The sequence below is a fragment of the Ambystoma mexicanum genome, chromosome 1p (assembly GCF_040938575.1).
Source record: "Ambystoma mexicanum isolate Mex_15411 chromosome 1p, UKY_AmexF1_1, whole genome shotgun sequence".
Lineage (NCBI taxonomy): Eukaryota > Metazoa > Chordata > Amphibia > Caudata > Ambystomatidae > Ambystoma > Ambystoma mexicanum.
Window position 1 is genome coordinate 3,209,741 of NC_090921.1, and position 125,757 is coordinate 3,335,497.

The following is a 125,757-nucleotide window of genomic DNA, read 5'->3' on the forward strand; positions in this document are numbered from 1 at the left end:
TCCTGAAATGACTACATGTCCTAGTGCTGTAGCAAAAGGGCTGCAAGAAGGCAGTCTATCCGTGGTCCTCCTCTTCTTAGCCTGTGGTGGCAGCACAGGTATTTCCCTCCAGTCCCAAATTGATAACATCACTCCAACTTTGCAGTGTGCCGACATCTCAGGAGTCTTCTGGCTTCTGAATTGTGGGAGTCGGATCACCCTGCGGGGAGGAGATGGGCCCAACATCGCAGCACAGTACCACTCTGGCCCGCCATGGGTAACTTAAACTTTGGACACCCCCTGGGCATCCCCCCTTTTTTGCAGGCCCCCCATCAAACAAATCGCTGTGTACCAATCTTTCCTCTTGGTTTCCTCTACAAGGTCTCATTGTTGGGAATAGGTCAAGGACCTGCTGGGATATCCTATCAGCATCATCCCTGCCCCACTTAGCCGTGCCCAGCTTCTGATCCTGGCAAATGCTATGGGACCTGGGCAGTCATTGCCAAAGAATGGCAACTGATTGATTGCCTGTGCAAATGATAACCATGCCCGGCAAATGTGTGAGTGCAAAGGCAATTGATTAGAATTCCTGTAAATGGAGTAGGTATCTGGCAAATGATAACATGGTTGTCACCCACTCAACTGAAAATGTTGCAGGCAGGAGGCATGACTGCGCAACGATGCTCAGTACGGCGGGGTAGAAGCGGCTTGGAATGGGAGTAAGCAAGAGCACAACAAATCTCACAGCTTTGAGAGCAGAGAGTGAGTGTTTAAACAATCATTAACAGGCAGCAACCCCAAAGGGACGTCATTTCACCAAAATGCCAGGGGTAGCGGAAGTGACATCACACGACCCTTGACCCCCTGATGACATCACAGGAAGTGATGTCATTTGACCCCACCCTGAAGTGATATCGCAGGAAGCGATGGAACACAACCTTTCACCCGTTGACGAAACAGGCAGTGGCATCACATAGCACTGTACACCACGAAAAATATGGTTACAATATCACTATAGTGTGATGTACATAATGTGATGTACATTTCATACAAGAATGGATCGCCATATGTATTGTTAAGATCAGAGTGTATAGGCCCATATTCCCAAATTACTGTGAATGCAAGCAGAAGTCCATGACCAAATGATAATGATGTGTTATTATATAGCACTTACGCTTAAGCGCTTTATATAGTAAAAATATACACCCAATATCACCCAACATGTGTTGGTACTCATTTATCGACCTCAGAAAGATGAAAGGCTGAGTTGAGGCGTTTAAGAACAGACTAAATCAGTGACTCACCCCCTGAAGTGTGCCTGAAATAAACCTTTAATGAGTCTAGCAATGATTGTATAGCATTCCAGAAAGACACATTATTTGGTATTCCTATTCTTTCTAATTTAGGGTCAGTGCTGAAAGTGTTAGACTTTTGGCACTCCTGTTCTTATTTTTCTTATTTTTTTTAACGGCCCTGAACAAGAAAGCCAGCCACTCCAGAAGTAAAGAGCTACATGGTGCTGGCCACAGCCTAGGAGCTTGCATTACAAAACCCCCCCAAAAAAACAAAAAAAGAGAACTTTTTTCAAGAGGTTGCAAGGGAGAACACAGATGTCGCAAGGGAGACCTCAAAGGTCGCAGATGCGACCTCTGGTGACCCCCAACTGACGTCCCCGGGTACAGTGGCAGGAGACATCTCTGCCCATATCAATATACGCCCCAGGGTGAAGACAAAGACTTAATGCTGGGCCAGATTTTACATGCCTCGCACCTCCAATGATTATTCTCTCTTTGTGAAACTAAATATCCTCAATATTGGGGTGGAAAATGGTTGCCATTGGCCAATGGAAGTAATACTAGATGAAGGAAGGGACATGCACCAACATTCAACCTGATGCCTCAGAGGAAGTCCCGTTTTTTGCAGCATGTGTTTGTGCGCATGTGTGTCTTGCAAGTCCCAGGTTTGAAACCTGATAAGCTCGCCTAGTGGGTTAATGCACCTACCACAGCAATCTATATGTAACCTGCAGGCAACACATCCAGTTCCTGGTGAGATACAAGGACAGAAGTGACTTCCCGGAAAAAGACATTTCAAGGAGCATCATCAGTCTTTGATACTTAGAGTCAGAGCTTTAAGTGGGCTGGGGCTAGCATGGGCCGAGCCCCGGCAGTCTCCAGAAAAAGCTCCTAAGCCGGGGCCCTGCCGGGGACTCACCCCCGACTAGCCCCAGCCATGCTGACACCTGAGGCTGCCCGTGCAGCGGCTGCACGGTTACACAAGCTGCCTGCAGGTGTCAGCACTACGGTTTAGAAAAAAAGTAATTGCCTTTTCTTTTTTTCTAAACCGAAGTGCTGTCACCTGCAAGCAGCAGGTGCAACCGTCCAGTGCAGGCTGCCTGGTGGCTCTGTACTCTGAAACAGGAGGAGGGCTGGACTGCCAGGCCTCCTTTTGTTTCTGAGTAAATAGCCATCACCCAGCATGAAGCCCCTGCACTACTCACGCTGGCTGATGGCTATTTACTCAGAAACAAAAGGCGAGCTGGGCAGTTCAGACCTCCTCCTGTTTCAGAGTACAGAGCCATCAGCAGCAGGCATCACTTTCATTCAAGGAGCCTGTGGTAAAGCATTGCAGCATGTGGCTCCTTGAATGAAAAGGCTGCCTGCTGGGTGTGAGCTGTGGCATACTGGTGTCACACCTTTGCTCCGCTTAGCCGCTTCTTTTGTTTAAAAGGAGGGGCTGGGCGCATTAAAGGTAATAATGCCAGTGCACCCCAGCTCTGCTTCTTTTAGCAACCCTCACCTCTTAGGCGAGGGGGGCTCTTGATGGGGGCGTGGACTAAGCACACCCATGCCTAGGCCACACCCCCTAACGAGAGCCCCCCTCAATTTCTAATCCCACTTAAAGCACTGCTTAGAGTCACCTTGGAAGTGACTTTAGAATAGGTTGCCATAAGTAAGCCAAGTGGCAAATAACTTTGTGGTGCAAAATACCTAAATTGCACTAGTATTATATATGGAGCAACTCTATAGTCATTAGGCATTGAGGCTTGGCCAGGACAGCTGCCCCTCATAATGTAGCCTCGAGCGTGGAGTCTATAATGGCAGCAGTCCGTGGCAGCAGTAAACCTTCCCAAAACTGGTTGTAACTAGCCCAAAGACGACATCTTGTGCAAATGCTCTTATCCAGTGCATGCCAAAGAATGGCCTAGATGTCACCTGCTCCATCTTGTCAGGCGCGTCTCATGGGCTGCAAGTCGCCTTCCCATGTGCTGACCGCAGGCGCTAAGGGCTCAATAGGAATGTACTAAGAACATTGTTCTGCTGACAGCAGCTGCTAGTAGCTGTTGCTGTGCACGTGAGTATAAATGGCCGGTTAGCTCAGTTGGTTAGAGCGTGGTGCTAATAACGCCAAGGTCGCGGGTTCGATCCCCGTACTGGCCACACCTTTTTAAGTTTCCTTTTAAAATTGGAGCGTCATGAATGAAGAACTCTCATTCGACGAATATGAAATCTGTAAAATAATAAGCCGATGTGGAATTCTGAGTAATAGCACAATATAAGCAAAGACGTCCTCTGGCTAATGCCAAAAACAGTTCTTTGGCTCCTGAAATGACTACATGCCCTAGTGCTGTAGCAAAAGGACTGCAAGAAGGCAGTCTATCCGTGGTCCTCCTCTTCTTAGCCGACGGTGGCAGCACAGGTATTTCCCGCCCGTCCCAAATTGATAACATCACTCCAAGTTTGCAGTGTGCTGACATCTCAGGAGTCTTCTGGCTTCTGAATTGTGGGAGTCGGATCACCCTGCGGGGAGGAGATGGGCCCAACATCGCAGCACAGCACCCCTCTGGCCCGCCATGGGTAACTTAAACTTTGGACACCCCCTGGGAATCCCCCCTTTTTTGCAGGTCCCCCATCAATCAAATCGCTGTGTACCAATCTTTCCTCTTGGTTTCCTCTACAAGGTCTCATTGTTTGGAATAGGACAAGGACCTGCTGGGATATCCTATCAGCAGCATCCCTGCCCCACTTAGCCGTGCCCAGCTTCTGATCCTGACAAATGCTATGGGACTTGGGCAGTCATTGCCAAAGAATGGCAACTGATTGATTACCTGTGCAAATGATACCCATGCCCGGCAAATGTGTGAGTGCAAAGGCAATTGATTACAATTCCTGTAAATGGAGAAGGCATCTGGCAAATGATAACAGGGCTGTCACCCACTCAACTGAAAATGTTGCAGGCAGGAGGCATGACTGCGCAACGATGCTCAGTACGGCGGGGTAGAAGCGGCTTGGAATGGGGAGTAAGCAAGAGCACAACAAATCTCACAGCTTTGAGAGCAGAGAGTGAGTGTTTAAACAATCATTAACAGGCAGCAACCCCAAAGGGACGTCATTTCACCAAAATGCCAGGGGTAGCGGAAGTGACATCACACGACCCTTGACCCCCTGATGACATCACAGGAAGTGATGTCATTTGACCCCACCCTGAAGTGATATCGCAGGAAGCGATGGAACACAACCTTTCACCCGTTGACGAAACAGGAAGTGGCATCACATAGCATTGTACACCACGAAAATATGGTTACAATATCACTATAGTGTGATGTACATAATGTGATGTACATTTTATACAAGAATGGATCGCCATATGTATTGTTAAGATCAGAGTGTATAGGCCCATATTCCCAAATTACTGTGAATGCAAGCAGAAGTCCATGACCAAATGATAATTATGTGTTATTATATAGCACTTACGCTTAAGCGCTTTATATTGTAAAAATATACACCCAATATCACCCAACATGTGTTGGTACTCATTTATCGACCTCAGAAAGATGAAAGGCTGAGTTGAGGCGTTTAAGAACAGACTAAATCAGTGACTCACCCCCTGAAGTGTGCCTGAAATAAACCTTTAATGAGTCTAGCAATTATTGTATAGCATTCCAGAAAGACACATTATTTGGTATTCCTATTCTTTCTTATTTAGGGTCAGTGCTGAAAGTGTTAGACTTTTGGCACTCCTGTTCTTATTTTTCTTATTTTTTTTAACGGCCCTGAACAAGAAAGCCAGCCCCTCCAGAAGTAAAGAGCTACATGGTGCTGGCCACAGCCTAGGAGCTTGCATTACAAAACCCCCCCAAAAAAACAAAAAAAGAGAACTTTTTTCAAGAGGTTGCAAGGGAGAACACAGATGTCGCAAGGGAGACCTCAGAGGTCGCAGATGCGACCTCTAGCAACCCCCAACTGACGTCCCCGGGTACAGTGGCAGGAGCCATCTCTACCCATATCAACATACGCCCCAGGGTGAAGACAAAGACTTAATTCTGGGCCAGATTTTACATGCCTCGCACCCCCAATGATTAATCTCTCTTTGTGAAACTAAATATCCTCAACATTGGGGTGGAAAATGGTTGCCATCGGCCAATGGAAGTAATACTAGATGAAGGAAGGGACATGCACCAACATTCAACCTGATGCCTCAGAGGAAGTCCAGTTTTTTGCAGCATGTGTTTGTGTGCATGTGTGTCTTGCAAGTCCCAGGTTTGACACCTGATAAGCTCGCCTAGTGGGTTAATGCACCTACCACAGCAATCTATATGTAACCTGCAGGCAACACATCCAGTTCCTGGTGAGATACACGGACAGAGGTGACTTCCCGGAAAAAAGACATTTCAAGGAGCATCATCAGTCTTTGATACTTAGAGGCAGAGCTTTAAGTGGGCTGGGGCTAGCATGGGCCGAGATCCGGCAGTCTCCAGAAAAGGCTCCTAAGCCGGGGCCCTGCCGGGGACTCACCCCCGACTAGACCCAGCCATGCTGACACCTGAGGCCGCCCGTGCAGCGGCTGCACGGTTACACAAGCTGCGTGCAGGTGTCAGCACTACGGATTAGAAAAAAAGTAATTGCCTTTTCTTTTTTTCTAAACCGAAGTGCTGTCACCTGCAAGCAGCAGGTGCAACCGTCCAGTGCGGGCTGCCTGGTGGCTCTGTACTCTGAAACAGGAGGAGGGCTGGACTGCCAGGCCTCCTTTTGTTTCTGAGTAAATAGCCATCACCCAGCATGAAGCCCCTGCGCTAACCACGCTGGCTGATGGCTATTTACTCAGAAACAACTGAGCAGAAACTGCTGGGCAGTTCAGACCTCCTCCTGTTTCAGAGTACAGAGCCATCAGCAGCAGGCATCACTTTCATTCAAGGAGCCTGTGGTAAAGCATTGCAGCATGTGGCTCCTTGAATGAAAAGGCTGCCTGCTGGGTGTGTGCTGTGGCATTCTGGGGTCACACCTTTGCTCCGCTTAGCCGCTTCTTTTGTTTAAAAGGAGGGGATGTGCGCATTAAAGGTAATAATGCCAGTGCATCCCAGCTCTGCTTCTTTTAGCAGCCCCCAACTCTTAGGTGATGGGGGTTCTTGATGGGGGCGTGGACTAAGCACACCCATGCCTAGGCCACGCCCCCTAACGAGAGCCCCCCTCAATTTCTAATCCCACTTAAAGCACTGCTTAGAGTCACCTTGGAAGTGACTTTAGAATAGGTTGCCATAAGTAAGCCAAGTGGCAAATAACTTTGTGGTGCAAAATACCTAAATTGGACTAGTATTATATATGGAGCAACTCTATAGTCATTAGGCATTGAGGCTTGGACAGGACAGCTGCCCCTCATAATGTAGCCTCGAGCGTGGAGTCTATAATGGCAGCAGTCCGTGGCAGCAGTAAGCCTTCCCAAAAGTGGTTGTAACTGGCCCAAAGACGACATCTTGTGCAAATGCTCTTATCCAGTGCATGCCAAAGTATGGCCTAGATGTCACCTGCTCCATCTTGTCAGGCGCGTCTCATGGGCTGCAAGTCGCCTTCCCATGTGCTGACCGCAGGCGCTAAGGGCTCAATGGGAATGTACTAAGAACATTGTTCTGCTGACAGCAGCTGCTAGTAGCTGTTGCTTTGTACGTGAGTATTAATGGCCGGTTAGCTCAGTTGGTTAGAGCGTACGCCAAGGTCGCGGGTTCGATCCCCGTACTGGCCACACCTTTTTAAGTTTCCTTTTAAAATTGGAGCTTCATGAATGAAGAACTCTCATTGGACGAATATGAAATCTGTAAAATAATAAGCCCATGTGGAATTCTGAGTAATAGCACAATATAAGCAAAGACGTCCTCTGGCTAATGCCAAAAACAGTTCTTTGGCTCCTGAAATGACTACATGTCCTAGTGCTGTAGCAAAAGGACTGCAAGAAGGCAGTCTATCCGTGGTCCTCCTCTTCTTAGCCGGCGGTGGCAGCACAGGTATTTCCCGCCAGTCCCAAATTGATAACATCACTCCAAGTTTGCAGTGTGCTGACATCTCAGGAGTCTTCTGGCTTCTGAATTGTGGGAGTCGGATCACCCTGCGGGGAGGAGATGGCCCAACATCGCAGCACAGCACCCCTCTGGCCCGCCATGGGTAACTTAAACTTTGGACACCCCCTGAGAATCCCCCCTTTTTTGCAGGCCCCCCATCAATCAAATCGCTATGTACCAATCTTTCCTCTTGGTATCCTCTACAAGGTCTCATTGTTTGGAATAGGTCGAGGACCTGCTGGGATATCCTATCAGCAGCATCCCTGCCCCACTTAGCCGTGCCCAGCTTCTGATCCTGGCAAATGCTATGGGACCTGGGCAGTCATTGCCAAAGAATGGCAACTGATTGATTACCTGTGCAAATGATAACCATGCCCGGCAAATGTGTGAGTGCAAAGGCAATTGATTAGAATTCCTGTAAATGGAGAAGGCATCTGGCAAATGATAACAGGGCTGTCACCCACTCAACTGAAAATGTTGCAGGCAGGAGGCATGACTGCGCAACGATGCTCAGTACGGCGGGGTAGAAGCGGCTTGGAATGGGGAGTAAGCAAGAGCACAACAAATCTCACAGCTTTGAGAGGAGAGAGTGTTTAAGCAATCATTAACAGGCAGCAACACCAAAGGGACGTCATTTCACCAAAATGCCAGGGGTAGCGGAAGTGACATCACACGACCCTTGACCCCCTGATGACATCACAGGAAGTGATGTCATTTGACCCCACCCTGAAGTGATATCGCAGGAAGCGATGGAACACAACCTTTCACCCGTTGACGAAACACGAAGTGGCATCACATAGCATTGTACACCACGAAAAATATGGTTACAATATCACTATAGTGTGATGTACATAATGTGATGTACATTTCATACAAGAATGGATCGCCATATGTATTGTTAAGATCAGAGTGTATAGGCCCATATTCCCAAATTACTGTGAATGCAAGCAGAAGTCCATGACCAAATGATAATTATGTGTTATTATATAGCACTTACGCTTAAGCGCTTTATATTGTAAAAATATACACCCAATATCACCCAACATGTGTTGGTACTCATTTATCGACCTCAGAAAGATGAAAGGCTGAGTTGAGGCGTTTAAGAACAGACTAAATCAGTGACTCACCCCCTGAAGTGTGCCTGAAATAAACCTTTAATGAGTCTAGCAATTATTGTATAGCATTCCAGAAAGACACATTATTTGGTATTCCTATTCTTTCTTATTTAGGGTCAGTGCTGAAAGTGTTAGACTTTTGGCACTCCTGTTCTTATTTTTCTTATTTTTTTTAACGGCCCTGAACAAGAAAGCCAGCCCCTCCAGAAGTAAAGAGCTACATGGTGCTGGCCACAGCCTAGGAGCTTGCATTACAAAACCCCCCCAAAAAAACAAAAAAAGAGAACTTTTTTCAAGAGGTTGCAAGGGAGAACACAGATGTCGCAAGGGAGACCTCAGAGGTCGCAGATGCGACCTCTAGCAACCCCCAACTGACGTCCCCGGGTACAGTGGCAGGAGCCATCTCTACCCATATCAACATACGCCCCAGGGTGAAGACAAAGACTTAATTCTGGGCCAGATTTTACATGCCTCGCACCCCCAATGATTAATCTCTCTTTGTGAAACTAAATATCCTCAACATTGGGGTGGAAAATGGTTGCCATCGGCCAATGGAAGTAATACTAGATGAAGGAAGGGACATGCACCAACATTCAACCTGATGCCTCAGAGGAAGTCCAGTTTTTTGCAGCATGTGTTTGTGTGCATGTGTGTCTTGCAAGTCCCAGGTTTGACACCTGATAAGCTCGCCTAGTGGGTTAATGCACCTACCACAGCAATCTATATGTAACCTGCAGGCAACACATCCAGTTCCTGGTGAGATACACGGACAGAGGTGACTTCCCGGAAAAAAGACATTTCAAGGAGCATCATCAGTCTTTGATACTTAGAGGCAGAGCTTTAAGTGGGCTGGGGCTAGCATGGGCCGAGATCCGGCAGTCTCCAGAAAAGGCTCCTAAGCCGGGGCCCTGCCGGGGACTCACCCCCGACTAGACCCAGCCATGCTGACACCTGAGGCCGCCCGTGCAGCGGCTGCACGGTTACACAAGCTGCGTGCAGGTGTCAGCACTACGGATTAGAAAAAAAGTAATTGCCTTTTCTTTTTTTCTAAACCGAAGTGCTGTCACCTGCAAGCAGCAGGTGCAACCGTCCAGTGCGGGCTGCCTGGTGGCTCTGTACTCTGAAACAGGAGGAGGGCTGGACTGCCAGGCCTCCTTTTGTTTCTGAGTAAATAGCCATCACCCAGCATGAAGCCCCTGCGCTAACCACGCTGGCTGATGGCTATTTACTCAGAAACAACTGAGCAGAAACTGCTGGGCAGTTCAGACCTCCTCCTGTTTCAGAGTACAGAGCCATCAGCAGCAGGCATCACTTTCATTCAAGGAGCCTGTGGTAAAGCATTGCAGCATGTGGCTCCTTGAATGAAAAGGCTGCCTGCTGGGTGTGTGCTGTGGCATTCTGGGGTCACACCTTTGCTCCGCTTAGCCGCTTCTTTTGTTTAAAAGGAGGGGATGTGCGCATTAAAGGTAATAATGCCAGTGCATCCCAGCTCTGCTTCTTTTAGCAGCCCCCAACTCTTAGGTGAGGGGGGTTCTTGATGGGGGCGTGGACTAAGCACACCCATGCCTAGGCCACGCCCCCTAACGAGAGCCCCCCTCAATTTCTAATCCCACTTAAAGCACTGCTTAGAGTCACCTTGGAAGTGACTTTAGAATAGGTTGCCATAAGTAAGCCAAGTGGCAAATAACTTTGTGGTGCAAAATACCTAAATTGGACTAGTATTATATATGGAGCAACTCTATAGTCATTAGGCATTGAGGCTTGGACAGGACAGCTGCCCCTCATAATGTAGCCTCGAGCGTGGAGTCTATAATGGCAGCAGTCCGTGGCAGCAGTAAGCCTTCCCAAAAGTGGTTGTAACTGGCCCAAAGACGACATCTTGTGCAAATGCTCTTATCCAGTGCATGCCAAAGTATGGCCTAGATGTCACCTGCTCCATCTTGTCAGGCGCGTCTCATGGGCTGCAAGTCGCCTTCCCATGTGCTGACCGCAGGCGCTAAGGGCTCAATGGGAATGTACTAAGAACATTGTTCTGCTGACAGCAGCTGCTAGTAGCTGTTGCTTTGTACGTGAGTATTAATGGCCGGTTAGCTCAGTTGGTTAGAGCGTACGCCAAGGTCGCGGGTTCGATCCCCGTACTGGCCACACCTTTTTAAGTTTCCTTTTAAAATTGGAGCTTCATGAATGAAGAACTCTCATTGGACGAATATGAAATCTGTAAAATAATAAGCCCATGTGGAATTCTGAGTAATAGCACAATATAAGCAAAGACGTCCTCTGGCTAATGCCAAAAACAGTTCTTTGGCTCCTGAAATGACTACATGTCCTAGTGCTGTAGCAAAAGGACTGCAAGAAGGCAGTCTATCCGTGGTCCTCCTCTTCTTAGCCGGCGGTGGCAGCACAGGTATTTCCCGCCAGTCCCAAATTGATAACATCACTCCAAGTTTGCAGTGTGCTGACATCTCAGGAGTCTTCTGGCTTCTGAATTGTGGGAGTCGGATCACCCTGCGGGGAGGAGATGGCCCAACATCGCAGCACAGCACCCCTCTGGCCCGCCATGGGTAACTTAAACTTTGGACACCCCCTGAGAATCCCCCCTTTTTTGCAGGCCCCCCATCAATCAAATCGCTATGTACCAATCTTTCCTCTTGGTATCCTCTACAAGGTCTCATTGTTTGGAATAGGTCGAGGACCTGCTGGGATATCCTATCAGCAGCATCCCTGCCCCACTTAGCCGTGCCCAGCTTCTGATCCTGGCAAATGCTATGGGACCTGGGCAGTCATTGCCAAAGAATGGCAACTGATTGATTACCTGTGCAAATGATAACCATGCCCGGCAAATGTGTGAGTGCAAAGGCAATTGATTAGAATTCCTGTAAATGGAGAAGGCATCTGGCAAATGATAACAGGGCTGTCACCCACTCAACTGAAAATGTTGCAGGCAGGAGGCATGACTGCGCAACGATGCTCAGTACGGCGGGGTAGAAGCGGCTTGGAATGGGGAGTAAGCAAGAGCACAACAAATCTCACAGCTTTGAGAGGAGAGAGTGTTTAAGCAATCATTAACAGGCAGCAACCCCAAAGGGACGTCATTTCACCAAAATGCCAGGGGTAGCGGAAGTGACATCACACGACCCTTGACCCCCTGATGACATCACAGGAAGTGATGTCATTTGACCCCACCCTGAAGTGATATCGCAGGAAGCGATGGAACACAACCTTTCACCCGTTGACGAAACACGAAGTGGCATCACATAGCATTGTACACCACGAAAAATATGGTTACAATATCACTATAGTGTGATGTACATAATGTGATGTACATTTCATACAAGAATGGATCGCCATATGTATTGTTAAGATCAGAGTGTATAGGCCCATATTCCCAAATTACTGTGAATGCAAGCAGAAGTCCAGGACCAAATGATAATGATGTGTTATTATATAGCACTTACGCTTAAGCGCTTTATATTGTAAAAATATACACCCAATATCACCCAACATGTGTTGGTACTCATTTATCGACCTCAGAAAGATGAAAGGCTGAGTTGAGGCGTTTAAGAACAGACTAAATCAGTGACTCACCCCCTGAAGTGTGCCTGAAATAAACCTTTAATGAGTCTAGCAATTATTGTATAGCATTCCAGAAAGACACATTATTTGGTATTCCTATTCTTTCTTATTTAGGGTCAGTGCTGAAAGTGTTAGACTTTTGGCACTCCTGTTCTTATTGTTCTTATTTTTTTTAACGGCCCTGAACAAGAAAGCCAGCCACTCCAGAAGTAAAGAGCTACATGGTGCTGGCCACAGCCTAGGAGCTTGCATTACAAAACCCCCCCAAAAAAACAAAAAAAGAGAACTTTTTTCAAGAGGTTGCAAGGGAGAACACAGATGTCGCAAGGGAGACCTCAGAGGTCGCAGATGCGACCTCTAGCAACCCCCAACTGACGTCCCCGGGTACAGTGGCAGGAGACATCTCTGCCCATATCAACATACGCCCCAGGGTGAAGACAAAGACTTAATGCTGGGCCAGATTTTACATGCCTCGCACCCCCAATGATTAATCTCTCTTTGTGAAACTAAATATCCTCAACATTGGGGTGGAAAATGGTTGCCATCGGCCAATGGAAGTAATACTAGATGAAGGAAGGGACATGCACCAACATTCAACCTGATGCCTCAGAGGAAGTCCAGTTTTTTGCAGCATGTGTTTGTGTGCATGTGTGTCTTGCAAGTCCCAGGTTTGACACCTGATAAGCTCGCCTAGTGGGTTAATGCACCTACCACAGCAATCTATATGTAACCTGCAGGCAACACATCCAGTTCCTGGTGAGATACACGGACAGAAGTGACTTCCCGGAAAAAAGACATTTCAAGGAGCATCATCAGTCTTTGATACTTAGAGGCAGAGCTTTAAGTGGGCTGGGGCTAGCATGGGCCGAGATCCGGCAGTCTCCAGAAAAGGCTCCTAAGCCGGGGCCCTGCCGGGGACTCACCCCCGACTAGAACCAGCCATGCTGACACCTGAGGCCGCCCGTGCAGCGGCTGCACGGTTACACAAGCTGCGTGCAGGTGTCAGCACTACGGATTAGAAAAAAAGTAATTGCCTTTTCTTTTTTTCTAAACCGAAGTGCTGTCACCTGCAAGCAGCAGGTGCAACCGTCCAGTGCGGGCTGCCTGGTGGCTCTGTACTCTGAAACAGGAGGAGGGCTGGACTGCCAGGCCTCCTTTTGTTTCTGAGTAAATAGCCATCACCCAGCATGAAGCCCCTGTGCTACTCACGCTGGCTGATGGCTATTTACTCAGAAACAAAAGGCAAGCTGGGCAGTTCAGACCTCCTCCTGTTTCAGAGTACAGAGCCATCAGCAGCAGGCATCACTTTCATTCAAGGAGCCTGTGGTAAAGCATTGCAGCATGTGGCTCCTTGAATGAAAAGGCTGCCTGCTGGGTGTGTGCTGTGGCATTCTGGGGTCACACCTTTGCTCCGCTTAGCCACTTCTTTTGTTTAAAAGGAGGGGCTGTGCGCATTAAAGGTAATAATGCCAGTGCATCCCAGCTCTGCTTCTTTTAGCAGCCCCCAACTCTTAGGTGAGGGGGGTTCTTGATGGGGGCGTGGACTAAGCACACCCATGCCTAGGCCACGCCCCATAACGAGAGCCCCCCTCAATTTCTAATCCCACTTAAAGCACTGCTTAGAGTCACCTTGGAAGTGACTTTAGAATAGGTTGCCATAAGTAAGCCAAGTGGCAAATAACTTTGTGGTGCAAAATACCTAAATTGGACTAGTATTATATATGGAGCAACTCTATAGTCATTAGGCATTGAGGCTTGGCCAGGACAGCTGCCCCTCATAATGTAGCCTCGAGCGTGGAGTCTATAATGGCAGCAGTCCGTGGCAGCAGTAAGCCTTCCCAAAAGTGGTTGTAACTGGCCCAAAGACGACATCTTGTGCAAATGCTCTTATCCAGTGCATGCCAAAGAATGGTCTAGATGTCACCTGCTCCATCTTGTCAGGCGCGTCTCATGGGCTGCAAGTCGCCTTCCCATGTGCTGACTGTAGGCGCTAAGGGCTCAATAGGTATGTACTAAGAACATTTTTCTGCTGACAGCGGATGCTAGTAGCTGTTGCTGTGACCGTGAGTATTAATGGCCGGTTAGCTCAGTTGGTTAGAGCGTGGTGCTAATAACGCCAAGGTCGCGGGTTCGATCCCCGTACTGGCCACACCTTTTTAAGTTTCCTTTTAAAATTGGAGCGTCATGAATGAAGAACTCTCATTGGACGAATATGAAATCTGTAAAATAATAAGCCGATGTGGAATTCTGAGTAATAGCACAATATAAGCAAAGACGTCCTCTGGCTAATGCCAAAAACAGTTCTTTGGCTCCTGAAATGACTACATGTCCTAGTGCTGTAGCAAAAGGACTGCAAGAAGGCAGTCTATCCGTGGTCCTCCTCTTCTTAGCCGGCGGTGGCAGCACAGGTATTTCCCGCCAGTCCCAAATTGATAACATCACTCCAAGTTTGCAGTGTGCTGACATCTCAGGAGTCTTCTGGCTTCTGAATTGTGGGAGTCGGATCACCCTGCGGGGAGGAGATGGGCCCAACATCGCAGCACAGCACCCCTCTGGCCAGCCATGGGTAACTTAAACTTTGGACACCCCCTGAGGATCCCCCCTTTTTTGAAGGTCCCCCATCAATCAAATCGCTGTGTACCAATCTTTCCTCTTGGTTTCCTCTACAAGGTCTCAATGTTTGGAATAGGACAAGGACCTGCTGGGATATCCTATCAGCAGCATCCCTGCCCCACTTAGCCGTGCCCAGCTTCTGATCCTGGCAAATGCTATGGGACCTGGGCAGTCATTGCCAAAGAATGGCAACTGATTGATTACCTGTGCAAATGATAACCATGCCCGGCAAATGTGTGAGTGCAAAGGCAATTGATTAGAATTCCTGTAAATGGAGCAGGTATCTGGCAAAGGATAACAGGGCTGTCACCCACTCAACTGAAAATGCTGCAGGCAGGAGGCATGACTGCGCAACGATGCTCAGTACGGCGGGGTAGAAGCGGCTTGGAATGGGAGTAAGCAAGAGCACAACAAATCTCACAGCTTTGAGAGCAGAGAGTGAGTGTTTAAACAATCATTAACAGGCAGCAACCCCAAAGGGACGTCATTTCACCAAAATGCCAGGGGTAGCGGAAGTGACATCACACGACCCTTGACCCCCCTGATGACATCACAGGAAGTGATGTCCATGACCAAATGATAATGATGTGTTATTATATAGCACTTACGCTTAAGCGCTTTATATTGTAAAAATATACACCCAATATCACCCAACATGTGTTGGTACTCATTTATCGACCTCAGAAAGATGAAAGGCTGAGTTGAGGCGTTTAAGAACAGACTAAATCAGTGACTCACCCCCTGAAGTGTGCCTGAAATAAACCTTTAATGAGTCTAGCAATTATTGTATAGCATTCCAGAAAGACACATTATTTGGTATTCCTATTCTTTGTTATTTAGGGTCAGTGCTGAAAGTGTTAGACTTTTGGCACTCCTGTTCTTATTGTTCTTATTTTTTTTAACGGCCCTGAACAAGAAAGCCAGCCACTCCAGAAGTAAAGAGCTACATGGTGCTGGCCACAGCCTAGGAGCTTGCATTACAAAACCCCCCCAAAAAAACAAAAAAAGAGAACTTTTTTCAAGAGGTTGCAAGGGAGAACACAGATGTCGCAAGGGAGACCTCAGAGGTCGCAGATGCGACCTCTAGCAACCCCCAACTGACGTCCCCGGGTACAGTGGCAGGAGACATCTCTGCCCATATCAACATACGCCCCAGGGTGAAGACAAAGACATAATGCTGGGCCAGATTTTACATGCCTCGCACCCCCAATGATTAATCTCTCTTTGTGAAACTAAATATCCTCAACATTGGGGTGGAAAATGGTTGCCATCGGCCAATGGAAGTAATACTAGATGAAGGAAGGGACATGCACCAACATTCAACCTGATGCCTCAGAGGAAGTCCAGTTTTTTGCAGCATGTGTTTGTGTGCATGTGTGTCTTGCAAGTCCCAGGTTTGACACCTGATAAGCTCGCCTAGTGGGTTAATGCACCTACCACAGCAATCTATATGTAACCTGCAGGCAACACATCCAGTTCCTGGTGAGATACACGGACAGAAGTGACTTCCCGGAAAAAAGACATTTCAAGGAGCATCATCAGTCTTTGATACTTAGAGGCAGAGCTTTAAGTGGGCTGGGGCTAGCATGGGCCGAGATCCGGCAGTCTCCAGAAAAGGCTCCTAAGCCGGGGCCCTGCCGGGGACTCACCCCCGACTAGACCCAGCCATGCTGACACCTGAGGCCGCCCGTGCAGCGGCTGCACGGTTACACAAGCTGCGTGCAGGTGTCAGCACTACGGATTAGAAAAAAAGTAATTGCCTTTTCTTTTTTTCTAAACCGAAGTGCTGTCACCTGCAAGCAGCAGGTGCAACCGTCCAGTGCGGGCTGCCTGGTGGCTCTGTACTCTGAAACAGGAGGAGGGCTGGACTGCCAGGCCTCCTTTTGTTTCTGAGTAAATAGCCATCACCCAGCATGAAGCCCCTGCGCTACTCACGCTGGCTGATGGCTATTTACTCAGAAACAAAAGGCAAGCTGGGCAGTTCAGACCTCCTCCTGTTTCAGAGTACAGAGCCATCAGCAGCAGGCATCACTTTCATTCAAGGAGCCTGTGGTAAAGCATTGCAGCATGTGGCTCCTTGAATGAAAAGGCTGCCTGCTGGGTGTGTGCTGTGGCATTCTGGGGTCACACCTTTGCTTCGCTTAGCCGCTTCTTTTGTTTAAAAGGAGGGGCTGTGCACATTAAAGGTAATAATGCCAGTGCACCCCAGCTCTGCTTCTTTTAGCAACCCTCACCTCTTAGGCGAGGGGGGCTCTTGATGGGGGCGTGGACTAAGCACACCCATGCCTAGGCCACACCCCCTAACGAGAGCCCCCCTCAATTTCTAATCCCACTTAAAGCACTGCTTAGAGTCACCTTGGAAGTGACTTTAGAATAGGTTGCCATAAGTAAGCCAAGTGGCAAATAACTTTGTGGTGCAAAATACCTAAATTGCTCTAGTATTATATATGGAGCAACTCTATAGTCATTAGGCATTGAGGCTTGGCCAGGACAGCTGCCCCTCATAATGTACCCTCGAGCGTGGAGTCTATAATGGCAGCAGTCCGTGGCAGCAGTAAACCTTCCCAAAACTGGTTGTAACTAGCGCAAAGACGACATCTTGTGCAAATGCTCTTATCCAGTGCATGCCAAAGAATGGCCTAGATGTCACCTGCTCCATCTTGTCAGGCGCGTCTCATGGGCTGCAAGTCGCCTTCCCATGTGCTGACTGCAGGCGCTAAGGGCTCAATGGGAATGTACTAAGAACATTGTTCTGCTGACAGCAGCTGCTAGTAGCTGTTGCTGTGCACGTGAGTATTAATGGCCGGTTAGCTCAGTTGGTTAGAGCGTGGTGCTAATAACGCCAAGGTCGCGGGTTCGATCCCCGTACTGGCCACACCTTTTTAAGTTTCCTTTTAAAATTGGAGCTTCATGAATGAAGAACTCTCATTGGACGAATATGAAATATGTAAAATAATAAGCCGATGTGGAATTCTGAGTAATAGCACAATATAAGCAAAGACTTCCTCTGGCTAATGCCAAAAACAGTTCTTTGGCTCCTGAAATGACTACATGTCCTAGTGCTGTAGCAAAAGGACTGCAAGAAGGCAGTCTATCCGTGGTCCTCCTCTTCTTAGCCTGTGGTGGCAGCACAGGTATTTCCCTCCAGTCCCAAATTGATAACATCACTCCAACTTTGCAGTGTGCTGACATCTCAGGAGTCTTCTGGCTTCTGAATTGTGGGAGTCGGATCGACCTGCGGGCAGGAGATGGGCCCAACATCGCAGCACAGCACCCCTCTGGCCCGCCATGGGTAACTTAAACTTTCGACACCCCCTGGGCATCCCCCCTTTTTTGCAGGCCCCCCATCAATCAAATCGCCGTGTACCAATCTTTCCTCGTGGTTTCCTCTACAAGGTCTCATTGTTTGGAATAGGTCAAGGACCTGCTTGGATATCCTATCAGCAGCATCCCTGCCCCACTTAGTCGTGCCCAGCTTCTGATCCTGGCAAATGCTATGGGACCTGGGCAGTCATTGCCAAAGAATGGCAACTGATTGATTGCCTGTGCAAATGATAACCATGCCCGGCAAATGTGTGAGTGCAAAGGCAATTGATTAGAATTCCTGTAAATGGAGTAGGTATCTGGCAAATGATAACAGGGTTGTCACCCACTCAACTGAAAATGTTGCAGGCAGGAGGCATGACTGCGCAACGATGCTCAGTACGGCGGGGTAGAAGCGGCTTGGAATGGGGAGTAAGCAAGAGCACAACAAATCTCACAGCTTTGAGAGGAGAGAGTGTTTAAGCAATCATTAACAGGCAGCAACCCCAAAGGGACGTCATTTCACCAAAATGCCAGGGGTAGCGGAAGTGACATCACACGACCCTTGACCCCCTGATGACATCACAGGAAGTGATGTCATTTGACCCCACCCTGAAGTGATATCGCAGGAAGCGATGGAACACAACCTTTCACCCGTTGACGAAACAGGCAGTGGCATCACATAGCACTGTACACCACGAAAAATATGGTTACAATATCACTATAGTGTGATGTACATAATGTGATGTACATTTCATACAAGAATGGATCGCCATATGTATTGTTAAGATCAGAGTGTATAGGCCCATATTCCCAAATTACTGTGAATGTAAGCAGAAGTCCATGACCAAATGATAATGATGTGTTATTATATAGCACTTATGCTTAAGCGCTTTATATAGTAAAAATATACACCCAATATCACCCAACATGTGTTGGTACTCATTTATCGACCTCAGAAAGATGAAAGGCTGAGTTGAGGCGTTTAAGAACAGACTAAATCAGTGACTCACCCCCTGAAGTGTGCCTGAAATAAACCTTTAATGAGTCTAGCAATGATTGTATAGCATTCCAGAAAGACACATTATTTGGTATTCCTATTCTTTCTAATTTAGGGTCAGTGCTGAAAGTGTTAGACTTTTGGCACTCCTGTTCTTATTTTTCTTATTTTTTTTAACGGCCCTGAACAAGAAAGCCAGCCACTCCAGAAGTAAAGAGCTACATGGTGCTGGCCACAGCCTAGGAGCTTGCATTACAAAACCCCCCCAAAAAAACAAAAAAAGAGAACTTTTTTCAAGAGGTTGCAAGGGAGAACACAGATGTCGCAAGGGAGACCTCAAAGGTCGCAGATGCGACCTCTGGTGACCCCCAACTGACGTCCCCGGGTACAGTGGCAGGAGACATCTCTGCCCATATCAATATATGCCCAGGGTGAAGACAAAGACTTAACGCTGGGCCAGATTTTACATGCCTCGCACCTCCAATGATTATTCTCTCTTTGTGAAACTAAATATCCTCAATATTGGGGTGGAAAATGGTTGCCATTGGCCAATGGAAGTAATACTAGATGAAGGAAGGGACATGCACCAACATTCAACCTGATGCCTCAGAGGAAGTCCCGTTTTTTGCAGCATGTGTTTGTGCGCATGTGTGTCTTGCAAGTCCCAGGTTTGAAACCTGATAAGCTCGCCTAGTGGGTTAATGCACCTACCACAGCAATCTATATGTAACCTGCAGGCAACACATCCAGTTCCTGGTGAGATACAAGGACAGAAGTGACTTCCCGGAAAAAGACATTTCAAGGAGCATCATCAGTCTTTGATACTTAGAGTCAGAGCTTTAAGTGGGCTGGGGCTAGCATGGGCCGAGCCCCGGCAGTCTCCAGAAAAAGCTCCTAAGCCGGGGCCCTGCCGGGGACTCACCCCCGACTAGCCCCAGCCATGCTGACACCTGAGGCTGCCCGTGCAGCGGCTGCACGGTTACACAAGCTGCCTGCAGGTGTCAGCACTACGGTTTAGAAAAAAAGTAATTGCCTTTTCTTTTTTTCTAAACCGAAGTGCTGTCACCTGCAAGCAGCAGGTGCAACCGTCCAGTGCAGGCTGCCTGGTGGCTCTGTACTCTGAAACAGGAGGAGGGCTGGACTCCCAGGCCTCCTTTTGTTTCTGAGTAAATAGCCATCACCCAGCATGAAGCCCCTGCGCTACTCACGCTGGCTGATGGCTATTTACTCAGAAACAAAAGGCGAGCTGGGCAGTTCAGACCTCCTCCTGTTTCAGAGTACAGAGCCATCAGCAGCAGGCATCACTTTCATTCAAGGAGCCTGTGGTAAAGCATTGCAGCATGTGGCTCCTTGAATGAAAAGGCTGCCTGCTGGGTGTGTGCTGTGGCATTCTGGGGTCACACCTTTGCTCCGCTTAGCCGCTTCTTTTGTTTAAAAGGAGGGGATGTGCGCATTAAAGGTAATAATGCCAGTGCATCCCAGCTCTGCTTCTTTTAGCAGCCCCCAACTCTTAGGTGAGGGGGGTTCTTGATGGGGGCGTGGACTAAGCACACCCATGCCTAGGCCACGCCCCCTAACGAGAGCCCCCCTCAATTTCTAATCCCACTTAAAGCACTGCTTAGAGTCACCTTGGAAGTGACTTTAGAATAGGTTGCCATAAGTAAGCCAAGTGGCAAATAACTTTGTGGTGCAAAATACCTAAATTGGACTAGTATTATATATGGAGCAACTCTATAGTCATTAGGCATTGAGGCTTGGACAGGACAGCTGCCCCTCATAATGTAGCCTCGAGCGTGGAGTCTATAATGGCAGCAGTCCGTGGCAGCAGTAAGCCTTCCCAAAAGTGGTTGTAACTGGCCCAAAGACGACATCTTGTGCAAATGCTCTTATCCAGTGCATGCCAAAGAATGGCCTAGATGTCACCTGCTCCATCTTGTCAGGCGCGTCTCATGGGCTGCAAGTCGCCTTCCCATGTGCTGACCGCAGGCGCTAAGGGCTCAATGGGAATGTACTAAGAACATTGTTCTGCTGACAGCAGCTGCTAGTAGCTGTTGCTGTGTACGTGAGTATTAATGGCCGGTTAGCTCAGTTGGTTAGAGCGTGGTGCTAATAACGCCAAGGTCGCGGGTTCGATCCCCGTACTGGCCACACCTTTTTGAGTTTCCTTTTAAAATTGGAGCTTCATGAATGAAGAACTCTCATTGGACGAATATGAAATCTGTAAAATAATAAGCCGATGTGGAATTCTGAGTAATAGCACAATATAAGCAAAGACTTCCTCTGGCTAATGCCAAAAACAGTTCTTTGGCTCCTGAAATGACTACATGTCCTAGTGCTGTAGCAAAAGGACTGCAAGAAGGCAGTCTATCCGTGGTCCTCCTCTTCTTAGCCTGTGGTGGCAGCACAGGTATTTCCCTCCAGTCCCAAATTGATAACATCACTCCAACTTTGCAGTGTGCTGACATCTCAGGAGTCTTCTGGCTTCTGAATTGTGGGAGTCGGATCGACCTGCGGGCAGGAGATGGGCCCAACATCGCAGCATAGCACCCCTCTGGCCCGCCATGGGTAACTTAAACTTTGGACACCCCCTGGGCATCCCCCCTTTTTTGCAGGCCCCCCATCAATCAAATCGCCGTGTACCAATCTTTCCTCTTGGTTTCCTCTACAAGGTCTCATTGTTTGGAATAGGTCAAGGACCTGCTGGGATATCCTATCAGCAGCATCCCTGCCCCACTTAGCCGTGCCCAGCTTCTGATCCTGGCAAATGCTATGGGACCTGGGCAGTCATTGCCAAAGAATGGCAACTGATTGATTGCCTGTGCAAATGATAACCATGCCCGGCAAATGTGTGAGTGCAAAGGCAATTGATTAGAATTCCTGTAAATGGAGTAGGTATCTGGCAAATGATAACAGGGTTGTCACCCACTCAACTGAAAATGTTGCAGGCAGGAGGCATGACTGCGCAACGATGCTCAGTACGGCGGGGTAGAAGCGGCTTGGAATGGGAGTAAGCAAGAGCACAACAAATCTCACAGCTTTGAGAGCAGAGAGTGAGTGTTTAAACAATCATTAACAGGCAGCAACCCCAAAGGGACGTCATTTCACCAAAATGCCAGGGGTAGCGGAAGTGACATCACACGACCCTTGACCCCCTGATGACATCACAGGAAGTGATGTCATTTGACCCCACCCTGAAGTGATATCGCAGGAAGCGATGGAACACAACCTTTCACCCGTTGACGAAACAGGCAGTGGCATCACATAGCACTGTACACCACGAAAAATATGGTTACAATATCACTATAGTGTGATGTACATAATGTGATGTACATTTCATACAAGAATGGATCGCCATATGTATTGTTAAGATCAGAGTGTATAGGCCCATATTCCCAAATTACTGTGAATGTAAGCAGAAGTCCATGACCAAATGATAATGATGTGTTATTATATAGCACTTATGCTTAAGCGCTTTATATAGTAAAAATATACACCCAATATCACCCAACATGTGTTGGTACTCATTTATCGACCTCAGAAAGATGAAAGGCTGAGTTGAGGCGTTTAAGAACAGACTAAATCAGTGACTCACCCCCTGAAGTGTGCCTGAAATAAACCTTTAATGAGTCTAGCAATGATTGTATAGCATTCCAGAAAGACACATTATTTGGTATTCCTATTCTTTCTAATTTAGGGTCAGTGCTGAAAGTGTTAGACTTTTGGCACTCCTGTTCTTATTTTTCTTATTTTTTTTAACGGCCCTGAACAAGAAAGCCAGCCACTCCAGAAGTAAAGAGCTACATGGTGCTGGCCACAGCCTAGGAGCTTGCATTACAAAACCCCCCCAAAAAAACAAAAAAAGAGAACTTTTTTCAAGAGGTTGCAAGGGAGAACACAGATGTCGCAAGGGAGACCTCAAAGGTCGCAGATGCGACCTCTGGTGACCCCCAACTGACGTCCCCGGGTACAGTGGCAGGAGACATCTCTGCCCATATCAATATACGCCCCAGGGTGAAGACAAAGACTTAACGCTGGGCCAGATTTTACATGCCTCGCACCTCCAATGATTATTCTCTCTTTGTGAAACTAAATATCCTCAATATTGGGGTGGAAAATGGTTGCCATTGGCCAATGGAAGTAATACTAGATGAAGGAAGGGACATGCACCAACATTCAACCTGATGCCTCAGAGGAAGTCCCGTTTTTTGCAGCATGTGTTTGTGCGCATGTGTGTCTTGCAAGTCCCAGGTTTGAAACCTGATAAGCTCGCCTAGTGGGTTAATGCACCTACCACAGCAATCTATATGTAACCTGCAGGCAACACATCCAGTTCCTGGTGAGATACAAGGACAGAAGTGACTTCCCGGAAAAAGACATTTCAAGGAGCATCATCAGTCTTTGATACTTAGAGTCAGAACTTTAAGTGGGCTGGGGCTAGCATGGGCCGAGCCCCGGCAGTCTCCAGAAAAAGCTCCTAAGCCGGGGCCCTGCCGGGGACTCACCCCCGACTAGCCCCAGCCATGCTGACACCTGAGGCTGCCCGTGCAGCGGCTGCACGGTTACACAAGCTGCCTGCAGGTGTCAGCACTACGGTTCAGAAAAAAAGTAATTGCCTTTTCTTTTTTTCTAAACCGAAGTGCTGTCACCTGCAAGCAGCAGGTGCAACCGTCCAGTGCAGGCTGCCTGGTGGCTCTGTACTCTGAAACAGGAGGAGGGCTGGACTGCCAGGCCTCCTTTTGTTTCTGAGTAAATAGCCATCACCCAGCATGAAGCCCCTGCGCTACTCACGCTGGCTGATGGCTATTTACTCAGAAACAAAAGGCGAGCTGGGCAGTTCAGACCTCCTCCTGTTTCAGAGTACAGAGCCATCAGCAGCAGGCATCACTTTCATTCAAGGAGCCTGTGGTAAAGCATTGCAGCATGTGGCTCCTTGAATGAAAAGGCTGCCTGCTGGGTGTGAGCTGTGGCATACTGGTGTCACACCTTTGCTCCGCTTAGCCGCTTCTTTTGTTTAAAAGGAGGGGCTGGGCGCATTAAAGGTAATAATGCCAGTGCACCCCAGCTCTGCTTCTTTTAGCAACCCTCACCTCTTAGGCGAGGGGGGCTCTTGATGGGGGCGTGGACTAAGCACACCCATGCCTAGGCCACACCCCCTAACGAGAGCCCCCCTCAATTTCTAATCCCACTTAAAGCACTGCTTAGAGTCACCTTGGAAGTGACTTTAGAATAGGTTGCCATAAGTAAGCCAAGTGGCAAATAACTTTGTGGTGCAAAATACCTAAATTGCTCTAGTATTATATATGGAGCAACTCTATAGTCATTAGGCATTGAGGCTTGGCCAGGACAGCTGCCCCTCATAATGTACCCTCGAGCGTGGAGTCTATAATGGCAGCAGTCCGTGGCAGCAGTAAACCTTCCCAAAACTGGTTGTAACTAGCGCAAAGACGACATCTTGTGCAAATGCTCTTATCCAGTGCATGCCAAAGAATGGCCTAGATGTCACCTGCTCCATCTTGTCAGGCGCGTCTCATGGGCTGCAAGTCGCCTTCCCATGTGCTGACCGCAGGCGCTAAGGGCTCAATGGGAATGTACTAAGAACATTGTTCTGCTGACAGCAGCTGCTAGTAGCTGTTGCTGTGTACGTGAGTATTAATGGCCGGTTAGCTCAGTTGGTTAGAGCGTGGTGCTAATAACGCCAAGGTCGCGGGTTCGATCCCCGTACTGGCCACACCTTTTTGAGTTTCCTTTTAAAATTGGAGCTTCATGAATGAAGAACTCTCATTGGACGAATATGAAATCTGTAAAATAATAAGCCGATGTGGAATTCTGAGTAATAGCACAATATAAGCAAAGACTTCCTCTGGCTAATGCCAAAAACAGTTCTTTGGCTCCTGAAATGACTACATGTCCTAGTGCTGTAGCAAAAGGACTGCAAGAAGGCAGTCTATCCGTGGTCCTCCTCTTCTTAGCCTGTGGTGGCAGCACAGGTATTTCCCTCCAGTCCCAAATTGATAACATCACTCCAACTTTGCAGTGTGCTGACATCTCAGGAGTCTTCTGGCTTCTGAATTGTGGGAGTCGGATCGACCTGCGGGCAGGAGATGGGCCCAACATCGCAGCATAGCACCCCTCTGGCCCGCCATGGGTAACTTAAACTTTGGACACCCCCTGGGCATCCCCCCTTTTTTGCAGGCCCCCCATCAATCAAATCGCCGTGTACCAATCTTTCCTCTTGGTTTCCTCTACAAGGTCTCATTGTTTGGAATAGGTCAAGGACCTGCTGGGATATCCTATCAGCAGCATCCCTGCCCCACTTAGCCGTGCCCAGCTTCTGATCCTGGCAAATGCTATGGGACCTGGGCAGTCATTGCCAAAGAATGGCAACTGATTGATTGCCTGTGCAAATGATAACCATGCCCGGCAAATGTGTGAGTGCAAAGGCAATTGATTAGAATTCCTGTAAATGGAGTAGGTATCTGGCAAATGATAACAGGGTTGTCACCCACTCAACTGAAAATGTTGCAGGCAGGAGGCATGACTGCGCAACGATGCTCAGTACGGCGGGGTAGAAGCGGCTTGGAATGGGGAGTAAGCAAGAGCACAACAAATCTCACAGCTTTGAGAGCAGAGAGTGAGTGTTTAAACAATCATTAACAGGCAGCAACCCCAAAGGGACGTCATTTCACCAAAATGCCAGGGGTAGCGGAAGTGACATCACACGACCCTTGACCCCCTGATGACATCACAGGAAGTGATGTCATTTGACCCCACCCTGAAGTGATATCGCAGGAAGCGATGGAACACAACCTTTCACCCGTTGACGAAACAGGCAGTGGCATCACATAGCACTGTACACCACGAAAAATATGGTTACAATATCACTATAGTGTGATGTACATAATGTGATGTACATTTCATACAAGAATGGATCGCCATATGTATTGTTAAGATCAGAGTGTATAGGCCCATATTCCCAAATTACTGTGAATGTAAGCAGAAGTCCATGACCAAATGATAATGATGTGTTATTATATAGCACTTATGCTTAAGCGCTTTATATAGTAAAAATATACACCCAATATCACCCAACATGTGTTGGTACTCATTTATCGACCTCAGAAAGATGAAAGGCTGAGTTGAGGCGTTTAAGAACAGACTAAATCAGTGACTCACCCCCTGAAGTGTGCCTGAAATAAACCTTTAATGAGTCTAGCAATGATTGTATAGCATTCCAGAAAGACACATTATTTGGTATTCCTATTCTTTCTAATTTAGGGTCAGTGCTGAAAGTGTTAGACTTTTGGCACTCCTGTTCTTATTTTTCTTATTTTTTTTAACGGCCCTGAACAAGAAAGCCAGCCACTCCAGAAGTAAAGAGCTACATGGTGCTGGCCACAGCCTAGGAGCTTGCATTACAAAACCCCCCCAAAAAAACAAAAAAAGAGAACTTTTTTCAAGAGGTTGCAAGGGAGAACACAGATGTCGCAAGGGAGACCTCAAAGGTCGCAGATGCGACCTCTGGTGACCCCCAACTGACGTCCCCGGGTACAGTGGCAGGAGACATCTCTGCCCATATCAATATACGCCCCAGGGTGAAGACAAAGACTTAATGCTGGGCCAGATTTTACATGCCTCGCACCTCCAATGATTATTCTCTCTTTGTGAAACTAAATATCCTCAATATTGGGGTGGAAAATGGTTGCCATTGGCCAATGGAAGTAATACTAGATGAAGGAAGGGACATGCACCAACATTCAACCTGATGCCTCAGAGGAAGTCCCGTTTTTTGCAGCATGTGTTTGTGCGCATGTGTGTCTTGCAAGTCCCAGGTTTGAAACCTGATAAGCTCGCCTAGTGGGTTAATGCACCTACCACAGCAATCTATATGTAACCTGCAGGCAACACATCCAGTTCCTGGTGAGATACAAGGACAGAAGTGACTTCCCGGAAAAAGACATTTCAAGGAGCATCATCAGTCTTTGATACTTAGAGTCAGAACTTTAAGTGGGCTGGGGCTAGCATGGGCCGAGCCCCGGCAGTCTCCAGAAAAAGCTCCTAAGCCGGGGCCCTGCCGGGGACTCACCCCCGACTAGCCCCAGCCATGCTGACACCTGAGGCTGCCCGTGCAGCGGCTGCACGGTTACACAAGCTGCCTGCAGGTGTCAGCACTACGGTTTAGAAAAAAAGTAATTGCCTTTTCTTTTTTTCTAAACCGAAGTGCTGTCACCTGCAAGCAGCAGGTACAACCGTCCAGTGCAGGCTGCCTGGTGGCTCTGTACTCTGAAACAGGAGGAGGGCTGGACTGCCAGGCCTCCTTTTGTTTCTGAGTAAATAGCCATCACCCAGCATGAAGCCCCTGCGCTACTCACGCTGGCTGATGGCTATTTACTCAGAAACAAAAGGCGAGCTGGGCAGTTCAGACCTCCTCCTGTTTCAGAGTACAGAGCCATCAGCAGCAGGCATCACTTTCATTCAAGGAGCCTGTGGTAAAGCATTGCAGCATGTGGCTCCTTGAATGAAAAGGCTGCCTGCTGGGTGTGAGCTGTGGCATACTGGTGTCACACCTTTGCTCCGCTTAGCCGCTTCTTTTGTTTAAAAGGAGGGGCTGGGCGCATTAAAGGTAATAATGCCAGTGCACCCCAGCTCTGCTTCTTTTAGCAACCCTCACCTCTTAGGCGAGGGGGGCTCTTGATGGGGGCGTGGACTAAGCACACCCATGCCTAGGCCACACCCCTAACGAGAGCCCCCCTCAATTTCTAATCCCACTTAAAGCACTGCTTAGAGTCACCTTGGAAGTGACTTTAGAATAGGTTGCCATAAGTAAGCCAAGTGGCAAATAACTTTGTGGTGCAAAATACCTAAATTGGACTAGTATTATATATGGAGCAACTCTATAGTCATTAGGCATTGAGGCTTGGACAGGACAGCTGCCCCTCATAATGTAGCCTCGAGCGTGGAGTCTATAATGGCAGCAGTCCGTGGCAGCAGTAAGCCTTCCCAAAAGTGGTTGTAATTGGCCCAAAGACGACATCTTGTGCAAATGCTCTTATCCAGTGCATGCCAAAGTATGGCCTAGATGTCACCTGCTCCATCTTGTCAGGCGCGTCTCATGGGCTGCAAGTCGCCTTCCCATGTGCTGACCGCAGGCGCTAAGGGCTCAATGGGAATGTACTAAGAACATTGTTCTGCTGACAGCAGCTGCTAGTAGCTGTTGCTTTGTACGTGAGTATTAATGGCCGGTTAGCTCAGTTGGTTAGAGCGTGGTGCTAATAACGCCAAGGTCGCGGGTTCGATCCCCGTACTGGCCACACCTTTTTAAGTTTCCTTTTAAAATTGGAGCTTCATGAATGAAGAACTCTCATTGGACGAATATGAAATCTCTAAAATAATAAGCCGATGTGGAATTCTGAGTAATAGCACAATATAAGCAAAGACTTCCTCTGGCTAATGCCAAAAACAGTTCTTTGGCTCCTGAAATGACTACATGTCCTAGTGCTGTAGCAAAAGGACTGCAAGAAGGCAGTCTATCCGTGGTCCTCCTCTTCTTAGCCTGTGGTGGCAGCACAGGTATTTCCCTCCAGTCCCAAATTGATAACATCACTCCAACTTTGCAGTGTGCTGACATCTCAGGAGTCTTCTGGCTTCTGAATTGTGGGAGTCGGATCAACCTGCGGGCAGGAGATGGGCCCAACATCGCAGCACAGCACCCCTCTGGCCCGCCATGGGTAACTTAAACTTTGGACACCCCCTGGGCATCCCCCCTTTTTTGCAGGCCCCCCATCAATCAAATCGCCGTGTACCAATCTTTCCTCTTGGTTTCCTCTACAAGGTCTCATTGTTTGGAATAGGTCAAGGACCTGCTGGGATATCCTATCAGCAGCATCCCTGCCCCACTTAGCCGTGCCCAGCTTCTGATCCTGGCAAATGCTATGGGACCTGGGCAGTCATTGCCAAAGAATGGCAACTGATTGATTGCCTGTGCAAATGATAACCATGCCCGGCAAATGTGTGAGTGCAAAGGCAATTGATTACAATTCCTGTAAATGGAGTAGGTATCTGGCAAATGATAACAGGGTTGTCACCCACTCAACTGAAAATGTTGCAGGCAGGAGGCATGACTGCGCAACGATGCTCAGTACGGCGGGGTAGAAGCGGCTTGGAATGGGAGTAAGCAAGAGCACAACAAATCTCACAGCTTTGAGAGCAGAGAGTGAGTGTTTAAACAATCATTAACAGGCAGCAACCCCAAAGGGACGTCATTTCACCAAAATGCCAGGGGTAGCGGAAGTGACATCACACGACCCTTGACCCCCTGATGACATCACAGGAAGTGATGTCATTTGACCCCACCCTGAAGTGATATCGCAGGAAGCGATGGAACACAACCTTTCACCCGTTGACGAAACAGGCAGTGGCATCACATAGCACTGTACACCACGAAAAATATGGTTACAATATCACTATAGTGTGATGTACATAATGTGATGTACATTTCATACAAGAATGGATCGCCATATGTATTGTTAAGATCAGAGTGTATAGGCCCATATTCCCAAATTACTGTGAATGCAAGCAGAAGTCCATGACCAAATGATAATGATGTGTTATTATATAACACTTACGCTTAAGCGCTTTATATAGTAAAAATATACACCCAATATCACCCAACATGTGTTGGTACTCATTTATCGACCTCAGAAAGATGAAAGGCTGAGTTGAGGCGTTTAAGAACAGACTAAATCAGTGACTCACCCCCTGAAGTGTGCCTGAAATAAACCTTTAATGAGTCTAGCAATGATTGTATAGCATTCCAGAAAGACACATTATTTGGTATTCCTATTCTTTCTAATTTAGGGTCAGTGCTGAAAGTGTTAGACTTTTGGCACTCCTGTTCTTATTTTTCTTATTTTTTTTAACGGCCCTGAACAAGAAAGCCAGCCACTCCAGAAGTAAAGAGCTACATGGTGCTGGCCACAGCCTAGGAGCTTGCATTACAAAACCCCCCCAAAAAAACAAAAAAAGAGAACTTTTTTCAAGAGGTTGCAAGGGAGAACACAGATGTCGCAAGGGAGACCTCAAAGGTCGCAGATGCGACCTCTGGTGACCCCCAACTGACGTCCCCGGGTACAGTGGCAGGAGACATCTCTGCCCATATCAATATACGCCCCAGGGTGAAGACAAAGACTTAATGCTGGGCCAGATTTTACATGCCTCGCACCTCCAATGATTATTCTCTCTTTGTGAAACTAAATATCCTCAATATTGGGGTGGAAAATGGTTGCCATTGGCCAATGGAAGTAATACTAGATGAAGGAAGGGACATGCACCAACATTCAACCTGATGCCTCAGAGGAAGTCCCGTTTTTTGCAGCATGTGTTTGTGCGCATGTGTGTCTTGCAAGTCCCAGGTTTGAAACCTGATAAGCTCGCCTAGTGGGTTAATGCACCTACCACAGCAATCTATATGTAACCTGCAGGCAACACATCCAGTTCCTGGTGAGATACAAGGACAGAAGTGACTTCCCGGAAAAAGACATTTCAAGGAGCATCATCAGTCTTTGATACTTAGAGTCAGAGCTTTAAGTGGGCTGGGGCTAGCATGGGCCGAGCCCCGGCAGTCTCCAGAAAAAGCTCCTAAACCGGGGCCCTGCCGGGACTCACCCCCGACTAGCCCCAGCCATGCTGACACCTGAGGCTGCCCGTGCAGCGGCTGCACGGTTACACAAGCTGCCTGCAGGTGTCAGCACTACGGTTTAGAAAAAAAGTAATTGCCTTTTCTTTTTTTCTAAACCGAAGTGCTGTCACCTGCAAGCAGCAGGTGCAACCGTCCAGTGCAGGCTGCCTGGTGGCTCTGTACTCTGAAACAGGAGGAGGGCTGGACTGCCAGGCCTCCTTTTGTTTCTGAGTAAATAGCCATCACCCAGCATGAAGCCCCTGCGCTACTCACGCTGGCTGATGGCTATTTACTCAGAAACAAAAGGCGAGCTGGGCAGTTCAGACCTCCTCCTGTTTCAGAGTACAGAGCCATCAGCAGCAGGCATCACTTTCATTCAAGGAGCCTGTGGTAAAGCATTGCAGCATGTGGCTCCTTGAATGAAAAGGCTGCCTGCTGGGTGTGAGCTGTGGCATACTGGTGTCACACCTTTGCTCCGCTTAGCCGCTTCTTTTGTTTAAAAGGAGGGGCTGGGCGCATTAAAGGTAATAATGCCAGTGCACCCCAGCTCTGCTTCTTTTAGCAACCCTCACCTCTTAGGCGAGGGGGGTTCTTGATGGGGGCGTGGACTAAGCACACCCATGCCTAGGCCACGCCCCCTAACGAGAGCCCCCCTCAATTTCTAATCCCACTTAAAGCACTGCTTAGAGTCACCTTGGAAGTGACTTTAGAATAGGTTGCCATAAGTAAGCCAAGTGGCAAATAACTTTGTGGTGCAAAATACCTAAATTGGACTAGTATTATATATGGAGCAACTCTATAGTCATTAGGCATTGAGGCTTGGACAGGACAGCTGCCCCTCATAATGTAGCCTCGAGCGTGGAGTCTATAATGGCAGCAGTCCGTGGCAGCAGTAAGCCTTCCCAAAAGTGGTTGTAACTGGCCCAAAGACGACATCTTGTGCAAATGCTCTTATCCAGTGCATGCCAAAGTATGGCCTAGATGTCACCTGCTCCATCTTGTCAGGCGCGTCTCATGGGCTGCAAGTCGCCTTCCCATGTGCTGAGCGCAGGCGCTAAGGGCTCAATGGGAATGTACTAAGAACATTGTTCTGCTGACAGCAGCTGCTAGTAGCTGTTGCTTTGTACGTGAGTATTAATGGCCGGTTAGCTCAGTTGGTTAGAGCGTGGTGCTAATAACGCCAAGGTCGCGGGTTCGATCCCCGTACTGGCCACACCTTTTTAAGTTTCCTTTTAAAATTGGAGCTTCATGAATGAAGAACTCTCATTGGACGAATATGAAATCTGTAATATAATAAGCCGATGTGGAATTCTGAGTAATAGCACAATATAAGCAAAGACTTCCTCTGGCTAATGCCAAAAACAGTTCTTTGGCTCCTGAAATGACTACATGTCCTAGTGCTGTAGCAAAAGGACTGCAAGAAGGCAGTCTATCCGTGGTCCTCCTCTTCTTAGCCTGTGGTGGCAGCACAGGTATTTCCCTCCAGTCCCAAATTGATAACATCACTCCAACTTTGCAGTGTGCTGACATCTCAGGAGTCTTCTGGCTTCTGAATTGTGGGAGTCGGATCAACCTGCGGGCAGGAGATGGGCCCAACATCGCAGCACAGCACCCCTCTGGCCCGCCATGGGTAACTTAAACTTTGGACACCCCCTGGGCATCCCCCCTTTTTTGCAGGCCCCCCATCAATCAAATCGCCGTGTACCAATCTTTCCTCTTGGTTTCCTCTACAAGGTCTCATTGTTTGGAATAGGTCAAGGACCTGCTGGGATATCCTATCAGCAGCATCCCTGCCCCACTTAGCCGTGCCCAGCTTCTGATCCTGGCAAATGCTATGGGACCTGGGCAGTCATTGCCAAAGAATGGCAACTGATTGATTGCCTGTGCAAATGATAACCATGCCCGGCAAATGTGTGAGTGCAAAGGCAATTGATTACAATTCCTGTAAATGGAGTAGGTATCTGGCAAAGGATAACAGGGCTGTCACCCACTCAACTGAAAATGTTGCAGGCAGGAGGCATGACTGCGCAACGATGCTCAGTACGGCGGGGTAGAAGCGGCTTGGAATGGGAGTAAGCAAGAGCACAACAAATCTCACAGCTTTGAGAGCAGAGAGTGAGTGTTTAAACAATCATTAACAGGCAGCAACCCCAAAGGGACGTCATTTCACCAAAATGCCAGGGGTAGCGGAAGTGACATCACACGACCCTTGACCCCCTGATGACATCACAGGAAGTGATGTCATTTGACCCCACCCTGAAGTGATATCGCAGGAAGCGATGGAACACAACCTTTCACCCGTTGACGAAACAGGCAGTGGCATCACATAGCACTGTACACCACGAAAAATATGGTTACAATATCACTATAGTGTGATGTACATAATGTGATGTACATTTCATACAAGAATGGATCGCCATATGTATTGTTAAGATCAGAGTGTATAGGCCCATATTCCCAAATTACTGTGAATGTAAGCAGAAGTCAATGACCAAATGATAATGATGTGTTATTATATAGCACTTATGCTTAAGCGCTTTATATAGTAAAAATATACACCCAATATCACCCAACATGTGTTGGTACTCATTTATCGACCTCAGAAAGATGAAAGGCTGAGTTGAGGCGTTTAAGAACAGACTAAATCAGTGACTCACCCCCTGAAGTGTGCCTGAAATAAACCTTTAATGAGTCTAGCAATGATTGTATAGCATTCCAGAAAGACACATTATTTGGTATTCCTATTCTTTCTAATTTAGGGTCAGTGCTGAAAGTGTTAGACTTTTGGCACTCCTGTTCTTATTTTTCTTATTTTTTTTAACGGCCCTGAACAAGAAAGCCAGCCACTCCAGAAGTAAAGAGCTACATGGTGCTGGCCACAGCCTAGGAGCTTGCATTACAAAACCCCCCCAAAAAAACAAAAAAAGAGAACTTTTTTCAAGAGGTTGCAAGGGAGAACACAGATGTCGCAAGGGAGACCTCAAAGGTCGCAGATGCGACCTCTGGTGACCCCCAACTGACGTCCCCGGGTACAGTGGCAGGAGACATCTCTGCCCATATCAATATACGCCCCAGGGTGAAGACAAAGACTTAATGCTGGGCCAGATTTTACATGCCTCGCACCTCCAATGATTATTCTCTCTTTGTGAAACTAAATATCCTCAATATTGGGGTGGAAAATGGTTGCCATTGGCCAATGGAAGTAATACTAGATGAAGGAAGGGACATGCACCAACATTCAACCTGATGCCTCAGAGGAAGTCCCGTTTTTTGCAGCATGTGTTTGTGCGCATGTGTGTCTTGCAAGTCCCAGGTTTGAAACCTGATAAGCTCGCCTAGTGGGTTAATGCACCTACCACAGCAATCTATATGTAACCTGCAGGCAACACATCCAGTTCCTGGTGAGATACAAGGACAGAAGTGACTTCCCGGAAAAAGACATTTCAAGGAGCATCATCAGTCTTTGATACTTAGAGTCAGAGCTTTAAGTGGGCTGGGGCTAGCATGGGCCGAGCCCCGGCAGTCTCCAGAAAAAGCTCCTAAGCCGGGGCCCTGCCGGGGACTCACCCCCGACTAGCCCCAGCCATGCTGACACCTGAGGCTGCCCGTGCAGCGGCTGCACGGTTACACAAGCTGCCTGCAGGTGTCAGCACTACGGTTTAGAAAAAAAGTAATTGCCTTTTCTTTTTTTCTAAACCGAAGTGCTGTCACCTGCAAGCAGCAGGTGCAACCGTCCAGTGCAGGCTGCCTGGTGGCTCTGTACTCTGAAACAGGAGGAGGGCTGGACTGCCAGGCCTCCTTTTGTTTCTGAGTAAATAGCCATCACCCAGCATGAAGCCCCTGCGCTACTCACGCTGGCTGATGGCTATTTACTCAGAAACAAAAGGCGAGCTGGGCAGTTCAGACCTCCTCCTGTTTCAGAGTACAGAGCCATCAGCAGCAGGCATCACTTTCATTCAAGGAGCCTGTGGTAAAGCATTGCAGCATGTGGCTCCTTGAATGAAAAGGCTGCCTGCTGGGTGTGTGCTGTGGCATTCTGGGGTCACACCTTTGCTCCGCTTAGCCGCTTCTTTTGTTTAAAAGGAGGGGATGTGCGCATTAAAGGTAATAATGCCAGTGCATCCCAGCTCTGCTTCTTTTAGCAGCCCCCAACTCTTAGGTGAGGGGGGTTCTTGATGGGGGCGTGGACTAAGCACACCCATGCCTAGGCCACGCCCCCTAACGAGAGCCCCCCTCAATTTCTAATCCCACTTAAAGCACTGCTTAGAGTCACCTTGGAAGTGACTTTAGAATAGGTTGCCATAAGTAAGCCAAGTGGCAAATAACTTTGTGGTGCAAAATACCTAAATTGGACTAGTATTATATATGGAGCAACTCTATAGTCATTAGGCATTGAGGCTTGGACAGGACAGCTGCCCCTCATAATGTAGCCTCGAGCGTGGAGTCTATAATGGCAGCAGTCCGTGGCAGCAGTAAGCCTTCCCAAAAGTGGTTGTAACTGGCCCAAAGACGACATCTTGTGCAAATGCTCTTATCCAGTGCATGCCAAAGAATGGCCTAGATGTCACCTGCTCCATCTTGTCAGGCGCGTCTCATGGGCTGCAAGTCGCCTTCCCATGTGCTGACCGCAGGCGCTAAGGGCTCAATGGGAATGTACTAAGAACATTGTTCTGCTGACAGCAGCTGCTAGTAGCTGTTGCTGTGTACGTGAGTATTAATGGCCGGTTAGCTCAGTTGGTTAGAGCGTGGTGCTAATAACGCCAAGGTCGCGGGTTCGATCCTCGTACTGGCCACACCTTTTTAAGTTTCCTTTTAAAATTGGAGCTTCATGAATGAAGAACTCTCATTGGACGAATATGAAATCTGTAAAATAATAAGCCGATGTGGAATTCTGAGTAATAGCACAATATAAGCAAAGACTTCCTCTGGCTAATGCCAAAAACAGTTCTTTGGCTCCTGAAATGACTACATGTCCTAGTGCTGTAGCAAAAGGACTGCAAGAAGGCAGTCTATCCGTGGTCCTCCTCTTCTTAGCCTGTGGTGGCAGCACAGGTATTTCCCTCCAGTCCCAAATTGATAACATCACTCCAACTTTGCAGTGTGCTGACATCTCAGGAGTCTTCTGGCTTCTGAATTGTGGGAGTCGGATCGACCTGCGGGCAGGAGATGGGCCCAACATCGCAGCACAGCACCCCTCTGGCCCGCCATGGGTAACTTAAACTTTGGACACCCCCTGGGCATCCCCCCTTTTTTGCAGGCCCCCCATCAATCAAATCGCCGTGTACCAATCTTTCCTCTTGGTTTCCTCTACAAGGTCTCATTGTTTGGAATAGGTCAAGGACCTGCTGGGATATCCTATCAGCAGCATCCCTGCCCCACTTAGCCGTGCCCAGCTTCTGATCCTGGAAAATGCTATGGGACCTGGGCAGTCATTGCCAAAGAATGGCAACTGATTGATTGCCTGTGCAAATGATAACCATGCCCGGCAAATGTGTGAGTGCAAAGGCAATTGATTAGAATTCCTGTAAATGGAGTAGGTATCTGGCAAATGATAACAGGGTTGTCACCCACTCAACTGAAAATGTTGCAGGCAGGAGGCATGACTGCGCAACGATGCTCAGTACGGCGGGGTAGAAGCGGCTTGGAATGGGAGTAAGCAAGAGCACAACAAATCTCACAGCTTTGAGAGCAGAGAGTGAGTGTTTAAACAATCATTAACAGGCAGCAACCCCAAAGGGACGTCATTTCACCAAAATGCCAGGGGTAGCGGAAGTGACATCACACGACCCTTGACCCCCTGATGACATCACAGGAAGTGATGTCATTTGACCCCACCCTGAAGTGATATCGCAGGAAGCGATGGAACACAACCTTTCACCCGTTGACGAAACAGGCAGTGGCATCACATAGCACTGTACACCACGAAAAATATGGTTACAATATCACTATAGTGTGATGTACATAATGTGATGTACATTTCATACAAGAATGGATCGCCATATGTATTGTTAAGATCAGAGTGTATAGGCCCATATTCCCAAATTACTGTGAATGTAAGCAGAAGTCAATGACCAAATGATAATGATGTGTTATTATATAGCACTTATGCTTAAGCGCTTTATATAGTAAAAATATACACCCAATATCACCCAACATGTGTTGGTACTCATTTATCGACCTCAGAAAGATGAAAGGCTGAGTTGAGGCGTTTAAGAACAGACTAAATCAGTGACTCACCCCCTGAAGTGTGCCTGAAATAAACCTTTAATGAGTCTAGCAATGATTGTATAGCATTCCAGAAAGACACATTATTTGGTATTCCTATTCTTTCTAATTTAGGGTCAGTGCTGAAAGTGTTAGACTTTTGGCACTCCTGTTCTTATTTTTCTTATTTTTTTTAACGGCCCTGAACAAGAAAGCCAGCCACTCCAGAAGTAAAGAGCTACATGGTGCTGGCCACAGCCTAGGAGCTTGCATTACAAAACCCCCCCAAAAAAACAAAAAAAGAGAACTTTTTTCAAGAGGTTGCAAGGGAGAACACAGATGTCGCAAGGGAGACCTCAAAGGTCGCAGATGCGACCTCTGGTGACCCCCAACTGACGTCCCCGGGTACAGTGGCAGGAGACATCTCTGCCCATATCAATATACGCCCCAGGGTGAAGACAAAGACTTAATGCTGGGCCAGATTTTACATGCCTCGCACCTCCAATGATTATTCTCTCTTTGTGAAACTAAATATCCTCAATATTGGGGTGGAAAATGGTTGCCATTGGCCAATGGAAGTAATACTAGATGAAGGAAGGGACATGCACCAACATTCAACCTGATGCCTCAGAGGAAGTCCCGTTTTTTGCAGCATGTGTTTGTGCGCATGTGTGTCTTGCAAGTCCCAGGTTTGAAACCTGATAAGCTCGCCTAGTGGGTTAATGCACCTACCACAGCAATCTATATGTAACCTGCAGGCAACACATCCAGTTCCTGGTGAGATACAAGGACAGAAGTGACTTCCCGGAAAAAGACATTTCAAGGAGCATCATCAGTCTTTGATACTTAGAGTCAGAGCTTTAAGTGGGCTGGGGCTAGCATGGGCCGAGCCCCGGCAGTCTCCAGAAAAAGCTCCTAAGCCGGGGCCCTGCCGGGGACTCACCCCCGACTAGCCCCAGCCATGCTGACACCTGAGGCTGCCCGTGCAGCGGCTGCACGGTTACACGAGCTGCCTGCAGGTGTCAGCACTACGGTTTAGAAAAAAAGTAATTGCCTTTTCTTTTTTTCTAAACCGAAGTGCTGTCACCTGCAAGCAGCAGGTGCAACCGTCCAGTGCAGGCTGCCTGGTGGCTCTGTACTCTGAAACAGGAGGAGGGCTGGACTGCCAGGCCTCCTTTTGTTTCTGAGTAAATAGCCATCACCCAGCATGAAGCCCCTGCGCTACTCACGCTGGCTGATGGCTATTTACTCAGAAACAAAAGGCGAGCTGGGCAGTTCAGACCTCCTCCTGTTTCAGAGTACAGAGCCATCAGCAGCAGGCATCACTTTCATTCAAGGAGCCTGTGGTAAAGCATTGCAGCATGTGGCTCCTTGAATGAAAAGGCTGCCTGCTGGGTCTGAGCTGTGGCATACTGGTGTCACACCTTTGCTCCGCTTAGCCGCTTCTTTTGTTTAAAAGGAGGGGCTGGGCGCATTAAAGGTAATAATGCCAGTGCACCCCAGCTCTGCTTCTTTTAGCAACCCTCACCTCTTAGGCGAGGGGGGCTCTTGATGGGGGCGTGGACTAAGCACACCCATGCCTAGGCCACACCCCTAACGAGAGCCCCCCTCAATTTCTAATCCCACTTAAAGCACTGCTTAGAGTCACCTTGGAAGTGACTTTAGAATAGGTTGCCATAAGTAAGCCAAGTGGCAAATAACTTTGTGGTGCAAAATACCTAAATTGCACTAGTATTATATATGGAGCAACTCTATAGTCATTAGGTATTGAGGCTTGGCCAGGACAGCTGCCCCTCATAATGTAGCCTCGAGCGTGGAGTCTATAATGGCAGCAGTCCGTGGCAGCAGTAAACCTTCCCAAAACTGGTTGTAACTAGCCCAAAGACGACATCTTGTGCAAATGCTCTTATCCAGTGCATGCCAAAGAATGGCCTAGATGTCACCTGCTCCATCTTGTCAGGCGCGTCTCATGGGCTGCAAGTCGCCTTCCCATGTGCTGACCGCAGGCGCTAAGGGCTCAATAGGAATGTACTAAGAACATTGTTCTGCTGACAGCAGCTGCTAGTAGCTGTTGCTGTGCACGTGAGTATTGATGGCCGGTTAGCTCAGTTGGTTAGAGCGTGGTGCTAATAACGCCAAGGTCGCGGGTTCTATCCCCGTACTGGCCACACCTTTTTAAGTTTCCTTTTAAAATTGGAGCGTCATGAATGAAGAACTCTCATTCGACGAATATGAAATCTGTAAAATAATAAGCCGATGTGGAATTCTGAGTAATAGCACAATATAAGCAAAGACGTCCTCTGGCTAATGCCAAAAACAGTTCTTTGGCTCCTGAAATGACTACATGCCCTAGTGCTGTAGCAAAAGGACTGCAAGAAGGCAGTCTATCCGTGGTCCTCCTCTTCTTAGCCGACGATGGCAGCACAGGTATTTCCCGCCAGTCCCAAATTGATAACATCACTCCAAGTTTGCAGTGTGCTGACATCTCAGGAGTCTTCTGGCTTCTGAATTGTGGGAGTCGGATCACCCTGCGGGGAGGAGATGGGCCCAACATCGCAGCACAGCACCCCTCTGGCCCGCCATGGGTAACTTAAACTTTGGACACCCCCTGGGAATCCCCCCTTTTTTGCAGGTCCCCCATCAATCAAATCGCTGTGTACCAATCTTTCCTCTTGGTTTCCTCTACAAGGTCTCATTGTTTGGAATAGGTCAAGGACCTGCTGGGATATCCTATCAGCAGCATCCCTGCCCCACTTAGCCGTGCCCAGCTTCTGATCCTGGCAAATGCTTTGGGACTTGGGCAGTCATTGCCAAAGAATGGCAACTGATTGATTACCTGTGCAAATGATACCCATGCCCGGCAAATGTGTGAGTGCAAAGGCAACTGATTACAATTCCTGTAAATGGAGAAGGCATCTGGCAAATGATAACAGGGCTGTCACCCACTCAACTGAAAATGCTGCAGGCAGGAGGCATGACTGCGCAACGATGCTCAGTACGGCGGGGTAGAAGCGGCTTGGAATGGGAGTAAGCAAGAGCACAACAAATCTCACAGCTTTGAGAGCAGAGAGTGAGTGTTTAAACAATCATTAACAGGCAGCAACCCCAAAGGGACGTCATTTCACCAAAATGCCAGGGGTAGCGGAAGTGACATCACACGACCCTTGACCCCCTGATGACATCACAGGAAGTGATGTCATTTGACCCCACCCTGAAGTGATATCGCAGGAAGCGATGGAACACAACCTTTCACCCGTTGACGAAACAGGAAGTGGCATCACATAGCATTGTACACCACGAAAAATATGGTTACAATATCACTATAGTGTGATGTACATAATGTGATGTACATTTCATACAAGAATGGATCGCCATATGTATTGTTAAGATCAGAGTGTATAGGCCCATATTCCCAAATTACTGTGAATGCAAGCAGAAGTCCATGACCAAATGATAATTATGTGTTATTATATAGCACTTACGCTTAAGCGCTTTATATTGTAAAAATATACACCCAATATCACCCAACATGTGTTGGTACTCATTTATCGACCTCAGAAAGATGAAAGGCTGAGTTGAGGCGTTTAAGAACAGACTAAATCAGTGACTCACCCCCTGAAGTGTGCCTGAAATAAACCTTTAATGAGTCTAGCAATTATTGTATAGCATTCCAGAAAGACACATTATTTGGTATTCCTATTCTTTCTTATTTAGGGTCAGTGCTGAAAGTGTTAGACTTTTGGCACTCCTGTTCTTATTTTTCTTATTTTTTTTAACGGCCCTGAACAAGAAAGCCAGCCCCTCCAGAAGTAAAGAGCTACATGGTGCTGGCCACAGCCTAGGAGCTTGCATTACAAAACCCCCCCAAAAAAACAAAAAAAGAGAACTTTTTTCAAGAGGTTGCAAGGGAGAACACAGATGTCGCAAGGGAGACCTCAGAGGTCGCAGATGCGACCTCTAGCAACCCCCAACTGACGTCCCCGGGTACAGTGGCAGGAGACATCTCTACCCATATCAACATACGCCCCAGGGTGAAGACAAAGACTTAATTCTGGGCCAGATTTTACATGCCTCGCACCCCCAATGATTAATCTCTCTTTGTGAAACTAAATATCCTCAACATTGGGGTGGAAAATGGTTGCCATCGGCCAATGGAAGTAATACTAGATGAAGGAAGGGACATGCACCAACATTCAACCTGATGCCTCAGAGGAAGTCCAGTTTTTTGCAGCATGTGTTTGTGTGCATGTGTGTCTTGCAAGTCCCAGGTTTGACACCTGATAAGCTCGCCTAGTGGGTTAATGCACCTACCACAGCAATCTATATGAAACCTGCAGGCAACACATCCAGTTCCTGGTGAGATACACGGACAGAGGTGACTTCCCGGAAAAAAGACATTTCAAGGAGCATCATCAGTCTTTGATACTTAGAGGCAGAGCTTTAAGTGGGCTGGGGCTAGCATGGGCCGAGATCCGGCAGTCTCCAGAAAAGGCTCCTAAGCCGGGGCCCTGCCGGGGACTCACCCCCGACTAGACCCAGCCATGCTGACACCTGAGGCCGCCCGTGCAGCGGCTGCACGGTTACACAAGCTGCGTGCAGGTGTCAGCACTACGGATTAGAAAAAAAGTAATTGCCTTTTCTTTTTTTCTAAACCGAAGTGCTGTCACCTGCAAGCAGCAGGTGCAACCGTCCAGTGCGGGCTGCCTGGTGGCTCTGTACTCTGAAACAGGAGGAGGGCTGGACTGCCAGGCCTCCTTTTGTTTCTGAGTAAATAGCCATCACCCAGCATGAAGCCCCTGCGCTACTCACGCTGGCTGATGGCTATTTACTCAGAAACAAAAGGCGAGCTGGGCAGTTCAGACCTCCTCCTGTTTCAGAGTACAGAGCCATCAGCAGCAGGCATCACTTTCATTCAAGGAGCCTGTGGTAAAGCATTGCAGCATGTGGCTCCTTGAATGAAAAGGCTGCCTGCTGGGTGTGTGCTGTGGCATTCTGGGGTCACACCTTTGCTCCGCTTAGCCGCTTCTTTTGTTTAAAAGGAGGGGATGTGCGCATTAAAGGTAATAATGCCAGTGCATCCCAGCTCTGCTTCTTTTAGCAGCCCCCAACTCTTAGGTGAGGGGGGTTCTTGATAGGGGCGTGGACTAAGCACACCCATGCCTAGGCCACGCCCCCTAACGAGAGCCCCCCTCAATTTCTAATCCCACTTAAAGCACTGCTTAGAGTCACCTTGGAAGTGACTTTAGAATAGGTTGCCATAAGTAAGCCAAGTGGCAAATAACTTTGTGGTGCAAAATACCTAAATTGGACTAGTATTATATATGGAGCAACTCTATAGTCATTAGGCATTGAGGCTTGGACAGGACAGCTGCCCCTCATAATGTAGCCTCGAGCGTGGAGTCTATAATGGCAGCAGTCCGTGGCAGCAGTAAGCCTTCGCAAAAGTGGTTGTAATTGGCCCAAAGACGACATCTTGTGCAAATGCTCTTATCCAGTGCATGCCAAAGTATGGCCTAGATGTCACCTGCTCCATCTTGTCAGGCGCGTCTCATGGGCTGCAAGTCGCCTTCCCATGTGCTGACCGCAGGCGCTAAGGGCTCAATGGGAATGTACTAAGAACATTGTTCTGCTGACAGCAGCTGCTAGTAGCTGTTGCTTTGTACGTGAGTATTAATGGCCGGTTAGCTCAGTTGGTTAGAGCGTGGTGCTAATAACGCCAAGGTCGCGGGTTCGATCCCCGTACTGGCCACACCTTTTTAAGTTTCCTTTTAAAATTGGAGCTTCATGAATGAAGAACTCTCATTGGACGAATATGAAATCTGTAAAATAATAAGCCGATGTGGAATTCTGAGTAATAGCACAATATAAGCAAAGACTTCCTCTGGCTAATGCCAAAAACAGTTCTTTGGCTCCTGAAATGACTACATGTCCTAGTGCTGTAGCAAAAGGACTGCAAGAAGGCAGTCTATCCGTGGTCCTCCTCTTCTTAGCCTGTGGTGGCAGCACAGGTATTTCCCTCCAGTCCCAAATTGATAACATCACTCCAACTTTGCAGTGTGCTGACATCTCAGGAGTCTTCTGGCTTCTGAATTGTGGGAGTCGGATCAACCTGCGGGCAGGAGATGGGCCCAACATCGCAGCACAGCACCCCTCTGGCCCGCCATGGGTAACTTAAACTTTGGACACCCCCTGGGCATCCCCCCTTTTTTGCAGGCCCCCCATCAATCAAATCGCCGTGTACCAATCTTTCCTCTTGGTTTCCTCTACAAGGTCTCATTGTTTGGAATAGGTCAAGGACCTGCTGGGATATCCTATCAGCAGCATCCCTGCCCCACTTAGCCGTGCCCAGCTTCTGATCCTGGCAAATGCTATGGGACCTGGGCAGTCATTGCCAAAGAATGGCAACTGATTTATTGCCTGTGCAAATGATAACCATGCCCGGCAAATGTGTGAGTGCAAAGGCAATTGATTAGAATTCCTGTAAATGGAGTAGGTATCTGGCAAATGATAACAGGGTTGTCACCCACTCAACTGAAAATGTTGCAGGCAGGAGGCATGACTGCGCAACGATGCTCAGTACGGCGGGGTAGAAGCGGCTTGGAATGGGGAGTAAGCAAGAGCACAACAAATCTCACAGCTTTGAGAGCAGAGAGTGAGTGTTTAAACAATCATTAACAGGCAGCAACCCCAAAGGGACGTCATTTCACCAAAATGCCAGGGGTAGCGGAAGTGACATCACACGACCCTTGACCCCCTGATGACATCACAGGAAGTGATGTCATTTGACCCCACCCTGAAGTGATATCGCAGGAAGCGATGGAACACAACCTTTCACCCGTTGACGAAACAGGCAGTGGCATCACATAGCACTGTACACCACGAAAAATATGGTTACAATATCACTATAGTGTGATGTACATAATGTGATGTACATTTCATACAAGAATGGATCGCCATATGTATTGTTAAGATCAGAGTGTATAGGCCCATATTCCCAAATTACTGTGAATGCAAGCAGAAGTCCATGACCAAATGATAATGATGTGTTATTATATAGCACTTACGCTTAAGCGCTTTATATAGTAAAAATATACACCCAATATCACCCAACATGTGTTGGTACTCATTTATCGACCTCAGAAAGATGAAAGGCTGAGTTGAGGCGTTTAAGAACAGACTAAATCAGTGACTCACCCCCTGAAGTGTGCCTGAAATAAACCTTTAATGAGTCTAGCAATGATTGTATAGCATTCCAGAAAGACACATTATTTGGTATTCCTATTCTTTCTAATTTAGGGTCAGTGCTGAAAGTGTTAGACTTTTGGCACTCCTGTTCTTATTTTTCTTATTTTTTTTAACGGCCCTGAACAAGAAAGCCAGCCACTCCAGAAGTAAAGAGCTACATGGTGCTGGCCACAGCCTAGGAGCTTGCATTACAAAACCCCCCCAAAAAAACAAAAAAAGAGAACTTTTTTCAAGAGGTTGCAAGGGAGAACACAGATGTCGCAAGGGAGACCTCAAAGGTCGCAGATGCGACCTCTGGTGACCCCCAACTGACGTCCCCGGGTACAGTGGCAGGAGACATCTCTGCCCATATCAATATACGCCCCAGGGTGAAGACAAAGACTTAATGCTGGGCCAGATTTTACATGCCTCGCACCTCCAATGATTATTCTCTCTTTGTGAAACTAAATATCCTCAATATTGGGGTGGAAAATGGTTGCCATTGGCCAATGGAAGTAATACTAGATGAAGGAAGGGACATGCACCAACATTCAACCTGATGCCTCAGAGGAAGTCCCGTTTTTTGCAGCATGTGTTTGTGCGCATGTGTGTCTTGCAAGTCCCAGGTTTGAAACCTGATAAGCTCGCCTAGTGGGTTAATGCACCTACCACAGCAATCTATATGTAACCTGCAGGCAACACATCCAGTTCCTGGTGAGATACAAGGACAGAAGTGACTTCCCGGAAAAAGACATTTCAAGGAGCATCATCAGTCTTTGATACTTAGAGTCAGAGCTTTAAGTGGGCTGGGGCTAGCATGGGCCGAGCCCCGGCAGTCTCCAGAAAAAGCTCCTAAACCGGGGCCCTGCCGGGACTCACCCCCGACTAGCCCCAGCCATGCTGACACCTGAGGCTGCCCGTGCAGCGGCTGCACGGTTACACAAGCTGCCTGCAGGTGTCAGCACTACGGTTTAGAAAAAAAGTAATTGCCTTTTCTTTTTTTCTAAACCGAAGTGCTGTCACCTGCAAGCAGCAGGTGCAACCGTCCAGTGCAGGCTGCCTGGTGGCTCTGTACTCTGAAACAGGAGGAGGGCTGGACTGCCAGGCCTCCTTTTGTTTCTGAGTAAATAGCCATCACCCAGCATGAAGCCCCTGCGCTACTCACGCTGGCTGATGGCTATTTACTCAGAAACAAAAGGCGAGCTGGGCAGTTCAGACCTCCTCCTGTTTCAGAGTACAGAGCCATCAGCAGCAGGCATCACTTTCATTCAAGGAGCCTGTGGTAAAGCATTGCAGCATGTGGCTCCTTGAATGAAAAGGCTGCCTGCTGGGTGTGAGCTGTGGCATACTGGTGTCACACCTTTGCTCCGCTTAGCCGCTTCTTTTGTTTAAAAGGAGGGGCTGGGCGCATTAAAGGTAATAATGCCAGTGCACCCCAGCTCTGCTTCTTTTAGCAACCCTCACCTCTTAGGCGAGGGGGGCTCTTGATGGGGGCGTGGACTAAGCACACCCATGCCTAGGCCACGCCCCCTAACGAGAGCCCCCCTCAATTTCTAATCCCACTTAAAGCACTGCTTAGAGTCACCTTGGAAGTGACTTTAGAATAGGTTGCCATAAGTAAGCCAAGTGGCAAATAACTTTGTGGTGCAAAATACCTAAATTGGACTAGTATTATATATGGAGCAACTCTATAGTCATTAGGCATTGAGGCTTGGACAGGACAGCTGCCCCTCATAATGTAGCCTCGAGCGTGGAGTCTATAATGGCAGCAGTCCGTGGCAGCAGTAAGCCTTCCCAAAAGTGGTTGTAATTGGCCCAAAGACGACATCTTGTGCAAATGCTCTTATCCAGTGCATGCCAAAGTATGGCCTAGATGTCACCTGCTCCATCTTGTCAGGCGCGTCTCATGGGCTGCAAGTCGCCTTCCCATGTGCTGACCGCAGGCGCTAAGGGCTCAATGGGAATGTACTAAGAACATTGTTCTGCTGACAGCAGCTGCTAGTAGCTGTTGCTTTGTACGTGAGTATTAATGGCCGGTTAGCTCAGTTGGTTAGAGCGTGGTGCTAATAACGCCAAGGTCGCGGGTTCGATCCCCGTACTGGCCACACCTTTTTAAGTTTCCTTTTAAAATTGGAGCTTCATGAATGAAGAACTCTCATTGGACGAATATGAAATCTGTAAAATAATAAGCCGATGTGGAATTCTGAGTAATAGCACAATATAAGCAAAGACTTCCTCTGGCTAATGCCAAAAACAGTTCTTTGGCTCTTGAAATGACTACATGTCCTAGTGCTGTAGCAAAAGGACTGCAAGAAGGCAGTCTATCCGTGGTCCTCCTCTTCTTAGCCTGTGGTGGCAGCACAGGTATTTCCCTCCAGTCCCAAATTGATAACATCACTCCAACTTTGCAGTGTGCTGACATCTCAGGAGTCTTCTGGCTTCTGAATTGTGGGAGTCGGATCAACCTGCGGGCAGGAGATGGGCCCAACATCGCAGCACAGCACCCCTCTGGCCCGCCATGGGTAACTTAAACTTTGGACACCCCCTGGGCATCCCCCCTTTTTTGCAGGCCCCCCATCAATCAAATCGCCGTGTACCAATCTTTCCTCTTGGTTTCCTCTACAAGGTCTCATTGTTTGGAATAGGTCAAGGACCTGCTGGGATATCCTATCAGCAGCATCCCTGCCCCACTTAGCCGTGCCCAGCTTCTGATCCTGGCAAATGCTATGGGACCTGGGCAGTCATTGCCAAAGAATGGCAACTGATTGATTGCCTGTGCAAATGATAACCATGCCCGGCAAATGTGTGAGTGCAAAGGCAATTGATTACAATTCCTGTAAATGGAGTAGGTATCTGGCAAATGATAACAGGGTTGTCACCCACTCAACTGAAAATGTTGCAGGCAGGAGGCATGACTGCGCAACGATGCTCAGTACGGCGGGGTAGAAGCGGCTTGGAATGGGAGTAAGCAAGAGCACAACAAATCTCACAGCTTTGAGAGCAGAGAGTGAGTGTTTAAACAATCATTAACAGGCAGCAACCCCAAAGGGACGTCATTTCACCAAAATGCCAGGGGTAGCGGAAGTGACATCACACGACCCTTGACCCCCTGATGACATCACAGGAAGTGATGTCATTTGACCCCACCCTGAAGTGATATCGCAGGAAGCGATGGAACACAACCTTTCACCCGTTGACGAAACAGGCAGTGGCATCACATAGCACTGTACACCACGAAAAATATGGTTACAATATCACTATAGTGTGATGTACATAATGTGATGTACATTTCATACAAGAATGGATCGCCATATGTATTGTTAAGATCAGAGTGTATAGGCCCATATTCCCAAATTACTGTGAATGCAAGCAGAAGTCCATGACCAAATGATAATGATGTGTTATTATATAGCACTTACGCTTAAGCGCTTTATATAGTAAAAATATACACCCAATATCACCCAACATGTGTTGGTACTCATTTATCGACCTCAGAAAGATGAAAGGCTGAGTTGAGGCGTTTAAGAACAGACTAAATCAGTGACTCACCCCCTGAAGTGTGCCTGAAAAAAACCTTTAATGAGTCTAGCAATGATTGTATAGCATTCCAGAAAGACACATTATTTGGTATTCCTATTCTTTCTAATTTAGTGTCAGTGCTGAAAGTGTTAGACTTTTGGCACTCCTGTTCTTATTTTTCTTATTTTTTTTAACGGCCCTGAACAAGAAAGCCAGCCACTCCAGAAGTAAAGAGCTACATGGTGCTGGCCACAGCCTAGGAGCTTGCATTACAAAACCCCCCCAAAAAAACAAAAAAAGAGAACTTTTTTCAAGAGGTTGCAAGGGAGAACACAGATGTCGCAAGGGAGACCTCAAAGGTCGCAGATGCGACCTCTGGTGACCCCCAACTGACGTCCCCGGGTACAGTGGCAGGAGACATCTCTGCCCATATCAATATACGCCCCAGGGTGAAGACAAAGACTTAATGCTGGGCCAGATTTTACATGCCTCGCACCTCCAATGATTATTCTCTCTTTGTGAAACTAAATATCCTCAATATTGGGGTGGAAAATGGTTGCCATTGGCCAATGGAAGTAATACTAGATGAAGGAAGGGACATGCACCAACATTCAACCTGATGCCTCAGAGGAAGTCCCGTTTTTTGCAGCATGTGTTTGTGCGCATGTGTGTCTTGCAAGTCCCAGGTTTGAAACCTGATAAGCTCGCCTAGTGGGTTAATGCACCTACCACAGCAATCTATATGTAACCTGCAGGCAACACATCCAGTTCCTGGTGAGATACAAGGACAGAAGTGACTTCCCGGAAAAAGACATTTCAAGGAGCATCATCAGTCTTTGATACTTAGAGTCAGAGCTTTAAGTGGGCTGGGGCTAGCATGGGCCGAGCCCCGGCAGTCTCCAGAAAAAGCTCCTAAACCGGGGCCCTGCCGGGACTCACCCCCGACTAGCCCCAGCCATGCTGACACCTGAGGCTGCCCGTGCAGCGGCTGCACGGTTACACAAGCTGCCTGCAGGTGTCAGCACTACGGTTTAGAAAAAAAGTAATTGCCTTTTCTTTTTTTCTAAACCGAAGTGCTGTCACCTGCAAGCAGCAGGTGCAACCGTCCAGTGCAGGCTGCCTGGTGGCTCTGTACTCTGAAACAGGAGGAGGGCTGGACTGCCAGGCCTCCTTTTGTTTCTGAGTAAATAGCCATCACCCAGCATGAAGCCCCTGCGCTACTCACGCTGGCTGATGGCTATTTACTCAGAAACAAAAGGCGAGCTGGGCAGTTCAGACCTCCTCCTGTTTCAGAGTACAGAGCCATCAGCAGCAGGCATCACTTTCATTCAAGGAGCCTGTGGTAAAGCATTGCAGCATGTGGCTCCTTGAATGAAAAGGCTGCCTGCTGGGTGTGAGCTGTGGCATACTGGTGTCACACCTTTGCTCCGCTTAGCCGCTTCTTTTGTTTAAAAGGAGGGGCTGGGCGCATTAAAGGTAATAATGCCAGTGCACCCCAGCTCTGCTTCTTTTAGCAACCCTCACCTCTTAGGCGAGGGGGGCTCTTGATGGGGGCGTGGACTAAGCACACCCATGCCTAGGCCACACCCCCTAACGAGAGCCCCCCTCAATTTCTAATCCCACTTAAAGCACTGCTTAGAGTCACCTTGGAAGTGACTTTAGAATAGGTTGCCATAAGTAAGCCAAGTGGCAAATAACTTTGTGGTGCAAAATACCTAAATTGCACTAGTATTATATATGGAGCAACTCTATAGTCATTAGGCATTGAGGCTTGGCCAGGACAGCTGCCCCTCATAATGTAGCCTCGAGCGTGGAGTCTATAATGGCAGCAGTCCGTGGCAGCAGTAAACCTTCCCAAAACTGGTTGTAACTAGCCCAAAGACGACATCTTGTGCAAATGCTCTTATCCAGTGCATGCCAAAGAATGGCCTAGATGTCACCTGCTCCATCTTGTCAGGCGCGTCTCATGGGCTGCAAGTCGCCTTCCCATGTGCTGACCGCAGGCGCTACGGGCTCAATAGGAATGTACTAAGAACATTGTTCTGCTGACAGCAGCTGCTAGTAGCTGTTGCTGTGCACGTGAGTGTTAATGGCCGGTTAGCTCAGTTGGTTAGAGCGTGGTGCTAATAACGCCAAGGTCGCGGGTTCGATCCCCGTACTGGCCACACCTTTTTAAGTTTCCTTTTAAAATTGGAGCGTCATGAATGAAGAACTCTCATTCGACGAATATGAAATCTGTAAAATAATAAGCCGATGTGGAATTCTGAGTAATAGCACAATATAAGCAAAGACGTCCTCTGGCTAATGCCAAAAACAGTTCTTTGGCTCCTGAAATGACTACATGCCCTAGTGCTGTAGCAAAAGGACTGCAAGAAGACAGTCTATCCGTGGTCCTCCTCTTCTTAGCCGACGGTGGCAGCACAGGTATTTCCCGCCAGTCCCAAATTGATGACATCACTCCAAGTTTGCAGTGTGCTGACATCTCAGGAGTCTTCTGGCTTCTGAATTGTGGGAGTCGGATCACCCTGCGGGGAGGAGATGGGCCCAACATCGCAGCACAGCACCCCTCTGGCCCGCCATGGGTAACTTAAACTTTGAACACCCCCTGGGAATCCCCCCTTTTTTGCAGGTCCCCCATCAATCAAATCGCTGTGTACCAATCTTTCCTCTTGGTTTCCTCTACAAGGTCTCATTGTTTGGAATAGGACAAGGACCTGCTGGGATATCCTATCAGCAGCATCCCTGCCCCACTTAGCCGTGCCCAGCTTCTGATCCTGGCAAATGCTATGGGACTTGGGCAGTCATTGCCAAAGAATGGCAACTGATTGATTACCTGTGCAAATGATACCCATGCCCGGCAAATGTGTGAGTGCAAAGGCAATTGATTACAATTCCTGTAAATGGAGAAGGCATCTGGCAAATGATAACAGGGCTGTCACCCACTCAACTGAAAATGTTGCAGGCAGGAGGCATGACTGCGCAACGATGCTCAGTACGGCGGGGTAGAAGCGGCTTGGAATGGGAGTAAGCAAGAGCACAACAAATCTCATAGCTTTGAGAGCAGAGAGTGAGTGTTTAAACAATCATTAACAGGCAGCAACCCCAAAGGGACGTCATTTCACCAAAATGCCAGGGGTAGCGGAAGTGACATCACACGACCCTTGACCCCCTGATGACATCACAGGAAGTGATGTCATTTGACCCCACCCTGAAGTGATATCGCAGGAAGCGATGGAACACAACCTTTCACCCGTTGACGAAACAGCAAGTGGCATCACATAGCATTGTACACCACGAAAAATATGGTTACAATATCACTATAGTGTGATGTACATAATGTGATGTACATTTTATACAAGAATGGATCGCCATATGTATTGTTAAGATCAGAGTGTATAGGCCCATATTCCCAAATTACTGTGAATGCAAGCAGAAGTCCATGACCAAATGATAAGTATGTGTTATTATATAGCACTTACGCTTAAGCGCTTTATATTTTAAAAATATACACCCAATATCACCCAACATGTGTTGGTACTCATTTATCGACCTCAGAAAGATGAAAGGCTGAGTTGAGGCGTTTAAGAACAGACTAAATCAGTGACTCACCCCCTGAAGTGTGCCTGAAATAAACCTTTAATGAGTCTAGCAATTATTGTATAGCATTCCAGAAAGACACATTATTTGGTATTCCTATTCTTTCTTATTTAGGGTCAGTGCTGAAAGTGTTAGACTTTTGGCACTCCTGTTCTTATTTTTCTTATTTTTTTTAACGGCCCTGAACAAGAAAGCCAGCCCCTCCAGAAGTAAAGAGCTACATGGTGCTGGCCACAGCCTAGGAGCTTGCATTACAAAACCCCCCCAAAAAAACAAAAAAAGAGAACTTTTTTCAAGAGGTTGCAAGGGAGAACACAGATGTCGCAAGGGAGACCTCAGAGGTCGCAGATGCGACCTCTAGCAACCCCCAACTGACGTCCCCGGGTACAGTGGCAGGAGACATCTCTACCCATATCAACATACGCCCCAGGGTGAAGACAAAGACTTAATTCTGGGCCAGATTTTACATGCCTCGCACCCCCAATAATTAATCTCTCTTTGTGAAACTAAATATCCTCAACATTGGGGTGGAAAATGGTTGCCATCGGCCAATGGAAGTAATACTAGATGAAGGAAGGGACATGCACCAACATTCAACCTGATGCCTCAGAGGAAGTCCAGTTTTTTGCAGCATGTGTTTGTGTGCATGTGTGTCTTGCAAGTCCCAGGTTTGACACCTGATAAGCTCGCCTAGTGGGTTAATGCACCTACCACAGCAATCTATATGTAACCTGCAGGCAACACATCCAGTTCCTGGTGAGATACACGGACAGAGGTGACTTCCCGGAAAAAAGACATTTCAAGGAGCATCATCAGTCTTTGGTACTTAGAGGCAGAGCTTTAAGTGGGCTGGGGCTAGCATGGGCCGAGATCCGGCAGTCTCCAGAAAAGGCTCCTAAGCCGGGGCCCTGCCGGGGACTCACCCCCGACTAGTCCCAGCCATGCTGACACCTGAGGCCGCCCGTGCAGCGGCTGCACGGTTACACAAGCTGCCTGCAGGTGTCAGCACTACGGATTAGAAAAAAAGTAATTGCCTTTTCTTTTTTTCTAAACCGAAGTGCTGTCACCTGCAAGCAGCAGGTGCAACCGTCCAGTGCGGGCTGCCTGGTGGCTCTGTACTCTGAAACAGGAGGAGGGCTGGATTGCCAGGCCTCCTTTTGTTTCTGAGTAAATAGCCATCACCCAGCATGAAGCCCCTGCGCTACTCACGCTGGCTGATGGCTATTTACTCAGAAACAACTGAGCAGAAACTGCTGGGCAGTTCAGACCTCCTCCTGTTTCAGAGTACAGAGCCATCAGCAGCAGGCATCACTTTCATTCAAGGAGCCTGTGGTAAAGCATTGCAGCATGTGGCTCCTTGAATGAAAAGGCTGCCTGCTGGGTGTGTGCTGTGGCATTCTGGGGTCACACCTTTGCTCCGCTTAGCCGCTTCTTTTGTTTAAAAGGAGGGGATGTGCGCATTAAAGGTAATAATGCCAGTGCATCCCAGCTCTGCTTCTTTTAGCAGCCCCCAACTCTTAGGTGAGGGGGGTTCTTGATGGGGGCGTGGACTAAGCACACCCATGCCTAGGCCACGCCCCCTAACGAGAGCCCCCCTCAATTTCTAATCCCACTTAAAGCACTGCTTAGAGTCACCTTGGAAGTGACTTTAGAATAGGTTGCCATAAGTAAGCCAAGTGGCAAATAACTTTGTGGTGCAAAATACCTAAATTGGACTAGTATTATATATGGAGCAACTCTATAGTCATTAGGCATTGAGGCTTGGACAGGACAGCTGCCCCTCATAATGTAGCCTCGAGCATGGAGTCTATAATGGCAGCAGTCCGTGGCAGCAGTAAGCCTTCCCAAAAGTGGTTGTAACTGGCCCAAAGACGACATCTTGTGCAAATGCTCTTATCCAGTGCATGCCAAAGTATGGCCTAGATGTCACCTGCTCCATCTTGTCAGGCGCGTCTCATGGGCTGCAAGTCGCCTTCCCATGTGCTGACCGCAGGCGCTAAGGGCTCAATGGGAACGTACTAAGAACATTGTTCTGCTGACAGCAGCTGCTAGTAGCTGTTGCTTTGTACGTGAGTATTAATGGACGGTTAGCTCAGTTGGTTAGAGCGTGGTGCTAATAACGCCAAGGTCGGGGGTTCGAATCCCGTACTGGCCACACCTTTTTAAGTTTCCTTTTAAAATTGGAGCTTCATGAATGAAGAACTCTCATTGGACGAATATGAAATCTGTAAAATAATAAGCCGATGTGGAATTCTGAGTAATAGCACAATATAAGCAAAGACTTCCTCTGGCTAATGCCAAAAACAGTTCTTTGGCTCCTGAAATGACTACATGTCCTAGTGCTGTAGCAAAAGGACTGCAAGAAGGCAGTCTATCCGTGGTCCTCCTCTTCTTAGCCTGTGGTGGCAGCACAGGTATTTCCCTCCAGTCCCAAATTGATAACATCACTCCAACTTTGCAGTGTGCTGACATCTCAGGAGTCTTCTGGCTTCTGAATTGTGGGAGTCGGATCAACCTGCGGGCAGGAGATGGGCCCAACATCGCAGCACAGCACCCCTCTGGCCCGCCATGGGTAACTTAAACTTTGGACACCCCCTGGGCATCCCCCCTTTTTTGCAGGCCCCCCATCAATCAAATCGCCGTGTACCAATCTTTCCTCTTGGTTTCCTCTACAAGGTCTCATTGTTTGGAATAGGCCAAGGACCTGCTGGGATATCCTATCAGCAGCATCCCTGCCCCACTTAGCCGTGCCCAGCTTCTGATCCTGGCAAATGCTATGGGACCTGGGCAGTCATTGCCAAAGAATGGCAACTGATTGATTGCCTGTGCAAATGATAACCATGCCCGGCAAATGTGTGAGTGCAAAGGCAATTGATTAGAATTCCTGTAAATGGAGTAGGTATCTGGCAAATGATAACAGGGTTGTCACCCACTCAACTGAAAATGTTGCAGGCAGGAGGCATGACTGCGCAACGATGCTCAGTACGGCGGGGTAGAAGCGGCTTGGAATGGGAGTAAGCAAGAGCACAACAAATCTCACAGCTTTGAGAGCAGAGAGTGAGAGTTTAAACAATCATTAACAGGCAGCAACCCCAAAGGGACGTCATTTCACCAAAATGCCAGGGGTAGCGGAAGTGACATCACACGACCGTTGACCCCCTGATGACATCACAGGAAGTGATGTCATTTGACCCCACCCTGAAGTGATATCGCAGGAAGCGATGGAACACAACCTTTCACCCGTTGACGAAACAGGCAGTGGCATCACATAGCACTGTACACCACGAAAAATATGGTTACAATATCACTATAGTGTGATGTACATAATGTGATGTACATTTCATACAAGAATGGATCGCCATATGTATTGTTAAGATCAGAGTGTATAGGCCCATATTCCCAAATTACTGTGAATGCAAGCAGAAGTCCATGACCAAATGATAATGATGTGTTATTATATAGCACTTACGCTTAAGCGCTTTATATAGTAAAAATAAACACCCAATATCACCAACATGTGTTGGTACTCATTTATCGACCTCAGAAAGATGAAAGGCTGAGTTGAGGCGTTTAAGAACAGACTAAATCAGTGACTCACCCCCTGAAGTGTGCCTGAAATAAACCTTTAATGAGTCTAGCAATGATTGTATAGCATTCCAGAAAGACACATTATTTGGTATTCCTATTCTTTCTAATTTAGGGTCAGTGCTGAAAGTGTTAGACTTTTGGCACTCCTGTTCTTATTTTTCTTATTTTTTTTAACGGCCCTGAACAAGAAAGCCAGCCACTCCAGAAGTAAAGAGCTACATGGTGCTGGCCACAGCCTAGGAGCTTGCATTACAAAACCCCCCCAAAAAAACAAAAAAAGAGAACTTTTTTCAAGAGGTTGCAAGGGAGAACACAGATGTCGCAAGGGAGACCTCAAAGGTCGCAGATGCGACCTCTGGTGACCCCCAACTGACGTCCCCGGGTACAGTGGCAGGAGACATCTCTGCCCATATCAATATATGCCCAGGGTGAAGACAAAGACTTAATGCTGGGCCAGATTTTACATGCCTCGCACCTCCAATGATTATTCTCTCTTTGTGAAACTAAATATCCTCAATATTGGGGTGGAAAATGGTTGCCATTGGCCAATGGAAGTAATACTAGATGAAGGAAGGGACATGCACCAACATTCAACCTGATGCCTCAGAGGAAGTCCCGTTTTTTGCAGCATGTGTTTGTGCGCATGTGTGTCTTGAAAGTCCCAGGTTTGAAACCTGATAAGCTCGCCTAGTGGGTTAATGCACCTACCACAGCAATCTATATGTAACCTGCAGGCAACACATCCAGTTCCTGGTGAGATACAAGGACAGAAGTGACTTCCCGGAAAAAGACATTTCAAGGAGCATCATCAGTCTTTGATACTTAGAGTCAGAGCTTTAAGTGGGCTGGGGCTAGCATGGGCCGAGCCCCGGCAGTCTCCAGAAAAAGCTCCTAAGCCGGGGCCCTGCCGGGGACTCACCCCCGACTAGCCCCAGCCATGCTGACACCTGAGGCTGCCCGTGCAGCGGCTGCACGGTTACACAAGCTGCCTGCAGGTGTCAGCACTACGGTTTAGAAAAAAAGTAATTGCCTTTTCTTTTTTTCTAAACCGAAGTGCTGTCACCTGCAAGCAGCAGGTGCAACCGTCCAGTGCAGGCTGCCTGGTGGCTCTGTACTCTGAAACAGGAGGAGGGCTGGACTGCCAGGCCTCCTTTTGTTTCTGAGTAAATAGCCATCACCCAGCATGAAGCCCCTGCGCTACTCACGCTGGCTGATGGCTATTTACTCAGAAACAAAAGGCGAGCTGGGCAGTTCAGACCTCCTCCTGTTTCAGAGTACAGAGCCATCAGCAGCAGGCATCACTTTCATTCAAGGAGCCTGTGGTAAAGCATTGCAGCATGTGGCTCCTTGAATGAAAAGGCTGCCTGCTGGGTGTGAGCTGTGGCATACTGGTGTCACACCTTTGCTCCGCTTAGCCGCTTCTTTTGTTTAAAAGGAGGGGCTGGGCGCATTAAAGGTAATAATGCCAGTGCACCCCAGCTCTGCTTCTTTTAGCAACCCTCACCTCTTAGGCGAGGGGGGCTCTTGATGGGGGCGTGGACTAAGCACACCCATGCCTAGGCCACACCCCCTAACGAGAGCCCCCCTCAATTTCTAATCCCACTTAAAGCACTGCTTAGAGTCACCTTGGAAGTGACTTTAGAATAGGTTGCCATAAGTAAGCCAAGTGGCAAATAACTTTGTGGTGCAAAATACCTAAATTGGACTAGTATTATATATGGAGCAACTCTATAGTCATTAGGCATTGAGGCTTGGACAGGACAGCTGCCCCTCATAATGTAGCCTCGAGCGTGGAGTCTATAATGGCAGCAGTCCGTGGCAGCAGTAAGCCTTCCCAAAAGTGGTTGTAACTGGCCCAAAGACGACATCTTGTGCAAATGCTCTTATCCAGTGCATGCCAAAGTATGGCCTAGATGTCACCTGCTCCATCTTGTCAGGCGCGTCTCATGGGCTGCAAGTCGCCTTCCCATGTGCTGACCGCAGGCGCTAAGGGCTCAATGGGAATGTACTAAGAACATTGTTCTGCTGACAGCAGCTGCTAGTAGCTGTTGCTTTGTAAGTGAGTATTAATGGCCGTTTAGCTCAGTTGGTTAGAGCGTGGTGCTAATAACGCCAAGGTCGCAGGTTCGATCCCCGTACTGGCCACACCTTTTTAAGTTTCCTTTTAAAATTGGAGCTTCATGAATGAAGAACTCTCATTGGACGAATATGAAATCTGTAAAATAATAAGCCCATGTGGAATTCTGAGTAATAGCACAATATAAGCAAAGACGTCCTCTGGCTAATGCCAAAAACAGTTCTTTGGCTCCTGAAATGACTACATGTCCTAGTGCTGTAGCAAAAGGACTGCAAGAAGGCAGTCTATCCGTGGTCCTCCTCTTCTTAGCCGGCGGTGGCAGCACAGGTATTTCCCGCCAGTCCCAAATTGATAACATCACTCCAAGTTTGCAGTGTGCTGACATCTCAGGAGTCTTCTGGCTTCTGAATTGTGGGAGTCGGATCACCCTGCTGGGAGGAGATGGGCCCAACATCGCAGCACAGCACCCCTCTGGCCCGCCATGGGTAACTTAAACTTTGGACACCCCCTGAGAATCCCCCCTTTTTTGCAGGCCCCCCATCAATCAAATCGCTGTGTACCAATCTTTCCTCTTGGTATCCTCTACAAGGTCTCATTGTTTGGAATAGGTCGAGGACCTGCTGGGATATCCTATCAGCAGCATCCCTGCCCCACTTAGCCGTGCCCAGCTTCTGATCCTGGCAAATGCTATGGGACCTGGGCAGTCATTGCCAAAGAATGGCAACTGATTGATTACCTGTGCAAATGATAACCATGCCCGGCAAATGTGTGAGTGCAAAGGCAATTGATTAGAATTCCTGTAAATGGAGAAGGCATCTGGCAAATGATAACAGGGCTGTCACCCACTCAACTGAAAATGTTGCAGGCAGGAGGCATGACTGCGCAACGATGCTCAGTACGGCGGGGTAGAAGCGGCTTGGAATGGGGAGTAAGCAAGAGCACAACAAATCTCACAGCTTTGAGAGGAGAGAGTGTTTAAGCAATCATTAACAGGCAGCAACCCCAAAGGGACGTCATTTCACCAAAATGCCAGGGGTAGCGGAAGTGACATCACACGACCCTTGACCCCCTGATGACATCACAGGAAGTGATGTCATTTGACCCCACCCTGAAGTGATATCGCAGGAAGCGATGGAACACAACCTTTCACCCGTTGACGAAACACGAAGTGGCATCACATAGCATTGTACACCACGAAAAATATGGTTACAATATCACTATAGTGTGATGTACATAATGTGATGTACATTTCATACAAGAATGGATCGCCATATGTATTGTTAAGATCAGAGTGTATAGGCCCATATTCCCAAATTACTGTGAATGCAAGCAGAAGTCCATGACCAAATGATAATGATGTGTTATTATATAGCACTTACGCTTAAGCGCTTTATATTGTAAAAATATACACCCAATATCACCCAACATGTGTTGGTACTCATTTATCGACCTCAGAAAGATGAAAGGCTGAGTTGAGGCGTTTAAGAACAGACTAAATCAGTGACTCACCCCCTGAAGTGTGCCTGAAATAAACCTTTAATGAGTCTAGCAATTATTGTATAGCATTCCAGAAAGACACATTATTTGGTATTCCTATTCTTTCTTATTTAGGGTCAGTGCTGAAAGTGTTAGACTTTTGGCACTCCTGTTCTTATTGTTCTTATTTTTTTTAACGGCCCTGAACAAGAAAGCCAGCCACTCCAGAAGTAAAGAGCTACATGGTGCTGGCCACAGCCTAGGAGCTTGCATTACAAAACCCCCCCAAAAAAACAAAAAAAGAGAACTTTTTTCAAGAGGTTGCAAGGGAGAACACAGATGTCGCAAGGGAGACCTCAGAGGTCGCAGATGCGACCTCTAGCAACCCCCAACTGACGTCCCCGGGTACAGTGGCAGGAGACATCTCTGCCCATATCAACATACGCCCCAGGGTGAAGACAAAGACTTAATGCTGGGCCAGATTTTACATGCCTCGCACCCCCAATGATTAATCTCTCTTTGTGAAACTAAATATCCTCAACATTGGGGTGGAAAATGGTTGCCATCGGCCAATGGAAGTAATACTAGATGAAGGAAGGGACATGCACCAACATTCAACCTGATGCCTCAGAGGAAGTCCAGTTTTTTGCAGCATGTGTTTGTGTGCATGTGTGTCTTGCAAGTCCCAGGTTTGACACCTGATAAGCTCGCCTAGTGGGTTAATGCACCTACCACAGCAATCTATATGTAACCTGCAGGCAACACATCCAGTTCCTGGTGAGATACACGGACAGAAGTGACTTCCCGGAAAAAAGACATTTCAAGGAGCATCATCAGTCTTTGATACTTAGAGGCAGAGCTTTAAGTGGGCTGGGGCTAGCATGGGCCGAGATCCGGCAGTCTCCAGAAAAGGCTCCTAAGCCGGGGCCCTGCCGGAGACTCACCCCCGACTAGAACCAGCCATGCTGACACCTGAGGCCGCCCGTGCAGCGGCTGCACGGTTACACAAGCTGCGTGCAGGTGTCAGCACTACGGATTAGAAAAAAAGTAATTGCCTTTTCTTTTTTTCTAAACCGAAGTGCTGTCACCTGCAAGCAGCAGGTGCAACCGTCCAGTGCGGGCTGCCTGGTGGCTCTGTACTCTGAAACAGGAGGAGGGCTGGACTGCCAGGCCTCCTTTTGTTTCTGAGTAAATAGCCATCACCCAGCATGAAGCCCCTGTGCTACTCACGCTGGCTGATGGCTATTTACTCAGAAACAAAAGGCAAGCTGGGCAGTTCAGACCTCCTCCTGTTTCAGAGTACAGAGCCATCAGCAGCAGGCATCACTTTCATTCAAGGAGCCTGTGGTAAAGCATTGCAGCATGTGGCTCCTTGAATGAAAAGGCTGCCTGCTGGGTGTGTGCTGTGGCATTCTGGGGTCACACCTTTGCTCCGCTTAGCCACTTCTTTTGTTTAAAAGGAGGGGCTGTGCGCATTAAAGGTAATAATGCCAGTGCATCCCAGCTCTGCTTCTTTTAGCAGCCCCCAACTCTTAGGTGAGGGGGGTTCTTGATGGGGGCGTGGACTAAGCACACCCATGCCTAGGCCACGCCCCATAACGAGAGCCCCCCTCAATTTCTAATCCCACTTAAAGCACTGCTTAGAGTCACCTTGGAAGTGACTTTAGAATAGGTTGCCATAAGTAAGCCAAGTGGCAAATAACTTTGTGGTGCAAAATACCTAAATTGGACTAGTATTATATATGGAGCAACTCTATAGTCATTAGGCATTGAGGCTTGGCCAGGACAGCTGCCCCTCATAATGTAGCCTCGAGCGTGGAGTCTATAATGGCAGCAGTCCGTGGCAGCAGTAAGCCTTCCCAAAAGTGGTTGTAACTGGCCCAAAGACGACATCTTGTGCAAATGCTCTTATCCAGTGCATGCCAAAGAATGGTCTAGATGTCACCTGCTCCATCTTGTCAGGCGCGTCTCATGGGCTGCAAGTCGCCTTCCCATGTGCTGACTGTAGGCGCTAAGGGCTCAATAGGTATGTACTAAGAACATTTTTCTGCTGACAGCGGATGCTAGTAGCTGTTGCTGTGACCGTGAGTATTAATGGCCGGTTAGCGCGTGGTGCTAATAACGCTAAGGTCGCGGGTTCGATCCCCGTACTGGCCACACCTTTTTAAGTTTCCTTTTAAAATTGGAGCGTCATGAATGAAGAACTCTCATTGGACGAATATGAAATCTGTAAAATAATAAGCCGATGTGGAATTCTGAGTAATAGCACAATATAAGCAAAGACGTCCTCTGGCTAATGCCAAAAACAGTTCTTTGGCTCCTGAAATGACTACATGTCCTAGTGCTGTAGCAAAAGGACTGCAAGAAGGCAGTCTATCCGTGGTCCTCCTCTTCTTAGCCGGCGGTGGCAGCACAGGTATTTCCCGCCAGTCCCAAATTGATAACATCACTCCAAGTTTGCAGTGTGCTGACATCTCAGGAGTCTTCTGGCTTCTGAATTGTGGGAGTCGGATCACCCTGCGGGGAGGAGATGGGCCCAACATCGCAGCACAGCACCCCTCTGGCCAGCCATGGGTAACTTAAACTTTGGACACCCCCTGAGGATCCCCCCTTTTTTGCAGGTCCCCCATCAATCAAATCGCTGTGTACCAATCTTTCCTCTTGGTTTCCTCTACAAGGTCTCAATGTTTGGAATAGGACAAGGACCTGCTGGGATATCCTATCAGCAGCATCCCTGCCCCACTTAGCCGTGCCCAGCTTCTGATCCTGGCAAATGCTATGGGACCTGGGCAGTCATTGCCAAAGAATGGCAACTGATTGATTACCTGTGCAAATGATAACCATGCCCGGCAAATGTGTGAGTGCAAAGGCAATTGATTACAATTCCTGTAAATGGAGAAGGCATCTGGCAAATGATAACAGGGCTGTCACCCACTCAACTGAAAATGTTGCAGGCAGGAGGCATGACTGCGCAACGATGCTCAGTACGGCGGGGTAGAAGCGGCTTGGAATGGGAGTAAGCAAGAGCACAACAAATCTCACAGCTTTGAGAGCAGAGAGTGAGTGTTTAAACAATCATTAACAGGCAGCAACCCCAAAGGGACGTCATTTCACCAAAATGCCAGGGGTAGCGGAAGTGACATCACACGACCCTTGACCCCCTGATGACATCACAGGAAGTGATGTCCATGACCAAATGATAATGATGTGTTATTATATAGCACTTACGCTTAAGCGCTTTATATTGTAAAAATATACACCCAATATCACCCAACATGTGTTGGTACTCATTTATCGACCTCAGAAAGATGAAAGGCTGAGTTGAGGCGTTTAAGAACAGACTAAATCAGTGACTCACCCCCTGAAGTGTGCCTGAAATAAACCTTTAATGAGTCTAGCAATTATTGTATAGCATTCCAGAAAGACACATTATTTGGTATTCCTATTCTTTCTTATTTAGGGTCAGTGCTGAAAGTGTTAGACTTTTGGCACTCCTGTTCTTATTGTTCTTATTTTTTTTAACGGCCCTGAACATGAAAACCAGCCACTCCAGAAGTAAAGAGCTACATGGTGCTGGCCACAGCCTAGGAGCTTGCATTACAAAACCCCCCCAAAAAAACAAAAAAAGAGAACTTTTTTCAAGAGGTTGCAAGGGAGAACACAGATGTCGCAAGGGAGACCTCAGAGGTCGCAGATGCGACCTCTAGCAACCCCCAACTGACGTCCCCGGGTACAGTGGCAGGAGACATCTCTGCCCATATCAACATACGCCCCAGGGTGAAGACAAAGACTTAATGCTGGGCCAGATTTTACATGCCTCGCACCCCCAATGATTAATCTCTCTTTGTGAAACTACATATCCTCAACATTGGGGTGGAAAATGGTTGCCATCGGCCAATGGAAGTAATACTAGATGAAGGAAGGGACATGCACCAACATTCAACCTGATGCCTCAGAGGAAGTCCAGTTTTTTGCAGCATGTGTTTGTGTGCATGTGTGTCTTGCAAGTCCCAGGTTTGACACCTGATAAGCTCGCCTAGTGGGTTAATGCACCTACCACAGCAATCTATATGTAACCTGCAGGCAACACATCCAGTTCCTGGTGAGATACACGGACAGAAGTGACTTCCCGGAAAAAAGACATTTCAAGGAGCATCATCAGTCTTTGATACTTAGAGGCAGAGCTTTAAGTGGGCTGGGGCTAGCATGGGCCGAGATCCGGCAGTCTCCAGAAAAGGCTCCTAAGCCGGGGCCCTGCCGGGGACTCACCCCCGACTAGACCCAGCCATGCTGACACCTGAGGCCGCCCGTGCAGCGGCTGCACGGTTACACAAGCTGCGTGCAGGTGTCAGCACTACGGATTAGAAAAAAAGTAATTGCCTTTTCTTTTTTTCTAAACCGAAGTGCTGTCACCTGCAAGCAGCAGGTGCAACCGTCCAGTGCGGGCTGCCTGGTGGCTCTGTACTCTGAAACAGGAGGAGGGCTGGACTGCCAGGCCTCCTTTTGTTTCTGAGTAAATAGCCATCACCCAGCATGAAGCCCCTGTGCTACTCACGCTGGCTGATGGCTATTTACTCAGAAACAAAAGGCAAGCTGGGCAGTTCAGACCTCCTCCTGTTTCAGAGTACAGAGCCATCAGCAGCAGGCATCACTTTCATTCAAGGAGCCTGTGGTAAAGCATTGCAGCATGTGGCTCCTTGAATGAAAAGGCTGCCTGCTGGGTGTGTGCTGTGGCATTCTGGGGTCACACCTTTGCTCCGCTTAGCCGCTTCTTTTGTTTAAAAGGAGGGGCTGTGCGCATTAAAGGTAATAATGCCAGTGCATCCCAGCTCTGCTTCTTTTAGCAGCCCCCAACTCTTAGGTGAGGGGGGTTCTTGATGGGGGCGTGGACTAAGCACACCCATGCCTAGGCCACGCCCCCTAACGAGAGCCCCCCTCAATTTCTAATCCCACTTAAAGCACTGCTTAGAGTCACCTTGGAAGTGACTTTAGAATAGGTTGCCATAAGTAAGCCAAGTGGCAAATAACTTTGTGGTGCAAAATACCTAAATTGGACTAGTATTATATATGGAGCAACTCTATAGTCATTAGGCATTGAGGCTTGGACAGGACAGCTGCCCCTCATAATGTAGCCTCGAGCGTGGAGTCTATAATGGCAGCAGTCCGTGGCAGCAGTAAGCCTTCCCAAAAGTGGTTGTAACTGGCCCAAAGACGACATCTTGTGCAAATGCTCTTATCCAGTGCATGCCAAAGTATGGCCTAGATGTCACCTGCTCCATCTTGTCAGGCGCGTCTCATGGGCTGCAAGTCGCCTTCCCATTTGCTGACCGCAGGCGCTAAGGGCTCAATGGGAATGTACTAAGAACATTGTTCTGCTGACAGCAGCTGCTAGTAGCTGTTGCTTTGTACGTGAGTATTAATGGCCGGTTAGCTCAGTTGGTTAGAGCGTGGTGCTAATAACGCCACCTGTAGCTTCATGAATGAAGAACTCTCATTGGACGAATATGAAATCTGTAAAATAATAAGCCGATGTGGAATTCTGAGTAATAGCACAATATAAGCAAAGAATTCCTCTGGCTAATGCCAAAAACAGTTCTTTGGCTCCTGAAATGACTACATGTCCTAGTGCTGTAGCAAAAGGGCTGCAAGAAGGCAGTCTATCCGTGGTCCTCCTCTTCTTAGCCTGTGGTGGCAGCACAGGTATTTCCCTCCAGTCCCAAATTGATAACATCACTCCAACTTTGCAGTGTGCCGACATCTCAGGAGTCTTCTGGCTTCTGAATTGTGGGAGTCGGATCACCCTGCGGGGAGGAGATGGGCCCAACATCGCAGCACAGTACCACTCTGGCCCGCCATGGGTAACTTAAACTTTGGACACCCCCTGGGCATCCCCCCTTTTTTGCAGGCCCCCCATCAAACAAATCGCTGTGTACCAATCTTTCCTCTTGGTTTCCTCTACAAGGTCTCATTGTTGGGAATAGGTCAAGGACCTGCTGGGATATCCTATCAGCATCATCCCTGCCCCACTTAGCCGTGCCCAGCTTCTGATCCTGGCAAATGCTATGGGACCTGGGCAGTCATTGCCAAAGAATGGCAACTGATTGATTGCCTGTGCAAATGATAACCATGCCCGGCAAATGTGTGAGTGCAAAGGCAATTGATTAGAATTCCTGTAAATGGAGTAGGTATCTGGCAAATGATAACAGGGTTGTCACCCACTCAACTGAAAATGTTGCAGGCAGGAGGCATGACTGCGCAACGATGCTCAGTACGGCGGGGTAGAAGCGGCTTGGAATGGGAGTAAGCAAGAGCACAACAAATCTCACAGCTTTGAGAGCAGAGAGTGAGTGTTTAAACAATCATTAACAGGCAGCAACCCCAAAGGGACGTCATTTCACCAAAATGCCAGGGGTAGCGGAAGTGACATCACACGACCCTTGACCCCCTGATGACATCACAGGAAGTGATGTCATTTGACCCCACCCTGAAGTGATATCGCAGGAAGCGATGGAACACAACCTTTCACCCGTTGACGAAACAGGCAGTGGCATCACATAGCACTGTACACCACGAAAAATATGGTTACAATATCACTATAGTGTGATGTACATAATGTGATGTACATTTCATACAAGAATGGATCGCCATATGTATTGTTAAGATCAGAGTGTATAGGCCCATATTCCCAAATTACTGTGAATGCAAGCAGAAGTCCATGACCAAATGATAATGATGTGTTATTATATAGCACTTACGCTTAAGCGCTTTATATAGTAAAAATATACACCCAATATCACCCAACATGTGTTGGTACTCATTTATCGACCTCAGAAAGATGAAAGGCTGAGTTGAGGCGTTTAAGAACAGACTAAATCAGTGACTCACCCCCTGAAGTGTGCCTGAAATAAACCTTTAATGAGTCTAGCAATGATTGTATAGCATTCCAGAAAGACACATTATTTGGTATTCCTATTCTTTCTAATTTAGGGTCAGTGCTGAAAGTGTTAGACTTTTGGCACTCCTGTTCTTATTTTTCTTATTTTTTTTAACGGCCCTGAACAAGAAAGCCAGCCACTCCAGAAGTAAAGAGCTACATGGTGCTGGCCACAGCCTAGGAGCTTGCATTACAAAACCCCCCCAAAAAAACAAAAAAAGAGAACTTTTTTCAAGAGGTTGCAAGGGAGAACACAGATGTCGCAAGGGAGACCTCAAAGGTCGCAGATGCGACCTCTGGTGACCCCCAACTGACGTCCCCGGGTACAGTGGCAGGAGACATCTCTGCCCATATCAATATACGCCCCAGGGTGAAGACAAAGACTTAATGCTGGGCCAGATTTTACATGCCTCGCACCTCCAATGATTATTCTCTCTTTGTGAAACTAAATATCCTCAATATTGGGGTGGAAAATGGTTGCCATTGGCCAATGGAAGTAATACTAGATGAAGGAAGGGACATGCACCAACATTCAACCTGATGCCTCAGAGGAAGTCCCGTTTTTTGCAGCATGTGTTTGTGCGCATGTGTGTCTTGCAAGTCCCAGGTTTGAAACCTGATAAGCTCGCCTAGTGGGTTAATGCACCTACCACAGCAATCTATATGTAACCTGCAGGCAACACATCCAGTTCCTGGTGAGATACAAGGACAGAAGTGACTTCCCGGAAAAAGACATTTCAAGGAGCATCATCAGTCTTTGATACTTAGAGTCAGAGCTTTAAGTGGGCTGGGGCTAGCATGGGCCGAGCCCCGGCAGTCTCCAGAAAAAGCTCCTAAGCCGGGGCCCTGCCGGGGACTCACCCCCGACTAGCCCCAGCCATGCTGACACCTGAGGCTGCCCGTGCAGCGGCTGCACGGTTACACAAGCTGCCTGCAGGTGTCAGCACTACGGTTTAGAAAAAAAGTAATTGCCTTTTCTTTTTTTCTAAACCGAAGTGCTGTCACCTGCAAGCAGCAGGTGCAACCGTCCAGTGCAGGCTGCCTGGTGGCTCTGTACTCTGAAACAGGAGGAGGGCTGGACTGCCAGGCCTCCTTTTGTTTCTGAGTAAATAGCCATCACCCAGCATGAAGCCCCTGCACTACTCACGCTGGCTGATGGCTATTTACTCAGAAACAAAAGGCGAGCTGGGCAGTTCAGACCTCCTCCTGTTTCAGAGTACAGAGCCATCAGCAGCAGGCATCACTTTCATTCAAGGAGCCTGTGGTAAAGCATTGCAGCATGTGGCTCCTTGAATGAAAAGGCTGCCTGCTGGGTGTGAGCTGTGGCATACTGGTGTCACACCTTTGCTCCGCTTAGCCGCTTCTTTTGTTTAAAAGGAGGGGTTGGGCGCATTAAAGGTAATAATGCCAGTGCACCCCAGCTCTGCTTCTTTTAGCAACCCTCACCTCTTAGGCGAGGGGGGCTCTTGATGGGGGCGTGGACTAAGCACACCCATGCCTAGGCCACACCCCCTAACGAGAGCCCCCCTCAATTTCTAATCCCACTTAAAGCACTGCTTAGAGTCACCTTGGAAGTGACTTTAGAATAGGTTGCCATAAGTAAGCCAAGTGGCAAATAACTTTGTGGTGCAAAATACCTAAATTGCACTAGTATTATATATGGAGCAACTCTATAGTCATTAGGCATTGAGGCTTGGCCAGGACAGCTGCCCCTCATAATGTAGCCTCGAGCGTGGAGTCTATAATGGCAGCAGTCCGTGGCAGCAGTAAACCTTCCCAAAAGTGGTTGTAACTAGCCCAAAGACGACATCTTGTGCAAATGCTCTTATCCAGTGCATGCCAAAGAATGGCCTAGATGTCACCTGCTCCATCTTGTCAGGCGCGTCTCATGGGCTGCAAGTCGCCTTCCCATGTGCTGACCGCAGGCGCTAAGGGCTCAATAGAAATGTACTAAGAACATTGTTCTGCTGACAGCAGCTGCTAGTAGCTGTTGCTGTGCACGTGAGTATTAATGGCCGGTTAGCTCAGTTGGTTAGAGCGTGGTGCTAATAACGCCAAGGTCGCGGGTTCGATCCCCGTACTGGCCACACCTTTTTAAGTTTCCTTTTAAAATTGGAGCGTCATGAATGAAGAACTCTCATTGGACGAATATGAAATCTGTAAAATAATAAGCCCATGTGGAATTCTGAGTAATAGCACAATATAAGCAAAGACGTCCTCTGGCTAATGCCAAAAACAGTTCTTTGGCTCCTGAAATGACTACATGTCCTAGTGCTGTAGCAAAAGGACTGCAAGAAGGCAGTCTATCCGTGGTCCTCCTCTTCTTAGCCGGCGGTGGCAGCACAGGTATTTCCCGCCAGTCCCAAATTGATAACATCACTCCAAGTTTGCAGTGTGCTGACATCTCAGGAGTCTTCTGGCTTCTGAATAGTGGGAGTCGGATCACCCTGCGGGGAGGAGATGGGCCCAACATCGCAGCACAGCACCCCTCTGGCCCGCCATGGGTAACTTAAACTTTGGACACCCCCTGAGAATCCCCCCTTTTTTGCAGGCCCCCCATCAATCAAATCGCTGTGTACCAATCTTTCCTCTTGGTATCCTCTACAAGGTCTCATTGTTTGGAATAGGTCGAGGACCTGCTGGGATATCCTATCAGCAGCATCCCTGCCCCACTTAGCCGTGCCCAGCTTCTGATCCTGGCAAATGCTATGGGACCTGGGCAGTCATTGCCAAAGAATGGCAACTGATTGATTACCTGTGCAAATGATAACCATGCCCGGCAAATGTGTGAGTGCAAAGGCAATTGATTAGAATTCCTGTAAATGGAGAAGGCATCTGGCAAATGATAACAGGGCTGTCACCCACTCAACTGAAAATGTTGCAGGCAGGAGGCATGACTGCGCAACGATGCTCAGTACGGCGGGGTAGAAGCGGCTTGGAATGGGAGTAAGCAAGAGCACAACAAATCTCACAGCTTTGAGAGCAGAGAGTGAGTGTTTAAACAATCATTAACAGGCAGCAACCCCAAAGGGACGTCATTTCACCAAAATGCCAGGGGTAGCGGAAGTGACATCACACGACCCTTGACCCCCTGATGACATCACAGGAAGTGATGTCATTTGACCCCACCCTGAAGTGATATCGCAGGAAGCGATGGAACACAACCTTTCACCCGTTGACGAAACACGAAGTGGCATCACATAGCATTGTACACCACGAAAAATATGGTTACAATATCACTATAGTGTGATGTACATAATGTGATGTACATTTCATACAAGAATGGATCGCCATATGTATTGTTAAGATCAGAGTGTATAGGCCCATATTCCCAAATTACTGTGAATGCAAGCAGAAGTCCATGACCAAATGATAATGATGTGTTATTATATAGCACTTACGCTTAAGCGCTTTATATTGTAAAAATATACACCCAATATCACCCAACATGTGTTGGTACTCATTTATCGACCTCAGAAAGATGAAAGGCTGAGTTGAGGCGTTTAAGAACAGACTAAATCAGTGACTCACCCCCTGAAGTGTGCCTGAAATAAACCTTTAATGAGTCTAGCAATTATTGTATAGCATTCCAGAAAGACACATTATTTGGTATTCCTATTCTTTCTTATTTAGGGTCAGTGCTGAAAGTGTTAGACTTTTGGCACTCCTGTTCTTATTGTTCTTATTTTTTTTAACGGCCCTGAACAAGAAAGCCAGCCACTCCAGAAGTAAAGAGCTACATGGTGCTGGCCACAGCCTAGGAGCTTGCATTACAAAACCCCCCCAAAAAAACAAAAAAAGAGAACTTTTTTCAAGAGGTTGCAAGGGAGAACACAGATGTCGCAAGGGAGACCTCAGAGGTCGCAGATGCGACCTCTAGCAACCCCCAACTGACGTCCCCGGGTACAGTGGCAGGAGACATCTCTGCCCATATCAACATACGCCCCAGGGTGAAGACAAAGACTTAATGCTGGGCCAGATTTTACATGCCTCGCACCCCCAATGATTAATCTCTCTTTGTGAAACTAAATATCCTCAACATTGGGGTGGAAAATGGTTGCCATCGGCCAATGGAAGTAATACTAGATGAAGGAAGGGACATGCACCAACATTCAACCTGATGCCTCAGAGGAAGTCCAGTTTTTTGCAGCATGTGTTTGTGTGCATGTGTGTCTTGCAAGTCCCAGGTTTGACACCTGATAAGCTCGCCTAGTGGGTTAATGCACCTACCACAGCAATCTATATGTAACCTGCAGGCAACACATCCAGTTCCTGGTGAGATACACGGACAGAAGTGACTTCCCGGAAAAAAGACATTTCAAGGAGCATCATCAGTCTTTGATACTTAGAGGCAGAGCTTTAAGTGGGCTGGGGCTAGCATGGGCCGAGATCCGGCAGTCTCCAGAAAAGGCTCCTAAGCCGGGGCCCTGCCGGGGACTCACCCCCGACTAGAACCAGCCATGCTGACACCTGAGGCCGCCCGTGCAGCGGCTGCACGGTTACACAAGCTGCGTGCAGGTGTCAGCACTACGGATTAGAAAAAAAGTAATTGCCTTTTCTTTTTTTCTAAACCGAAGTGCTGTCACCTGCAAGCAGCAGGTGCAACCGTCCAGTGCGGGCTGCCTGGTGGCTCTGTACTCTGAAACAGGAGGAGGGCTGGACTGCCAGGCCTCCTTTTGTTTCTGAGTAAATAGCCATCACCCAGCATGAAGCCCCTGTGCTACTCACGCTGGCTGATGGCTATTTACTCAGAAACAAAAGGCAAGCTGGGCAGTTCAGACCTCCTCCTGTTTCAGAGTACAGAGCCATCAGCAGCAGGCATCACTTTCATTCAAGGAGCCTGTGGTAAAGCATTGCAGCATGTGGCTCCTTGAATGAAAAGGCTGCCTGCTGGGTGTGTGCTGTGGCATTCTGGGGTCACACCTTTGCTCCGCTTAGCCACTTCTTTTGTTTAAAAGGAGGGGCTGTGCGCATTAAAGGTAATAATGCCAGTGCATCCCAGCTCTGCTTCTTTTAGCAGCCCCCAACTCTTAGGTGAGGGGGGTTCTTGATGGGGGCGTGGACTAAGCACACCCATGCCTAGGCCACGCCCCATAACGAGAGCCCCCCTCAATTTCTAATCCCACTTAAAGCACTGCTTAGATTCACCTTGGAAGTGACTTTAGAATAGGTTGCCATAAGTAAGCCAAGTGGCAAATAACTTTGTGGTGCAAAATACCTAAATTGGACTAGTATTATATATGGAGCAACTCTATAGTCATTAGGCATTGAGGCTTGGCCAGGACAGCTGCCCCTCATAATGTAGCCTCGAGCGTGGAGTCTATAATGGCAGCAGTCCGTGGCAGCAGTAAGCCTTCCCAAAAGTGGTTGTAACTGGCCCAAAGACGACATCTTGTGCAAATGCTCTTATCCAGTGCATGCCAAAGAATGGTCTAGATGTCACCTGCTCCATCTTGTCAGGCGCGTCTCATGGGCTGCAAGTCGCCTTCCCATGTGCTGACTGTAGGCGCTAAGGGCTCAATAGGTATGTACTAAGAACATTTTTCTGCTGACAGCGGATGCTAGTAGCTGTTGCTGTGACCGTGAGTATTAATGGCCGGTTAGCGCGTGGTGCTAATAACCCTAAGGTCGCGGGTTCGATCCCCGTACTGGCCACACCTTTTTAAGTTTCCTTTTAAAATTGGAGCGTCATGAATGAAGAACTCTCATTGGACGAATATGAAATCTGTAAAATAATAAGCCGATGTGGAATTCTGAGTAATAGCACAATATAAGCAAAGACGTCCTCTGGCTAATGCCAAAAACAGTTCTTTGGCTCCTGAAATGACTACATGTCCTAGTGCTGTAGCAAAAGGACTGCAAGAAGGCAGTCTATCCGTGGTCCTCCTCTTCTTAGCCGGCGGTGGCAGCACAGGTATTTCCCGCCAGTCCCAAATTGATAACATCACTCCAAGTTTGCAGTGTGCTGACATCTCAGGAGTCTTCTGGCTTCTGAATTGTGGGAGTCGGATCACCCTGCGGGGAGGAGATGGGCCCAACATCGCAGCACAGCACCCCTCTGGCCAGCCATGGGTAACTTAAACTTTGGACACCCCCTGAGGATCCCCCCTTTTTTGCAGGTCCCCCATCAATCAAATCGCTGTGTACCAATCTTTCCTCTTGGTTTCCTCTACAAGGTCTCATTGTTTGGAATAGGACAAGGACCTGCTGGGATATCCTATCAGCAGCATCCCTGCCCCACTTAGCCGTGCCCAGCTTCTGATCCTGGCAAATGCTATGGGACCTGGGCAGTCATTGCCAAAGAATGGCAACTGATTGATTACCTGTGCAAATGATAACCATGCCCGGCAAATGTGTGAGTGCAAAGGCAATTGATTAGAATTCCTGTAAATGGAGTAGGCATCTGGCAAATGATAACAGGGCTGTCACCCACTCAACTGAAAATGTTGCAGGCAGGAGGCATGACTGCGCAACGATGCTCAGTACGGCGGGGTAGAAGCGGCTTGGAATGGGGAGTAAGCAAGAGCACAACAAATCTCACAGCTTTGAGAGGAGAGAGTGTTTAAACAATCATTAACAGGCAGCAACCCCAAAGGGACGTCATTTCACCAAAATGCCAGGGGTAGCGGAAGTGACATCACACGACCCTTGACCCCCTGATGACATCACAGGAAGTGATGTCCATGACCAAATGATAATGATGTGTTATTATATAGCACTTACGCTTAAGCGCTTTATATTGTAAAAATATACACCCAATATCACCCAACATGTGTTGGTACTCATTTATCGACCTCAGAAAGATGAAAGGCTGAGTTGAGGCGTTTAAGAACAGACTAAATCAGTGACTCACCCCCTGAAGTGTGCCTGAAATAAACCTTTAATGAGTCTAGCAATTATTGTATAGCATTCCAGAAAGACACATTATTTGGTATTCCTATTCTTTCTTATTTAGGGTCAGTGCTGAAAGTGTTAGACTTTTGGCACTCCTGTTCTTATTGTTCTTATTTTTTTTAACGGCCCTGAACATGAAAACCAGCCACTCCAGAAGTAAAGAGCTACATGGTGCTGGCCACAGCCTAGGAGCTTGCATTACAAACCCCCCCCCAAAAAAACAAAAAAAGAGAACTTTTTTCAAGAGGTTGCAAGGGAGAACACAGATGCGACCTCTAGCAACCCCCAACTGACGTCCCCGGGTACAGTGGCAGGAGACATCTCTGCCCATATCAACATACGCCCCAGGGTGAAGACAAAGACTTAATGCTGGGCCAGATTTTACATGCCTCGCACCCCCAATGATTAATCTCTCTTTGTGAAACTACATATCCTCAACATTGGGGTGGAAAATGGTTGCCATCGGCCAATGGAAGTAATACTAGATGAAGGAAGGGACATGCACCAACATTCAACCGGATGCCTCAGAGGAAGTCCAGTTTTTTGCAGCATGTGTTTGTGTGCATGTGTGTCTTGCAAGTCCCAGGTTTGACACCTGATAAGCTCGCCTAGTGGGTTAATGCACCTACCACAGCAATCTATATGTAACCTGCAGGCAACACATCCAGTTCCTGGTGAGATACACGGACAGAAGTGACTTCCCGGAAAAAAGACATTTCAAGGAGCATCATCAGTCTTTGATACTTAGAGGCAGAGCTTTAAGTGGGCTGGGGCTAGCATGGGCCGAGATCCGGCAGTCTCCAGAAAAGGCTCCTAAGCCGGGGCCCTGCCGGGGACTCACCCCCGACTAGAACCAGCCATGCTGACACCTGAGGCCGCCCGTGCAGCGGCTGCACGGTTACACAAGCTGCGTGCAGGTGTCAGCACTACGGATTAGAAAAAAAGTAATTGCCTTTTCTTTTTTTCTAAACCGAAGTGCTGTCACCTGCAAGCAGCAGGTGCAACCGTCCAGTGCGGGCTGCCTGGTGGCTCTGTACTCTGAAACAGGAGGAGGGCTGGACTGCCAGGCCTCCTTTTGTTTCTGAGTAAATAGCCATCACCCAGCATGAAGCCCCTGTGCTACTCACGCTGGCTGATGGCTATTTACTCAGAAACAAAAGGCAAGCTGGGCAGTTCAGACCTCCTCCTGTTTCAGAGTACAGAGCCATCAGCAGCAGGCATCACTTTCATTCAAGGAGCCTGTGGTAAAGCATTGCAGCATGTGGCTCCTTGAATGAAAAGGCTGCCTGCTGGGTGTGTGCTGTGGCATTCTGGGGTCACACCTTTGCTCCGCTTAGCCACTTCTTTTGTTTAAAAGGAGGGGCTGTGCGCATTAAAGGTAATAATGCCAGTGCATCCCAGCTCTGCTTCTTTTAGCAGCCCCCAACTCTTAGGTGAGGGGGGTTCTTGATGGGGGCGTGGACTAAGCACACCCATGCCTAGGCCACGCCCCATAACGAGAGCCCCCCTCAATTTCTAATCCCACTTAAAGCACTGCTTAGATTCACCTTGGAAGTGACTTTAGAATAGGTTGCCATAAGTAAGCCAAGTGGCAAATAACTTTGTGGTGCAAAATACCTAAATTGGACTAGTATTATATATGGAGCAACTCTATAGTCATTAGGCATTGAGGCTTGGCCAGGACAGCTGCCCCTCATAATGTAGCCTCGAGCGTGGAGTCTATAATGGCAGCAGTCCGTGGCAGCAGTAAGCCTTCCCAAAAGTGGTTGTAACTGGCCCAAAGACGACATCTTGTGCAAATGCTCTTATCCAGTGCATGCCAAAGAATGGTCTAGATGTCACCTGCTCCATCTTGTCAGGCGCGTCTCATGGGCTGCAAGTCGCCTTCCCATGTGCTGACTGTAGGCGCTAAGGGCTCAATAGGTATGTACTAAGAACATTTTTCTGCTGACAGCGGATGCTAGTAGCTGTTGCTGTGACCGTGAGTATTAATGGCCGGTTAGCGCGTGGTGCTAATAACCCTAAGGTCGCGGGTTCGATCCCCGTACTGGCCACACCTTTTTAAGTTTCCTTTTAAAATTGGAGCGTCATGAATGAAGAACTCTCATTGGACGAATATGAAATCTGTAAAATAATAAGCCGATGTGGAATTCTGAGTAATAGCACAATATAAGCAAAGACGTCCTCTGGCTAATGCCAAAAACAGTTCTTTGGCTCCTGAAATGACTACATGTCCTAGTGCTGTAGCAAAAGGACTGCAAGAAGGCAGTCTATCCGTGGTCCTCCTCTTCTTAGCCGGCGGTGGCAGCACAGGTATTTCCCGCCAGTCCCAAATTGATAACATCACTCCAAGTTTGCAGTGTGCTGACATCTCAGGAGTCTTCTGGCTTCTGAATTGTGGGAGTCGGATCACCCTGCGGGGAGGAGATGGGCCCAACATCGCAGCACAGCACCCCTCTGGCCAGCCATGGGTAACTTAAACTTTGGACACCCCCTGAGGATCCCCCCTTTTTTGCAGGTCCCCCATCAATCAAATCGCTGTGTACCAATCTTTCCTCTTGGTTTCCTCTACAAGGTCTCATTGTTTGGAATAGGACAAGGACCTGCTGGGATATCCTATCAGCAGCATCCCTGCCCCACTTAGCCGTGCCCAGCTTCTGATCCTGGCAAATGCTATGGGACCTGGGCAGTCATTGCCAAAGAATGGCAACTGATTGATTACCTGTGCAAATGATAACCATGCCCGGCAAATGTGTGAGTGCAAAGGCAATTGATTAGAATTCCTGTAAATGGAGTAGGCATCTGGCAAATGATAACAGGGCTGTCACCCACTCAACTGAAAATGTTGCAGGCAGGAGGCATGACTGCGCAACGATGCTCAGTACGGCGGGGTAGAAGCGGCTTGGAATGGGGAGTAAGCAAGAGCACAACAAATCTCACAGCTTTGAGAGGAGAGAGTGTTTAAACAATCATTAACAGGCAGCAACCCCAAAGGGACGTCATTTCACCAAAATGCCAGGGGTAGCGGAAGTGACATCACACGACCCTTGACCCCCTGATGACATCACAGGAAGTGATGTCCATGACCAAATGATAATGATGTGTTATTATATAGCACTTACGCTTAAGCGCTTTATATTGTAAAAATATACACCCAATATCACCCAACATGTGTTGGTACTCATTTATCGACCTCAGAAAGATGAAAGGCTGAGTTGAGGCGTTTAAGAACAGACTAAATCAGTGACTCACCCCCTGAAGTGTGCCTGAAATAAACCTTTAATGAGTCTAGCAATTATTGTATAGCATTCCAGAAAGACACATTATTTGGTATTCCTATTCTTTCTTATTTAGGGTCAGTGCTGAAAGTGTTAGACTTTTGGCACTCCTGTTCTTATTGTTCTTATTTTTTTTAACGGCCCTGAACATGAAAACCAGCCACTCCAGAAGTAAAGAGCTACATGGTGCTGGCCACAGCCTAGGAGCTTGCATTACAAACCCCCCCCCAAAAAAACAAAAAAAGAGAACTTTTTTCAAGAGGTTGCAAGGGAGAACACAGATGCGACCTCTAGCAACCCCCAACTGACGTCCCCGGGTACAGTGGCAGGAGACATCTCTGCCCATATCAACATACGCCCCAGGGTGAAGACAAAGACTTAATGCTGGGCCAGATTTTACATGCCTCGCACCCCCAATGATTAATCTCTCTTTGTGAAACTACATATCCTCAACATTGGGGTGGAAAATGGTTGCCATCGGCCAATGGAAGTAATACTAGATGAAGGAAGGGACATGCACCAACATTCAACCGGATGCCTCAGAGGAAGTCCAGTTTTTTGCAGCATGTGTTTGTGTGCATGTGTGTCTTGCAAGTCCCAGGTTTGACACCTGATAAGCTCGCCTAGTGGGTTAATGCACCTACCACAGCAATCTATATGTAACCTGCAGGCAACACATCCAGTTCCTGGTGAGATACACAGACAGAAGTGACTTCCCGGAAAAAAGGCATTTCAAGGAGCATCATCAGTCTTTGATACTTAGAGGCAGAGCTTTAAGTGGGCTGGGGCTAGCATGGGCCGAGATCCGGCAGTCTCCAGAAAAGGCTCCTAAGCCGGGGCCCTGCCGGGGACTCACCCCCGACTAGACCCAGCCATGCTGACACCTGAGGCCGCCCGTGCAGCGGCTGCACGGTTACACAAGCTGCGTGCAGGTGTCAGCACTACGGATTAGAAAAAAAGTAATTGCCTTTTCTTTTTTTCTAAACCGAAGTGCTGTCACCTGCAAGCAGCAGGTGCAACCGTCCAGTGCGGGCTGCCTGGTGGCTCTGTACTCTGAAACAGGAGGAGGGCTGGACTGCCAGGCCTCCTTTTGTTTCTGAGTAAATAGCCATCACCCAGCATGAAGCCCCTGTGCTACTCACGCTGGCTGATGGCTATTTACTCAGAAACAAAAGGCAAGCTGGGCAGTTCAGACCTCCTCCTGTTTCAGAGTACAGAGCCATCAGCAGCAGGCATCACTTTCATTCAAGGAGCCTGTGGTAAAGCATTGCAGCATGTGGCTCCTTGAATGAAAAGGCTGCCTGCTGGGTGTGTGCTGTGGCATTCTGGGGTCACACCTTTGCTCCGCTTAGCCGCTTCTTTTGTTTAAAAGGAGGGGCTGTGCGCATTAAAGGTAATAATGCCAGTGCATCCCAGCTCTGCTTCTTTTAGCAGCCCCCAACTCTTAGGTGAGGGGGGTTCTTGATGGGGGCGTGGACTAAGCACACCCATGCCTAGGCCACGCCCCCTAACGAGAGCCCCCCTCAATTTCTAATCCCACTTAAAGCACTGCTTAGAGTCACCTTGGAAGTGACTTTAGAATAGGTTGCCATAAGTAAGCCAAGTGGCAAATAACTTTGTGGTGCAAAATACCTAAATTGGACTAGTATTATATATGGAGCAACTCTATAGTCATTAGGCATTGAGGCTTGGACAGGACAGCTGCCCCTCATAATGTAGCCTCGAGCGTGGAGTCTATAATGGCAGCAGTCCGTGGCAGCAGTAAGCCTTCCCAAAAGTGGTTGTAACTGGCCCAAAGACGACATCTTGTGCAAATGCTCTTATCCAGTGCATGCCAAAGTATGGCCTAGATGTCACCTGCTCCATCTTGTCAGGCGCGTCTCATGGGCTGCAAGTCGCCTTCCCATGTGCTGACCGCAGGCGCTAAGGGCTCAATGGGAATGTACTAAGAACATTGTTCTGCTGACAGCAGCTGCTAGTAGCTGTTGCTTTGTACGTGAGTATTAATGGCCGGTTAGCTCAGTTGGTTAGAGCGTGGTGCTAATAACGCCACCTGTAGCTTCATGAATGAAGAACTCTCATTGGACGAATATGAAATCTGTAAAATAATAAGCCGATGTGGAATTCTGAGTAATAGCACAATATAAGCAAAGAATTCCTCTGGCTAATGCCAAAAACAGTTCTTTGGCTCCTGAAATGACTACATGTCCTAGTGCTGTAGCAAAAGGGCTGCAAGAAGGCAGTCTATCCGTGGTCCTCCTCTTCTTAGCCTGTGGTGGCAGCACAGGTATTTCCCTCCAGTCCCAAATTGATAACATCACTCCAACTTTGCAGTGTGCTGACATCTCAGGAGTCTTCTGGCTTCTGAATTGTGGGAGTCGGATCACCCTGCGGGGAGGAGATGGGCCCAACATCGCAGCACAGTACCCCTCTGGCCCGCCATGGGTAACTTAAACTTTGGACACCCCCTGGGCATCCCCCCTTTTTTGCAGGCCCCCCATCAAACAAATCGCTGTGTACCAATCTTTCCTCTTGGTTTCCTCTACAAGGTCTCATTGTTTGGAATAGGTCAAGGACCTGCTGGGATATCCTATCAGCAGCATCCCTGCCCCACTTAGCCGTGCCCAGCTTCTGATCCTGGCAAATGCTATGGGACCTGGGCAGTCATTGCCAAAGAATGGCAACTGATTGATTGCCTGTGCAAATGATAACCATGCCCGGCAAATGTGTGAGTGCAAAGGCAATTGATTAGAATTCCTGTAAATGGAGTAGGTATCTGGCAAATGATAACAGGGTTGTCACCCACTCAACTGAAAATGTTGCAGGCAGGAGGCATGACTGCGCAACGATGCTCAGTACGGCGGGGTAGAAGCGGCTTGGAATGGGAGTAAGCAAGAGCACAACAAATCTCACAGCTTTGAGAGCAGAGAGTGAGTGTTTAAACAATCATTAACAGGCAGCAACCCCAAAGGGACGTCATTTCACCAAAATGCCAGGGGTAGCGGAAGTGACATCACACGACCCTTGACCCCCTGATGACATCACAGGAAGTGATGTCATTTGACCCCACCCTGAAGTGATATCGCAGGAAGCGATGGAACACAACCTTTCACCCGTTGACGAAACAGGCAGTGGCATCACATAGCACTGTACACCACGAAAAATATGGTTACAATATCACTATAGTGTGATGTACATAATGTGATGTACATTTCATACAAGAATGGATCGCCATATGTATTGTTAAGATCAGAGTGTATAGGCCCATATTCCCAAATTACTGTGAATGCAAGCAGAAGTCCATGACCAAATGATAATGATGTGTTATTATATAGCACTTACGCTTAAGCGCTTTATATAGTAAAAATATACACCCAATATCACCCAACATGTGTTGGTACTCATTTATCGACCTCAGAAAGATGAAAGGCTGAGTTGAGGCGTTTAAGAACAGACTAAATCAGTGACTCACCCCCTGAAGTGTGCCTGAAATAAACCTTTAATGAGTCTAGCAATGATTGTATAGCATTCCAGAAAGACACATTATTTGGTATTCCTATTCTTTCTAATTTAGGGTCAGTGCTGAAAGTGTTAGACTTTTGGCACTCCTGTTCTTATTTTTCTTATTTTTTTTAACGGCCCTGAACAAGAAAGCCAGCCACTCCAGAAGTAAAGAGCTACATGGTGCTGGCCACAGCCTAGGAGCTTGCATTACAAAACCCCCCCAAAAAAACAAAAAAAGAGAACTTTTTTCAAGAGGTTGCAAGGGAGAACACAGATGTCGCAAGGGAGACCTCAAAGGTCGCAGATGCGACCTCTGGTGACCCCCAACTGACGTCCCCGGGTACAGTGGCAGGAGACATCTCTGCCCATATCAATATACGCCCCAGGGTGAAGACAAAGACTTAATGCTGGGCCAGATTTTACATGCCTCGCACCTCCAATGATTATTCTCTCTTTGTGAAACTAAATATCCTCAATATTGAGGTGGAAAATGGTTGCCATTGGCCAATGGAAGTAATACTAGATGAAGGAAGGGACATGCACCAACATTCAACCTGATGCCTCAGAGGAAGTCCCGTTTTTTGCAGCATGTGTTTGTGCGCATGTGTGTCTTGCAAGTCCCAGGTTTGAAACCTGATAAGCTCGCCTAGTGGGTTAATGCACCTACCACAGCAATCTATATGTAACCTGCAGGCAACACATCCAGTTCCTGGTGAGATACAAGGACAGAAGTGACTTCCCGGAAAAAGACATTTCAAGGAGCATCATCAGTCTTTGATACTTAGAGTCAGAGCTTTAAGTGGGCTGGGGCTAGCATGGGCCGAGCCCCGGCAGTCTCCAGAAAAAGCTCCTAAGCCGGGGCCCTGCCGGGGACTCACCCCCGACTAGCCCCAGCCATGCTGACACCTGAGGCTGCCCGTGCAGCGGCTGCACGGTTACACAAGCTGCCTGCAGGTGTCAGCACTACGGTTTAGAAAAAAAGTAATTGCCTTTTCTTTTTTTCTAAACCGAAGTGCTGTCACCTGCAAGCAGCAGGTGCAACCGTCCAGTGCAGGCTGCCTGGTGGCTCTGTACTCTGAAACAGGAGGAGGGCTGGACTGCCAGGCCTCCTTTTGTTTCTGAGTAAATAGCCATCACCCAGCATGAAGCCCCTGTGCTACTCACGCTGGCTGATGGCTATTTACTCAGAAACAAAAGGCGAGCTGGGCAGTTCAGACCTCCTCCTGTTTCAGAGTACAGAGCCATCAGCAGCAGGCATCACTTTCATTCAAGGAGCCTGTGGTAAAGCATTGCAGCATGTGGCTCCTTGAATGAAAAGGCTGCCTGCTGGGTGTGAGCTGTGGCATACTGGTGTCACACCTTTGCTCCGCTTAGCCGCTTCTTTTGTTTAAAAGGAGGGGTTGGGCGCATTAAAGGTAATAATGCCAGTGCACCCCAGCTCTGCTTCTTTTAGCAACCCTCACCTCTTAGGCGAGGGGGGCTCTTGATGGGGGCGTGGACTAAGCACACCCATGCCTAGGCCACACCCCCTAACGAGAGCCCCCCTCAATTTCTAATCCCACTTAAAGCACTGCTTAGAGTCACCTTGGAAGTGACTTTAGAATAGGTTGCCATAAGTAAGCCAAGTGGCAAATAACTTTGTGGTGCAAAATACCTAAATTGCACTAGTATTATATATGGAGCAACTCTATAGTCATTAGGCATTGAGGCTTGGCCAGGACAGCTGCCCCTCATAATGTAGCCTCGAGCGTGGAGTCTATAATGGCAGCAGTCCGTGGCAGCAGTAAACCTTCCCAAAAGTGGTTGTAACTAGCCCAAAGACGACATCTTGTGCAAATGCTCTTATCCAGTGCATGCCAAAGTATGGCCTAGATGTCACCTGCTCCATCTTGTCAGGCGCGTCTCATGGGCTGCAAGTCGCCTTCCCATGTGCTGACCGCAGGCGCTAAGGGCTCAATGGGAATGTACTAAGAACATTGTTCTGCTGACAGCAGCTGCTAGTAGCTGTTGCTTTGTAAGTGAGTATTAATGGCCGTTTAGCTCAGTTGGTTAGAGCGTGGTGCTAATAACGCCAAGGTCGCAGGTTCGATCCCCGTACTGGCCACACCTTTTTAAGTTTCCTTTTAAAATTGGAGCTTCATGAATGAAGAACTCTCATTGGACGAATATGAAATCTGTAAAATAATAAGCCCATGTGGAATTCTGAGTAATAGCACAATATAAGCAAAGACGTCCTCTGGCTAATGCCAAAAACAGTTCTTTGGCTCCTGAAATGACTACATGTCCTAGTGCTGTAGCAAAAGGACTGCAAGAAGGCAGTCTATCCGTGGTCCTCCTCTTCTTAGCCGGCGGTGGCAGCACAGGTATTTCCCGCCAGTCCCAAATTGATAACATCACTCCAAGTTTGCAGTGTGCTGACATCTCAGGAGTCTTCTGGCTTCTGAATTGTGGGAGTCGGATCACCCTGCTGGGAGGAGATGGGCCCAACATCGCAGCACAGCACCCCTCTGGCCCGCCATGGGTAACTTAAACTTTGGACACCCCCTGAGAATCCCCCCTTTTTTGCAGGCCCCCCATCAATCAAATCGCTGTGTACCAATCTTTCCTCTTGGTATCCTCTACAAGGTCTCATTGTTTGGAATAGGTCGAGGACCTGCTGGGATATCCTATCAGCAGCATCCCTGCCCCACTTAGCCGTGCCCAGCTTCTGATCCTGGCAAATGCTATGGGACCTGGGCAGTCATTGCCAAAGAATGGCAACTGATTGATTACCTGTGCAAATGATAACCATGCCCGGCAAATGTGTGAGTGCAAAGGCAATTGATTAGAATTCCTGTAAATGGAGAAGGCATCTGGCAAATGATAACAGGGCTGTCACCCACTCAACTGAAAATGTTGCAGGCAGGAGGCATGACTGCGCAACGATGCTCAGTACGGCGGGGTAGAAGCGGCTTGGAATGGGGAGTAAGCAAGAGCACAACAAATCTCACAGCTTTGAGAGGAGAGAGTGTTTAAGCAATCATTAACAGGCAGCAACCCCAAAGGGACGTCATTTCACCAAAATGCCAGGGGTAGCGGAAGTGACATCACACGACCCTTGACCCCCTGATGACATCACAGGAAGTGATGTCATTTGACCCCACCCTGAAGTGATATCGCAGGAAGCGATGGAACACAACCTTTCACCCGTTGACGAAACACGAAGTGGCATCACATAGCATTGTACACCACGAAAAATATGGTTACAATATCACTATAGTGTGATGTACATAATGTGATGTACATTTCATACAAGAATGGATCGCCATATGTATTGTTAAGATCAGAGTGTATAGGCCCATATTCCCAAATTACTGTGAATGCAAGCAGAAGTCCATGACCAAATGATAATGATGTGTTATTATATAGCACTTACGCTTAAGCGCTTTATATTGTAAAAATATACACCCAATATCACCCAACATGTGTTGGTACTCATTTATCGACCTCAGAAAGATGAAAGGCTGAGTTGAGGCGTTTAAGAACAGACTAAATCAGTGACTCACCCCCTGAAGTGTGCCTGAAATAAACCTTTAATGAGTCTAGCAATTATTGTATAGCATTCCAGAAAGACACATTATTTGGTATTCCTATTCTTTCTTATTTAGGGTCAGTGCTGAAAGTGTTAGACTTTTGGCACTCCTGTTCTTATTGTTCTTATTTTTTTTAACGGCCCTGAACAAGAAAGCCAGCCACTCCAGAAGTAAAGAGCTACATGGTGCTGGCCACAGCCTAGGAGCTTGCATTACAAAACCCCCCCAAAAAAACAAAAAAAGAGAACTTTTTTCAAGAGGTTGCAAGGGAGAACACAGATGTCGCAAGGGAGACCTCAGAGGTCGCAGATGCGACCTCTAGCAACCCCCAACTGACGTCCCCGGGTACAGTGGCAGGAGACATCTCTGCCCATATCAACATACGCCCCAGGGTGAAGACAAAGACTTAATGCTGGGCCAGATTTTACATGCCTCGCACCCCCAATGATTAATCTCTCTTTGTGAAACTAAATATCCTCAACATTGGGGTGGAAAATGGTTGCCATCGGCCAATGGAAGTAATACTAGATGAAGGAAGGGACATGCACCAACATTCAACCTGATGCCTCAGAGGAAGTCCAGTTTTTTGCAGCATGTGTTTGTGTGCATGTGTGTCTTGCAAGTCCCAGGTTTGACACCTGATAAGCTCGCCTAGTGGGTTAATGCACCTACCACAGCAATCTATATGTAACCTGCAGGCAACACATCCAGTTCCTGGTGAGATACACGGACAGAAGTGACTTCCCGGAAAAAAGACATTTCAAGGAGCATCATCAGTCTTTGATACTTAGAGGCAGAGCTTTAAGTGGGCTGGGGCTAGCATGGGCCGAGATCCGGCAGTCTCCAGAAAAGGCTCCTAAGCCGGGGCCCTGCCGGAGACTCACCCCCGACTAGAACCAGCCATGCTGACACCTGAGGCCGCCCGTGCAGCGGCTGCACGGTTACACAAGCTGCGTGCAGGTGTCAGCACTACGGATTAGAAAAAAAGTAATTGCCTTTTCTTTTTTTCTAAACCGAAGTGCTGTCACCTGCAAGCAGCAGGTGCAACCGTCCAGTGCGGGCTGCCTGGTGGCTCTGTACTCTGAAACAGGAGGAGGGCTGGACTGCCAGGCCTCCTTTTGTTTCTGAGTAAATAGCCATCACCCAGCATGAAGCCCCTGTGCTACTCACGCTGGCTGATGGCTATTTACTCAGAAACAAAAGGCAAGCTGGGCAGTTCAGACCTCCTCCTGTTTCAGAGTACAGAGCCATCAGCAGCAGGCATCACTTTCATTCAAGGAGCCTGTGGTAAAGCATTGCAGCATGTGGCTCCTTGAATGAAAAGGCTGCCTGCTGGGTGTGTGCTGTGGCATTCTGGGGTCACACCTTTGCTCCGCTTAGCCACTTCTTTTGTTTAAAAGGAGGGGCTGTGCGCATTAAAGGTAATAATGCCAGTGCATCCCAGCTCTGCTTCTTTTAGCAGCCCCCAACTCTTAGGTGAGGGGGGTTCTTGATGGGGGCGTGGACTAAGCACACCCATGCCTAGGCCACGCCCCATAACGAGAGCCCCCCTCAATTTCTAATCCCACTTAAAGCACTGCTTAGAGTCACCTTGGAAGTGACTTTAGAATAGGTTGCCATAAGTAAGCCAAGTGGCAAATAACTTTGTGGTGCAAAATACCTAAATTGGACTAGTATTATATATGGAGCAACTCTATAGTCATTAGGCATTGAGGCTTGGCCAGGACAGCTGCCCCTCATAATGTAGCCTCGAGCGTGGAGTCTATAATGGCAGCAGTCCGTGGCAGCAGTAAGCCTTCCCAAAAGTGGTTGTAACTGGCCCAAAGACGACATCTTGTGCAAATGCTCTTATCCAGTGCATGCCAAAGAATGGTCTAGATGTCACCTGCTCCATCTTGTCAGGCGCGTCTCATGGGCTGCAAGTCGCCTTCCCATGTGCTGACTGTAGGCGCTAAGGGCTCAATAGGTATGTACTAAGAACATTTTTCTGCTGACAGCGGATGCTAGTAGCTGTTGCTGTGACCGTGAGTATTAATGGCCGGTTAGCGCGTGGTGCTAATAACGCTAAGGTCGCGGGTTCGATCCCCGTACTGGCCACACCTTTTTAAGTTTCCTTTTAAAATTGGAGCGTCATGAATGAAGAACTCTCATTGGACGAATATGAAATCTGTAAAATAATAAGCCGATGTGGAATTCTGAGTAATAGCACAATATAAGCAAAGACGTCCTCTGGCTAATGCCAAAAACAGTTCTTTGGCTCCTGAAATGACTACATGTCCTAGTGCTGTAGCAAAAGGACTGCAAGAAGGCAGTCTATCCGTGGTCCTCCTCTTCTTAGCCGGCGGTGGCAGCACAGGTATTTCCCGCCAGTCCCAAATTGATAACATCACTCCAAGTTTGCAGTGTGCTGACATCTCAGGAGTCTTCTGGCTTCTGAATTGTGGGAGTCGGATCACCCTGCGGGGAGGAGATGGGCCCAACATCGCAGCACAGCACCCCTCTGGCCAGCCATGGGTAACTTAAACTTTGGACACCCCCTGAGGATCCCCCCTTTTTTGCAGGTCCCCCATCAATCAAATCGCTGTGTACCAATCTTTCCTCTTGGTTTCCTCTACAAGGTCTCAATGTTTGGAATAGGACAAGGACCTGCTGGGATATCCTATCAGCAGCATCCCTGCCCCACTTAGCCGTGCCCAGCTTCTGATCCTGGCAAATGCTATGGGACCTGGGCAGTCATTGCCAAAGAATGGCAACTGATTGATTACCTGTGCAAATGATAACCATGCCCGGCAAATGTGTGAGTGCAAAGGCAATTGATTACAATTCCTGTAAATGGAGAAGGCATCTGGCAAATGATAACAGGGCTGTCACCCACTCAACTGAAAATGTTGCAGGCAGGAGGCATGACTGCGCAACGATGCTCAGTACGGCGGGGTAGAAGCGGCTTGGAATGGGAGTAAGCAAGAGCACAACAAATCTCACAGCTTTGAGAGCAGAGAGTGAGTGTTTAAACAATCATTAACAGGCAGCAACCCCAAAGGGACGTCATTTCACCAAAATGCCAGGGGTAGCGGAAGTGACATCACACGACCCTTGACCCCCTGATGACATCACAGGAAGTGATGTCCATGACCAAATGATAATGATGTGTTATTATATAGCACTTACGCTTAAGCGCTTTATATTGTAAAAATATACACCCAATATCACCCAACATGTGTTGGTACTCATTTATCGACCTCAGAAAGATGAAAGGCTGAGTTGAGGCGTTTAAGAACAGACTAAATCAGTGACTCACCCCCTGAAGTGTGCCTGAAATAAACCTTTAATGAGTCTAGCAATTATTGTATAGCATTCCAGAAAGACACATTATTTGGTATTCCTATTCTTTCTTATTTAGGGTCAGTGCTGAAAGTGTTAGACTTTTGGCACTCCTGTTCTTATTGTTCTTATTTTTTTTAACGGCCCTGAACATGAAAACCAGCCACTCCAGAAGTAAAGAGCTACATGGTGCTGGCCACAGCCTAGGAGCTTGCATTACAAAACCCCCCCAAAAAAACAAAAAAAGAGAACTTTTTTCAAGAGGTTGCAAGGGAGAACACAGATGTCGCAAGGGAGACCTCAGAGGTCGCAGATGCGACCTCTAGCAACCCCCAACTGACGTCCCCGGGTACAGTGGCAGGAGACATCTCTGCCCATATCAACATACGCCCCAGGGTGAAGACAAAGACTTAATGCTGGGCCAGATTTTACATGCCTCGCACCCCCAATGATTAATCTCTCTTTGTGAAACTACATATCCTCAACATTGGGGTGGAAAATGGTTGCCATCGGCCAATGGAAGTAATACTAGATGAAGGAAGGGACATGCACCAACATTCAACCTGATGCCTCAGAGGAAGTCCAGTTTTTTGCAGCATGTGTTTGTGTGCATGTGTGTCTTGCAAGTCCCAGGTTTGACACCTGATAAGCTCGCCTAGTGGGTTAATGCACCTACCACAGCAATCTATATGTAACCTGCAGGCAACACATCCAGTTCCTGGTGAGATACACGGACAGAAGTGACTTCCCGGAAAAAAGACATTTCAAGGAGCATCATCAGTCTTTGATACTTAGAGGCAGAGCTTTAAGTGGGCTGGGGCTAGCATGGGCCGAGATCCGGCAGTCTCCAGAAAAGGCTCCTAAGCCGGGGCCCTGCCGGGGACTCACCCCCGACTAGACCCAGCCATGCTGACACCTGAGGCCGCCCGTGCAGCGGCTGCACGGTTACACAAGCTGCGTGCAGGTGTCAGCACTACGGATTAGAAAAAAAGTAATTGCCTTTTCTTTTTTTCTAAACCGAAGTGCTGTCACCTGCAAGCAGCAGGTGCAACCGTCCAGTGCGGGCTGCCTGGTGGCTCTGTACTCTGAAACAGGAGGAGGGCTGGACTGCCAGGCCTCCTTTTGTTTCTGAGTAAATAGCCATCACCCAGCATGAAGCCCCTGTGCTACTCACGCTGGCTGATGGCTATTTACTCAGAAACAAAAGGCAAGCTGGGCAGTTCAGACCTCCTCCTGTTTCAGAGTACAGAGCCATCAGCAGCAGGCATCACTTTCATTCAAGGAGCCTGTGGTAAAGCATTGCAGCATGTGGCTCCTTGAATGAAAAGGCTGCCTGCTGGGTGTGTGCTGTGGCATTCTGGGGTCACACCTTTGCTCCGCTTAGCCGCTTCTTTTGTTTAAAAGGAGGGGCTGTGCGCATTAAAGGTAATAATGCCAGTGCATCCCAGCTCTGCTTCTTTTAGCAGCCCCCAACTCTTAGGTGAGGGGGGTTCTTGATGGGGGCGTGGACTAAGCACACCCATGCCTAGGCCACGCCCCCTAACGAGAGCCCCCCTCAATTTCTAATCCCACTTAAAGCACTGCTTAGAGTCACCTTGGAAGTGACTTTAGAATAGGTTGCCATAAGTAAGCCAAGTGGCAAATAACTTTGTGGTGCAAAATACCTAAATTGGACTAGTATTATATATGGAGCAACTCTATAGTCATTAGGCATTGAGGCTTGGACAGGACAGCTGCCCCTCATAATGTAGCCTCGAGCGTGGAGTCTATAATGGCAGCAGTCCGTGGCAGCAGTAAGCCTTCCCAAAAGTGGTTGTAACTGGCCCAAAGACGACATCTTGTGCAAATGCTCTTATCCAGTGCATGCCAAAGTATGGCCTAGATGTCACCTGCTCCATCTTGTCAGGCGCGTCTCATGGGCTGCAAGTCGCCTTCCCATTTGCTGACCGCAGGCGCTAAGGGCTCAATGGGAATGTACTAAGAACATTGTTCTGCTGACAGCAGCTGCTAGTAGCTGTTGCTTTGTACGTGAGTATTAATGGCCGGTTAGCTCAGTTGGTTAGAGCGTGGTGCTAATAACGCCACCTGTAGCTTCATGAATGAAGAACTCTCATTGGACGAATATGAAATCTGTAAAATAATAAGCCGATGTGGAATTCTGAGTAATAGCACAATATAAGCAAAGAATTCCTCTGGCTAATGCCAAAAACAGTTCTTTGGCTCCTGAAATGACTACATGTCCTAGTGCTGTAGCAAAAGGGCTGCAAGAAGGCAGTCTATCCGTGGTCCTCCTCTTCTTAGCCTGTGGTGGCAGCACAGGTATTTCCCTCCAGTCCCAAATTGATAACATCACTCCAACTTTGCAGTGTGCCGACATCTCAGGAGTCTTCTGGCTTCTGAATTGTGGGAGTCGGATCACCCTGCGGGGAGGAGATGGGCCCAACATCGCAGCACAGTACCACTCTGGCCCGCCATGGGTAACTTAAACTTTGGACACCCCCTGGGCATCCCCCCTTTTTTGCAGGCCCCCCATCAAACAAATCGCTGTGTACCAATCTTTCCTCTTGGTTTCCTCTACAAGGTCTCATTGTTGGGAATAGGTCAAGGACCTGCTGGGATATCCTATCAGCATCATCCCTGCCCCACTTAGCCGTGCCCAGCTTCTGATCCTGGCAAATGCTATGGGACCTGGGCAGTCATTGCCAAAGAATGGCAACTGATTGATTGCCTGTGCAAATGATAACCATGCCCGGCAAATGTGTGAGTGCAAAGGCAATTGATTAGAATTCCTGTAAATGGAGTAGGTATCTGGCAAATGATAACAGGGTTGTCACCCACTCAACTGAAAATGTTGCAGGCAGGAGGCATGACTGCGCAACGATGCTCAGTACGGCGGGGTAGAAGCGGCTTGGAATGGGAGTAAGCAAGAGCACAACAAATCTCACAGCTTTGAGAGCAGAGAGTGAGTGTTTAAACAATCATTAACAGGCAGCAACCCCAAAGGGACGTCATTTCACCAAAATGCCAGGGGTAGCGGAAGTGACATCACACGACCCTTGACCCCCTGATGACATCACAGGAAGTGATGTCATTTGACCCCACCCTGAAGTGATATCGCAGGAAGCGATGGAACACAACCTTTCACCCGTTGACGAAACAGGCAGTGGCATCACATAGCACTGTACACCACGAAAAATATGGTTACAATATCACTATAGTGTGATGTACATAATGTGATGTACATTTCATACAAGAATGGATCGCCATATGTATTGTTAAGATCAGAGTGTATAGGCCCATATTCCCAAATTACTGTGAATGCAAGCAGAAGTCCATGACCAAATGATAATGATGTGTTATTATATAGCACTTACGCTTAAGCGCTTTATATAGTAAAAATATACACCCAATATCACCCAACATGTGTTGGTACTCATTTATCGACCTCAGAAAGATGAAAGGCTGAGTTGAGGCGTTTAAGAACAGACTAAATCAGTGACTCACCCCCTGAAGTGTGCCTGAAATAAACCTTTAATGAGTCTAGCAATGATTGTATAGCATTCCAGAAAGACACATTATTTGGTATTCCTATTCTTTCTAATTTAGGGTCAGTGCTGAAAGTGTTAGACTTTTGGCACTCCTGTTCTTATTTTTCTTATTTTTTTTAACGGCCCTGAACAAGAAAGCCAGCCACTCCAGAAGTAAAGAGCTACATGGTGCTGGCCACAGCCTAGGAGCTTGCATTACAAAACCCCCCCAAAAAAACAAAAAAAGAGAACTTTTTTCAAGAGGTTGCAAGGGAGAACACAGATGTCGCAAGGGAGACCTCAAAGGTCGCAGATGCGACCTCTGGTGACCCCCAACTGACGTCCCCGGGTACAGTGGCAGGAGACATCTCTGCCCATATCAATATACGCCCCAGGGTGAAGACAAAGACTTAATGCTGGGCCAGATTTTACATGCCTCGCACCTCCAATGATTATTCTCTCTTTGTGAAACTAAATATCCTCAATATTGGGGTGGAAAATGGTTGCCATTGGCCAATGGAAGTAATACTAGATGAAGGAAGGGACATGCACCAACATTCAACCTGATGCCTCAGAGGAAGTCCCGTTTTTTGCAGCATGTGTTTGTGCGCATGTGTGTCTTGCAAGTCCCAGGTTTGAAACCTGATAAGCTCGCCTAGTGGGTTAATGCACCTACCACAGCAATCTATATGTAACCTGCAGGCAACACATCCAGTTCCTGGTGAGATACAAGGACAGAAGTGACTTCCCGGAAAAAGACATTTCAAGGAGCATCATCAGTCTTTGATACTTAGAGTCAGAGCTTTAAGTGGGCTGGGGCTAGCATGGGCCGAGCCCCGGCAGTCTCCAGAAAAAGCTCCTAAGCCGGGGCCCTGCCGGGGACTCACCCCCGACTAGCCCCAGCCATGCTGACACCTGAGGCTGCCCGTGCAGCGGCTGCACGGTTACACAAGCTGCCTGCAGGTGTCAGCACTACGGTTTAGAAAAAAAGTAATTGCCTTTTCTTTTTTTCTAAACCGAAGTGCTGTCACCTGCAAGCAGCAGGTGCAACCGTCCAGTGCAGGCTGCCTGGTGGCTCTGTACTCTGAAACAGGAGGAGGGCTGGACTGCCAGGCCTCCTTTTGTTTCTGAGTAAATAGCCATCACCCAGCATGAAGCCCCTGCACTACTCACGCTGGCTGATGGCTATTTACTCAGAAACAAAAGGCGAGCTGGGCAGTTCAGACCTCCTCCTGTTTCAGAGTACAGAGCCATCAGCAGCAGGCATCACTTTCATTCAAGGAGCCTGTGGTAAAGCATTGCAGCATGTGGCTCCTTGAATGAAAAGGCTGCCTGCTGGGTGTGAGCTGTGGCATACTGGTGTCACACCTTTGCTCCGCTTAGCCGCTTCTTTTGTTTAAAAGGAGGGGTTGGGCGCATTAAAGGTAATAATGCCAGTGCACCCCAGCTCTGCTTCTTTTAGCAACCCTCACCTCTTAGGCGAGGGGGGCTCTTGATGGGGGCGTGGACTAAGCACACCCATGCCTAGGCCACACCCCCTAACGAGAGCCCCCCTCAATTTCTAATCCCACTTAAAGCACTGCTTAGAGTCACCTTGGAAGTGACTTTAGAATAGGTTGCCATAAGTAAGCCAAGTGGCAAATAACTTTGTGGTGCAAAATACCTAAATTGCACTAGTATTATATATGGAGCAACTCTATAGTCATTAGGCATTGAGGCTTGGCCAGGACAGCTGCCCCTCATAATGTAGCCTCGAGCGTGGAGTCTATAATGGCAGCAGTCCGTGGCAGCAGTAAACCTTCCCAAAAGTGGTTGTAACTAGCCCAAAGACGACATCTTGTGCAAATGCTCTTATCCAGTGCATGCCAAAGAATGGCCTAGATGTCACCTGCTCCATCTTGTCAGGCGCGTCTCATGGGCTGCAAGTCGCCTTCCCATGTGCTGACCGCAGGCGCTAAGGGCTCAATAGAAATGTACTAAGAACATTGTTCTGCTGACAGCAGCTGCTAGTAGCTGTTGCTGTGCACGTGAGTATTAATGGCCGGTTAGCTCAGTTGGTTAGAGCGTGGTGCTAATAACGCCAAGGTCGCGGGTTCGATCCCCGTACTGGCCACACCTTTTTAAGTTTCCTTTTAAAATTGGAGCGTCATGAATGAAGAACTCTCATTGGACGAATATGAAATCTGTAAAATAATAAGCCCATGTGGAATTCTGAGTAATAGCACAATATAAGCAAAGACGTCCTCTGGCTAATGCCAAAAACAGTTCTTTGGCTCCTGAAATGACTACATGTCCTAGTGCTGTAGCAAAAGGACTGCAAGAAGGCAGTCTATCCGTGGTCCTCCTCTTCTTAGCCGGCGGTGGCAGCACAGGTATTTCCCGCCAGTCCCAAATTGATAACATCACTCCAAGTTTGCAGTGTGCTGACATCTCAGGAGTCTTCTGGCTTCTGAATAGTGGGAGTCGGATCACCCTGCGGGGAGGAGATGGGCCCAACATCGCAGCACAGCACCCCTCTGGCCCGCCATGGGTAACTTAAACTTTGGACACCCCCTGAGAATCCCCCCTTTTTTGCAGGCCCCCCATCAATCAAATCGCTGTGTACCAATCTTTCCTCTTGGTATCCTCTACAAGGTCTCATTGTTTGGAATAGGTCGAGGACCTGCTGGGATATCCTATCAGCAGCATCCCTGCCCCACTTAGCCGTGCCCAGCTTCTGATCCTGGCAAATGCTATGGGACCTGGGCAGTCATTGCCAAAGAATGGCAACTGATTGATTACCTGTGCAAATGATAACCATGCCCGGCAAATGTGTGAGTGCAAAGGCAATTGATTAGAATTCCTGTAAATGGAGAAGGCATCTGGCAAATGATAACAGGGCTGTCACCCACTCAACTGAAAATGTTGCAGGCAGGAGGCATGACTGCGCAACGATGCTCAGTACGGCGGGGTAGAAGCGGCTTGGAATGGGAGTAAGCAAGAGCACAACAAATCTCACAGCTTTGAGAGCAGAGAGTGAGTGTTTAAACAATCATTAACAGGCAGCAACCCCAAAGGGACGTCATTTCACCAAAATGCCAGGGGTAGCGGAAGTGACATCACACGACCCTTGACCCCCTGATGACATCACAGGAAGTGATGTCATTTGACCCCACCCTGAAGTGATATCGCAGGAAGCGATGGAACACAACCTTTCACCCGTTGACGAAACACGAAGTGGCATCACATAGCATTGTACACCACGAAAAATATGGTTACAATATCACTATAGTGTGATGTACATAATGTGATGTACATTTCATACAAGAATGGATCGCCATATGTATTGTTAAGATCAGAGTGTATAGGCCCATATTCCCAAATTACTGTGAATGCAAGCAGAAGTCCATGACCAAATGATAATGATGTGTTATTATATAGCACTTACGCTTAAGCGCTTTATATTGTAAAAATATACACCCAATATCACCCAACATGTGTTGGTACTCATTTATCGACCTCAGAAAGATGAAAGGCTGAGTTGAGGCGTTTAAGAACAGACTAAATCAGTGACTCACCCCCTGAAGTGTGCCTGAAATAAACCTTTAATGAGTCTAGCAATTATTGTATAGCATTCCAGAAAGACACATTATTTGGTATTCCTATTCTTTCTTATTTAGGGTCAGTGCTGAAAGTGTTAGACTTTTGGCACTCCTGTTCTTATTGTTCTTATTTTTTTTAACGGCCCTGAACAAGAAAGCCAGCCACTCCAGAAGTAAAGAGCTACATGGTGCTGGCCACAGCCTAGGAGCTTGCATTACAAAACCCCCCCAAAAAAACAAAAAAAGAGAACTTTTTTCAAGAGGTTGCAAGGGAGAACACAGATGTCGCAAGGGAGACCTCAGAGGTCGCAGATGCGACCTCTAGCAACCCCCAACTGACGTCCCCGGGTACAGTGGCAGGAGACATCTCTGCCCATATCAACATACGCCCCAGGGTGAAGACAAAGACTTAATGCTGGGCCAGATTTTACATGCCTCGCACCCCCAATGATTAATCTCTCTTTGTGAAACTAAATATCCTCAACATTGGGGTGGAAAATGGTTGCCATCGGCCAATGGAAGTAATACTAGATGAAGGAAGGGACATGCACCAACATTCAACCTGATGCCTCAGAGGAAGTCCAGTTTTTTGCAGCATGTGTTTGTGTGCATGTGTGTCTTGCAAGTCCCAGGTTTGACACCTGATAAGCTCGCCTAGTGGGTTAATGCACCTACCACAGCAATCTATATGTAACCTGCAGGCAACACATCCAGTTCCTGGTGAGATACACGGACAGAAGTGACTTCCCGGAAAAAAGACATTTCAAGGAGCATCATCAGTCTTTGATACTTAGAGGCAGAGCTTTAAGTGGGCTGGGGCTAGCATGGGCCGAGATCCGGCAGTCTCCAGAAAAGGCTCCTAAGCCGGGGCCCTGCCGGGGACTCACCCCCGACTAGAACCAGCCATGCTGACACCTGAGGCCGCCCGTGCAGCGGCTGCACGGTTACACAAGCTGCGTGCAGGTGTCAGCACTACGGATTAGAAAAAAAGTAATTGCCTTTTCTTTTTTTCTAAACCGAAGTGCTGTCACCTGCAAGCAGCAGGTGCAACCGTCCAGTGCGGGCTGCCTGGTGGCTCTGTACTCTGAAACAGGAGGAGGGCTGGACTGCCAGGCCTCCTTTTGTTTCTGAGTAAATAGCCATCACCCAGCATGAAGCCCCTGTGCTACTCACGCTGGCTGATGGCTATTTACTCAGAAACAAAAGGCAAGCTGGGCAGTTCAGACCTCCTCCTGTTTCAGAGTACAGAGCCATCAGCAGCAGGCATCACTTTCATTCAAGGAGCCTGTGGTAAAGCATTGCAGCATGTGGCTCCTTGAATGAAAAGGCTGCCTGCTGGGTGTGTGCTGTGGCATTCTGGGGTCACACCTTTGCTCCGCTTAGCCACTTCTTTTGTTTAAAAGGAGGGGCTGTGCGCATTAAAGGTAATAATGCCAGTGCATCCCAGCTCTGCTTCTTTTAGCAGCCCCCAACTCTTAGGTGAGGGGGGTTCTTGATGGGGGCGTGGACTAAGCACACCCATGCCTAGGCCACGCCCCATAACGAGAGCCCCCCTCAATTTCTAATCCCACTTAAAGCACTGCTTAGATTCACCTTGGAAGTGACTTTAGAATAGGTTGCCATAAGTAAGCCAAGTGGCAAATAACTTTGTGGTGCAAAATACCTAAATTGGACTAGTATTATATATGGAGCAACTCTATAGTCATTAGGCATTGAGGCTTGGCCAGGACAGCTGCCCCTCATAATGTAGCCTCGAGCGTGGAGTCTATAATGGCAGCAGTCCGTGGCAGCAGTAAGCCTTCCCAAAAGTGGTTGTAACTGGCCCAAAGACGACATCTTGTGCAAATGCTCTTATCCAGTGCATGCCAAAGAATGGTCTAGATGTCACCTGCTCCATCTTGTCAGGCGCGTCTCATGGGCTGCAAGTCGCCTTCCCATGTGCTGACTGTAGGCGCTAAGGGCTCAATAGGTATGTACTAAGAACATTTTTCTGCTGACAGCGGATGCTAGTAGCTGTTGCTGTGACCGTGAGTATTAATGGCCGGTTAGCGCGTGGTGCTAATAACCCTAAGGTCGCGGGTTCGATCCCCGTACTGGCCACACCTTTTTAAGTTTCCTTTTAAAATTGGAGCGTCATGAATGAAGAACTCTCATTGGACGAATATGAAATCTGTAAAATAATAAGCCGATGTGGAATTCTGAGTAATAGCACAATATAAGCAAAGACGTCCTCTGGCTAATGCCAAAAACAGTTCTTTGGCTCCTGAAATGACTACATGTCCTAGTGCTGTAGCAAAAGGACTGCAAGAAGGCAGTCTATCCGTGGTCCTCCTCTTCTTAGCCGGCGGTGGCAGCACAGGTATTTCCCGCCAGTCCCAAATTGATAACATCACTCCAAGTTTGCAGTGTGCTGACATCTCAGGAGTCTTCTGGCTTCTGAATTGTGGGAGTCGGATCACCCTGCGGGGAGGAGATGGGCCCAACATCGCAGCACAGCACCCCTCTGGCCAGCCATGGGTAACTTAAACTTTGGACACCCCCTGAGGATCCCCCCTTTTTTGCAGGTCCCCCATCAATCAAATCGCTGTGTACCAATCTTTCCTCTTGGTTTCCTCTACAAGGTCTCATTGTTTGGAATAGGACAAGGACCTGCTGGGATATCCTATCAGCAGCATCCCTGCCCCACTTAGCCGTGCCCAGCTTCTGATCCTGGCAAATGCTATGGGACCTGGGCAGTCATTGCCAAAGAATGGCAACTGATTGATTACCTGTGCAAATGATAACCATGCCCGGCAAATGTGTGAGTGCAAAGGCAATTGATTAGAATTCCTGTAAATGGAGTAGGCATCTGGCAAATGATAACAGGGCTGTCACCCACTCAACTGAAAATGTTGCAGGCAGGAGGCATGACTGCGCAACGATGCTCAGTACGGCGGGGTAGAAGCGGCTTGGAATGGGGAGTAAGCAAGAGCACAACAAATCTCACAGCTTTGAGAGGAGAGAGTGTTTAAACAATCATTAACAGGCAGCAACCCCAAAGGGACGTCATTTCACCAAAATGCCAGGGGTAGCGGAAGTGACATCACACGACCCTTGACCCCCTGATGACATCACAGGAAGTGATGTCCATGACCAAATGATAATGATGTGTTATTATATAGCACTTACGCTTAAGCGCTTTATATTGTAAAAATATACACCCAATATCACCCAACATGTGTTGGTACTCATTTATCGACCTCAGAAAGATGAAAGGCTGAGTTGAGGCGTTTAAGAACAGACTAAATCAGTGACTCACCCCCTGAAGTGTGCCTGAAATAAACCTTTAATGAGTCTAGCAATTATTGTATAGCATTCCAGAAAGACACATTATTTGGTATTCCTATTCTTTCTTATTTAGGGTCAGTGCTGAAAGTGTTAGACTTTTGGCACTCCTGTTCTTATTGTTCTTATTTTTTTTAACGGCCCTGAACATGAAAACCAGCCACTCCAGAAGTAAAGAGCTACATGGTGCTGGCCACAGCCTAGGAGCTTGCATTACAAACCCCCCCCCAAAAAAACAAAAAAAGAGAACTTTTTTCAAGAGGTTGCAAGGGAGAACACAGATGCGACCTCTAGCAACCCCCAACTGACGTCCCCGGGTACAGTGGCAGGAGACATCTCTGCCCATATCAACATACGCCCCAGGGTGAAGACAAAGACTTAATGCTGGGCCAGATTTTACATGCCTCGCACCCCCAATGATTAATCTCTCTTTGTGAAACTACATATCCTCAACATTGGGGTGGAAAATGGTTGCCATCGGCCAATGGAAGTAATACTAGATGAAGGAAGGGACATGCACCAACATTCAACCGGATGCCTCAGAGGAAGTCCAGTTTTTTGCAGCATGTGTTTGTGTGCATGTGTGTCTTGCAAGTCCCAGGTTTGACACCTGATAAGCTCGCCTAGTGGGTTAATGCACCTACCACAGCAATCTATATGTAACCTGCAGGCAACACATCCAGTTCCTGGTGAGATACACGGACAGAAGTGACTTCCCGGAAAAAAGACATTTCAAGGAGCATCATCAGTCTTTGATACTTAGAGGCAGAGCTTTAAGTGGGCTGGGGCTAGCATGGGCCGAGATCCGGCAGTCTCCAGAAAAGGCTCCTAAGCCGGGGCCCTGCCGGGGACTCACCCCCGACTAGAACCAGCCATGCTGACACCTGAGGCCGCCCGTGCAGCGGCTGCACGGTTACACAAGCTGCGTGCAGGTGTCAGCACTACGGATTAGAAAAAAAGTAATTGCCTTTTCTTTTTTTCTAAACCGAAGTGCTGTCACCTGCAAGCAGCAGGTGCAACCGTCCAGTGCGGGCTGCCTGGTGGCTCTGTACTCTGAAACAGGAGGAGGGCTGGACTGCCAGGCCTCCTTTTGTTTCTGAGTAAATAGCCATCACCCAGCATGAAGCCCCTGTGCTACTCACGCTGGCTGATGGCTATTTACTCAGAAACAAAAGGCAAGCTGGGCAGTTCAGACCTCCTCCTGTTTCAGAGTACAGAGCCATCAGCAGCAGGCATCACTTTCATTCAAGGAGCCTGTGGTAAAGCATTGCAGCATGTGGCTCCTTGAATGAAAAGGCTGCCTGCTGGGTGTGTGCTGTGGCATTCTGGGGTCACACCTTTGCTCCGCTTAGCCACTTCTTTTGTTTAAAAGGAGGGGCTGTGCGCATTAAAGGTAATAATGCCAGTGCATCCCAGCTCTGCTTCTTTTAGCAGCCCCCAACTCTTAGGTGAGGGGGGTTCTTGATGGGGGCGTGGACTAAGCACACCCATGCCTAGGCCACGCCCCATAACGAGAGCCCCCCTCAATTTCTAATCCCACTTAAAGCACTGCTTAGATTCACCTTGGAAGTGACTTTAGAATAGGTTGCCATAAGTAAGCCAAGTGGCAAATAACTTTGTGGTGCAAAATACCTAAATTGGACTAGTATTATATATGGAGCAACTCTATAGTCATTAGGCATTGAGGCTTGGCCAGGACAGCTGCCCCTCATAATGTAGCCTCGAGCGTGGAGTCTATAATGGCAGCAGTCCGTGGCAGCAGTAAGCCTTCCCAAAAGTGGTTGTAACTGGCCCAAAGACGACATCTTGTGCAAATGCTCTTATCCAGTGCATGCCAAAGAATGGTCTAGATGTCACCTGCTCCATCTTGTCAGGCGCGTCTCATGGGCTGCAAGTCGCCTTCCCATGTGCTGACTGTAGGCGCTAAGGGCTCAATAGGTATGTACTAAGAACATTTTTCTGCTGACAGCGGATGCTAGTAGCTGTTGCTGTGACCGTGAGTATTAATGGCCGGTTAGCGCGTGGTGCTAATAACCCTAAGGTCGCGGGTTCGATCCCCGTACTGGCCACACCTTTTTAAGTTTCCTTTTAAAATTGGAGCGTCATGAATGAAGAACTCTCATTGGACGAATATGAAATCTGTAAAATAATAAGCCGATGTGGAATTCTGAGTAATAGCACAATATAAGCAAAGACGTCCTCTGGCTAATGCCAAAAACAGTTCTTTGGCTCCTGAAATGACTACATGTCCTAGTGCTGTAGCAAAAGGACTGCAAGAAGGCAGTCTATCCGTGGTCCTCCTCTTCTTAGCCGGCGGTGGCAGCACAGGTATTTCCCGCCAGTCCCAAATTGATAACATCACTCCAAGTTTGCAGTGTGCTGACATCTCAGGAGTCTTCTGGCTTCTGAATTGTGGGAGTCGGATCACCCTGCGGGGAGGAGATGGGCCCAACATCGCAGCACAGCACCCCTCTGGCCAGCCATGGGTAACTTAAACTTTGGACACCCCCTGAGGATCCCCCCTTTTTTGCAGGTCCCCCATCAATCAAATCGCTGTGTACCAATCTTTCCTCTTGGTTTCCTCTACAAGGTCTCATTGTTTGGAATAGGACAAGGACCTGCTGGGATATCCTATCAGCAGCATCCCTGCCCCACTTAGCCGTGCCCAGCTTCTGATCCTGGCAAATGCTATGGGACCTGGGCAGTCATTGCCAAAGAATGGCAACTGATTGATTACCTGTGCAAATGATAACCATGCCCGGCAAATGTGTGAGTGCAAAGGCAATTGATTAGAATTCCTGTAAATGGAGTAGGCATCTGGCAAATGATAACAGGGCTGTCACCCACTCAACTGAAAATGTTGCAGGCAGGAGGCATGACTGCGCAACGATGCTCAGTACGGCGGGGTAGAAGCGGCTTGGAATGGGGAGTAAGCAAGAGCACAACAAATCTCACAGCTTTGAGAGGAGAGAGTGTTTAAACAATCATTAACAGGCAGCAACCCCAAAGGGACGTCATTTCACCAAAATGCCAGGGGTAGCGGAAGTGACATCACACGACCCTTGACCCCCTGATGACATCACAGGAAGTGATGTCCATGACCAAATGATAATGATGTGTTATTATATAGCACTTACGCTTAAGCGCTTTATATTGTAAAAATATACACCCAATATCACCCAACATGTGTTGGTACTCATTTATCGACCTCAGAAAGATGAAAGGCTGAGTTGAGGCGTTTAAGAACAGACTAAATCAGTGACTCACCCCCTGAAGTGTGCCTGAAATAAACCTTTAATGAGTCTAGCAATTATTGTATAGCATTCCAGAAAGACACATTATTTGGTATTCCTATTCTTTCTTATTTAGGGTCAGTGCTGAAAGTGTTAGACTTTTGGCACTCCTGTTCTTATTGTTCTTATTTTTTTTAACGGCCCTGAACATGAAAACCAGCCACTCCAGAAGTAAAGAGCTACATGGTGCTGGCCACAGCCTAGGAGCTTGCATTACAAACCCCCCCCCAAAAAAACAAAAAAAGAGAACTTTTTTCAAGAGGTTGCAAGGGAGAACACAGATGCGACCTCTAGCAACCCCCAACTGACGTCCCCGGGTACAGTGGCAGGAGACATCTCTGCCCATATCAACATACGCCCCAGGGTGAAGACAAAGACTTAATGCTGGGCCAGATTTTACATGCCTCGCACCCCCAATGATTAATCTCTCTTTGTGAAACTACATATCCTCAACATTGGGGTGGAAAATGGTTGCCATCGGCCAATGGAAGTAATACTAGATGAAGGAAGGGACATGCACCAACATTCAACCGGATGCCTCAGAGGAAGTCCAGTTTTTTGCAGCATGTGTTTGTGTGCATGTGTGTCTTGCAAGTCCCAGGTTTGACACCTGATAAGCTCGCCTAGTGGGTTAATGCACCTACCACAGCAATCTATATGTAACCTGCAGGCAACACATCCAGTTCCTGGTGAGATACACAGACAGAAGTGACTTCCCGGAAAAAAGGCATTTCAAGGAGCATCATCAGTCTTTGATACTTAGAGGCAGAGCTTTAAGTGGGCTGGGGCTAGCATGGGCCGAGATCCGGCAGTCTCCAGAAAAGGCTCCTAAGCCGGGGCCCTGCCGGGGACTCACCCCCGACTAGACCCAGCCATGCTGACACCTGAGGCCGCCCGTGCAGCGGCTGCACGGTTACACAAGCTGCGTGCAGGTGTCAGCACTACGGATTAGAAAAAAAGTAATTGCCTTTTCTTTTTTTCTAAACCGAAGTGCTGTCACCTGCAAGCAGCAGGTGCAACCGTCCAGTGCGGGCTGCCTGGTGGCTCTGTACTCTGAAACAGGAGGAGGGCTGGACTGCCAGGCCTCCTTTTGTTTCTGAGTAAATAGCCATCACCCAGCATGAAGCCCCTGTGCTACTCACGCTGGCTGATGGCTATTTACTCAGAAACAAAAGGCAAGCTGGGCAGTTCAGACCTCCTCCTGTTTCAGAGTACAGAGCCATCAGCAGCAGGCATCACTTTCATTCAAGGAGCCTGTGGTAAAGCATTGCAGCATGTGGCTCCTTGAATGAAAAGGCTGCCTGCTGGGTGTGTGCTGTGGCATTCTGGGGTCACACCTTTGCTCCGCTTAGCCGCTTCTTTTGTTTAAAAGGAGGGGCTGTGCGCATTAAAGGTAATAATGCCAGTGCATCCCAGCTCTGCTTCTTTTAGCAGCCCCCAACTCTTAGGTGAGGGGGGTTCTTGATGGGGGCGTGGACTAAGCACACCCATGCCTAGGCCACGCCCCCTAACGAGAGCCCCCCTCAATTTCTAATCCCACTTAAAGCACTGCTTAGAGTCACCTTGGAAGTGACTTTAGAATAGGTTGCCATAAGTAAGCCAAGTGGCAAATAACTTTGTGGTGCAAAATACCTAAATTGGACTAGTATTATATATGGAGCAACTCTATAGTCATTAGGCATTGAGGCTTGGACAGGACAGCTGCCCCTCATAATGTAGCCTCGAGCGTGGAGTCTATAATGGCAGCAGTCCGTGGCAGCAGTAAGCCTTCCCAAAAGTGGTTGTAACTGGCCCAAAGACGACATCTTGTGCAAATGCTCTTATCCAGTGCATGCCAAAGTATGGCCTAGATGTCACCTGCTCCATCTTGTCAGGCGCGTCTCATGGGCTGCAAGTCGCCTTCCCATGTGCTGACCGCAGGCGCTAAGGGCTCAATGGGAATGTACTAAGAACATTGTTCTGCTGACAGCAGCTGCTAGTAGCTGTTGCTTTGTACGTGAGTATTAATGGCCGGTTAGCTCAGTTGGTTAGAGCGTGGTGCTAATAACGCCACCTGTAGCTTCATGAATGAAGAACTCTCATTGGACGAATATGAAATCTGTAAAATAATAAGCCGATGTGGAATTCTGAGTAATAGCACAATATAAGCAAAGAATTCCTCTGGCTAATGCCAAAAACAGTTCTTTGGCTCCTGAAATGACTACATGTCCTAGTGCTGTAGCAAAAGGGCTGCAAGAAGGCAGTCTATCCGTGGTCCTCCTCTTCTTAGCCTGTGGTGGCAGCACAGGTATTTCCCTCCAGTCCCAAATTGATAACATCACTCCAACTTTGCAGTGTGCTGACATCTCAGGAGTCTTCTGGCTTCTGAATTGTGGGAGTCGGATCACCCTGCGGGGAGGAGATGGGCCCAACATCGCAGCACAGTACCCCTCTGGCCCGCCATGGGTAACTTAAACTTTGGACACCCCCTGGGCATCCCCCCTTTTTTGCAGGCCCCCCATCAAACAAATCGCTGTGTACCAATCTTTCCTCTTGGTTTCCTCTACAAGGTCTCATTGTTTGGAATAGGTCAAGGACCTGCTGGGATATCCTATCAGCAGCATCCCTGCCCCACTTAGCCGTGCCCAGCTTCTGATCCTGGCAAATGCTATGGGACCTGGGCAGTCATTGCCAAAGAATGGCAACTGATTGATTGCCTGTGCAAATGATAACCATGCCCGGCAAATGTGTGAGTGCAAAGGCAATTGATTAGAATTCCTGTAAATGGAGTAGGTATCTGGCAAATGATAACAGGGTTGTCACCCACTCAACTGAAAATGTTGCAGGCAGGAGGCATGACTGCGCAACGATGCTCAGTACGGCGGGGTAGAAGCGGCTTGGAATGGGAGTAAGCAAGAGCACAACAAATCTCACAGCTTTGAGAGCAGAGAGTGAGTGTTTAAACAATCATTAACAGGCAGCAACCCCAAAGGGACGTCATTTCACCAAAATGCCAGGGGTAGCGGAAGTGACATCACACGACCCTTGACCCCCTGATGACATCACAGGAAGTGATGTCATTTGACCCCACCCTGAAGTGATATCGCAGGAAGCGATGGAACACAACCTTTCACCCGTTGACGAAACAGGCAGTGGCATCACATAGCACTGTACACCACGAAAAATATGGTTACAATATCACTATAGTGTGATGTACATAATGTGATGTACATTTCATACAAGAATGGATCGCCATATGTATTGTTAAGATCAGAGTGTATAGGCCCATATTCCCAAATTACTGTGAATGCAAGCAGAAGTCCATGACCAAATGATAATGATGTGTTATTATATAGCACTTACGCTTAAGCGCTTTATATAGTAAAAATATACACCCAATATCACCCAACATGTGTTGGTACTCATTTATCGACCTCAGAAAGATGAAAGGCTGAGTTGAGGCGTTTAAGAACAGACTAAATCAGTGACTCACCCCCTGAAGTGTGCCTGAAATAAACCTTTAATGAGTCTAGCAATGATTGTATAGCATTCCAGAAAGACACATTATTTGGTATTCCTATTCTTTCTAATTTAGGGTCAGTGCTGAAAGTGTTAGACTTTTGGCACTCCTGTTCTTATTTTTCTTATTTTTTTTAACGGCCCTGAACAAGAAAGCCAGCCACTCCAGAAGTAAAGAGCTACATGGTGCTGGCCACAGCCTAGGAGCTTGCATTACAAAACCCCCCCAAAAAAACAAAAAAAGAGAACTTTTTTCAAGAGGTTGCAAGGGAGAACACAGATGTCGCAAGGGAGACCTCAAAGGTCGCAGATGCGACCTCTGGTGACCCCCAACTGACGTCCCCGGGTACAGTGGCAGGAGACATCTCTGCCCATATCAATATACGCCCCAGGGTGAAGACAAAGACTTAATGCTGGGCCAGATTTTACATGCCTCGCACCTCCAATGATTATTCTCTCTTTGTGAAACTAAATATCCTCAATATTGAGGTGGAAAATGGTTGCCATTGGCCAATGGAAGTAATACTAGATGAAGGAAGGGACATGCACCAACATTCAACCTGATGCCTCAGAGGAAGTCCCGTTTTTTGCAGCATGTGTTTGTGCGCATGTGTGTCTTGCAAGTCCCAGGTTTGAAACCTGATAAGCTCGCCTAGTGGGTTAATGCACCTACCACAGCAATCTATATGTAACCTGCAGGCAACACATCCAGTTCCTGGTGAGATACAAGGACAGAAGTGACTTCCCGGAAAAAGACATTTCAAGGAGCATCATCAGTCTTTGATACTTAGAGTCAGAGCTTTAAGTGGGCTGGGGCTAGCATGGGCCGAGCCCCGGCAGTCTCCAGAAAAAGCTCCTAAGCCGGGGCCCTGCCGGGGACTCACCCCCGACTAGCCCCAGCCATGCTGACACCTGAGGCTGCCCGTGCAGCGGCTGCACGGTTACACAAGCTGCCTGCAGGTGTCAGCACTACGGTTTAGAAAAAAAGTAATTGCCTTTTCTTTTTTTCTAAACCGAAGTGCTGTCACCTGCAAGCAGCAGGTGCAACCGTCCAGTGCAGGCTGCCTGGTGGCTCTGTACTCTGAAACAGGAGGAGGGCTGGACTGCCAGGCCTCCTTTTGTTTCTGAGTAAATAGCCATCACCCAGCATGAAGCCCCTGTGCTACTCACGCTGGCTGATGGCTATTTACTCAGAAACAAAAGGCGAGCTGGGCAGTTCAGACCTCCTCCTGTTTCAGAGTACAGAGCCATCAGCAGCAGGCATCACTTTCATTCAAGGAGCCTGTGGTAAAGCATTGCAGCATGTGGCTCCTTGAATGAAAAGGCTGCCTGCTGGGTGTGAGCTGTGGCATACTGGTGTCACACCTTTGCTCCGCTTAGCCGCTTCTTTTGTTTAAAAGGAGGGGTTGGGCGCATTAAAGGTAATAATGCCAGTGCACCCCAGCTCTGCTTCTTTTAGCAACCCTCACCTCTTAGGCGAGGGGGGCTCTTGATGGGGGCGTGGACTAAGCACACCCATGCCTAGGCCACACCCCCTAACGAGAGCCCCCCTCAATTTCTAATCCCACTTAAAGCACTGCTTAGAGTCACCTTGGAAGTGACTTTAGAATAGGTTGCCATAAGTAAGCCAAGTGGCAAATAACTTTGTGGTGCAAAATACCTAAATTGCACTAGTATTATATATGGAGCAACTCTATAGTCATTAGGCATTGAGGCTTGGCCAGGACAGCTGCCCCTCATAATGTAGCCTCGAGCGTGGAGTCTATAATGGCAGCAGTCCGTGGCAGCAGTAAACCTTCCCAAAAGTGGTTGTAACTAGCCCAAAGACGACATCTTGTGCAAATGCTCTTATCCAGTGCATGCCAAAGAATGGCCTAGATGTCACCTGCTCCATCTTGTCAGGCGCGTCTCATGGGCTGCAAGTCGCCTTCCCATGTGCTGACCGCAGGCGCTAAGGGCTCAATAGAAATGTACTAAGAACATTGTTCTGCTGACAGCAGCTGCTAGTAGCTTTTGCTGTGCACGTGAGTATTAATGGCCGGTTAGCTCAGTTGGTTAGAGCGTGGTGCTGATAACGCCAAGGTCGCGGGATCGATCCCCGTACTGGCCACACCTTTTTAAGTTTCCTTTTAAAATTGGAGCGTCATGAATGAAGAACTCTCATTGGACGAATATGAAATCTGTAAAATAATAAGCCCATGTGGAATTCTGAGTAATAGCACAATATAAGCAAAGACGTCCTCTGGCTAATGCCAAAAACAGTTCTTTGGCTCCTGAAATGACTACATGTCCTAGTGCTGTAGCAAAAGGACTGCAAGAAGGCAGTCTATCCGTGGTCCTCCTCTTCTTAGCCGGCGGTGGCAGCACAGGTATTTCCCGCCAGTCCCAAATTGATAACATCACTCCAAGTTTGCAGTGTGCTGACATCTCAGGAGTCTTCTGGCTTCTGAATTGTGGGAGTCGGATCACCCTGCGGGGAGGAGATGGGCCCAACATCGCAGCACAGCACCCCTCTGGCCCGCCATGGGTAACTTAAACTTTGGACACCCCCTGAGAATCCCCCCTTTTTTGCAGGCCCCCCATCAATCAAATCGCTGTGTACCAATCTTTCCTCTTGGTATCCTCTACAAGGTCTCATTGTTTGGAATAGGTCGAGGACCTGCTGGGATATCCTATCAGCAGCATCCCTGCCCCACTTAGCCGTGCCCAGCTTCTGATCCTGGCAAATGCTATGGGACCTGGGCAGTCATTGCCAAAGAATGGCAACTGATTGATTACCTGTGCAAATGATAACCATGCCCGGCAAATGTGTGAGTGCAAAGGCAATTGATTAGAATTCCTGTAAATGGAGAAGGCATCTGGCAAATGATAACAGGGCTGTCACCCACTCAACTGAAAATGTTGCAGGCAGGAGGCATGACTGCGCAACGATGCTCAGTACGGCGGGGTAGAAGCGGCTTGGAATGGGGAGTAAGCAAGAGCACAACAAATCTCACAGCTTTGAGAGCAGAGAGTGAGTGTTTAAACAATCATTAACAGGCAGCAACCCCAAAGGGACGTCATTTCACCAAAATGCCAGGGGTAGCGGAAGTGACATCACACGACCCTTGACCCCCTGATGACATCACAGGAAGTGATGTCATTTGACCCCACCCTGAAGTGATATCGCAGGAAGCGATGGAACACAACCTTTCACCCGTTGACGAAACACGAAGTGGCATCACATAGCATTGTACACCACGAAAAATATGGTTACAATATCACTATAGTGTGATGTACATAATGTGATGTACATTTCATACAAGAATGGATCGCCATATGTATTGTTAAGATCAGAGTGTATAGGCCCATATTCCCAAATTACTGTGAATGCAAGCAGAAGTCCATGACCAAATGATAATGATGTGTTATTATATAGCACTTACGCTTAAGCGCTTTATATTGTAAAAATATACACCCAATATCACCCAACATGTGTTGGTACTCATTTATCGACCTCAGAAAGATGAAAGGCTGAGTTGAGGCGTTTAAGAACAGACTAAATCAGTGACTCACCCCCTGAAGTGTGCCTGAAATAAACCTTTAATGAGTCTAGCAATGATTGTATAGCATTCCAGAAAGACACATTATTTGGTATTCCTATTCTTTCTAATTTAGGGTCAGTGCTGAAAGTGTTAGACTTTTGGCACTCCTGTTCTTATTTTTCTTATTTTTTTTAACGGCCCTGAACAAGAAAGCCAGCCACTCCAGAAGTAAAGAGCTACATGGTGCTGGCCACAGCCTAGGAGCTTGCATTACAAAACCCCCCCAAAAAAACAAAAAAAGAGAACTTTTTTCAAGAGGTTGCAAGGGAGAACACAGATGTCGCAAGGGAGACCTCAAAGGTCGCAGATGCGACCTCTGGTGACCCCCAACTGACGTCCCCGGGTACAGTGGCAGGAGACATCTCTGCCCATATCAATATACGCCCCAGGGTGAAGACAAAGACTTAATGCTGGGCCAGATTTTACATGCCTCGCACCTCCAATGATTATTCTCTCTTTGTGAAACTAAATATCCTCAATATTGAGGTGGAAAATGGTTGCCATTGGCCAATGGAAGTAATACTAGATGAAGGAAGGGACATGCACCAACATTCAACCTGATGCCTCAGAGGAAGTCCCGTTTTTTGCAGCATGTGTTTGTGCGCATGTGTGTCTTGCAAGTCCCAGGTTTGAAACCTGATAAGCTCGCCTAGTGGGTTAATGCACCTACCACAGCAATCTATATGTAACCTGCAGGCAACACATCCAGTTCCTGGTGAGATACAAGGACAGAAGTGACTTCCCGGAAAAAGACATTTCAAGGAGCATCATCAGTCTTTGATACTTAGAGTCAGAGCTTTAAGTGGGCTGGGGCTAGCATGGGCCGAGCCCCGGCAGTCTCCAGAAAAAGCTCCTAAGCCGGGGCCCTGCCGGGGACTCACCCCCGACTAGCCCCAGCCATGCTGACACCTGAGGCTGCCCGTGCAGCGGCTGCACGGTTACACAAGCTGCCTGCAGGTGTCAGCACTACGGTTTAGAAAAAAAGTAATTGCCTTTTCTTTTTTTCTAAACCGAAGTGCTGTCACCTGCAAGCAGCAGGTGCAACCGTCCAGTGCAGGCTGCCTGGTGGCTCTGTACTCTGAAACAGGAGGAGGGCTGGACTGCCAGGCCTCCTTTTGTTTCTGAGTAAATAGCCATCACCCAGCATGAAGCCCCTGTGCTACTCACGCTGGCTGATGGCTATTTACTCAGAAACAAAAGGCGAGCTGGGCAGTTCAGACCTCCTCCTGTTTCAGAGTACAGAGCCATCAGCAGCAGGCATCACTTTCATTCAAGGAGCCTGTGGTAAAGCATTGCAGCATGTGGCTCCTTGAATGAAAAGGCTGCCTGCTGGGTGTGAGCTGTGGCATACTGGTGTCACACCTTTGCTCCGCTTAGCCGCTTCTTTTGTTTAAAAGGAGGGGTTGGGCGCATTAAAGGTAATAATGCCAGTGCACCCCAGCTCTGCTTCTTTTAGCAACCCTCACCTCTTAGGCGAGGGGGGCTCTTGATGGGGGCGTGGACTAAGCACACCCATGCCTAGGCCACACCCCCTAACGAGAGCCCCCCTCAATTTCTAATCCCACTTAAAGCACTGCTTAGAGTCACCTTGGAAGTGACTTTAGAATAGGTTGCCATAAGTAAGCCAAGTGGCAAATAACTTTGTGGTGCAAAATACCTAAATTGCACTAGTATTATATATGGAGCAACTCTATAGTCATTAGGCATTGAGGCTTGGCCAGGACAGCTGCCCCTCATAATGTAGCCTCGAGCGTGGAGTCTATAATGGCAGCAGTCCGTGGCAGCAGTAAACCTTCCCAAAAGTGGTTGTAACTAGCCCAAAGACGACATCTTGTGCAAATGCTCTTATCCAGTGCATGCCAAAGAATGGCCTAGATGTCACCTGCTCCATCTTGTCAGGCGCGTCTCATGGGCTGCAAGTCGCCTTCCCATGTGCTGACCGCAGGCGCTAAGGGCTCAATAGAAATGTACTAAGAACATTGTTCTGCTGACAGCAGCTGCTAGTAGCTTTTGCTGTGCACGTGAGTATTAATGGCCGGTTAGCTCAGTTGGTTAGAGCGTGGTGCTGATAACGCCAAGGTCGCGGGATCGATCCCCGTACTGGCCACACCTTTTTAAGTTTCCTTTTAAAATTGGAGCGTCATGAATGAAGAACTCTCATTGGACGAATATGAAATCTGTAAAATAATAAGCCCATGTGGAATTCTGAGTAATAGCACAATATAAGCAAAGACGTCCTCTGGCTAATGCCAAAAACAGTTCTTTGGCTCCTGAAATGACTACATGTCCTAGTGCTGTAGCAAAAGGACTGCAAGAAGGCAGTCTATCCGTGGTCCTCCTCTTCTTAGCCGGCGGTGGCAGCACAGGTATTTCCCGCCAGTCCCAAATTGATAACATCACTCCAAGTTTGCAGTGTGCTGACATCTCAGGAGTCTTCTGGCTTCTGAATTGTGGGAGTCGGATCACCCTGCGGGGAGGAGATGGGCCCAACATCGCAGCACAGCACCCCTCTGGCCCGCCATGGGTAACTTAAACTTTGGACACCCCCTGAGAATCCCCCCTTTTTTGCAGGCCCCCCATCAATCAAATCGCTGTGTACCAATCTTTCCTCTTGGTATCCTCTACAAGGTCTCATTGTTTGGAATAGGTCGAGGACCTGCTGGGATATCCTATCAGCAGCATCCCTGCCCCACTTAGCCGTGCCCAGCTTCTGATCCTGGCAAATGCTATGGGACCTGGGCAGTCATTGCCAAAGAATGGCAACTGATTGATTACCTGTGCAAATGATAACCATGCCCGGCAAATGTGTGAGTGCAAAGGCAATTGATTAGAATTCCTGTAAATGGAGAAGGCATCTGGCAAATGATAACAGGGCTGTCACCCACTCAACTGAAAATGTTGCAGGCAGGAGGCATGACTGCGCAACGATGCTCAGTACGGCGGGGTAGAAGCGGCTTGGAATGGGGAGTAAGCAAGAGCACAACAAATCTCACAGCTTTGAGAGCAGAGAGTGAGTGTTTAAACAATCATTAACAGGCAGCAACCCCAAAGGGACGTCATTTCACCAAAATGCCAGGGGTAGCGGAAGTGACATCACACGACCCTTGACCCCCTGATGACATCACAGGAAGTGATGTCATTTGACCCCACCCTGAAGTGATATCGCAGGAAGCGATGGAACACAACCTTTCACCCGTTGACGAAACACGAAGTGGCATCACATAGCATTGTACACCACGAAAAATATGGTTACAATATCACTATAGTGTGATGTACATAATGTGATGTACATTTCATACAAGAATGGATCGCCATATGTATTGTTAAGATCAGAGTGTATAGGCCCATATTCCCAAATTACTGTGAATGCAAGCAGAAGTCCATGACCAAATGATAATGATGTGTTATTATATAGCACTTACGCTTAAGCGCTTTATATTGTAAAAATATACACCCAATATCACCCAACATGTGTTGGTACTCATTTATCGACCTCAGAAAGATGAAAGGCTGAGTTGAGGCGTTTAAGAACAGACTAAATCAGTGACTCACCCCCTGAAGTGTGCCTGAAATAAACCTTTAATGAGTCTAGCAATGATTGTATAGCATTCCAGAAAGACACATTATTTGGTATTCCTATTCTTTCTAATTTAGGGTCAGTGCTGAAAGTGTTAGACTTTTGGCACTCCTGTTCTTATTTTTCTTATTTTTTTTAACGGCCCTGAACAAGAAAGCCAGCCACTCCAGAAGTAAAGAGCTACATGGTGCTGGCCACAGCCTAGGAGCTTGCATTACAAAACCCCCCCAAAAAAACAAAAAAAGAGAACTTTTTTCAAGAGGTTGCAAGGGAGAACACAGATGTCGCAAGGGAGACCTCAAAGGTCGCAGATGCGACCTCTGGTGACCCCCAACTGACGTCCCCGGGTACAGTGGCAGGAGACATCTCTGCCCATATCAATATACGCCCCAGGGTGAAGACAAAGACTTAATGCTGGGCCAGATTTTACATGCCTCGCACCTCCAATGATTATTCTCTCTTTGTGAAACTAAATATCCTCAATATTGAGGTGGAAAATGGTTGCCATTGGCCAATGGAAGTAATACTAGATGAAGGAAGGGACATGCACCAACATTCAACCTGATGCCTCAGAGGAAGTCCCGTTTTTTGCAGCATGTGTTTGTGCGCATGTGTGTCTTGCAAGTCCCAGGTTTGAAACCTGATAAGCTCGCCTAGTGGGTTAATGCACCTACCACAGCAATCTATATGTAACCTGCAGGCAACACATCCAGTTCCTGGTGAGATACAAGGACAGAAGTGACTTCCCGGAAAAAGACATTTCAAGGAGCATCATCAGTCTTTGATACTTAGAGTCAGAGCTTTAAGTGGGCTGGGGCTAGCATGGGCCGAGCCCCGGCAGTCTCCAGAAAAAGCTCCTAAGCCGGGGCCCTGCCGGGGACTCACCCCCGACTAGCCCCAGCCATGCTGACACCTGAGGCTGCCCGTGCAGCGGCTGCACGGTTACACAAGCTGCCTGCAGGTGTCAGCACTACGGTTTAGAAAAAAAGTAATTGCCTTTTCTTTTTTTCTAAACCGAAGTGCTGTCACCTGCAAGCAGCAGGTGCAACCGTCCAGTGCAGGCTGCCTGGTGGCTCTGTACTCTGAAACAGGAGGAGGGCTGGACTGCCAGGCCTCCTTTTGTTTCTGAGTAAATAGCCATCACCCAGCATGAAGCCCCTGTGCTACTCACGCTGGCTGATGGCTATTTACTCAGAAACAAAAGGCGAGCTGGGCAGTTCAGACCTCCTCCTGTTTCAGAGTACAGAGCCATCAGCAGCAGGCATCACTTTCATTCAAGGAGCCTGTGGTAAAGCATTGCAGCATGTGGCTCCTTGAATGAAAAGGCTGCCTGCTGGGTGTGAGCTGTGGCATACTGGTGTCACACCTTTGCTCCGCTTAGCCGCTTCTTTTGTTTAAAAGGAGGGGTTGGGCGCATTAAAGGTAATAATGCCAGTGCACCCCAGCTCTGCTTCTTTTAGCAACCCTCACCTCTTAGGCGAGGGGGGCTCTTGATGGGGGCGTGGACTAAGCACACCCATGCCTAGGCCACACCCCCTAACGAGAGCCCCCCTCAATTTCTAATCCCACTTAAAGCACTGCTTAGAGTCACCTTGGAAGTGACTTTAGAATAGGTTGCCATAAGTAAGCCAAGTGGCAAATAACTTTGTGGTGCAAAATACCTAAATTGCACTAGTATTATATATGGAGCAACTCTATAGTCATTAGGCATTGAGGCTTGGCCAGGACAGCTGCCCCTCATAATGTAGCCTCGAGCGTGGAGTCTATAATGGCAGCAGTCCGTGGCAGCAGTAAACCTTCCCAAAAGTGGTTGTAACTAGCCCAAAGACGACATCTTGTGCAAATGCTCTTATCCAGTGCATGCCAAAGAATGGCCTAGATGTCACCTGCTCCATCTTGTCAGGCGCGTCTCATGGGCTGCAAGTCGCCTTCCCATGTGCTGACCGCAGGCGCTAAGGGCTCAATAGAAATGTACTAAGAACATTGTTCTGCTGACAGCAGCTGCTAGTAGCTTTTGCTGTGCACGTGAGTATTAATGGCCGGTTAGCTCAGTTGGTTAGAGCGTGGTGCTAATAACGCCAAGGTCGCGGGATCGATCCCCGTACTGGCCACACCTTTTTAAGTTTCCTTTTAAAATTGGAGCGTCATGAATGAAGAACTCTCATTGGACGAATATGAAATCTGTAAAATAATAAGCCCATGTGGAATTCTGAGTAATAGCACAATATAAGCAAAGACGTCCTCTGGCTAATGCCAAAAACAGTTCTTTGGCTCCTGAAATGACTACATGTCCTAGTGCTGTAGCAAAAGGACTGCAAGAAGGCAGTCTATCCGTGGTCCTCCTCTTCTTAGCCGGCGGTGGCAGCACAGGTATTTCCCGCCAGTCCCAAATTGATAACATCACTCCAAGTTTGCAGTGTGCTGACATCTCAGGAGTCTTCTGGCTTCTGAATTGTGGGAGTCGGATCACCCTGCGGGGAGGAGATGGGCCCAACATCGCAGCACAGCACCCCTCTGGCCCGCCATGGGTAACTTAAACTTTGGACACCCCCTGAGAATCCCCCCTTTTTTGCAGGCCCCCCATCAATCAAATCGCTGTGTACCAATCTTTCCTCTTGGTATCCTCTACAAGGTCTCATTGTTTGGAATAGGTCGAGGACCTGCTGGGATATCCTATCAGCAGCATCCCTGCCCCACTTAGCCGTGCCCAGCTTCTGATCCTGGCAAATGCTATGGGACCTGGGCAGTCATTGCCAAAGAATGGCAACTGATTGATTACCTGTGCAAATGATAACCATGCCCGGCAAATGTGTGAGTGCAAAGGCAATTGATTAGAATTCCTGTAAATGGAGAAGGCATCTGGCAAATGATAACAGGGCTGTCACCCACTCAACTGAAAATGTTGCAGGCAGGAGGCATGACTGCGCAACGATGCTCAGTACGGCGGGGTAGAAGCGGCTTGGAATGGGGAGTAAGCAAGAGCACAACAAATCTCACAGCTTTGAGAGCAGAGAGTGAGTGTTTAAACAATCATTAACAGGCAGCAACCCCAAAGGGACGTCATTTCACCAAAATGCCAGGGGTAGCGGAAGTGACATCACACGACCCTTGACCCCCTGATGACATCACAGGAAGTGATGTCATTTGACCCCACCCTGAAGTGATATCGCAGGAAGCGATGGAACACAACCTTTCACCCGTTGACGAAACACGAAGTGGCATCACATAGCATTGTACACCACGAAAAATATGGTTACAATATCACTATAGTGTGATGTACATAATGTGATGTACATTTCATACAAGAATGGATCGCCATATGTATTGTTAAGATCAGAGTGTATAGGCCCATATTCCCAAATTACTGTGAATGCAAGCAGAAGTCCATGACCAAATGATAATGATGTGTTATTATATAGCACTTACGCTTAAGCGCTTTATATTGTAAAAATATACACCCAATATCACCCAACATGTGTTGGTACTCATTTATCGACCTCAGAAAGATGAAAGGCTGAGTTGAGGCGTTTAAGAACAGACTAAATCAGTGACTCACCCCCTGAAGTGTGCCTGAAATAAACCTTTAATGAGTCTAGCAATTATTGTATAGCATTCCAGAAAGACACATTATTTGGTATTCCTATTCTTTCTTATTTAGGGTCAGTGCTGAAAGTGTTAGACTTTTGGCACTCCTGTTCTTATTGTTCTTATTTTTTTTAACGGCCCTGAACAAGAAAGCCAGCCACTCCAGAAGTAAAGAGCTACATGGTGCTGGCCACAGCCTAGGAGCTTGCATTACAAAACCCCCCCAAAAAAACAAAAAAAGAGAACTTTTTTCAAGAGGTTGCAAGGGAGAACACAGATGTCGCAAGGGAGACCTCAGAGGTCGCAGATGCGACCTCTAGCAACCCCCAAATGACGTCCCCGGGTACAGTGGCAGGAGACATCTCTGCCCATATCAACATACGCCCCAGGGTGAAGACAAAGACTTAATGCTGGGCCAGATTTTACATGCCTCGCACCCCCAATGATTAATCTCTCTTTGTGAAACTAAATATCCTCAACATTGGGGTGGAAAATGGTTGCCATCGGCCAATGGAAGTAATACTAGATGAAGGAAGGGACATGCACCAACATTCAACCTGATGCCTCAGAGGAAGTCCAGTTTTTTGCAGCATGTGTTTGTGTGCATGTGTGTCTTGCAAGTCCCAGGTTTGACACCTGATAAGCTCGCCTAGTGGGTTAATGCACCTACCACAGCAATCTATATGTAACCTGCAGGCAACACATCCAGTTCCTGGTGAGATACACGGACAGAAGTGACTTCCCGGAAAAAAGACATTTCAAGGAGCATCATCAGTCTTTGATACTTAGAGGCAGAGCTTTAAGTGGGCTGGGGCTAGCATGGGCCGAGATCCGGCAGTCTCCAGAAAAGGCTCCTAAGCCGGGGCCCTGCCGGGGACTCACCCCCGACTAGAACCAGCCATGCTGACACCTGAGGCCGCCCGTGCAGCGGCTGCACGGTTACACAAGCTGCGTGCAGGTGTCAGCACTACGGATTAGAAAAAAAGTAATTGCCTTTTCTTTTTTTCTAAACCGAAGTGCTGTCACCTGCAAGCAGCAGGTGCAACCGTCCAGTGCGGGCTGCCTGGTGGCTCTGTACTCTGAAACAGGAGGAGGGCTGGACTGCCAGGCCTCCTTTTGTTTCTGAGTAAATAGCCATCACCCAGCATGAAGCCCCTGTGCTACTCACGCTGGCTGATGGCTATTTACTCAGAAACAAAAGGCAAGCTGGGCAGTTCAGACCTCCTCCTGTTTCAGAGTACAGAGCCATCAGCAGCAGGCATCACTTTCATTCAAGGAGCCTGTGGTAAAGCATTGCAGCATGTGGCTCCTTGAATGAAAAGGCTGCCTGCTGGGTGTGTGCTGTGGCATTCTGGGGTCACACCTTTGCTCCGCTTAGCCACTTCTTTTGTTTAAAAGGAGGGGCTGTGCGCATTAAAGGTAATAATGCCAGTGCATCCCAGCTCTGCTTCTTTTAGCAGCCCCCAACTCTTAGGTGAGGGGGGTTCTTGATGGGGGCGTGGACTAAGCACACCCATGCCTAGGCCACGCCCCATAACGAGAGCCCCCCTCAATTTCTAATCCCACTTAAAGCACTGCTTAGAGTCACCTTGGAAGTGACTTTAGAATAGGTTGCCATAAGTAAGCCAAGTGGCAAATAACTTTGTGGTGCAAAATACCTAAATTGGACTAGTATTATATATGGAGCAACTCTATAGTCATTAGGCATTGAGGCTTGGCCAGGACAGCTGCCCCTCATAATGTAGCCTCGAGCGTGGAGTCTATAATGGCAGCAGTCCGTGGCAGCAGTAAGCCTTCCCAAAAGTGGTTGTAACTGGCCCAAAGACGACATCTTGTGCAAATGCTCTTATCCAGTGCATGCCAAAGAATGGTCTAGATGTCACCTGCTCCATCTTGTCAGGCGCGTCTCATGGGCTGCAAGTCGCCTTCCCATGTGCTGACTGTAGGCGCTAAGGGCTCAATAGGTATGTACTAAGAACATTTTTCTGCTGACAGCGGATGCTAGTAGCTGTTGCTGTGACCGTGAGTATTAATGGCCGGTTAGCGCGTGGTGCTAATAACCCTAAGGTCGCGGGTTCGATCCCCGTACTGGCCACACCTTTTTAAGTTTCCTTTTAAAATTGGAGCGTCATGAATGAAGAACTCTCATTGGACGAATATGAAATCTGTAAAATAATAAGCCGATGTGGAATTCTGAGTAATAGCACAATATAAGCAAAGACGTCCTCTGGCTAATGCCAAAAACAGTTCTTTGGCTCCTGAAATGACTACATGTCCTAGTGCTGTAGCAAAAGGACTGCAAGAAGGCAGTCTATCCGTGGTCCTCCTCTTCTTAGCCGGCGGTGGCAGCACAGGTATTTCCCGCCAGTCCCAAATTGATAACATCACTCCAAGTTTGCAGTGTGCTGACATCTCAGGAGTCTTCTGGCTTCTGAATTGTGGGAGTCGGATCACCCTGCGGGGAGGAGATGGGCCCAACATCGCAGCACAGCACCCCTCTGGCCAGCCATGGGTAACTTAAACTTTGGACACCCCCTGAGGATCCCCCCTTTTTTGCAGGTCCCCCATCAATCAAATCGCTGTGTACCAATCTTTCCTCTTGGTTTCCTCTACAAGGTCTCATTGTTTGGAATAGGACAAGGACCTGCTGGGATATCCTATCAGCAGCATCCCTGCCCCACTTAGCCGTGCCCAGCTTCTGATCCTGGCAAATGCTATGGGACCTGGGCAGTCATTGCCAAAGAATGGCAACTGATTGATTACCTGTGCAAATGATAACCATGCCCGGCAAATGTGTGAGTGCAAAGGCAATTGATTAGAATTCCTGTAAATGGAGTAGGCATCTGGCAAATGATAACAGGGCTGTCACCCACTCAACTGAAAATGTTGCAGGCAGGAGGCATGACTGCGCAACGATGCTCAGTACGGCGGGGTAGAAGCGGCTTGGAATGGGGAGTAAGCAAGAGCACAACAAATCTCACAGCTTTGAGAGCAGAGAGTGAGTGTTTAAACAATCATTAACAGGCAGCAACCCCAAAGGGACGTCATTTCACCAAAATGCCAGGGGTAGCGGAAGTGACATCACACGACCCTTGACCCCCTGATGACATCACAGGAAGTGATGTCCATGACCAAATGATAATGATGTGTTATTATATAGCACTTACGCTTTAGCGCTTTATATTGTAAAAATATACACCCAATATCACCCAACATGTGTTGGTACTCATTTATCGACCTCAGAAAGATGAAAGGCTGAGTTGAGGCGTTTAAGAACAGACTAAATCAGTGACTCACCCCCTGAAGTGTGCCTGAAATAAACCTTTAATGAGTCTAGCAATGATTGTATAGCATTCCAGAAAGACACATTATTTGGTATTCCTATTCTTTCTAATTTAGGGTCAGTGCTGAAAGTGTTAGACTTTTGGCACTCCTGTTCTTATTTTTCTTATTTTTTTTAACGGCCCTGAACATGAAAACCAGCCACTCCAGAAGTAAAGAGCTACATGGTGCTGGCCACAGCCTAGGAGCTTGCATTACAAACCCCCCCCCAAAAAAACAAAAAAAGAGAACTTTTTTCAAGAGGTTGCAAGGGAGAACACAGATGCGACCTCTAGCAACCCCCAACTGACGTCCCCGGGTACAGTGGCAGGAGACATCTCTGCCCATATCAACATACGCCCCAGGGTGAAGACAAAGACTTAATGCTGGGCCAGATTTTACATGCCTCGCACCCCCAATGATTAATCTCTCTTTGTGAAACTACATATCCTCAACATTGGGGTGGAAAATGGTTGCCATCGGCCAATGGAAGTAATACTAGATGAAGGAAGGGACATGCACCAACATTCAACCTGATGCCTCAGAGGAAGTCCAGTTTTTTGCAGCATGTGTTTGTGTGCATGTGTGTCTTGCAAGTCCCAGGTTTGACACCTGATAAGCTCGCCTAGTGGGTTAATGCACCTACCACAGCAATCTATATGTAACCTGCAGGCAACACATCCAGTTCCTGGTGAGATACACAGACAGAAGTGACTTCCCGGAAAAAAGGCATTTCAAGGAGCATCATCAGTCTTTGATACTTAGAGGCAGAGCTTTAAGTGGGCTGGGGCTAGCATGGGCCGAGATCCGGCAGTCTCCAGAAAAGGCTCCTAAGCCGGGGCCCTGCCGGGGACTCACCCCCGACTAGACCCAGCCATGCTGACACCTGAGGCCGCCCGTGCAGCGGCTGCACGGTTACACAAGCTGCGTGCAGGTGTCAGCACTACGGATTAGAAAAAAAGTAATTGCCTTTTCTTTTTTTCTAAACCGAAGTGCTGTCACCTGCAAGCAGCAGGTGCAACCGTCCAGTGCGGGCTGCCTGGTGGCTCTGTACTCTGAAACAGGAGGAGGGCTGGACTGCCAGGCCTCCTTTTGTTTCTGAGTAAATAGCCATCACCCAGCATGAAGCCCCTGTGCTACTCACGCTGGCTGATGGCTATTTACTCAGAAACAAAAGGCAAGCTGGGCAGTTCAGACCTCCTCCTGTTTCAGAGTACAGAGCCATCAGCAGCAGGCATCACTTTCATTCAAGGAGCCTGTGGTAAAGCATTGCAGCATGTGGCTCCTTGAATGAAAAGGCTGCCTGCTGGGTGTGTGCTGTGGCATTCTGGGGTCACACCTTTGCTCCGCTTAGCCGCTTCTTTTGTTTAAAAGGAGGGGCTGTGCGCATTAAAGGTAATAATGCCAGTGCATCCCAGCTCTGCTTCTTTTAGCAGCCCCCAACTCTTAGGTGAGGGGGGTTCTTGATGGGGGCGTGGACTAAGCACACCCATGCCTAGGCCACGCCCCCTAACGAGAGCCCCCCTCAATTTCTAATCCCACTTAAAGCACTGCTTAGAGTCACCTTGGAAGTGACTTTAGAATAGGTTGCCATAAGTAAGCCAAGTGGCAAATAACTTTGTGGTGCAAAATACCTAAATTGGACTAGTATTATATATGGAGCAACTCTATAGTCATTAGGCATTGAGGCTTGGACAGGACAGCTGCCCCTCATAATGTAGCCTCGAGCGTGGAGTCTATAATGGCAGCAGTCCGTGGCAGCAGTAAGCCTTCCCAAAAGTGGTTGTAACTGGCCCAAAGACGACATCTTGTGCAAATGCTCTTATCCAGTGCATGCCAAAGTATGGCCTAGATGTCACCTGCTCCATCTTGTCAGGCGCGTCTCATGGGCTGCAAGTCGCCTTCCCATGTGCTGACCGCAGGCGCTAAGGGCTCAATGGGAATGTACTAAGAACATTGTTCTGCTGACAGCAGCTGCTAGTAGCTGTTGCTTTGTACGTGAGTATTAATGGCCGGTTAGCTCAGTTGGTTAGAGCGTGGTGCTAATAACGCCACCTGTAGCTTCAAGAATGAAGAACTCTCATTGGACGAATATGAAATCTGTAAAATAATAAGCCGATGTGGAATTCTGAGTAATAGCACAATATAAGCAAAGAATTCCTCTGGCTAATGCCAAAAACAGTTCTTTGGCTCCTGAAATGACTACATGTCCTAGTGCTGTAGCAAAAGGGCTGCAAGAAGGCAGTCTATCCGTGGTCCTCCTCTTCTTAGCCTGTGGTGGCAGCACAGGTATTTCCCTCCAGTCCCAAATTGATAACATCACTCCAACTTTGCAGTGTGCTGACATCTCAGGAGTCTTCTGGCTTCTGAATTGTGGGAGTCGGATCACCCTGCGGGGAGGAGATGGGCCCAACATCGCAGCACAGTACCCCTCTGGCCCGCCATGGGTAACTTAAACTTTGGACACCCCCTGGGCATCCCCCCTTTTTTGCAGGCCCCCCATCAAACAAATCGCTGTGTACCAATCTTTCCTCTTGGTTTCCTCTACAAGGTCTCATTGTTTGGAATAGGTCAAGGACCTGCTGGGATATCCTATCAGCAGCATCCCTGCCCCACTTAGCCGTGCCCAGCTTCTGATCCTGGCAAATGCTATGGGACCTGGGCAGTCATTGCCAAAGAATGGCAACTGATTGATTGCCTGTGCAAATGATAACCATGCCCGGCAAATGTGTGAGTGCAAAGGCAATTGATTAGAATTCCTGTAAATGGAGTAGGTATCTGGCAAATGATAACAGGGTTGTCACCCACTCAACTGAAAATGTTGCAGGCAGGAGGCATGACTGCGCAACGATGCTCAGTACGGCGGGGTAGAAGCGGCTTGGAATGGGAGTAAGCAAGAGCACAACAAATCTCACAGCTTTGAGAGCAGAGAGTGAGTGTTTAAACAATCATTAACAGGCAGCAACCCCAAAGGGACGTCATTTCACCAAAATGCCAGGGGTAGCGGAAGTGACATCACACGACCCTTGACCCCCTGATGACATCACAGGAAGTGATGTCATTTGACCCCACCCTGAAGTGATATCGCAGGAAGCGATGGAACACAACCTTTCACCCGTTGACGAAACAGGCAGTGGCATCACATAGCACTGTACACCACGAAAAATATGGTTACAATATCACTATAGTGTGATGTACATAATGTGATGTACATTTCATACAAGAATGGATCGCCATATGTATTGTTAAGATCAGAGTGTATAGGCCCATATTCCCAAATTACTGTGAATGCAAGCAGAAGTCCATGACCAAATGATAATGATGTGTTATTATATAGCACTTACGCTTAAGCGCTTTATATAGTAAAAATATACACCCAATATCACCCAACATGTGTTGGTACTCATTTATCGACCTCAGAAAGATGAAAGGCTGAGTTGAGGCGTTTAAGAACAGACTAAATCAGTGACTCACCCCCTGAAGTGTGCCTGAAATAAACCTTTAATGAGTCTAGCAATGATTGTATAGCATTCCAGAAAGACACATTATTTGGTATTCCTATTCTTTCTAATTTAGGGTCAGTGCTGAAAGTGTTAGACTTTTGGCACTCCTGTTCTTATTTTTCTTATTTTTTTTAACGGCCCTGAACAAGAAAGCCAGCCACTCCAGAAGTAAAGAGCTACATGGTGCTGGCCACAGCCTAGGAGCTTGCATTACAAAACCCCCCCAAAAAAACAAAAAAAGAGAACTTTTTTCAAGAGGTTGCAAGGGAGAACACAGATGTCGCAAGGGAGACCTCAAAGGTCGCAGATGCGACCTCTGGTGACCCCCAACTGACGTCCCCGGGTACAGTGGCAGGAGACATCTCTGCCCATATCAATATACGCCCCAGGGTGAAGACAAAGACGTAATGCTGGGCCAGATTTTACATGCCTCGCACCTCCAATGATTATTCTCTCTTTGTGAAACTAAATATCCTCAATATTGAGGTGGAAAATGGTTGCCATTGGCCAATGGAAGTAATACTAGATGAAGGAAGGGACATGCACCAACATTCAACCTGATGCCTCAGAGGAAGTCCCGTTTTTTGCAGCATGTGTTTGTGCGCATGTGTGTCTTGCAAGTCCCAGGTTTGAAACCTGATAAGCTCGCCTAGTGGGTTAATGCACCTACCACAGCAATCTATATGTAACCTGCAGGCAACACATCCAGTTCCTGGTGAGATACAAGGACAGAAGTGACTTCCCGGAAAAAGACATTTCAAGGAGCATCATCAGTCTTTGATACTTAGAGTCAGAGCTTTAAGTGGGCTGGGGCTAGCATGGGCCGAGCCCCAGCAGTCTCCAGAAAAAGCTCCTAAGCCGGGGCCCTGCCGGGGACGCACCCCCGACTAGCCCCAGCCATGCTGACACCTGAGGCTGCCCGTGCAGCGGCTGCACGGTTACACAAGCTGCCTGCAGGTGTCAGCACTACGGTTTAGAAAAAAAGTAATTGCCTTTTCTTTTTTTCTAAACCGAAGTGCTGTCACCTGCAAGCAGCAGGTGCAACCGTCCAGTGCAGGCTGCCTGGTGGCTCTGTACTCTGAAACAGGAGGAGGGCTGGACTGCCAGGCCTCCTTTTGTTTCTGAGTAAATAGCCATCACCCAGCATGAAGCCCCTGTGCTACTCACGCTGGCTGATGGCTATTTACTCAGAAACAAAAGGCGAGCTGGGCAGTTCAGACCTCCTCCTGTTTCAGAGTACAGAGCCATCAGCAGCAGGCATCACTTTCATTCAAGGAGCCTGTGGTAAAGCATTGCAGCATGTGGCTCCTTGAATGAAAAGGCTGCCTGCTGGGTGTGAGCTGTGGCATACTGGTGTCACACCTTTGCTCCGCTTAGCCGCTTCTTTTGTTTAAAAGGAGGGGTTGGGCGCATTAAAGGTAATAATGCCAGTGCACCCCAGCTCTGCTTCTTTTAGCAACCCTCACCTCTTAGGCGAGGGGGGCTCTTGATGGGGGCGTGGACTAAGCACACCCATGCCTAGGCCACACCCCCTAACGAGAGCCCCCCTCAATTTCTAATCCCACTTAAAGCACTGCTTAGAGTCACCTTGGAAGTGACTTTAGAATAGGTTGCCATAAGTAAGCCAAGTGGCAAATAACTTTGTGGTGCAAAATACCTAAATTGCACTAGTATTATATATGGAGCAACTCTATAGTCATTAGGCATTGAGGCTTGGCCAGGACAGCTGCCCCTCATAATGTAGCCTCGAGCGTGGAGTCTATAATGGCAGCAGTCCGTGGCAGCAGTAAACCTTCCCAAAAGTGGTTGTAACTAGCCCAAAGACGACATCTTGTGCAAATGCTCTTATCCAGTGCATGCCAAAGAATGGCCTAGATGTCACCTGCTCCATCTTGTCAGGCGCGTCTCATGGGCTGCAAGTCGCCTTCCCATGTGCTGACCGAAGGCGCTAAGGGCTCAATAGAAATGTACTAAGAACATTGTTCTGCTGACAGCAGCTGCTAGTAGCTTTTGCTGTGCACGTGAGTATTAATGGCCGATTAGCTCAGTTGGTTAGAGCGTGGTGCTAATAACGCCAAGGTCGCGGGTTCGATCCCCGTACTGGCCACACCTTTTTAAGTTTCCTTTTAAAATTGGAGCGTCATGAATGAAGAACTCTCATTGGACGAATATGAAATCTGTAAAATAATAAGCCCATGTGGAATTCTGAGTAATATCACAATATAAGCAAAGACGTCCTCTGGCTAATGCCAAAAACAGTTCTTTGGCTCCTGAAATGACTACATGTCCTAGTGCTGTAGCAAAAGGACTGCAAGAAGGCAGTCTATCCGTGGTCCTCCTCTTCTTAGCCGGCGGTGGCAGCACAGGTATTTCCCGCCAGTCCCAAATTGATAACATCACTCCAAGTTTGCAGTGTGCTGACATCTCAGGAGTCTTCTGGCTTCTGAATTGTGGGAGTCGGATCACCCTGCGGGGAGGAGATGGGCCCAACATCGCAGCACAGCACCCCTCTGGCCCGCCATGGGTAACTTAAACTTTGGACACCCCCTGAGAATCCCCCCTTTTTTGCAGGCCCCCCATCAATCAAATCGCTGTGTACCAATCTTTCCTCTTGGTATCCTCTACAAGGTCTCATTGTTTGGAATAGGTCGAGGACCTGCTGGGATATCCTATCAGCAGCATCCCTGCCCCACTTAGCCGTGCCCAGCTTCTGATCCTGGCAAATGCTATGGGACCTGGGCAGTCATTGCCAAAGAATGGCAACTGATTGATTACCTGTGCAAATGATAACCATGCCCGGCAAATGTGTGAGTGCAAAGGCAATTGATTAGAATTCCTGTAAATGGAGAAGGCATCTGGCAAATGATAACAGGGCTGTCACCCACTCAACTGAAAATGTTGCAGGCAGGAGGCATGACTGCGCAACGATGCTCAGTACGGCGGGGTAGAAGCGGCTTGGAATGGGGAGTAAGCAAGAGCACAACAAATCTCACAGCTTTGAGAGGAGAGAGTGTTTAAGCAATCATTAACAGGCAGCAACCCCAAAGGGACGTCATTTCACCAAAATGCCAGGGGTAGCGGAAGTGACATCACACGACCCTTGACCCCCTGATGACATCACAGGAAGTGATGTCATTTGACCCCACCCTGAAGTGATATCGCAGGAAGCGATGGAACACAACCTTTCACCCGTTGACGAAACACGAAGTGGCATCACATAGCATTGTACACCACGAAAAATATGGTTACAATATCACTATAGTGTGATGTACATAATGTGATGTACATTTCATACAAGAATGGATCGCCATATGTATTGTTAAGATCAGAGTGTATAGGCCCATATTCCCAAATTACTGTGAATGCAAGCAGAAGTCCATGACCAAATGATAATGATGTGTTATTATATAGCACTTACGCTTAAGCGCTTTATATTGTAAAAATATACACCCAATATCACCCAACATGTGTTGGTACTCATTTATCGACCCGAGAAAGATGAAAGGCTGAGTTGAGGCGTTTAATAACAGACTAAATCAGTGACTCACCCCCTGAAGTGTGCCTGAAATAAACCTTTAATGAGTCTAGCAATTATTGTATAGCATTCCAGAAAGACACATTATTTGGTATTCCTATTCTTTCTTATTTAGGGTCAGTGCTGAAAGTGTTAGACTTTTGGCACTCCTGTTCTTATTGTTCTTATTTTTTTTAACGGCCCTGAACAAGACAGCCAGCCACTCCAGAAGTAAAGAGCTACATGGTGCTGGCCACAGCCTAGGAGCTTGCATTACAAACCCCCCCCAAAAAAACAAAAAAAGAGAACTTTTTTCAAGAGGTTGCAAGGGAGAACACAGATGTCGCAAGGGAGACCTCAGAGGTCGCAGATGCGACCTCTAGCAACCCCCAACTGACGTCCCCGGGTACAGTGGCAGGAGACATCTCTGCCCATATCAACATACGCCCCAGGGTGAAGACAAAGACTTAATGCTGGGCCAGATTTTACATGCCTCGCACCCCCAATGATTAATCTCTCTTTGTGAAACTAAATATCCTCAACATTGGGGTGGAAAATGGTTGCCATCGGCCAATGGAAGTAATACTAGATGAAGGAAGGGACATGCACCAACATTCAACCTGATGCCTCAGAGGAAGTCCAGTTTTTTGCAGCATGTGTTTGTGTGCATGTGTGTCTTGCAAGTCCCAGGTTTGACACCTGATAAGCTCGCCTAGTGGGTTAATGCACCTACCACAGCAATCTATATGTAACCTGCAGGCAACACATCCAGTTCCTGGTGAGATACACGGACAGAAGTGACTTCCCGGAAAAAAGACATTTCAAGGAGCATCATCCGTCTTTGATACTTAGAGGCAGAGCTTTAAGTGGGCTGGGGCTAGCATGGGCCGAGATCCGGCAGTCTCCAGAAAAGGCTCCTAAGCCGGGGCCCTGCCGGGGACTCACCCCCGACTAGAACCAGCCATGCTGACACCTGAGGCCGCCCGTGCAGCGGCTGCACGGTTACACAAGCTGCGTGCAGGTGTCGGCATTAGAAGTAATTGCCTTTTCTTTTTTTCTAAACCGAAGTACTGTCACCTGCAAGCAGCAGGTGCAACCATCCAGTGCGGGCTGCCTGGTGGCTCTGTACTCTGAAACAGGAGGAGGGCTGGACTGCCAGGCCTCCTTTTGTTTCTGAGTAAATAGCCATCACCCAGCATGAAGCCCCTGTGCTACTCACGCTGGCTGATGGCTATTTACTCAGAAACAAAAGGCAAGCTGGGCAGTTCAGACCTCCTCCTGTTTCAGAGTACAGAGCCATCAGCAGCAGGCATCACTTTCATTCAAGGAGCCTGTGGTAAAGCATTGCAGCATGTGGCTCCTTGAATGAAAAGGCTGCCTGCTGGGTGTGTGCTGTGGCATTCTGGGGTCACACCTTTGCTCCGCTTAGCCACTTCTTTTGTTTAAAAGGAGGGGCTGTGCGCATTAAAGGTAATAATGCCAGTGCATCCCAGCTCTGCTTCTTTTAGCAGCCCCCAACTCTTAGGTGAGGGGGGTTCTTGATGGGGGCGTGGACTAAGCACACCCATGCCTAGGCCACGCCCCATAACGAGAGCCCCCCTCAATTTCTAATCCCACTTAAAGCACTGCTTAGAGTCACCTTGGAAGTGACTTTAGAATAGGTTGCCATAAGTAA

At 48.0% G+C, this 125,757-nt stretch overlaps 18 non-coding genes across 18 annotated transcripts; all 18 read left to right on the forward strand.

Moving 5' to 3' along the window:
* The first annotated feature begins 3,345 nt into the window (after window positions 1-3,345).
* On the forward strand, window positions 3,346-3,419 carry TRNAI-AAU (transfer RNA isoleucine (anticodon AAU)). The gene has a single exon. It is a non-coding gene; the product is annotated as a tRNA-Ile (tRNA).
* Window positions 3,420-14,072: 10,653 nt separating this feature from the next.
* Window positions 14,073-14,146, forward strand: TRNAI-AAU (transfer RNA isoleucine (anticodon AAU)). The gene has a single exon. It is a non-coding gene; the product is annotated as a tRNA-Ile (tRNA).
* A 3,265-nt stretch (window positions 14,147-17,411) lies between these two features.
* On the forward strand, window positions 17,412-17,485 carry TRNAI-AAU (transfer RNA isoleucine (anticodon AAU)). Its single transcript has one exon. It is a non-coding gene; the product is annotated as a tRNA-Ile (tRNA).
* Window positions 17,486-20,987: 3,502 nt separating this feature from the next.
* Window positions 20,988-21,061, forward strand: TRNAI-AAU (transfer RNA isoleucine (anticodon AAU)). Its single transcript has one exon. It is a non-coding gene; the product is annotated as a tRNA-Ile (tRNA).
* Window positions 21,062-24,567: 3,506 nt separating this feature from the next.
* Window positions 24,568-24,641, forward strand: TRNAI-AAU (transfer RNA isoleucine (anticodon AAU)). The gene has a single exon. It is a non-coding gene; the product is annotated as a tRNA-Ile (tRNA).
* A 3,506-nt stretch (window positions 24,642-28,147) lies between these two features.
* Window positions 28,148-28,221, forward strand: TRNAI-AAU (transfer RNA isoleucine (anticodon AAU)). Its single transcript has one exon. It is a non-coding gene; the product is annotated as a tRNA-Ile (tRNA).
* A 3,505-nt stretch (window positions 28,222-31,726) lies between these two features.
* TRNAI-AAU (transfer RNA isoleucine (anticodon AAU)) lies at window positions 31,727-31,800 on the forward strand. The gene has a single exon. It is a non-coding gene; the product is annotated as a tRNA-Ile (tRNA).
* Window positions 31,801-35,306: 3,506 nt separating this feature from the next.
* Window positions 35,307-35,380, forward strand: TRNAI-AAU (transfer RNA isoleucine (anticodon AAU)). Its single transcript has one exon. It is a non-coding gene; the product is annotated as a tRNA-Ile (tRNA).
* A 3,505-nt stretch (window positions 35,381-38,885) lies between these two features.
* Window positions 38,886-38,959, forward strand: TRNAI-AAU (transfer RNA isoleucine (anticodon AAU)). The gene has a single exon. It is a non-coding gene; the product is annotated as a tRNA-Ile (tRNA).
* Window positions 38,960-42,466: 3,507 nt separating this feature from the next.
* On the forward strand, window positions 42,467-42,540 carry TRNAI-AAU (transfer RNA isoleucine (anticodon AAU)). Its single transcript has one exon. It is a non-coding gene; the product is annotated as a tRNA-Ile (tRNA).
* Window positions 42,541-46,046: 3,506 nt separating this feature from the next.
* On the forward strand, window positions 46,047-46,120 carry TRNAI-AAU (transfer RNA isoleucine (anticodon AAU)). The gene has a single exon. It is a non-coding gene; the product is annotated as a tRNA-Ile (tRNA).
* A 3,505-nt stretch (window positions 46,121-49,625) lies between these two features.
* On the forward strand, window positions 49,626-49,699 carry TRNAI-AAU (transfer RNA isoleucine (anticodon AAU)). The gene has a single exon. It is a non-coding gene; the product is annotated as a tRNA-Ile (tRNA).
* Window positions 49,700-67,219: 17,520 nt separating this feature from the next.
* On the forward strand, window positions 67,220-67,293 carry TRNAI-AAU (transfer RNA isoleucine (anticodon AAU)). The gene has a single exon. It is a non-coding gene; the product is annotated as a tRNA-Ile (tRNA).
* A 24,048-nt stretch (window positions 67,294-91,341) lies between these two features.
* On the forward strand, window positions 91,342-91,415 carry TRNAI-AAU (transfer RNA isoleucine (anticodon AAU)). Its single transcript has one exon. It is a non-coding gene; the product is annotated as a tRNA-Ile (tRNA).
* A 13,619-nt stretch (window positions 91,416-105,034) lies between these two features.
* Window positions 105,035-105,108, forward strand: TRNAI-GAU (transfer RNA isoleucine (anticodon GAU)). Its single transcript has one exon. It is a non-coding gene; the product is annotated as a tRNA-Ile (tRNA).
* A 3,507-nt stretch (window positions 105,109-108,615) lies between these two features.
* TRNAI-GAU (transfer RNA isoleucine (anticodon GAU)) lies at window positions 108,616-108,689 on the forward strand. Its single transcript has one exon. It is a non-coding gene; the product is annotated as a tRNA-Ile (tRNA).
* Window positions 108,690-112,196: 3,507 nt separating this feature from the next.
* Window positions 112,197-112,270, forward strand: TRNAI-AAU (transfer RNA isoleucine (anticodon AAU)). The gene has a single exon. It is a non-coding gene; the product is annotated as a tRNA-Ile (tRNA).
* Window positions 112,271-122,601: 10,331 nt separating this feature from the next.
* Window positions 122,602-122,675, forward strand: TRNAI-AAU (transfer RNA isoleucine (anticodon AAU)). Its single transcript has one exon. It is a non-coding gene; the product is annotated as a tRNA-Ile (tRNA).
* The last annotated feature ends 3,082 nt before the right edge of the window (window positions 122,676-125,757 follow it).